At 43.3% G+C, this 144,179-nt stretch overlaps 1 protein-coding gene across 1 annotated transcript; it reads left to right on the top strand.

Annotated features, from left to right (window-relative positions):
• Positions 1-35,043: 35,043 nt before the first annotated feature.
• LOC309552375 (uncharacterized protein) lies at positions 35,044-92,174 on the top strand (the record flags this gene model as incomplete). Its single annotated transcript, XM_082253309.1, has 4 exons — positions 35,044-35,118; positions 59,803-60,198; positions 73,075-73,401; positions 91,798-92,174. The coding sequence occupies exons 1-4, from the start codon at positions 35,076-35,078 to the stop codon at positions 92,172-92,174; spliced, it is 1,143 nt and encodes a 380-aa protein (XP_082109435.1). The 5' UTR covers positions 35,044-35,075.
• Between the last annotated feature and the right edge of the window lie 52,005 nt (positions 92,175-144,179).

Raw genomic sequence — 144,179 nt, 5'->3', positions numbered from 1 at the left:
GGTGCAGTGAACACAATCATTGTGGGGTGCAGTGAACACAATCTCATACTGAAGGTTTGAGGGTGCTGCCTGTTCCATACTCCCCCTACTCCTCATCTAGCCTTTTAGGGGTACAAACAATAGTAATTGGGGCCTAGTGTGGTTGTGTACGTGTGATATACATACACTTTTTTGGGATCATATTTTCTATTCCGCTATTTAATCAAAAACCTTTGGGGATCAGTTAAATTGGGGGATAGTCTGTGTTGGTACGTGTGAGAGAGATCCACCTTTCCAAGTTGTTGGGGTTCATCTCATACTTCTGAAGGTTTGAGGGTGCTGCCTGTTCCATACTCCCCCTACTCCTAGCCTTTTAGGGGTACAAACAATAGTAATTGGGGCCTAGTGTGGTTGTGTACGTGTGATATACATACACTTTTTTGGGATCATATTTTCTATTCCGCTATTTAATCAAAAACCTCTGGGGATCAGTTAAATTGGGGGATAGTCTGTGTTGGTACGTGTGAGAGAGATCCACCTTTCCAAGTTGTTGGGGTTCATCTCATACTTCTGAAGGTTTGAGGGTGCTGCCTGTTCCATACTCCCCCTACTCCTAGCCTTTTAGGGGTACAAACAATAGTAATTGGGGCCTAGTGTGGTTGTGTACGTGTGATATACATACACTTTTTTGGGATCATATTTTCTATTCCGCTATTTAATCAAAAACCTTTGGGGATCAGTTAAATTGGGGGATAGTCTGTGTTGGTACGTGTGAGAGAGATCCACCTTTCCAAGTTGTTGGGGTTCATCTCATACTTCTGAAGGTTTGAGGGTGCTGCCTGTTCCATACTCCCCCTACTCCTAGCCTTTTAGGGGTACAAACAATAGTAATTGGGGCCTAGTGTGGTTGTGTACGTGTGATATACATACACTTTTTTGGGATCATATTTTCTATTCCGCTATTTAATCAAAAACCTCTGGGGATCAGTTAAATTGGGGGATAGTCTGTGTTGGTACGTGTGAGAGAGATCCACCTTTCCAAGTTGTTGGGGTTCATCTCATACTTCTGAAGGTTTGAGGGTGCTGCCTGTTCCATACTCCCCCCTACTCCTAGCCTTTTAGGGGTACAAACAATAGTAATTGGGGCCTAGTGTGGTTGTGTACGTGTGATATACATACACTTTTTTGGGATCATATTTTCTATTCCGCTATTTAATCAAAAACCTTTGGGGATCAGTTAAATTGGGGGATAGTCTGTGTTGGTACGTGTGAGAGAGATCCACCTTTCCAAGTTGTTGGGGTTCATCTCATACTTCTGAAGGTTTGAGGGTGCTGCCTGTTCCATACTCCCCCTACTCCTAGCCTTTTAGGGGTACAAACAATAGTAATTGGGGCCTAGTGTGGTTGTGTACGTGTGATATACATACACTTTTTTGGGATCATATTTTCTATTCCGCTATTTAATCAAAAACCTTTGGGGATCAGTTAAATTGGGGGATAGTCTGTGTTGGTACGTGTGAGAGAGATCCACCTTTCCAAGTTGTTGGGGTTCATCTCATACTTCTGAAGGTTTGAGGGTGCTGCCTGTTCCATACTCCCCCTACTCCTAGCCTTTTAGGGGTACAAACAATAGTAATTGGGGCCTAGTGTGGTTGTGTACGTGTGATATACATACACTTTTTTGGGATCATATTTTCTATTCCGCTATTTAATCAAAAACCTTTGGGGATCAGTTAAATTGGGGGATAGTCTGTGTTGGTACGTGTGAGAGAGATCCACCTTTCCAAGTTGTTGGGGTTCATCTCATACTTCTGAAGCTTTGAGGGTGCTGCCTGTTCCATACTCCTCCTCCTCCTCATCCATCCTTTTAGGTGTACAAACAATAGTAATTGGGGCCTAGTGTGTTTCTGTACGTGCGAGATACATACACTTTTTTTGATCATATTTCCTATTCTGCTATTCAATAAAAACCTTTGGGGATCAATTAAATTGCGGGATAGTCTGTGTCGGTACGTGTGAGATCCACCTTTCCAAGTTTTTGGGGTTCATCTCATACTTCTGAAGCTTTGAGGGTGCTGCCTGTTCCATACTCCTCCTCCTCCTCATCCATCCTTTTAGGTGTACAAACAATAGTAATTGGGGCCTAGTGTGCTTCTGTACGTGTGAGATACATACACATTTTTTGATCATATTTCCTATTCCGCTATTCAATAAAAACCTTTGGGGATCAATTAAATTGCGGAATAGTCTGTGTCGGTACGTGTGAGATCCACCTTTCCAAGTTTTTGGGGTTCATCTCATACTTCTGAAGCTTTGAGGGTGCTGCCTGTTCCATACTCCTCCTCCTCCTCATCCATCCTTTTAGGTGTACAAACAATAGTAATTGGGGCCTAGTGTGTTTCTGTACGTGCGAGATACATACACTTTTTTTGATCATATTTCCTATTCCGCTATTCAATAAAAACCTTTGGGGATCAATTAAATTGCGGGATAGTCTGTGTCGGTACGTGTGAGATCCACCTTTCCAAGTTTTTGGGGTTCATCTCATACTTCTGAAGCTTTGAGGGTGCTGCCTGTTCCATACTCCTCCTCCTCCTCATCCATCCTTTTAGGTGTACAAACAATAGTAATTGGGGCCTAGTGTGCTTCTGTACGTGTGAGATACATACACATTTTTTGATCATATTTCCTATTCCGCTATTCAATAAAAACCTTTGGGGATCAATTAAATTGCGGGATAGTCTGTGTCGGTACGTGTGAGATCCACCTTTCCAAGTTTTTGGGGTTCATCTCATACTTCTGAAGCTTTGAGGGTGCTGCCTGTTCCATACTCCTCCTCCTCCTCATCCATCCTTTTAGGTGTACAAACAATAGTAATTGGGGCCTAGTGTGTTTCTGTACGTGTGAGATACATACACTTTTTTTGATCATATTTCCTATTCCGCTATTCAATAAAAACCTTTGGGGATCAATTGAATTGCGGGATAGTCTGTGTCGGTACGTGTGAGAGAGATCCACCTTTCCAAGTTGTTGGGGTTCATCTCATACTTCTGAAGGTTTGAGGGTGCTGCCTGTTCCATACCCCCCCTACTCCTCATCTAGCCTTTTAGGGGTACAAACAATAGTAATTGGGGCCTAGTGTGGTTGTGTACGTGCGAGATACATACACTTTTTTTGATCATATTTCCTATTCCGCTATTCAATAAAAACCTTTGAGGATCAATTGAATTGCGGGATAGTCTGTGTCGGTACGTGTGAGAGAGATCCACCTTTCCAAGTTGTTGGGGTTCATCTCATACTTCTGAAGGTTTGAGGGTGCTGCCTGTTCCATACTCCCCCTACTCCTCATCTAGCCTTTTAGGGGTACAAACAATAGTAATTGGGGCCTAGTGTGGTTGTGTACGTGTGATATACATACACTTTTTTTGGATCATATTTTCTATTCCGCTATTCAATAAAAACCTTTCTAGGGCAAGATCTTAAATTACAGAAATATGAGGAGACCGTCAAATAAGGGCCGTGGCCTGGGTCGTGGTGCTGCTGGTAGAGCTCCTGTTGCAAGGAGAGGACATGGTCGATCTGTGCCAGCTACACGCACAAGTGAAACACCTTCCTCAAGTGTGAGTAGGCGACAGAACCTGCATCAGTATTTGGTAGGGCATCAAACGCCCCTAGAAGTGATGAGGCCAGAACAAGTTGAGGCGATAGTAGATTGGTTTGCTGCTGACAGTGCCTCCAGTTCCTTCACATTGTCTCCCACCCAGTCTACTGCAGAAAGGTCAGAGTTGGCACCTGCAGCCAATGTCCAACCGTCTTTCACCTCACCCCCTTGCAAATCAGGCCAGCAGTCTGAGCCCCAAGCCATACAGCAGTCTCTTATTCTTTTTGAGGACTTTGTCAGCAGGGTTTCCCAGGGCCATCCACCTAGCCCTGCCCCAGAAGTGGAAGAGATTGAGTGCAGCGATGCCCAACCACTTATTCCTCAAGATGAGTACATGCAAGGATCATCGCAGCACGTCTCCGATGATGACGAAACGCAGGTGCCAACTGCTGCGGCGTTCAGCATTGTGGAGACCGACAAGGAGGGCAGGGGTGAAGACTGGGTGGAAGATGATGTGGAGGACGATGAGGTCCTCGACCCCACATGGAATGAACGTCATGCAGGTGAACTGAGTAGTTTGGAGGAAGAGGCGGTGGTCGCACAGAGCCACCAGCACAGCAGAAGAGGGAGCAGGGTGCAGAAGCGGAGCGGCCGTGCCCTAGACACTACGCCCGCTACTGCCCAACGCAGCAAGGGAACGAGCGCACCAAAGTCAGCTCAAAGGAGTTCTCTAGCGTGGAAGTTCTTTAGAAAATGTGCTGATGACAGGACACGAGTGGTTTGCACCCTGTGCAATCAGAGCTTGAAGCGAGGCATGAACCTTCTCAACCTGAGCACAACCTGCATGATCAGGCATCTAAGTGCAAAGCACGAGCTGCAGTGGAGTACACACCTTCAAAACCAAGAAACGTCTCTGGCTCATCCTGCTTCCTCTTCTGCTGCAGTCTCGGCCGCTCCAGCCACATCTGTAGTGATACCGGCACCTGCCACCCCGCAAACAGACGATCTGTCAGCAACACCACCACCTGGGTCACCAACAACCATCTCCACAATGTCCCGTGGAAGCGTTCAGCTTTCCATCTCCCAAACACTTGAGAGGAAGAGGAAGTACCCCCCTACCCACCCGCGATCCCTGGCCCTGAATGCCAGCATTTCAAAATTATTGGCCTTTGAAATGCTGTCATTCCGTCTGGTGGAGACGCACAGTTTTAAAAACCTTATGTCGGTGGCTGTCCCACAGTACGTCGTGCCCAGCCGCCACTACTTTTCCAGGCAAGCCATCCCTTCCCTGCACAACCAAGTGGGGGAAAAAATCAGGTGTGCACTGCGCAACGCCATCTGTGCCAAGGTCCACCTAACTACGGATACGTGGACCAGTAAGCACGGTCAGGGGCGTTATATCTCCCTAACGGCACACTGGGTAAATGCAGTGGCGGATGGGCCTGAGGCGGATAGCAATTTGGCGCATGTCCTTCCACCACCGAGGATTGCAGGGCGCTTCAGTTTGCCTCCTGTTCCTAACTCCTCCTACTCCGCTTCCTCATCCTCTACCGCCTCCTCATCCGGACAGCGTAACACCTTCACCACCAACTTCAGCACGGCCAGGGGTAAACGACAGCAGGCAGTTTTACAACTTGCCTGTTTGGGGGACAAACCACACACCGCGCAGGAGTTGTGGAGGAGCATGGAACAGCAGACAAATGAGTGGTTGCTGCCAGCGAGCCTCAAGCCCGGCCTGGTGGTGTGCGATAACGGGCGAAATCTCATAGCAGCTCTGGGCCTAGCCGGTTTGACGCACATCCCTTGCCTGGCGCATGTGCTGAATTTGGTGGTGCAGAGGTTCCTTAAAAACTACCCCGATATGTCAGAGCTGCTGCAGAAAGTGCGGGCCGTTTGTGCGCACTTTCGGCGTTCTCACCCTGCTGCTGCTCGCCTGGCAGCGCTGCAGCGTAACTTCGGCCTTCCCGCTCACCGCCTCATATGTGACGTGCCCACAAGGTGGAACTCCACCTTGCACATGCTGGAAAGACTGTGCGAGCAGCAGCAGGCCATAGTGGAGTTTCAGCTGCAGCACGCACGCGTGAGTCGCTCTGCGGAACAGCACCACTTCACCACCAATAACTGGGCCTCCATGCGAGACCTGTGTGCCTTGTTGCGCTGTTTTGAGTACTCCACCAACATGGCCAGTGGCAATGACGCCGTTCTCAGCTTAACTATCCCACTTCTATGCCTCCTTGAAAAAACAATTCGGGCGATGATGGAAGAGGATGTGGCACAGGATGAGGAGGAGGAGGAGGATGAAGAGGTAACATTTCCAAGGCTTTCAGGGCAGTCATTCGCAAGGGGCTCCGAGGGTGGGTTCCTGCACACGCAAACGCCAGGGACGCAATTGTCCAGCAGGGGCACAGTTCTGGAGGATGAGGAGGATGAGGAGGAGGAGGAGCTGGAGGAGGAGATGGAACCATGTTCACAGCAGGGTGGCACCCAGGCCAGCTCATGGCCATCACTGGTGCGTGGCTGGGGGGATACAGAGGACACGGACCATACACCTCCCACAGAGGACAGCCTTTCGTTGCCTCTGGGCAGCCTGGCACACATGAGCGATTACATGCTGCAGTGTCTCCACAACGACCGCCGAGTTGCCCACATTCTAACTTGTGCTGATTACTGGGTGGCCACGCTGCTGGATCCCCGTTACAAGGACAACGTACCGTCCTTAATTCACTCACTGGAGCGCGATCGCAAGATGCGCGAGTACAAGCGCACGCTGGTAGACGCCATGCTGCTGGCATTCCCATCTGACAGCGGGGCCACAGTGGAAGCACAAGGCAGAGGAGGAGGAGGAGGAGGTCGCCAACGCAACCAGGGCACCGCCAGCACCTCAGAAGGCAGGGTTAGCATGGCCGAAATGTGGAAAAGCTTTGTCAGCACGCCACAACAAACAGCAGCACCAGCAGCTCAGATGGAACGTCTTAGCAGGAGGCAGCATTTTACCAACATGGTGGAGCAGTATGTGTGCACACGCCTACATGTAGTGAATGACGGGTCTGCCCCCTTCAACTTCTGGGTCTCCAAATTGGGCACATGGCCTGAGCTTGCCCTTTACGCCTTGGAGGTGCTGGCGTGCCCTGCAGCCAGTGTATTATCTGAACGGGTATTTAGCACGGCTGGGGGCGTTATAACAGACAAGCGCAGCCGCCTGTCCAGAGACAATGTGGACAAGCTCACGTTCATTAAAATGAACCAGGCATGGATCCCACGGGACTTTTCCGTACCTTATGCAGAATAGCAATGGATACCGACCTTACCCACCCATTGTTCCATTTTTGCTCTTTCTCACTCTTTTGGGGTGTACCCTCATTTAAAATTTGTGAAAAGAAGCAGTGTTGGCTACCTCGTCCTCCTCCTCAGGGCCAGATTAATGTAGGGTCTATTGGAGCTGCAGCTCCAGGCCCCTACCTTTTATATAGGCCCCGGGTTGGCCATATTCACTGTTACCGCTCTTCTGTCACTTGTAAACACAGAAGTCTGGCTTCTATGCTCGCTTCCCCAGGCAGCACCCTCAGAACCTCCCCACACAGCGTGAAGGCCGGACAAGGAGGGACAGTTGGCGATGCATGGATGTGTTTATGGGCTTCAGAGACAGCATCCCATGTTGAATTAGGCATGCATGGCTGCACCCTTCCTCCTCTGGGTGCATGGCAAGGCACGGCCCTAAGGCCCTTCAAAATCCTCAGCACCAAGCCCATGATGCTGTTAATCCGGCCCTGGTCCTCCTCCACCGCCGCTTCCACCTACACCGCCCATAGGTGTGCGCAGCCTATTGCATTAAGGTGTGCACCCCAAAGCTGAAATACACATGCATGTGTTTGCCAGCAGGGAGAGTAATGTATCGGGGCCATGTACCTGTAGGCAAGGAGAAATAGAGCAGAGCAGGTCCCAGGGAGATCTTTCCCATCTCCTCACTGGCAATGCTATGTGCCCTAGGTGATTAGGGTGTGCCCAGGCACACCCAGCACACCCTGTGCGCACGCCTATGTCACCGCCACATCCACCACCACCTCAACCTCCCTCCTACTCCATATGGGCCTCGTCCTTCAGAGATGAAGAAGAACATTGTTTTATTTTTCTGTTTTTTTTTGTTGTTTTAAGTTATTTCCCTATCCACATTTGTTTGCAGAGCACTTGCCATGCTCTTAATTACGTTTTGCTGCCATTTGCAGCACTCTAGCCCTTTCCTTTGGTGTTTTAGAGCCATTTTAGTGCCTTAAAGTTCGGGTCCCTATTGACTTCAATGGGGTTCGGTGTCCGGGAAAAGTTCGGTAAAAGTCCGGGACACGGACCCGGACTTTTTTTTAAAGTTCGGCCGAACCCGTCGAACACGGACATCTAGGTGTCCGCTCAACCCTATTTGTAAATGTAACTTTAAATAACAATGTATAAGAAAATCGTCTTTTAGTTTTGCTATTTTAAACACGTAGAAGCGCTGTGTTTTTTTTTTCAGGTAATAGGTGCAGGTACTCCTTCCTTCCAAATGACCCCTTGTCTCCGCCTCCTACCCACCTCCGAGCACCGTCTTTTGGTTCCACCTCCTACCCACCTTACAGTACCACCCCTTTTAGAGAATACAGAACCAAATAGTTTGTATGGAATTTGATACTGATAACAAGAAAAGCAATAAAATAGATCTCCCCATCAAGAACAATGGATCTCCCAGCAGACAGCAAAAATAGACTCCTCCCTCAACAGTAGATCTCCCCAGAAACAATTACCATGTTTATCAGTGTATAACACACATCCCCCCCCCCCCCGAAGTACAAGTAATGTGTGCGAGTTATACTCCAATATTTTCCCTTGGGCTGCCTCGGAGAAGAGGTGTGGTGGTGGTGGTGGGGGCTTAGTGCCGCCAAATTACACAGAGCGGGGATCTCCCACTTACTTGGCAGCCACTGTTATATGAAGTCCCGCCTCCTGGACCGGCCACTATGATAGACAGCACACTGGTCCAAAGTCAGAAGGAAATGTGCTGTCTATCATAGGAGCCATCCAGGAGGTGGGACTTCGCATAACAGCAGCAGCCGAGTAGGCAGAGGATCCCCACTCTGTGTAATCTAGCTTGTGAGGCTGCTGATGGGCACTGATCAGGCTGTAATAATGGGCAATGGTGAGGCTGCAGATGGGCACTGATCAGGCTGTAATGATGGGCAATGGTGAGGCTGCTGATGGACACTGATCAGGCTGTAATGATGGGCAATGATGAGGCTGCAGATGGGTACTGATCAAGCTGCAATAATAGGCAATGGTGAGGCTGCAGATGGGCACTGATCAGACTGCATTGATGGGCACTGGTGAGGCTGTAGATGGGCACTGATCAGGCTGCATTGATTGACAATGGGGAGGCTGCAGATGGGCACTGATCAGGCTGCATTAATGGGCACTGATCAGACTGCATTGATAGGCACTGATCAGGCTGCATTGATGGGCACTGATCAGGCTGCGTTCATGGGCACTGGCCCTTATTTTGCTTCAAAGTTCATTATTAAAAATTTCCGGGTTTTTTTCCTGAAACTTCCCTCTTAAAATTAAGGTGCGTGTTATACGCCGATAAATATGGTAACTCCCCCTCTAGCAACAATAGATCCGCTGCCATCAACAATAGATCCTTCGCCAGCAACAACAGATCCTCACCCAGCAATATTAGACCCCCCCGCCCCCAGTGACCACAGATCCCCCAGCAACCAGCATCAAAAGGCCTACAAACACACTTTAGTACCCCTGGTCATTACATACATTCAGTGCTGGAGGTGCCAGAACTGCGTTCCCCCTCAAAAAAAAAAAAAACTCTGCTAAGATATACCTATTGGGACTGTAAAGTATTCAAAGTTGAAAATTACTTCTGTACTTGCAAAAAATATGTTTATTAGCAAATAAAATCATTCAAAATAATGATGTAAAAAAATAGTAATGATGGTATGAAAATGTTCTCTGTGTGGCATGCATTCTCCTGTGTCTGTGTTTATGAAAATAGTGATCTTCCCAATCTCAGAATAGAAAAGATATGCTACACATGGTATAGAATGGTTCTCTGCATTCAATGTCCAGGAGTAAAGGGTATGGGATAGTTTTCTCTTCTACACAGTAAAATGTAATAAATTCCTGTATTATTAAAATGAAAGAATAAAGAGTAACTCCACTTTTGTTGAGAAAAAAAAACATTTCTCTCTGAATGTGAGATCTATGTACTGTACATTGCAAACTTTGTTGCACAATTCCTACCTTTTCTTTTCCTGAAGAAAATGTTTGTTTGTGAATCAGTATGGGAGGGGTTTTATAATTAATAATCAGCTGCTGCACTTTTAGGGCTCCAGTGAGGAAAGCTTTTGACATTATTTCCTATTGGAAGGATCTCCCCACAAATGACATTTTTGTTGCAGGGGATGCATAAAATTTGACTTTTACCTTAGTGCAGACTTCTGGAAAAATCAGTGAGCCAATCACACAAGCAGGAAATGACATATCTGGGGTGTTCTGTACAGCATCTGTGTACAGAACACCTCCAAGTAGCCATATTGCATTGCATTTTACAGAAAATTACAGATTGAAAGGAAAGGTAATATATATTAACATTCAAATACAATATGAATTGACTTGACAGCACTGACAGACACTGATTGGCATCACTGATATACACTGACTGGCATCACTAATGGACACTGATTGGCATCAATAATAGGCACTGATAGGCAGCACTGATGGGCACTGTTGGGGCTTCACTGATAATCAGGACACATGCTGATCAGTGCTTTAATTATCAATGCAGATGTTCCCTTTCACACTAGCTGGTTACCAGCTCTCCTCTCCTTATGCTGTGACAGCATGAGGAAAGGAATGCCGATAACCGGCAACTGCATTTACATTGTGATCAGCTGTGATTGGACACAGCTGATCACATGGTAAAGAGCCACTGTGATTGGCTCTTTACCCTGATAAGTGATCAGCTGTGTCTGAAGAAGGTTTTCTGCCTTTTTAAACCTAAAGAGGAAAACTGTTCAAAAAGTCAAGCAGAAGGCAAAGGACTAGTCCCCTGTATTGCCGTTGGCCCGCTGTAGCTGACCTTTTCTCTATCACTGACTTGCCATATCTTGTTGTGCACTGTGTCTCTATGTGAAAGCAGCCATCTTGATACAGGCAGGGCTTTGCATCTTTATGTCAGAGCCACCAGTACAGAGATCATTGAGCAGCACAGTAGTGTCATCACTTAATCTCACTTCAAATTCCCTCATACCAGCAGTCAGGGCACCAACATCTGAGGTGATCTCACACTGCAGATATTAGGGTGATTATGCTCAGTGGTAGATGCATTTTAGTGAAGTGCATGCCAGTCCAAACCGTGTTTCAAAGGCGTGGTAGCCCATGTTTATATAGCAAAAGAAAAGTAAAGTCCACAGACACAGTTGCCCACACAAGGGTTCTCCTCCAGCAAAAAAACAGATACCAGAAAATAGCAAGCTATCTGGTTCTCTCAGTTTGTAGTCCTAGCTCCCCACTAGCTGGATCTCCTGACTCATTCAGCCTTTAGTTGCAGCACCTTGCTGCATGGGCCCACTACTGGCCTCTGGAAAGGTGGTTCTCTGGACACCCGACTCTCTCACTCTCACGAGACACAGAATTACAGACCCCTGGACTTGCAAGTCACCTTAACTTTCTAGTCTCCCCAGATTCGCACAGCTGTCCTGATTTTCCCAGTCCTGTTGGCAAAGAATATCCACAACATGGGGTACTTTCCTAGGCAGGAATGCATGCCCCTCCTGGCTGGAGCACACAGCTCTCTCCTGACAGGGCCATGTCTCCAAATGGGAACCTTTAGCCTATGTAGCCAGGTGCTGGACTATAGGCACTTGGAGAATGAGACATTGTCCTCTTTTCAGTCAGTTTTACTTTCAGTTTCTACTGTTAGGTTGGGTGTTGTGTTGTACTATCCCCTCCAGTCAGCAGGGGGAGAGCTATAGCCAGGAAAGCCCATGGCCTTCTATGTATGATGATTATATGGGAACTGAAGTTCGGAACATCAACCATAGAACGGGACTCATGGACCCTTACCCTACAGTTCCCAGAGGTCAATGAAGCAGAAGGGGAGTGGTGGAATAGCTTTTACTGGACCTCTTTAACAGACTTCTTTTTGGTAGTGTGGGAGTCCATGTGATAATATCAGCCTTTATGCCCACATCTCTGAAGGAGACCAGACTGGCAGGGACCTACACAATAAAAAAGAACTCTGGCGCACAGAGGGTGAATGCCTAAATCAGAGAAAATCTCTAGGCAATTGCTACAAAATAAGAGACAAGTTCAGTCCATAAGTCATTGATATAGATAAAAAATAGCAACAGCCACCCTGACATACAAGAAGGGGGGGGGGGGATGCCACCTGAGTGAAATATTAAGGAATAGATTGTATTGCCACGGGATTAAAAACACTTACAAGATATAAATGATAAAGGTGCTTATCATTAAGTACTCACTCCAAAAATTCCCGCCATCCTGCAGATTCCGCTGGTTAGGTCCAAGTCATTCAAAGGGGATAGATGGAGGCATGGATGCCCTGTGTTCCCAGGTCACATATGTGCTCGTAGCACACAGCTCTTTCTACTGACCAGTAGAAGGAACTGTGTGCTCATAGCGCATAGCCTGCGACCTACAGTTCCAGCCCCAACTGAAATTCCTTCTGATGATGTCATTCCACCCGTGCGGTCCACACAGAAAAGCTTGAGACTTCCTGAAAACACAGAGCATCCATGCCTCCATCGATCCCTTTCCGGCGACTTGGACCTAACAGGCGCAATCTGCAAGACAACAGGATATTTTGGGCTGAGTACCTTATGAGGAGCACTTTTATCATTTTATATCTTGTAAGTGTTTTTATTCCTGTTGTGGCAATAAAATCTGTACTCCAATACTGCACTTAGGTGGCACCTCCCTCCCTCCTTCCATTATGGCAGGGACCAGAGCTTGAGGCCTGAGAGTGTTAACATGAGGCAACACTTCACGGACTGCGGCAATCTCATCTATCTCACTCTTGCGGAAGGGAGACTTGAACATATTTCCACTCTACCCTCTTTCAGTTCTAATCACTGGAGCCATGTGTGCAGAGGCAAGGATCCCTTTTCCTACAGCAGGAATCCACAGCCGCACCACGGGGACTGGTGAGAGGGACCACTGCCCCCCATTCACACATTGATAGCATGGAATGAGTTACTGGAAGCAGGTTACCTAGGACATATATCTACACTGCATACTAATTTTGTCAAGGCTGCTGATAAGTAAACCAACACTGCTTATGGACCCCAACTATAGCCAGTAGAAGGACACAACAAAGGACTGCCCATACAAAGTCATTATTCTAGCCCCGATCTTTTATTAATTTAAAGATTGCCTCCACCCGGTTCACCTAGGCCTAGCATAGTCACCATTAATGCCCTTTGGCAGTATAGTCTGCTGAATGCAGTTAATTCTACCATGATAGTGTCCATTATTGCACTCACAGTGATCTTGCTGTTGCTTAAACTGATCCTGGTGCATAGTGTTTTCCTATTCCTACTGCTGCTTAGTGATGGACAAACATCGGCTGGGGCGGTTTGCGAACGTCAGCCGCAAATTTTCTCAAAAAGTCAGCGAACCCGCAAGCTCACGGCGGGCCCCATTGACTTTAATGGGAGGCAAACTTTAAAAACCTTTAGGTCATATTTGCAGCCACAAAAGACTTACTAGCTGTGTACAAATAGTCCCAGGACATGGACAATGCCATAACAGAAGTATTGCAATTGGAAGAGATGCCCTAAAAATTATTATTTTTTTTTTACAGCAAAAATTATTATTATTTTTTTTTCATAAATCAGCCAGAACTGACAGCAGCCGGTAAATACATGTCAAATACACATAGGGTCCATTCACACATCTGTAAAATGGGACCGCATCCATTCTAATTTGGCGGGAACCTTTACAGACCCATTGATTTTCAATTCCAGTCTGAAAAATTAGGCATTCACAGGATAAAGAAGTAAGTGTTGGCCATTTCAGGCCCCAAAAATTAGCCCATATGTGTTAACCTGACAGCTAAGAAGGTTGTATTCTGTGGCTGAAGGTACATTAGGCATTCACAGGATACAGAAGTAAGTGTCGGCCATGAAAGGCCCCAAAAATTAGCCCACATGCGTTTACCTGACAGCTAAGAACGTAGTATTTGGTGGTTGGAGGTACATTAGGCATTCACAGGATACAGAAGTAAGTGTCGGCTAGTATAGGCCCCATATGGGTTTACATGACAGCAAAGAACGTAGTATTAGGTGGCTGGAGGTACATTAGGCATTCACAGGATATAGAAGTAAGTGTCAGGCCAGTATAGGCCCCAAAAATTAGACCACATGGGTTTACATGACAGCTAAGAACATAGTATTTGATGGCTGGAGGTACATTAGGCATTCACAGGATATAGAAGTAAGTGTTGGCAAGTATAGGCCACAAAAATTAGTCCACATGGGTTAACCTGACAGCAAAGAACGTAGTATTTGGTGGTTGGAGGTACATTAGGCATTCACAGGATACAGAAGTAAGTGTCGGCTAGTATAGGCCCCACATGGGTTTACATGACAGCAAAGAACGTAGTATTAGGTGGCTGGAGGTACATTAGGCATTCACAGGATATAGAAGTAAGTGTCGGCCAGTACAGGCCCCAAAAATTAGACCACATGGGTTTACCTGACAGCTAAGAACATAGTATTTGATGGCTGGAGGTACATTAGGCATTCACAGGATACAGAAGTAAGTGTTGGCAAGTATAGGCCCCAAAAATTAGCCCACATGGGTTAACCTGACAGCAAAGAACGTAGTATTTGGTGGCTGCAGGTACATTAGGCATTCACAGGATACAGAAGTAAGTGTCAGCCAGTATAGGTCCCAAAATTAGCCCACATGGGTTTACCTGACAGCTAAGAACGTAGTATTTGGTGGCTGGAGGTACAATAAGCATTCACAGGATACAGAAGCAAGTGTCATCCAGTATAGGCAATAAAAATTAGACCACATGGGTTTACCTGACAGCTAAGAAGGTAGTATTTGATGACTGGAGGTACATTAGGCATTCACAGGATACAGAAGTAAGTGTCGGCCAGTATAGGCCCCAAAAATGAGACCACATGGGTTTACCTGACAGCTAAGAACGTAGTATTTGATGGCTGGAGGTACATTAGGCATTCACAGAAAAAATAATTGTCGGCCATTAAAGGCCCCAAAATTTGGCATTCAATGGACATGAAATGCCTTTTATGCCACTGTATTTAGCGAAGACAAGGACCAGGAATATCTGTGGCCTGTCATGAGGAATTTCAATGAAACATGGTCTACTGGTCACATGTGTTGAATTCCTCAGAGATCCATGCCTCATTCATTATTATAAATGTGAGGTAGTCTACACTGTCATGAGCTAGGCGAGTGCGCTTATCAGTCATGATCCCCCCTGCTGTGCTGAACGTCCTTTCGGACAGGACACTTGACAGGGGGCAAGCCAACAGTTCCATTGCAAATTGTGCAAGCTCTGGCCAGAGGTCAAGCCTGCCCACTCAGTAGTCCAGGGGGTTCATCACTCCTCAGAGCGTCCATATCGGCCGTTAACCCGATGTAGTCGGAAATCTGTCGGTCTAGGCGTTCCCTGATACTGGAACCCGGAGTACAGCTGTCGATGGTTCGGCTGAAAGAAGGATTTCATATCTGAAGTGACCAAGACATCTTCAAACTGCCCTCTTCTCGCAGGCGCTGTTGGATTGCTACCCGCAACTGTCTCTCTGTGGCTGGAAATTCCTCTGCCAGCGCATGCAAAAGCAGAATGCAGCATTTCCCTCAACAAGGCCTGGAAGTGCTGCTTTCTGACCGCCTTCTGTGATTGTGGTATCCGCCATTTTTTGTTTGTACCGGGGGTCTAAGTACGTTGCCACCCAGTACTGGTCCTTGGCCTTTATGCTTTTTATACGGGGGTCCCCCTTAAAACACTGGAGCATGAAGGCCCCCATTCGCACTAAACTGGAAGCGGTGTAGTGACCTGCTTCCAGCTCATCATCCAGGATAATGTTGTCCTCGTTCTCCTCCCCCATCCAAGGATAACACCAGGGAATCAGGGATCCCAGAAAGGTTTAAAGCATGCTCTTCTTGCTCCACCTCATCCCCCCCGGCACCATCCTCCTCTAACTCCTCAGACGCCTGTTGTTGACTTGTCTCTGATTGAGTAGCACCCACTGGGAATTCATCCAACATTGCGACTTCCTCATCTTCCTGCTCCTGCTCCTCGACGGCTTGATCAATGAAACAACGCAATGCACGCTCCAGAAAGAAGGAGTAAGGTACAATGTCACTGATGGCGCCCTCGCCGTGACTGACCAGTTTGGTGATCTCATCAAATGGCCACAGAAGCCTGCATGTGTCGTGCATGAGCAGCCACTGGCGAGGTGAAAAAAAACCCAAGCTCCCCAGAACCTGTCCTGCCGTAGAGTTCGTACAGCTAGTCGTTAACTGCACGTTTCTGCTGGAGCAGCCTATCAAACACATGCAACGTTGAGTTCCATCGCGTCGGGCAGTCACAAATAAGACGCCTGACGAGAAGGTTGTGTCGCTGCTGAACGTCAGCAAGGCGAGCCATGGCTGTGTAAGATCTTCTGAAATGGCCCGAGATTTTCCCGGCCTGCCGCAAGACGTCCTGGACCCCAGGGTATTTGGCAACGAATCACTGCACCACCAAGTTTAGGATGTGTGCCTTGCATGGCACGTGTGTTATTTTAAAACACAAAATAGTGCAGCGCTATCAAAGATATAGTGTAAACCGTACAAAATGTAAAATCAACAATAAGGTGGTAAATGAATAACACTATGTGATAAAGTGAACAAAAAAGTCCATAAAAATAATAATTGTGACTCCAAATCAAAAAAGTCCCAGAAAGGTGATGTTAGAGCAGAAGGCTTGAATCCCAAATTGCACTTACATTTTAATAAATCCTTGAGTTTTACCATAACGGGATTACGCTATGTGTACTTCATTTCTCTTTACACACCCTTGACATTACGTTTGGAGTTGATACATGATATAGTGTAATATATCTGGTTTCCCTGGAGTATGAAGGATACGATTTGCCTGGTTTGACATCTAAAGTGTGTATGGCCATTCCATTAGGTTAGAGGCCTTAATCTCTGGTAAGCGGCCACTTTGATACATATACCACGGGTGTATTCCTGTCTCTCCTTGGGATTCAAGCCTTCTGCTCTAACATCACCTTTCTGGGACTTTTTTGATTTGGAGTCACGATTATTATTTTTATGGACTTTTTTGTTCACTTTATCACATAGTGTTATTCATTTAACACCTTATTGTTGATTTTACATTTTGTACGGTTTACACTATATCTTTGATAGCACTGCACTATTTTGTGTTTTATATTGCTTGATTTACTATAATCAAGTGTTTTCAGCTGCTTTCACCAATTTCACATTCACTTCATTCAATTACTCAATTTTTAGCGCAGGATCTTTTTGATTTTATACGTGTGTTATTTTGCCCTGTTTCAGTGCGCTCAGCAAATTGGCACCGTTGTTGCACACCACTTTACCAACTGTCAAATTCAGCGGTGTCAGCCACTTATCTGCCTGTGAATGCAAAGCTGAAAGGAATGCAGGACCAGTGTGGCTCTTGGCTTCCAGGCACAACAGATGCAGAACAGCATGGCAACGTCTCACCTGGCATGTGGAATAGGTTCTGGGGATCTTGGGCAGCACAGCGGAAGAGACGGTAGCAGCGGAAAAGAAGGAGTCAACCAAGGAGGAGAGAGAGGATGGAGGAGGAGGAGGAGGAGAAGAGGCAGGCCTGCATGCAATCAGTGTCGGTACAACCAAATCTACACGGGTGCCACGGGTTACATGCTTTACGCCCGTCAGAAGGTTCACCCAGTGGGCAGTAAAAGTGATATACCTTCCCTGTCCGTGTTTGCTAGACCATGTGTCTGAGGTCAGATGTATCTTGGCACCAACACTGTGTGCCAGAGATATATTCACTTGCCGCTGAAAATGGCCATACTGCTCTGAAATGCCCTTCTGCAAGAAATATTTCCTGCCTGGGACCTTCCATTGTGGTGTTCCAATGGCCACAAATTTACGAAAGGCTTCTGAGTCCACCAGTTGATATGGCAGTAGTTGGCGGGCTATCAGTTCTGACAAGTCAGCAGTCAAACATTGGGCAAGAGGGTTAACCGGCGTCATAATTTTTTTACGCTCCAACATTTGGGCCACAGAAGCCTGCCTTTTTCCAGAACAACGTGACGACAGCATCATGGAAGGTGGAGTGGAGGACAAATGTGAGGAGAAAGAAGGAGAAGAGGCTGGACAGTGAGAGCCTGGAGTGTGGCTTTGTGGGTTCTGATGGTGTTGCTCCCACTGGCCTCGGTGATGGGAATTCAGGTGCCTTCTTATTGCGGTCATCCCTAGGTGAGTGTTGGTGCTTACTGCGACTTATGCGTTGACTGCAAAGGCTGCAGATGGCAACACTGTTGTCTGCAACGGACACATTAAAAAAAGCCCACACTGTGGAGCCATGTGCCGGCGTCCTGGGAGCGCCAGATGTGACCATACATGGTTGATGGCTCGCTCCTGATACATTTGCAGTCTGCTTTGTAGCTCTTGTGCAATGCAAGTTCTGCCTGCCTCTCATCCCTATCTGCCGGTCCGTCTCTCCCTCTTAACTCCCCTACTCTTCCTCTCTTGTGGCCATACACGTGACGTCCATAGACACGTCATCATCCACGTCACCTTCCCCACCACTAACATTCGAGATCTCGGAGTAGGCAGCAACAGCGGGACCAACCTCCTTGGGCTGATCTGGGTACTGTCGTCAGACTGCTGAGTGGCAGCTGTTGCTACCTCCTCTTCCTGAGAGGACATCGCAAATGTCTTGTGATGGATCGGAAAATAATTCCAGTGACTCAAGCGGAGGGTATGTGGTGGTGGTGGTGTTTGTGGTGGTATCTTTGGGGGTGCACACAGCAGAGAGTGAAGAGGCTGCAGATAGAGAGGATGAGGAGGGTGCAGAAGAGGAAGGCTGAATGAGCCACTCAACCAAGTCTGGTGGGTCCTTTGACGTAATCGAACGCACCTTCTGAAACTTCACACTTTGGCTCCGGCCTACTGCTCCTGCCCTACCCCTACCACCCCTGCGTAAGTGTCTGCCTCTTCCTCTGCCTGTCATGTTTTTAAATTACCCTGTGACAAAAGTCTCTAGAGAATCGCAGTATATCTGGAAAAAGGTATATAACACCCCGCTTCAATCTGTGGTATTGGGGGGCCACAGATCTATCACACCAGTTCTACAAATAATTGGCCAGTAACTGTCGTCACTGTGTGTAGCATAGTTAACACAGCAAAAGAGGCCAAATTTTTGCAGGACTAAAATACACTCTTAGAAAAGTATAATGTTAAATACCACCCACTTCAATATGTGGTATTGGGGGCTACTGGTTTATGACACCAGTTGTTCAAAAAATTGGCCAGTGAGTTTGGCACTGTGTGTATCAGAGTTAACGCAGAAAAAGAGGCAATATTGTGGCAGGACACAAATACACTTGTAAAAGTATACTTAGATAACACCCCACTTCAATATGTGGTATTGGGGGGGGCCACTAGTCTATCACACCAGTTGTTCAAAAAATTGCCCAGGGAGTTTGGCATTGTGTGTATCAGAGTTAACGCAGCAAAAGAGGCAATATTGTTACAGGACACAAATATACTTGTAAATGTATACTCAGATAACACCCCACTTCAATATGTGGTATTGGGGGGCCATTGGTCTATCACGCCAGTTGTTCAAAAAATTGGCCAGGGAGCTTGGCACTGTGTGTATCAGAGTTAACACACCAAAAGAGGCAATATTATTGCAGGACACAAATACACTTGTAAAAGAATACTCAGATAACATCCCACTTCAATATGTGGTATTGGGGGGTCACTGGTCTATCACACCAGTTGTTTAAAAAATTGGCAAGGGAGTTTGGCACTGTGTGTATTACAGTTAACGCAGCAAAAGAGGCAATATTGTTGCAGGACACAAATACACTTGTAAAAGTATACTCAGATAACACCCCACTTCAATATGTGGTATTGGGGTGCCACTGGTCTATCACACCAGATGTTCAAATAATTGGCCAGGGAGTTTGGCACTGTGAGTTAACGCAGCAAAAGCGGAAAAATATTGTTGCAGGACACAAATACACTTAGGAAAGTATACTCAGATAACACCCCTCTTTAATCTGTGGTATTGGGGGGCCACTGGTCTATCACACTAGTTATAATACATTAACCGGTTGCCGACCGCCGCAAGTACATATACTGTGGCGGTCAGCCCCGGCCAGGCAAAGTGACGTATGGGTACGTCGCTAGGCTGGGAGCCAATAGCGGGCAAGCGTGTGCCGCCGGAGGCGCGCTCCCGCCTCGGCTCGTTCACGGACACCTCCGTGCGTGTGACCGGCGGACCCAATGTCCGCCGGTCATTTGCGATCGTCCGCTGTGAAGGGAGAAAGGCAGGCGGCTAATGTAAACAAAGCCGCTTGTCATTCTTCCCTGTGTAAAAGCACTGATCTAACGGTCCTGCTATGTAGGACCGTAGATCTCTGCTGTTACATGAATAGCCACATCCCTGCACAGTTAGAAGCACTCCCCTAGGGACATACTTAACCCCTCCCTCTCCAATAAAGTTAACCCCTTCCCTGCCAGTGTCATTTTTACAGTAACAGTGCATATGTATAGCACTGATTACTGTAGTAATGTCACTGGTACCCCCAAAAGTGTCAAAAATGTCAGTCAAGGGTCCAATCTGTCCGCCGCAAGGTTGCAGTCCCGCAAAAAAAATCGCAGATCGCCGCCATTACTCGTAAAAAAAAAAAACAACAAAAATTACAAATATCTTTCCCTTAGATAGTAAACGCAATAACTTTTGCGCAAACTAATCAAAATACGCTTATTGTGATTTTTTTTTACCAAACATAGGTAGCAGAAAACAAATTGGGCAAAAATTTAAAAAAAAATTGGATTTTTACATTTTTTTTTGGGGGGGGGGGGGACTTCATATAAAAAATGTGAAAAATATTGTTATTTTTGCAAAATTGTCGCTCTTTTTTTGATTATAGCGCATGATCAAAAAATTGCACAGGTGATCAAATACCACCAAAAGAAAGCTCTATTTGTGCGAAAAAAAGGGCGTCAAATTTTTTTAGGTACATCGTCGCACGACCGCGCAATTGTCTGTTAAAGTCATGCAGTGCCGAATCGCAAAATACCCCCGGGTCAGGAAGGGGGTAAAATCTTCCCGGGGCTTAAGTGGTTAAAAGTGCTTTTGTCACTGTTTGTAGTATTGCTGCAGCAACTTCAGTCACCACACCAGTCACAATGCTGCACAGTGCACAATACAAATCCACTATAATATGCTTTCTATATTACAAAGTATATTTTACGTGGATTAAACCCCTATATAGTGCACTTCACACCTATACAAAATAAATAGCAGCCCTTGAAATGACTTTTGTGGACATTAACAGAGCGATTTGTGTCACTGCTGTTCTCTGTCCCTGGAGCACACTGAATACCTGTCCCTAAACTGAAAAACTGCACAACTATACCAAATATATAGCAGCCCTTAACATGACTTTTGTGGATATTAACAGAGCGATTTGTGTCACTGCCGATCTCGATCTGTCCCTGATGAACACAGCATACCTGTCCCTAAACTAAAAAGAAAGTGTAGTAGACATATACCAAAAACCAGCCCTCAAAAGGACTTTTGTGGATCTTAACAGAGCTATCTTTGTCTGGCAATCTGTCCCTGATACGCACAGCCAACCTCTCCCTTTGCTGACAAAAAGCAGAATGTGGCATGGCAGCCAGCTCTGGTCTATTTATAAGGTAGGGGGCATGTCCATGTGCTGAAATGTTTCAATTGGCTGTCCCGTTCCACCTGATGGCTGTGTCATGGGTCAAAGTTCTCCCCAATGTAAACTAATATGGCCGCCGCAAACAACGCCATGTGTTCGCAAAATTGGTGGGTAGCGAACAAGCAAAATTTGCCGCGAACCGCAAGGCCATCCCTAGAAATGACTGATTGTCAGAATCCTCTATTAGAAGATGTAAACTTCGGGGTTCCTTATTCCACCCTCCTTGCACAGACCGTGACTCTAATGAATATGCAGAGTTCTTGATTATCGATCGTTGCTGCTGTAAAGGTTTGTGTAAGTGAAGATGTCAGTCTTTACCAGCATGCTTTTTTTCATTGACAGTCCCGCTGCTCCTTGAGCCCGACTCTCTTCTGGGTCCTGGCATTTATTCTCCAAACAAAGCCGCTATTGGGGGCACAGATCGCTCCTGGAGCCTGCTGACCGCCCAGGAACATGAACAAACCTCCTCTCAGTAAAGGGCCAACTTCCTCTAACAGTCCCTTACAGTTTAATAGAGTTGTTCCTTTGTGCAGGCAACGCTCCATTCCCAATTTAGGGCTGCTGCTCACCATTATTTCCCGGCGTAGAAGGTAGCGTCTCCTTTCGTACCCAAACAGCTGATCACAGCTGATCGCAAACGTGGCTGTGACGTCTCTATGTACGTTTCGCTACGTCAAACGTAGCTTCCTCAGGATGACGTTTCCCCCTGCTTGCTTTCTTTAAATAGGAATTTGCCAAGAGGGGCCGTCCATCAATCAAATCACTTAAAGTGGCAATGTGTCATTATAGAGAAATTATATATATATATATATATATATATATATATATATATATATATATATATATATATATATATCCGCAAGACAAATTAAAATCAAAGGTCAGCCATAGCAAATGGTTAGTATGTAAGATTCAAATGACTACATGTAGATAGCTCATTATATAGTAAAAAACATCTGTAATAAGTATGGGGGTTCTCCCACGCTATGGACCACCTTGAATTGTGTGTGAATAAAAGGGAAAAATAAAGTAAATAAAAATGCTGCTGCCCTCACTAAAACCACCACCAGGTGGTGGGGTCCTGTTGAGAAAGTGTTTGAATATAGGTGAGAAATGGCGCTGCGGCTGCTGAAGTGATTCTCCACCTTCTGATTGAGTCTATCTGAATGGGTTTGGGGAATAACCCACCAAACCTTAAGTGGTAATAAAAAGGTGTATGTGGGTGTAAAGTGAAATACTTAGCAGAGCATACTAATACAAATAAAATAAAAAAACGTATCAACAGAGTTAGGCTTGTGTAAACAAAATTATAGTGCTTCCAGTAATATAGTGCATACAAAGACCTTGTTAAAAAGTGTTGCAGTGCTAAATACTGTGCAATAATATAAAAGTGCTTAAGTGCAGCAAAGTGCCTGCAGTCTTTTCTTTATGCCCAATCTTAATATGTGTCCACAGGAGGGCTTCTGCCCAGGGGTCCCTCTGACCCTGATAAGCGGGCCGTGCTGCCTTTAATAGTCCGTGAGTGGTGGGTGGATGCAGTGGCGTAACTAGAATCTTCAGGGCCCCGATGCAAGAAACCATAAAGGGCCCCCCGGACGGGCCCTTCCCTCCCAGCCTGGTGGCGGAACACCAGAGCCGCTCGCAAGTGCAATGTTTGTGTGGTAGTTCTGCCATTGGTGTCAGTAGTTTTTTATTTTAATTACATTTTTCTAGCATTTGCTTTATTCGTTTTTTGTTTTTTTTTACAATATGGATGGTAGGAAGATGACAGGGGTGGGATGGTAGGAAGATGACAATGGGGATGAAGATGACAGGGGGTGGGATGGTAGGAAGATGTTGGGGGATGAAGATGACAGTGGTGGGATGGTAGGAAGATGACAGTGGGGATGAAGATGACAGGGGTGGGATGGTAGGAAGATGACATTGAGGATGAAGATGACAGGGGGTGGGATGGTAGGAAGATGACAGGGGGATGAAGATGACAGGGGTGGGATGGTGGGAAGATGACAGGGGGGATGAAGATGACAGGGGGTGGGATGGTGGGAAGATGACAGGGGGGATGAAGATGACAGGGGGTGGGATGGTAGTAAGATGACAGGGGTGGGATGGTGGGAAGATGAGAGGGGGGATGAGGATGACAGGGGTGGGATGGTAGGAAGATGACATTGGGGATGAAGATGACAGGGGTGGGATGGTAGGAAGATGACAGTGGGGATGAAGATGACAGGGGTGGGGTGGTAGGAAGATGACAGGGGGGATGAAGATGACAGGGGTGGGGTGGTAGGAAGATGACAGGGGGGATGAGGATGACAGGGGTGGGATGGTAGGAAGATGACAGGGGGGATGAGGATGACAGGGGTGGGATGGTAGGAAGATGACAATGGGGATGAAGATGACAGGGGTGGGATGGTAGGAAGATGACAATGGGGATGAAGATGACAGGGGGTGGGATGGTAGAAAGATGACAGTGGGGATGAAGATGACAGGGGTGGGATGGTAGGAAGATGACAGTGGGGATGAAGATGACATGGGTGGGATGGTAGGAAGATGACATTGAGGATGAAGTGGACAGGGGGTGGGATGGTAGGACGATGAGAGGGGGGATGAGGATGACAGGAGTGGGATGGTAGGAAGATGACAGGGGGGATGAGGATGACAGGGGTGGGATGGTAGGAAGATGACAGGGGTGGGATGGTAGGAAGATGACAGTGGGGATGAAGATGACAGGGGTGGGGTGGTAGGAAGATGACAGTGGGGATGAAGATGACAGGGGTGGGGTGGTAGGAAGATGACAGTGGGGATGAAGATGACAGGGGTGGGGTGGTAGGAAGATGACAGTGGGGATGAAGATGACAGGGGTGGGATGGTAGGAAGATGACAGTGGGGATGAAGATGACAGGGGTGGGATGGTAGGAAGATGACAGTGGGGATGAAGATGACAGGGTGGGGTGGTAGGAAGATGACAGTGGGGATGAAGATGACAGGGGTGGGGTGGTAGGAAGATGACAGGGTGGGGTGGTAGGAAGATGACAGGGGGGATGAAGATGACAGGGGTGGGGTGGTAGGAAGATGACAGGGGGGATGAGGATGACAGGGGGTGGGATGGTAGAAAGATGACAGTGGGGATGAAGATGACAGGGGGTGGGTGGGGTGGTAGGAATTTTACATACACCCCCCCCCAGCTTCACACACCCCTCCATCTCCATACCCCCCCAGCTTCACACACCCCTCCATCTCAATACACAGCCCCCCAGCTTTACACACCCCTCCATCTCCATACACCCCCCCCCAGCTTTATACACCCCTCCATCTCAATACACACCCCCCCCAGCTTTACACACCCCTCCATCTCCATAAACACCCCCCCAGCTTTACACACCCCTCCATCTCAATACACACCCACCCCCAGCTATACACACCCCTCCATCTCCTTACACACACCCCCCCCCCCAGCTTTACACACCCCTCCATCTCCATACACCCCCCCCCCAGCTTTACACACCCCTCCCTCTCAATACACAATACCCCAGCTTTACACACCCCTCCATCTCAATACACACCCCCCCAGCTTTACACACCCCTCCATCTCCATGCACACCCCCCCTCCAGCTTTACACACCCCTCCATCTCAATACACCCCCCCCCCAGCTTTACACACCCCTCCATCTCCATACACACCCCCCCCCAGCTTTACACACCCCTCCATCTCAATACACACCCCCCCCCCAGCTTTACACATCCCTCCATCTCAATACACACACCCCCCCCCCAGCTTAACACACCCCTCCATCTCCTTACACCCTGGACAGATGGAAAATCGCCTTCCCATCTGTCTGGGTTTCACGGACAGGATCGGATAGCAGTGGGTATCAGTGGAGATGGCTCCGCTGACATCCGCTGCCCCATAGGGATGCATGGAGCATCCGATCAGATCCGCCTGAAAAACTGACAGGCGGATCTGATCAGATCGTTCATGTGAAAGGACCCTTAAGGCTGTTGGTGTGTGTGCTGAATGTAAATAGTGCTGATGCACTGATCCTGGAGTATCACATTGTTCTTTTTTTTTGCTAGAACTTTATTTATTTCCTTATAAATTTCCTTAAAGCGGAGTTCCACCCACACTTTTAACTTAACGGATTTGAGTAGTCCATATGCTTTTTAACCACTTTAGCCCCGGAGGATTTGGCTGCTAAAAGACCAGGGGGTATTTTGCGATTCGGCACTGCGTGACTTTAACGGACAATTGCGCGGTCGTGCGATGCTGTACCTAAACGAATTTGACGTCCTTTTTTTTCCCACAAACAGAGCTTTCTTTTGGTGGTATTTGATCACCCTTGCGATTTTTTGATCATGCGCTATAAACAAAAAAAAGAGCGTCAATTTTGCAAAAATAACAATATTTTTCAAATTTTTTTATATGAAATTCCCCCCAAAAAAAATGTAAAAATCAAAATTTTTTAACATTTTCGGCCAATTTGTTTTATGCTACATATGTTTGGTAAAAAAAAATCGCAAAAAGCGTATTTTTATTGGTTTGCCCAAAAGTTATCGCGTTTACTAACAAAGGAAAAGATTTTTGTCATTTTTGTTGTTTTTTTTAACGCGTAATGGCGGCGATCTGCGATTTTTTTGCGGTACTGCGACATTGCGGCGGACAGATCGGACCCTTGACTGACATTTTTTACACTTTTGGGGTTACCAGTGACATTTCTACAGTAATCAGTGCTATACATATGCACTGTTACTGTAAAAATACACTGGTAGTGAAGGGGTTAACTTTATTTGAGAGGGAGGGGCTGTGTGTGTCCCTAGGGGCGTGATTCTTACTGTGATTGGCTATGGCTTGAGCTGTAGGAACACTGATCAACGGTCCTACATAGTAGAACCGTGTGATCAGTGTTTCTACCCTGGGGAGAATGACAGGTGGCTTGTTTACATAAGCCGCCTGATTTTCTCCCTCTCCCCCGACGATCGCCTAGTGACCTGCGGACATCGGGTCCGCCGGTCACACGTGCGGGGGGTCTGTGACCGCGCGGGAGCGGGAGCGCGCCTCCGGCGGCGCGCACTCGCTCCCCAGAGCCTCACAGGCTAGCGACGTAGACCTTCGTCGCTCTGCCTGTGAGGGGCTGACTGCCGCAGTAAATATACTGTGAGCAGTCGGCAAGCGGTTAAAAATTACTTCTGGGACAGGGACGGGATTGGGGACGGGATTGGGGACGGGGATGGGGGGGGGGGGCGCAGTTTGCCATCTTCGCCCTGGGCACCAAATGACCTTGTCCCAGCCCTGCCTCTACATGTAACTTCCCGGTTATACTCACTCTCATTTCCGGAACGATCAGTGTGTTTGTTGAAGAACCTTCTTTCCTGAAACTTTAACCATGGATCAACTGGATGAGAGTACCCAGAGATGTATAGTAACGAAGTAGAACTACTTAAGTACTGTACTTAAGTACCGAAATGCGGTATCTGTACTTTCCTAGAGTATAATTTTTTTCTCCTACTTCTACTTTTACTTCACTACCTTTTTTCGATGATTTCGATACTTCTACTCCGATATTTTTTGTTTTGTGCTGCATAGTTACTCGTTACTTTTAAAAAAATGACCACTGCCAGAACAGTAGATGGCAGGTTGCATAAAGCTCAAAAAAATGTGTATAATGTCATTTGTAAATCAGCGCATACGAAAATAAAGGCTGTGTATAATAAAAGCTGCTATACCAAATCTTTCCAATAAAAAGAAAATATGAAACAAACAAATAAATGGTGCTACAGCGCTTAAAGTGCATCAAGAAACTACTAACAAACACAGGTTAATCATTTGAATAAATCATTTGAAATAATAAAAAACAATATGATGTTCAAACTTTTGACTTCTTTCTTTAATAACTACATAACACAGTACTTGTACTTCTACTTTCAGTACTTGAGTAGAAATTTTTTTTCAAAACTACTGGTACTTTTTACTTTTAGTACTTAAGTAGCAATTTTTTTGAAAAAACTACTTGCAATACTTAAGTAAAAAAAATGTTGAATACTTTAGTGCTTCTACTTAAGTAACTTTTTCTGCGAGCACTTCCACTTCTACTCAAGTCACTTTTTGATCGAGCACTTGTACTTTTACTCAAGTAGAAATTTCGAGTACTTTATACAACTCTGAGAGTACCATTGCCATAGCAATGCTTGGAGTAATTGCTATACAACAGGCAAATGCTAAGAATAGGAAGAGAAGTCAATGGACCAAGCAATGGTTGAGGAAACGTGATCAATATTCACATATGCCCTTGCTGAGAGACCTGAAGGAGAATAATCCTGATAACTTCCGCAACTATCTGCCAATGCCAGATGAATCCTTCCAGCTGCTATTGAGCCAAGTATCACCTCTGATAACAAAGCAGGATACGGTGCTCAGACAAAGCATCACTGCAGAGCAACGGCTAATAGCAACTCTGCGTTTCCTAGCAAGTGGAAGGACATATGAGGATTTGAGGTTCAGCACAGGAATATCGGCTCAGTCTCTCGGACGTTTCATTCCTGAAACGTGTGGAGCTATAGTGAAGGTCCTTCAATGTGATTATTTAAAGGTAAGCACATTCTTTCTATTCTGGTGTAGTTTATCCCCTATCCATTATTTTGCCCACCACTACCTGTAAAGAGCACACTCAAGCACAGCACATCAGCTTTTAGTGCAAATATAACATTTTATTGCAAATAGAACATAAACATATAACCAATATACGGTAATAAATATAGTCAATAGTATAGAACGATCCAACGGAATCATTTTAACCACTTGCCGACTGCCTAACGCCGATCTACGTCGGCAGTCAGTCCCTCACAGGCAAAGTGACGTAGGGCTACGTCACTAGCTTGTGAGGGTCTAGGGAGCGAGCGCGCGCCCCCGGAGGCGCGCTCCCGCTCCCGCGTGGTCATGGACCCCCCCGCACGTGTGACCAGCGGGCCCGATGTCCGCCGGTCACTCGGCGATCGGCGGGGGAGAGGGAGAAAGGCAGGCAGCTTGTGTAAACAAGCCACCTGTCATTCTCCTCGGTGTAAAGACACTGATCACACGGATCTACTATGTAGATCCGTTGATCAGTGTCCTTACAGCTGAAGCCACAGCCAATCACAGTAGAAAGCACGCCCCTAGGGACACACACAGCCCCTCCCTCCCAAATAAAGTTAACTCCTTCACTACCAGTGTATTTTTACAGTAACAGTGCATATGTATAGCACTGATTACTGTAGAAATGTCACTGGTAACCCCAAAAGTGTCAAAAATGTAAGTCAAGGGTCCGATCTGTCCGCCACAATGTCGCAGTCCCACAAACAAAAACGCAGATTGCCGCCATTACGCGTTAAAAAAAAAAACAACAAAAATGACAAAAATCTTTCCCTTTGTTAGTAAACGTGATAACTTTTGCGCAAACCAATCAAAATACGCTTTTTGCGATTTTTTTTACCAAACATAGGTAGCATAAAACAAATTGGCCAAAAATGTTAAAAAATGTAGATTTTTACATTTTTTTTGGGGGGGAATTTCATATAAAAAAAATGTGAAAAATATTGCTATTTTTGCAAAATTGACGCTCTTTTTTTGTTTATAGCGCGTGATCAAAAAATCGCACAGGTGATTAAATACCACCAAAAGAAAGCTCTGTTTGTGGGAAAAAAAGGACGCCAAATTTGTTTAGGTACAGCATCGCACGACTGCGCAATTGTCCGTTAAAATCACGCAGTGCCGAATCGCAAAATACCCCCTGGTCGGAATGGAGGTAAAATCTTCCGGGGCTTAAGTGGTTAATAACCCAAAAAACATAGAACATATTTATATATATAAATATATCATGAAAAATAAATACTGCAATAAATACGTTTTACAGCGATGTGTAGCTGTAATCATGTGCCCAGGTTTGTGGCTCTTGAGGGGGGCTGATAATGCACTGATAATGCATGTCCGGTGCTGGTGTTGCAGTACGTTCACCTATGAAGGTGTTGGGTGTTAGCTCACCCTCGATGCCTTTATTAACCACTTGCCGACCGCCGCACGACTATTTACTGTGGCGGTCAGCCGCTCCTGGGCAAACCGACGTAGGACTACGTTCAGACTTGTATAAAGTACTCGAAATTTCTACTTGAGTAAAAGTACAAGTGCTCGATCAAAAAATTACTTGAGTAGAAGTGGAAGTGCTCGCAGAAAAAGTTACTTAAGTAGAAGTACTAAAGTATTCAACATTTTTTTTACTTAAGTATTGCAAGTAGTTTTTTCAAAAAATTTGCTACTTAAGTACTAAAAGTAAAAAGTACCAGTAGTTTTGAAAAAAAATTTCTACTCAAGTACTGAAAGTAGAAGTACAAGTACTGTGTTATGTAGTTATTAAAGAAAGAAGTCAAAAGTATGAACATCTTATTGTTTTTATTATTTCAAATGATTTATTCAAATGATTAACCGGTGTTTGTTAGTAGTTTCTTGATGCACTTTAAGCGCTGTAGCACCATTTATTTGTTTGTTTCATATTTTCTTTTTATTGGAAAGATTTGGTATAGCAGCTTTTATTATACACAGCCTTTATTTTCGTATGCGCTGATTTACAAATGACATTATACACATTTTTTTGAGCTTTATGCAACCTGCCATCTACTATTCTGGCAGTGGTAATTTTTTTAAAAGTAACGAGTAACTATGCAGCACAAAAAAAAATACTTGAGTAGAAGTATCGAAATCATCGAAAAAATGTAGTGAAGTAAAAGTAGAAGTAGGAGAAAAAAATTCTACTCTAGGAAAGTACAGATACCGCATTTCGGTACTTAAGTACAGTACTTAAGTAGTTCTACTTCGTTACTATACATCTCTGACTACGTTGCTCGCCCAGGAGCCTGCATGGGGCGAGCCCGCGCCGCCGGAGGTGCGCTCCCGCCCCCGCTCGTTCCCTGACATCCCCGCTCGAGTGACCGGCGGCTCCGATGTCCGCCGGCCATTCGCGATCTCCCGCTGGAGAGGGAGAAAGGTAGATGGCTGATGTAAACAAAGCCGCCTGTCATTCTCCCTGATGTAACTGCAGGGACTTTGTGATCCTGCTATGTAGGATCGTATGTCTCTTTGGTTACATCACAAGCCACGCCCCCCCCACAGTTAGAATCACACCCCTAGGGATACATTTAACCCACTGATCACCAATAAAGTTAACCCCTTTCCTGCCAGTGTCATTTTTACAGTAACAGTGCATATGTATAGCACTGATTACTGTAGTAATCTCACTGGTACTCCCAAAAGTGTCAAAAATGTCAGTCAGGGGTCCGATCTGTCTGCCGCAATGTCGCAGTCCCGCAAAAAAAATCACAGATCGCAGCCATTACGAGTTAAAAAAAAAACAATACAAAGGACATAAATCTTTCCCGTAGTTAGTAAACGCAATAACTTTTGCGCAAACCAATCAAAATACGCTTATTGCGATTTTTTTTTACCAAAAATATGTAGCAGAAAACAAATTGGCCTAAAATGTTAAAAAATTTTGATTTTTACTTTTTTTTTTTGAGAATTTCATATAAAAAAATGTGAAAAATATTGTTATTTTTGTCGCTCTTTTTTTGTTTATAGCGCAAAAAATAAAAATTGCACAGGTGATCAAATACCACCAAAAGAAAGCTCTGTTTGTGGGAAAAAAAAGGACGTCAATTTCATTTGGGTACAGCGTTGCAAATCCTCCATTAAGTGGTTAATGTGTTTCTACAGCAACGCGTCCGTCGGCTGGGAGGGAGAATAAAAGCTGCTAAGGATTTTGGATAGAGTGGGATGCCTGACCATTAAGGGATATTGGAGCCATATTCAATTTGGAATACTGGCGCATTACCCCTGTAGGGGTTCCCCCTTCTGTTAAGTGCGGTCCTGGGAGAGTGGGGAGCACTTTGACCAACTACACCGACCACACTCGAAGAGGCACTGGAGATACACAAGCCACCTTTGTTGTGAAGCTGCACCATTAAAAATCTGCACTGAAGCACAATTTTTTCTCCATGCGATTTGGGACTATTGCATTATAATTGCACAGATCTAAAATCCTGCACTGGAACACTTTTTTGTTGTGTGATTAGGAATATATTTTTTATGTTTTTTTATAGTTTTTGGAGTCCCTTATACTGCACTTTATTTTATTTGTTTTTTTTTTTTTTACTCCCTGCAAGTATGCGATTTGGAATCACATTGCATTTTCATTTTTGATTATCACTTTAATCTTTAAATATATTTGTCAATAAGTTTGGATACCTATTTGTATCCACTCACACCCACCCCTCTTGTGGGATTTGCTTTATATATATATATATATATATATATATATATATATATATATATATATATATATATATATATATATATATATATATATATATACGAGCCACGGTAGCACTTTATATTTGCACCTTGATTGCTGTGTTGTACCTCCTTTAGTCTATCACTATTTATTCTACTGAGACACCCCGTCACTTTAATTAATGCACTTTATCCTTATGAGGGTCTTTCCCTTCACCACTATTAGTCACCTTATTTGCATATTTATTTATTGTTCGCTTATTTTTGCACAGTCTGACACTTACTAGCACATTGTGTTTAAGGATCTCACTTATGTATTTATAGATTTAAGCAACATGTGAACTTATTACAGGTTTTCCCATTGCTGACCTATATACAGTATATATATATATAGATATATTTATATGGTTTTCCTTTCCTCATATACACATATCTGGCAGCACCGTTTACCTCCTTGCTATTTTCTCACTTTTACTGAACACATCCTTTGTGAACAGTTTTAGAGGTAGGCAGCAGCCATTTCCTCATATTATAGACTGAAATTTCTATCCTAAGTGCGGATTTCTCTCTCTCCTAAGAATGTCGGTAGATAAGCAAAAATAATTCCAATTTCTCAAACGATTTTTTAAGGCTGGAAAGTTGAAAGTCGTTACCGTTCGACACTTATTAACTATAAGAATACGAACGATTGCTATTATAGATTTTCTACAGATTTTTCTGCTAGTGTATGGCCAGCATTAGTGGTCTATTGGCACTGTTCCACTGCAAGTACCGGCTCGGCTCCACTCGGCACTGCTTGGCCCAGCTCGGCTCGGTTTGCTTTTCCCCTGCGTGGTACGAGTCGGTACCTTTCAGCACTGTATAGGCTCTACTCCGCTCGGTTTGCTTTTCCACTAAGTAGTAAGTGGGTGGGATTACAACAATTCTCTGACCAATCAGTGGCTAGTAGTGACAAACAATCAATGCTGCATGCAAAGGATTGTGGGATATGGTATCGGTACCGAGCCGTACCATGTAGTGGAAAAGCGCCGCTGTACCAAACCGTACTGAACCGTTCCAACCCGAACCATGCGGTACCATGCAGTGGAAAAGCGTCAAACCGAGCCAAACCGATCCAAACCATGCAGTGGAAAAGCGCCAAACCGAGCCAAACCGATCCGTACCATGCAGTGGAAAAGCGCCAAACCGAGCCAAACAGATCCTTACCATGCAGTGGAAAAGCACCATATGTGTTCTGGTAAGGAGATCCCGTATCACATAAGGTGTGAAGTGTTTTCCATCTACTTTCCAGTCACCCTTATCTTCCTATCTGGTTTCCGGCTCCTTTTGGGAATACTTCTTCTTCTTGATTGTCTGTCATGGACTTTGCATTCATTTTTTTTTTCTTTTTTTTTTTAATTTTTTAATTTTTAATTCATTTTTTTATTTATTTATGTACACCATTCTTGGGAACCTGCATGAAATGTACTAATTGTACTTACATTATCTATTTCAATTCATGTTGATTTACTTTTCTTTTTCAGGCTAGTTTACACTAGTGTGACCTGTCATGCAACTTGCAACACATAAAGTGCTGTGCATAGCAAACCTCTGAACCTTGCACTTTATGCCTAACATCCTCCTGTGTATTATACAGTCCTGTGCCCAGCGCTCTGTGTATTATGCATTCCTGTGCCCAACACTCTCTGTATTATGCAGTCCTGTGCTCAGCGCTCTGTGTATTATGCAGTCCTGTGCCCAGCCCTCTGTGTATTATGTAGTCCTGTGCCCAGCGCTCTGTGCATTATGCAGTCCTGAGCCCAGCCCTCTGTGCATTATGCAGTCCTGGGCCCAGCCCTCTGTGCATTATACAGTCCTGTGCCCAACCCTCTGTGTATTATGCAGTCCTGTGCCCAGTGCTCTGTGTATTATGCAGTCCTGTGCCCAGCACTCTGTGTATTATGCAGTCCTGTGCCCAGCGTTCTGTGTATTATGCAGTCCTGTGCCCAGCCCTCTGTGCATTATGCAGTCATGTGCCCAACCCTCTGTGTATTATACAGTCCTGTGCCCAGTGCTCTGTGTATTAGGCAGTCCTGTGCCCAGCGCTCTGTGTATTATGCAGTCCTGTGCCCACCGCTCTGTGTATTTTTCAGTCCTGTGCCCAGCGCTCTGTGTATTATGTAGTTCTGTGCACAGCGCTCTGTGTATTATGCAGTCCTGTGCCCAGCGCTCTGTGTAGTATACAGTCCTGTGCCCAGTGCTCTGTGTATTATGTAGTCCTGTGCCCACCGCTCTGTGTATTTTGCAGTCCTGTGCCCAGTGCTCTGTGTACTATGCAGTCCCGTGCCCAGCGCTCTGTGCATTATGCAGTCCTGTGCCCAGCGCTCTATGTATTATGCAGTCCTGTGCCCAGTGCTCTGTGTATTATGCAGTCCTGTGTCCAATGCTCTGTGTATTATGCAGTCCTGTGCTCTGCACTCTGCGTATTTTGCAGTCCTGTACCCAGTGCTCTGTGTATTATGCAGTCCTGTGCCCTGCACTCTGCGTATTTTGCAGTCCTGTACCCAGTGCTCTGTGTATTATGCAGTCCTGTATTATATGTCCCCAGATTTAATTTTAAACATCAGGTCACCTTACTTTAGGAACAAAGGGCTAGGTGAGAAACTGCTTGTCACGGTCCCCTAGGCATAAACAAGCAGCTCCATTGCAAGGGAGGATTTTTCAGTTTTTCCAGGGTTCAGCTATAAGAAGTGCCTGTGATACTCACTGCCACACCAGGCAGGAAGGTGACAGAATCAGTACAGTAGATGGTGTGAAGGATGTGTGCTGCTGTCAAAACACCATGGTGGCAGCTATTGTTTGTGTGCATAAAGGGATAACTGTAGAGATAACAAACCCAATTATGTAAAAGGATTTGAGACTGCATCTGTCACATACTGGTTTCTGAGACTGCCGCTGTCACAACACATACACTTTAGTAAAGCATCCTGAGCCCATATTGCATTTGCAATGTCACTACTGCCTGTTACATTTGCAATTATTGCTTCATTTAACATAACTTTTCAGAGACGTTATCTCTAAAAAAGGAAGTCTTCCATAATGAAAGTCTAGCTGTGCATGCCTAAGGTATTTAAATAATATACAGTAAGTTCCTCTTTTTATGGCTTGAAATCAGCGAAGCTTGTCCTCAGTTTAGTTACAAATCATGATTTCCCTCACACTGGTCCTGCTCATGCTGTGTCTATGGGGTATGTAGTATATATATATATATATACAGTCTGTGGTATTATTATATACAGTGTGCTTGTCCTGCTCATGCTGTGTCCATGGGGTATGTAGTATATATACAGTATGTAGTATTATTATATACAGTGTACCGGTCCTGCTCATGCTGTGTCTACGGGGTATGTAGTGTATATGCAGTCTGTAGTATTGTTATATACAGTGTACTGGTCCTGCTCATGTTGTGTCTACGGGGTATGTAGTGTATATGCAGTCTGTAGTATTGTTATATACAGTGTACTGGTCCTGCTCATGCTGTGTCTATGGGGTATGTAGTATATATACAGTCTGTAGTATTATTATATATAGTACTGGTCCTGCTCATGCTGTGTCTATGGGGTATGTAGTATATATACAGTCTGTAGTATTATTATATACAGTGTGCCGGTCCCGCTCATGCTGTGTCTATGGGGTATGTAGTATATATACAGTTTGTAGTATTATTATATACAGTGTGTTGGTCCTGCTCATGCTGTGTCTAGGTATGTAGTATATATACAGTATGTAGTATTATTACATACAGTGTGTTGGTCCTGCTCATGCTGTGTCTATGGGGTATGTAGTATATATACAGTCTGTAGTATTATTATATACAGTGTATTGGTCCTGCTCACGCTGTGTCTATGGGGTATGTAGTATATATACAGTCTGTAGTATTATTATATACAGTGTGCTTGTCCTGCTCATGCTGTGTCTATGGGGTATGTAGTATATATACAGTCTGTAGTATTATTATATACAGTGTGCTTGTCCTGCTCATGCTGTGTCCATGGGGTATGTAGTATATATACATATAGACTCTAGATGTAACTTGGAGACCCCATAAGACTGAATCGCAGATAATACGCACAGTCCACCACAGCCAGCACGGCTGAACAAAAATGTTCAATGTACCAAACACATTCGCACAAACTAATTAACTGTTGCAAGGTAATATCTAACAGTTCTTATGTCCAAAATGATCTGAATACCATTCCACCCCTTCCTCCCCCACCATACCCCAGCCCAGCAATGCTTCTACAGTATTATTAGATGCAAGGTTTACCATAAGAGTGTACTGTTAATCAAACTGTTCAAGTATATTGTTATACTCGTTAATATATGATATAAGGGAACACCATGAGATACTGCAGCAGGAGGTTGCAGGTGTTGACACCATGCTCAGACACAGTATGTCCCCAGATGGGGTGTCTCTGGGTGCTGGGCAATGCCCTAGACCTTCGTTGCTCCCATCCTATCGGGTTCACCTTTATACAGTTACATGTTACGTGTTTGCTGTAATCCCTTAAGAACTGTTAAGAATTGTACAAATTTGACTATGTTTGCATTGTTTATTCCTGTACTTATACGAAAACTCAATAAAAAAAACGATTGAAAACTATTGAAAAAAAAAAAGTGCACTAAACATGTTTAGGGATAGATTTATACAGAATCACTATGTGCAGTAATCAGAGATGACCTACACCTTTACTGTATACCTAAGTCAGTTTAAATAATACCATGGTTACTAAAGGTGCTGCAAGGGCAGTGGAAAAGATTAAACCCCCAGAGCTATACTGCACACTATTGCACTGGGGTTACTATGCTAGGTCCAAGACTGCCTGCAGAACTTTACCAAGCCTAACAGCCACAAATAGTTTAATGATGGTGAAATTTGGCAAAGATGGGAGGGGCAGTCTATGGATGGTTTGTTCTGCCGGCTAATGTTGGGGCACTTCCGGTGGTGTACTTGTGAAGATGATTAAAGGGGACAGCCTGCATTCAGTTTAAAGTATTACAAGGTGCAAGTGTGCTTTATAGTGATGGATTGAACACGGAGGTATTTAAGAAAGGGCAGTAAAGAATCCAGTACGTAGTCAGTTCAGAAGAGTAGAATAATCCTGAGTGCAGGCTAAGATGTCAGTCTTTGATAGGTTATGTGTGGTGGCCATTAACCAAGAGAAAGAGAGTTTGTATGTCAATTATTGCCTGTTGAGAAACTCAGTTCTTGCCATACAGTGTAGACAATTGGTTAAGAACCCTCTCACCAGTCCCGTCCTTTAGAAAACCCACACAAGGAATGCTGGTGATGCTGATAATATCCGACAAGCTCACTTGCTTTCTCTTGAGTGTTCTGGGAGTGGCATGTGCAGAAATGTTTCAGTACTGCTGGTGATAACTGCTACACAGGCTGCGCTCCTGAGATGCCGGCTGGCTGGACATGCTACCCCATAGGACTCTACTCTTCCACACCCTGGTGCCACTGCCAACTACCCCAAACTTTCCCGGGCAGTGCACTAAATCCCTTCACTCCTACCTCTTGCACCTTGGCCACCTGAGAACTATAATCTTTTCAGCATTAGGGCAACACCATTGCTCTAAAGCAGAACTATATCTCCCATGGCCCATTTTCAGCAGCACCTCCTCCTTTAATAACCATGTTGCCCAACAAAGGGAGGGGGGTAGTAACTCATAGAAAGACAGGAGACAGGCATGTCTTAGCCTTTGATTCTACATGAGCAGTCTTAGGAGTTTTAAAGGGGACATATCCACCAGTACCTGGCTACATATACAGCCTGTTTTAATTATTATATGCATTACATGCATAATTATTTTTGGCAAAGGTGAAATATGCCTTTAAATGAATGTCTCTACTTCTTTTGAAAACCAAGCGCAGCTTGTTGAGTCAGCCACTAGCTAATTGAGGAAGAGTAGATGATGACAACACCACAGGCAGATTCAATCGAATAAACTGAAATCATTGTTCTTTAAAGTTATTGCTGAGATAGAATGCTTTTCAAAACAAGAGCTGTAACTAATTATTTCCATTCAGATTATGATAAAATTTGCATTGCTAAAGAAAAAAAAATATGTCAGGGCAACTTTCCCTAAAGTACTTCGCTTGTTAAAGTCCATGGGTTGACGATCTATTACCAAACTCAATGTACTAAAAGTTTCAATGTTTGTTAGGGTTAGGGTTTAGGGTTAGACAGAGGAGACACAGGGTAGGGTTTTGACTCCGGAAATGGGTCATGGACACACCCTAAAGGTCAAAGGTCAGGGGTGTGGCCTCAGAGGTCAAATGTCACAGCTCCACCTACTGCTGGACACAGAGGGTTGCATAGGCGGGCGCTTCGCTCCCGCGTGCTCCACCTAGTGTTGGACACAGGAAGTAGGTGTGACCTAACAATGTATGTTTTGCAGAAATACCTCGCTCAATTTAAATAAAGAGTTAATAGTTTACTTGCATTTTTAAATTTTTAATAAGTGGGCCCCCTAGATGTGAGCACGCTCCACCCCTCCACAGAAATGAGTAAGGGGTACAAAATAGAAGTTCAATAGTAAATAAACACTGTGGCCCACCAAGCTGTCAAAATGAAAGATAACCCACTTGTAGGCAGGTGCAGTCTACTTTCTCCATGGCAAGTGGCCCTCTCCCACAGCAGTCTTGTTGCTGAAGAAGAAGTCATGAGGAATTGGGTTTCTCTATGTTTTTTTGGGTCGCTGGGGAGGCTATCCCATTGGATGCTGCCACCCCACATGACTCAAGCAGCCATCCTAGGTCAGGCAGAGCCTGGGATTTGGCACGCTTTGGCAAGTGGACAAAGTAGGGATAGGTACCCCACCTGTGAGGGACAGTAATAGTACTAGGGAAAGGTTCCAAGGTTTTTTGATGAGTAGGGTAAGAATAAGGCCTCATCTCTTCTGGACATTCTCCCGATTGGGGACCAGATGGCCAGATGGTCATGCCAGCTGGAATCTACTCCTGTCACACTGCTGAACTGTGAGTGTGCCTGGCTGGGTGGCTTTCCCACCGGGTTTGTTGTGAACATTTGCTGCATTTTTTCAATACACATTTATTGCACCTACCTGTGTGAGTTTTTGACTGCACACCACGCTGCACCTCACTTCCACACAGACACATCTGCTCCCAATGACTGCTTACCAAGAATGAAAGCTTCTGGGCCATACACAATTGGCGAGTATTTTGATTGGCATCAGTGGCAATCAGTCAAAGTCACAAGGAACCCAGACGACATCATTGATCATACGTGGTCATGTCTTTTTTTGGCCAATAACATTAACTGATTACTTATTGACAAAAAAGTCAAATTGTAAATAAACAATCTGGCCTGCTAAACCATCAAAAAAAAAAAGCTGACCCACTGACACATTCACTCCTGATGACCCACTAATCACTGCCTCTGAGCTGTAAACAAAAAGGCAGGGTATCTCAATTGACATCAATGACCAAATATGGCTATTACCATATTTGGTCATCAAAGGAACCCAGATTACATCATTGACCAAAAATTGTCATGTCTATATTTGGCCAATGACATCAACTGGAATACTCCAAGATTAGGGTACCTGGTCTTGGTCTGGTATAGATCTTTAGGGTGGAAACCCACTCCAGTTTTTTCTTGAGGTCTCTCTTACAACTCATACCAAACTCTCTTCTAGAAGATGCTTTGCTTTCAAATGTATCTTTTTTTTTTCTTACTTTTTGAAATGTGAAAGAGGAACACCTATTAACAAAACTTTGTAGGCATAGGACACACCCCCTGCCACACCCCCTTAAATGAGAATTATTAAAAAAAAAGATTAATTAAACTCACAACTGCATTTTTTTTACCACTACTATTCCATTATACTGGCTTTTGACATATAAAAATGCAGCAATTTAGAAATTGGACAAAAGGTTTAGCAATGGGAAACACTTTTTGAAAGATAAAAAGTGCATTTTATATACAACTATATAGATTAGACCAAAATGAGGGACATTGTATACAGTGCATTGCAAAAGTATTCGGCCCCCTTGAACTTTTCGAACTTTTGCCACATTTCAGGCTTCAAACATAAAGATATAAAACTGTAATTTTTTGTGAAGAATCAGCAACAAGCGGGACACAATCATGAAGTGGAACGAAATTTTTTGTATATTTCAAACTTTGTTAAATAAAAAACTGAAAAAATGGGCGTGCAAAATTATTCAGCCCCTTTACTTTCAGTGCAGCAAACTCTCTTCAGAAGTTCAGTGAGGATCTCTGAATGATCCAATGTTGACCTAAATGACTAATGATGATAAATAGAATCCACCTGTGTGTAATCAAGTCTCCGTATAAATGCACCTGCACTGTGATATTCTCAGAGGTCCGTTTAAAGCGCAGAGAGCATCATGAAGAACAAGGAACACACCAGGCAGGTCCGAGATAATGTTGTGGAGAAGTTTAAAGCCGGATTTGGATACAAAAAGATTTCCCAAGCTTTAAACATCCCAAAGAGCACTGTGCAAGCGATAATATTGAAATGGGAGGAGTATCAGACCACTGCAAATGTACGAAGACCTGGCCGTCCCTCTAAACTTTCAGCTCATACAAGGAGAAGACTGATCAGAGATGCAGCCAAGAGGCCCATGATCACTCTGGATGAACTGCAGAGATCTACAGCTGAGGTGGGAGACTCTGTCCATAGGACAACAATCAGTCGTATACTGCACAAATCTGGCCTTTATGGAAGAGTGGCAAGAAGAAAGCTATTTCTTAAAGATATCCATAAAAAGTGTTGTTTAAAGTTTGCCACAAGCCACCTGGGAGACACACCAAACATGTGGAAGAAGGTGCTCTGGTCAGATGAAACCAAAATCGAACTTTTTGGCAACAATGCAAAACGTTATGTTTGGCGTAAAAGCAACAAAGCTCATCACCCTGAACACACCATCCCCACTGTCAAACATGGTGGTGGCAGCATCATGGCTTGGGCCTGCTTTTCTTCAGCAGGGACAGGGAAGATGGTTAAAATTGATGGGAAGATGGGTGGAGCCAAATACAGGACCATTCTGGAAGAAAACCTGATGGAGTCTGCAAAAGACCTGAGACTGGGACGGAGATTTGTCTTCCAACAAGACAATGATCCAAAACATAAAGCAAAATCTACAATGGTCCACAAATAAACATATCCAGGTGTTAGAATGGCCAAGTCAAAGTCCAGACCTGAATCCAATCGAGAATCTGTGGAAAGAACTGAAAACTGCTGTTCACAAACGCTCTCCATCCAACCTCACTGAGCTCGAGCTGTTTTGCAAGGAGGAATGGGCAAAAATTTCAGTTTCTCGATGTGCAAAACTGATAGAGACATACCCCAAGTGACTTACAGCTGTAATCGCAGCAAAAGGTGGCGTTACAAAGTATTAACTTAAGGGGGCTGAATCATTTTGCACGCCCAATTTTTCAGTTTTTTATTTGTTAAACAAGTTTGAAATATCCAATAAATTTCGTTCCACTTCATGATTGTGTCCCACTTGTTGTTGATTCTTCAAAAAAATTACAGTTTTATATCCTTATGTTTGAAGCCTGAAATGTGACAAAAGGTCAAAAAGTTCAAGGGGGGCGAATACTTTTGCAATGCACTGTATGTGTGGGTGTGAATCTCGCGCTGTCCTGAGAGATATAGGTGTGAATACCCTTAATTCCGCTTGTACTTATTACTGTTAACCGCACACTTATAGGACAGAAAAAATGGGGGGAAGTACCACGCTTCAAGGGATATCTATAAAGTGTACATTTACCTCAGTGATGATAAATAATATAAAAAATATAGGAAATTATATTAATAACATTATTGTGCAATGGATAATAAATAGTGTTGATATTAAATGTATTGTGTCAGAGTATACACTGAATAAATAAACCAGCTATTAACCGCTTTACCTCTAGCCACTGTGCTGCTACTGCGGCACAGTGGCTCGTTATCGTCTAGCGACGTAGACCTACGTCGCTAGACTCCTCCCCTGTAGGCGGCGCTCGCGCGCCGCCGGAGGCATGCTCCCACTGTTTTCATTCACAGCGGGAGTCGGACCAGGGGAGGAGCGGCGGCGATCGCCGCTGCTCTGCCCCGATCGTCGGGGAATCCAGTTTGGAGATCCGCCCGCCTGTGTAAACACAGCGGGCGGATCTCCTAAGTGACAGGGAGTGACAGATCGGAGTGTTCAGCAAAGCTGAACATCCGATCTGTCCCTGGCTCACTCAGTCACCTCCCCCCCCCCCCACATGTCAGTAAGCACCAGGCATACATTAACCCCTCCCTCTCCAATAAAATTAACCCCTTCCCTGCCAGTGTCATTTTTACAGTAACAGTGCATATATATAGCACTGATTACTGCAGTAATGTCACTGGTACCCCCAAAAGTGTCAAAAATGTCAGTCAAGGGTCCGATCTGTCCGCCGCAATGTCGCAGTCCCGCAAAAAAAATCGCAGATCGCCGCCATTACGCCAAAAAAAAACACCAAAAATGACAGAAATCTTTCCCTTAGTTAGTAAACGCAATAACTTTTGTGCAAACCAATCAAAATTCGCTTATTGCGATTTTTTTTACCAAACATAGGTAGCAGAAAACAAATTGGCCAAAAATTTTGAAAAAAATTAGTTTTTACCTATTTTTTGGGGGGAATTTCATATAAAAAAATGTTAAAAATATTGTTATTTTTTCAAAATAAACGCTCTTTTTTTGTTTATAGCGCAAAAAGTAAAAATCGCACAGGTGATCAAATACCACCAAAAGAAAGCTCTGTTTGTGGGAAAAAAGGACGTAAATTTCGTTTGGGTACGGCATCGCATGACCGCGCAATTGTCAGTTTAAGTCGCACAGCGCCGAATCGCAAAAAGTGGCCCAGACGTAAGACAGCAAAATGCTCTAGTGGTAAAGTGGTAAATATATGATTATAAAAATATTGGTGCTAAAATAAATAGTTATAAATCACCATGTATAAATGCAATGTAATACACAATATATAAATAATAATTAATAAATAGTAAAGGTGCTTATGGTGGTGCTGTATAAAAATTATATAAAACGAATTAGATGTGCCAATAAAGTACTCTGTGACAATAAATATAATTAAAATGATTATCTCAATGTATTCTCAAATTAATCAAGGTGATAGAAGTGTACCAATAAAGTGCTCTGTATAAATCTATATATATTTATAGATGTTCTCTCAATACATTCTCCAATAACGTAAAGTGCAAAAATATATACGACCAGCACAGTGGTGTAGTGGTTAGCACTTTCACCTAGCAGCAAGAGGGTCGCTGGTTCGAATACCAACCACCTGCCTGGAGTTTGCATGTTCTCCCTGTGCCTGCGTGGGTTTCCTCCAGGTACTCTGGTTTCCTCCCACACTCCAAAGACATGCTGGTAGGTTAATTTGATTCTGTATAAAACTGGCCCTACTATGTGTGTACGAAAAAAAAAAAAGAGGGGGTGCCCTTTGGGTGGGACTTTATATGAGGTATTTACACTAAGTAACCACAGCTAAAAAATGGCAACAATTTTTTTTATTTATTGATGCAGTCGTACATGAATGTAACAACAATAATAAAATATACAGCATACTGGGCATATGACATAGTAAAGGCAATGGTACAAATAAATAACATATGTTGACCTCATATACTGTAGAAACTCGACGCGTTTCGTGAGTCTTAGTAAGCTCACTCATCAGGAGTATATATGAGATAAAATGTATCTAAAAGTAAAACAGTAAACAGCATGTTAATATACATGATTGTATCAGTAAGTGTGATATTGCAGCATCTGTATGTGCAAACCATAATAGGAAAATCACACTCACATGTGGCCCAAAGAAAGATGGTGGATATGTGTGTATGTATGTGAGTTAGGGATCTTGGACTGTAAGCTCCTTGAGGGCAGGGACTGATGTGAATGTGTAATTTATATGTAAAGCACTGCATAAATTGACAGCGCTATATAAGTACCTGAAATAATAATAATATCAAAAAGGTGCTCTAGTGTCCCAAATATCACAAGATAATAAACACCAATCTTCCTCTTCTATATGTCACATTAATATTTCTTCCATCTTTACACAATGTGATTCAGACGTGTTCATCACCTATAGGTGTGCTACATGCTCACCTTAATGCCTCAGATATTACAGCTGGGGTTCACTTGGTAAGGCTTTGGATCTAAAAAATAAGGGGTCAATATAGTGCAGTATGTTTCGATTCACATTTATTAGAAAAAAATATCCACTCACATTTAAAATAGCCGCTATGCCGTGGGACTTGTATTTCCGTGTCCCGTAACGTTACATCTGGTGCTTTGCCCAAAGCCTTACCAAGTGAACCCCAGCTGGATCCAGATAAGAAGGAGCATACCACCATCCCCTTTACAGAGAAGAAGAGGAGGAGAGATCATACCCTGTACCCCACCCAATATACCTAGAGAAGGAGAGGAGGAGAGATCATACCCTGTACCCCACCCAATATACCTAGAGAAGGAGAGGAGGAGAGATCATACCCTATACCCCACCCTATATACCTAGAGAAGGAAAGGAGGAGAGACCATACCCTATACCCCACCCTATATACCTAGAGAAGGAGAGGAAGAGAGATCATACCCTATACCCCACCCTAGAGAAGGAGAGGAGGAGAGATCATACCCTATACCGCACCCTATATACCTAGAGAAGGAAAGGAGGAGAGATCATACCCTATACCCCACCCTATATACCTAGAGAAGGAGAGGAGGAGAGATCATACCCTATACCCCACCCTATATACCTAGAGAAGGAGATGAGGAGAGATCATACCCTATACCCCACCCTAGAGAAGGAGAGGAGGAGAGATCATACCCTATACCCCACCCTATATACCTAGAGAAGGAGAGGAGGAGAGATCATACCCTATACCCCACCCTATATACCTAGAGAAGGAGAGGAGGAGAGATCATACCCTATACCCCACCCTATATACCTAGAGAAGGAGAGGGGGAGAGATCATACCCAATACCCCACCCCATATACCTAGAGAAGGAGAGGAGGAGAGATCATACCTTATACCCCACCCTAGAGGAGGAGAGATCATACCCTATACCCCACCCTATTTACCTAGAGAAGGAGAGGAGGAGAGATCATACCCTATACCCCACCCTATATACCTAGAGAAGGAGAGGAGGAGAGATCATACCCTATACCCCACCCTATATACCTAGAGAAGGAGAGGAGGAGAGATCATACCCTATACCCCACCCTATATACCTAGAGAAGGAGAGGAGGAGAGATCATACCCTATACCCCACCCTAGAGGAGGAGAGATCATACCCTATACCCCACCCTATTTACCTAGAGAAGGAAAGGAGGAGAGATCATACCCTATACCCCACCCTATATACCTAGAGAAGGAGAGGAGGAGAGATCATACCCTACACCCCACCCTATATACCTAGAGAAGGAGAGGAGGAGAGATCATACCCTATACCCCACCCTATATACTTAGAGAAGGAGAGGAGGAGAGATCATACCCTATACCCCACCCTATATACCTAGAGAAGGAGAGGAGGAGAGATCATACCCTATACCCCACCTTATATACCTAGAGAAGGAGAGGAGGAGAGATCATACCCAATACCCCACCCTATATACCTAGAGAAGGAGAGGAGGAGAGATCATACCCTATACCCCACTCTATATACCTAGAGAAGGAGAGGAGGAGAGATCATACCCTATACCCCACCCTATATACCTAGAGAAGGAGAGGAGGAGAGATCACACCCTATACCCCACCCTATATACTTAGAGAAGGAGAGGAGGAGAGATCAGATCTTTTACAAATCTAGAGGCGCAATATCTGAGGCATTAAGGTGAGCATGTAGCACACCTATAGGTGATGAGCACCGAAGAGCACGTCTGAATCACACGGTGTAAAGGTGGAAGAAATATTAATGTGACATATAGAAGAGTAAGATCGGCGTTTATTATCTTGTGATATTTGGGACACTAGAGCACCTTTTTGATATATTTTTGCACTTTACGTTATTGGAGAATGTATTGAGAGAACATCTATAAATATATATATAGATTTATACAGAGCACTTTTTTGGTACACTTATATCACCTTGATTAATTTGGGAATACATTGAGATAATTATTTTAATTATATTTATTGTCACAGAGCACTTTATTGGCACATCTAATTAGTTTTATATAATTTTTATACAGCACCACCATAAGCACCTTTACTATTTATTAATTATTATTTATATATTGTGTATTACATTGTATTTATACACGGTGATTTATAACTATTTATTTTAGCACCAATATTTTTATCATCATATATTAATAACTGGTTTATTTATTCAGTGTATACTCTGACACAATACATTTAATATCAACACTATTTATTATCCATTGCACAATAATGTTATTAATATAATTTCCTATATTTTTTATATTATTTATCATCACTGAGGTAAATGTACACTTTATAGATATCCCTTGAAGCGTGGTACTTCCCCCAATTTTTTCAAAATGAGGGACAATTGAGGAGGAAAGAGGGACTTTGTTCCAAATCAGGGACAGTTTGGAGCTATGCTTTTACATCATTTTGTTGTACATCTTAGAGATGTGTTTAGACCATCTCCCGTGCTTATTATTTAACCACTTTCTGACCGATGTCAAATATAAATGTCTTGTCAACAGACCGTTATTACAAGATCAGGGCTGCAGCCAAGTATTTTTGTACCATTTTCTTCAGCCAGCAATTGGGTGTTTAGTAAAAGTGATCTGGATGGCTGTTTCCTTTTACATTGCTGTGAAAGGCCACCCTGCCACGGCCGCTTGCAGGAACCTATGGACCACAGTAAGTGGCTCAGAGTATTTTCTACAGAGGAGATGAAGGAACAACCTTTCTTCCATTTCCTCAGTGAAGAATGAACCGGGATGAGGATTTAGTCACTTCCAGTTTCAGAGCTGTCATTCCCTTGCGCCTTTCCTTCCCTTGACCAATCATGGAGATCACATGATATGTAAACAAAACTGTCACAAATGGCAGCCATTCATGACAGCTTGCTTACTATTGTGATCGGTCAAAGTTATCACATAGTACAAGGCCATTCACAGCAGCCTTGTACCAATGTAATATCTGTAGCCAATCACATTATCACAATAGTAAGCAAGCTGTCATGAATGAAAGCCATTCATGACAGTATGAAAAAAAAAATATATTGTGAAAAAAAGAAAAACAAATTGGAAGGAAAAGTAAAAAAAAAAAATAATACAAAATAATGATGATTTATTTATTTATTTATTTATTTTTACATACTGTCACCACCAGTTAGTATCCCGCCACACCAGCAATATGACACTGTACTGCACTAGTGACAGTATGTAAAAAAAAAAAAAAAAATTGAAAAAAAAATGTTATTTAATTTCTTCAATTTCCAAAAAATGTGACAAAAAATTACAACTTCAAAAAACTCGGCATGCCTCTTACTGACTATGTTGGACTATCTACTTTCAAAAAAGGGGTCATTTAGGGGATATTTGTACTGTCCTGGCATTTTAGAAATTAGTTCTGTACATCAGGACTGTTTAATTTTCAAAAATACTGTATACCAATGGTTTCCAAACTGCGGCTTCTTGGCCACATACGGCTCTTTGCTTGCCTTTATCTGGCCCTTAGGACATTGTTCCTCTCACTGGTACAAGACACTACAGTATTCCTCCAACTAACACCAACAATAAGGCATTACTGTTCCTACTGACACCAATGATGGGGTTCTATTCCTCCCATTGACACCAACAATGGCACACTATTCCTCCCACTGACACCAACAATAAGGCATTACTGTTCCTACTGACACCAATGATGGGGCACTATTCCTCCCACTGACACCAACAATGACACTGTATTCCTCCCACTGGCACTAACAATGGCACACTATAAAACCAATGATTGGGCACTGTTCCTCCCACTGATACCAACAATAAGGCAATACTGTTCCTACTGACACCAATGGCGGGATTCTGTTCCTCCCACTAACACCAACAATGGGGCATTGTTCTTCCTACTGACACCAATGATGGGACACTATTCCTCCCACTGACATCAAATTACATTTCTCCCACTGACACCAACCATGGTATACTATTCCACACACTGAAACCAGCGATCAGGCATTATTCCTCCCACTGACACCAACGATTACCTTCGGACCCCCTAAAGTCTGAGGGACAGTAAACTGACCCTTTGTTCAGAAAGTTTGGAGATTCCTGATCTATACCATAGATTATAGACTCTATACCTTTCCCACAGACTAAATAATAAACACTAATTTGGGTTATTTTTACCAAAGAAATGTAGCAGTATAATGCCCCATACACACGTGCAGATTATCTGCAGACTTTTGTCTGCAGACTTACCTTTTCTATGTAGTGCAAGGGCCTGCCGGATTGCATACAAATTGAAAGTGTTTAGGTTTGACCTCATATTATATGGTTTTGGTAAGTCTGCAGACAAAAGTCTGCAGATAATCTGCACGTGTGTATGGGGCATAACTTTTGGCCTAAATGAATGAAGAAAGATTTGCAAACTTTTATGAGAGAAACTGAAAATGTGAGGGGTTCAAAATTTTCAATAATTTTTTGTTTATATACAGTAGCAAAAAAAAAATTAAATTAAATTAAATATCACCAAAAGAAAGCTCGATTTGTCTCCAAAAAAAAAAAATTGTATTTGGGTATTGCATGCTTGAGTAATTGCCATTCAAAATGTTACATAGTTACATAGTTACATAGTAGGTGAGGTTGAATAAAGACAATAGTCCATCCAGTTCAACCTGTGTAGGTGTGTGTGGCCGTAATCTTCTCACATATCCCTGAATGTTCTGATCCTTGAGATGTACATCTAAGAGTCTTTTGAAAGCCACCATACTTCCCGCAGAAACCACCTCTTGTGGTAGAGAATTCCACAATCTTGTAGCTCTAACAGTAAAGAACCCCCCCCCCCCCGTTGCCTGAGGTTAAAATGCTTCTCCTCTAATCGCATTGTATGCCCTCGAGTCCTCATGCACTCCCTACGACTGGATAGCTTTTTTTCTATGCCGAGATCACCATTGAGATATTTATAAATTGCTATCATGTCCCCTCTCAGGCGTCTCTTCTCCAGTGAGAATAAATCAAGCGATTGCAGATGCTCTTCATAATTAAGGTCCTCCAATCCCCTAATTAGCTTAGTTGCCCTTCTCTGGATCCTCTCCAGCTCCAACACATCCCTCCTGAGGACTGGCGACCAGAACTGGACAGAATACTCCAGAGGTGGTCGGACCAGAGTTTTATAAAGTGGAAGGATTATAGTCTTATATCTGGAATACATCCCTTTCTTTATGCATGCTAATATTCTGCTGGCTTTGGCAGCTGCCGCTTGACATTGCATGCTATTGCCTAGTCTATCCTCTACTAAGACTCCCAGATCTTTCTACATTTTTGATTCCCCCAAGGGTTCCCCCCCTAACGTGTATTGTGCTTTTATGTTTTTAGTCCCCAAGTGCAAAACCTTACACTTCTCCACATTAAACCTCATTTGCCATGTTGTAGCCCACTCCGTTATTTTGTCCAGGTCATTCTGTAGGATATCTGCTTCATGCTGTGCAGTTATTGCCCTGCCCAATTTTGTGTCATCCGCAAAAACTGGTAACGAACTACTGATCCCGTCCTCGATGCTGTTTATGAATAAATTGAACAAGGTTGGTCCCAGGACTGAGCCTTGGGGGACCCCGCATACCACCTCAGACCAGTCTGAGTATGCGCTGTTTATTACCACCCTTTGGACACGCCCTTTTAGCCAATTCCGTATCCAAGAAAAAACCCTGCGGTCGATACCTGCAGACCTTATTTTATAAATTAAGCGCTTGTGGGGAACTGTATCAAATGCCTTGGTGAAATCAAGGTACACCACATCCACTGGTCTGCCCCTATCTAGCTCACAGCTCACCTCCTCGTAGAATGTTAAGAGATTGGTTTGACAAGAACGCCCATTTGTAAACCCGTGCTGATTACTGCTGATGATGTTGTTGTCTTTAGCAAACTCTACGATATAGTCCCTTATCATCCCCTCCAGAAGTTTACATACTATCGATGTCATGCTGACCGGCCTATAATTACCTGGGACATGCCTCTGCCCTTTTTTGAATATCAGTATCAGGTTAGCTTTCCTCCAATCCCCTGCTACATTTCCTGTCATAATACTGTCAGCAAAGATCAGGAACAGTGGTCTAGATATAATCTTACTGAGTTCTTTGAGTACTCTCGGATGTACGCCATCCGGGCCTGGTGATTTATTTGTGTTAATTTTATCCAGCCTTTCCCTGATTTCACCCTCTGTTAGCCATAGCGGCAAGTCCTGTGTAATACTACTGACCATACAGTCATGGTTAGTGTATCCCTCCTTTTCCTGAGTGAAGACTGATGAGAAAAAGGCGTTCAGCGCGGTTGCCTTTTCAGTGTCCTCTGTAACCATCCCCCCATCTTCGTTAATTATGTGTGCAATATGCTCTGCCCTAGTTTTTTTGCTGTTGATATATTTATATATTTAAAGAATTTCTTTGTGTTCTTTTTACTATCCTCCGCTATTTATCTCTCAAAGTTGATTTTGGCCGTTTTGATTTCGTATTTACTTTTCTTATTTGCCTCCTTGTATTGCTCGAAAGCCGATACTGTGCCCTCTGATTTATATTTCTTGAAGGCCATTTTTTTTTTCCCCTAATACGTTTTTTAACATTACGGTTTAGCCAGCCAGGTTTGGCCTTGTCTCTTCTAAATTTATTTCCCATAGGAATGCACTGCAAGATGCATTTGTTTAATATGTTCCTAAAGCATTCCCATTTTTCCTCCGTGGTCAGTGATCCCAGGGTTTGGTCCCAGTTTACCCTGTCCATCAATGAGCACAATCTGACAGTGCAGAAAGCTTAAAATTGTCCTGGGAAGCAAGGGGTAAAAATATCTGGTATTGAGGGGGTCAATAGGCCCCAGACATCTCCATAGAGAGGATTTGTCACTTCAAAAGCTAATTAGCCCGCTTGTGATAGCAATAAAGTTAAATGAAAAAAAAAAAATATATTTTTTCCATTAATTAAATAAATAAAAAAACTGTAAAAGAACGTAAAAACAATATAAAAGAAAAATAAAATACACACAAACACAAGGTAGGTCCAGCATGCATAATTAAGCAGTGATTGTACCACCCATGTAAGGTATCACTGCCAATATTGCAGTGAGACCAATAATTCTAGCATCATAACCCATGAATAACTCTACACTGATAACCTGTAAAGGCAAATTTAGGTACTGTAGTTTGTCACTATAAGTAATGTAAGTGCATAAATAAATCTTAACATGTTTGGTATCTATTTGCTCAAAGCAATATCATCTATATATAGGAGGGCGCTGCTCAAAATCTGATTGTAAAGCACCTTTCAGTTAGCTAGAAAATTTGATTACTCCAGGAAGTGTAAATTTCATAATACAGCCCCCTCTCTACTTGCATATCACCACCCTATCTTTTTTTCTGGGAGATTCTAATTCTTTTCTGGACTTGCCCAGCTCCTCCATAACCTCACCTTCCTAAAAAACCTTTTATGCAGCTGCTGGGAAAGAGTAAAGGGGTATACTATAGAGTGTTACTTCAGTCTGCTTGGGCTGCTGAATCCATCCATCCAATATGGCGGTACACAGCAACCCTCTTAGGACTTTTTGATGTCTACGTAGAAAAACAAGCTGCTTACCAGAACATATGATCACCAACTGGATTAAACACACTTAAAGAGTATCCCCTTATAGGAAAAGCCGCAGCTCACTCCCAGCCAGTTTAATGGATGTTTCGATAAAATCAAACATGTGTTCCAACTCTAATGAGTATATATTAAATGCAAGGAGGCGAACTCATAGTGCATTACTGATAATCCGTTTTTAAAAAATATAGTATTGCATTTACAGATAAATGGAGTATTCAAAGCAAAATCGTAACCAACAGACATGACCACTGGCTCCGCCCGACGCGTTTATCCTTAGAAGGCGTTAACTGGGATTGGAGGCTAGCGCGTGACGTCATTAGAAAGCCTTATATTGTAAGATTCTTAGATTGTAAGCTCTAACGAGCAGGGCCCTCTGATTCTTACTGTATTAAAGTGTATTGTATTTGTACTGTCTGCCCTTAAGTTGTAAACTGTCGGCTCTATATAAATCTTATATAATAATAATTATATAGTGGAGATATACCATTAGTATGGTGCATCAGAGCCCCCTTAGGACAAAAAACAACGCTTCTGCCCTTATCCACAAGCTGGTGACATTTACTTTTGACAAAATACATAGAAATGGCCAAACCTAATGCCACAGTAAGTGGAGCGAAACAGGGCAAGCATAGCCAATTGTGCTGGAGTTGATGTTGATAATGGTGTGCCGCCATTACACATTCCTTGTGTAGATACCAGGAGATCTTTGTATTGGGACTTTACATTTCCCATTACTTGAATACTACATACTCTCATAAGGTTATACAGATGGAGATCCTTTCGATTACGTCCTTTATTGTTGGCTAATCTTCCTGGATCCTCGTGGGAGCTCCCTGGGATAGATGCGGCATCTTTCTCTCGCTGCTATAACCACCTCTACCTTACCTTTCAACCATTACTCAATTCTTTGACATAAAGGTACAACTTCCCGACAGCAAGATACATGGTCAGGAGTGTGGGTGACCAGCAGTCTTTTGGCATTACAAGTTACGGGGGATTTCCTATCCCCGTTTTTATATTTTTTGTGGCCCTTTTTCCTTTCCCCTTTCTCCTGTCACACCTAGGATGTCTCCTCAAGTCTGAGATTTTCCTTCTGGACCACTGAGAAAAGTTACCCACCGAAACGCGTCTGGTCTTTCTTAGGACATCCCAGCCATCTCTAGTTTCTGTGACGTATATGTTTTTAATATGTTTTGTATTTTTTGTCTGCACAATTCTGTATGATATTGGAATTTATATATTTATGTAATAAACTTCGACATTGTATTACTCAAGTCCTGGTTTTTGCCATTCAAAGTCCCACCCTCCAGGGGACCTTTTGTCTTTTTGATATTGATAAGTAATGTATCCAACTAAAAAAAATATATATTATTTTTTTAAATGAATAAAAAATCATATTTAACGCAGACGTTTTGAATAATAGTTATCCTATAACCACCAATCACTGATATTGATAATAAATATATATAAAAAAAAGGAAAAATAAAAATAAACTTGGAACATTATGAAAAAATCAAATAAAAAATAAAAATATAATAAAAATGAATCTAAAAAAATAAAAATATAATAAAAATGAATCTAATAAACATGTACGCAAAAATATATTTAAAGAATATCTGTATGTATCTGTAGACTAAGGGGATCCCCATATATATATTTAAAGAGCAAGTAAACCCTCATAAAAAAGAAAAAAACCTGTAAAGACAAAGGCATAATGAGCTAGTATGCATCGCATACTAGCTTATTATGAAATACTTCCTTTAAAACGAAGCCCCCGCAGTGCCGCCCACTCAGTGACAGGACGGCCAACATGGTCGGCCATCCTGCTTCCTTGTTCGTGCCCATCTGATTGGCCGGAGGCGCGATTACATCACTCCGTGCATGCGTGCGGGAGCGGCCGTTCACTGCATAGGGCTCTGAAGGAACGGCACGGGTGGCCGTTCCTTCAGAGCGCATGTGCCGATGACGTCATCGGCTGCATGCACTGTAAATATCTCCTAAACGGTGCATGTTTAGGAGATATTTTTAGCACCTATAGGTAAGCCTTAATATAGGCTTACCTATAGGTAAAAGACTTTAAAAGGACTTTTTATTTTTATTGTTTCACTTTTAAGCATCATTAAAATCACTGCTCCTGTAAAAAAAAAATATTTAAAAAAAAAAGGTTTTTTTTGCATTGATACATGTCCCTCGGGGCAGTACCTGGGCCCCCATACCCTTTTTATGGCCAATAACCTGCAAATAAACCTTCAAAATGGGCACTTTTGATTTTGAAAGTTCGGGTCCCATAGACTCTAATAGGGTTCACGGTTTGGGTCCAAACTTTTGCGATGTTCGAGAGTTCCAAACCAGTGGTGGTTCAGCCCAACTCTAATTCCCACATCTGGATGCTCAACCTCCACTCCCAAATGACTGGTTGCACTCACTATGTGAATATTCTAGTAAGATTAGAGCTTTGGCACCCCCAACCTCATAGCTTAAAGGAAGCAACTTCGAGAAAATGTTATTGAGTCTCTAGATTGATTAGTTGAGTTATGGATGACTCGTGACAACATGCTCATTCCTCTCTCTTCACCTGCCCCTTGAGCATCACCATTCTGTTTTATTGTTTTTTTCTCACCAATACAGCCTGACAATGTACATGGAGTTAATAAGATATTAAAAAGGTAAGGTACTTCACTTTCTCAATAACACCAGACAAAACGAAAGTCCTTATATTCAAATGTGGTCCAACTGTCCAAAACCGTGCTGATCTAATAGGGTTCTTTAGGTATCCTCTCACTTCATTAAAGTGGTTCTAAAGGCAAAAGGTTTGTTTTTTTATACCTTAATGCATTCTTTGCAATAAGGTAAATAACCTTCTGGGTGCAACTCCACCCCAGCCCCCCTTATACTTTCATGAGCCCCATCTTGATCCAGTGATGTGAATGAGAGCAGCAGCTCGCCTGGGTCTCTCTCTCTTCATTGGCTTACACAACAGCTAAAACCATAGACCCTTGCTTCTGTCAATCACAGCCAGTGAGCCAATGAGGAGAGAGTGGGTAATGGCATGCTCTGTGTGTGAATAAACAATGTCCATTCACAAGGAGTGTGGCTCGGGACCTTGGCACCCCAGATGTTTTGGAACTACATTTCCCATGATGCTCAACTACACTGTAGAGTACAGAAGCATCATGGGAAATATACTTCCAAAACATCTGGGGTGCCAAGGTTCGCCATCACTGCCCTATAGCAAGAGGCTTGCTAATGGGGGCACTCAGCAGGGGTGGGGCAGGACCACCAGCAGAGGACCCAAAAAGAAGAGGATCTGGGCTGCTCTGTGCAAAACCATTACACAAAGCAGGTAAGTATACTGTAAATTTTTTTATTTTTTTTAGTTTGTTAAATGTTCCTTTGAAATCACTTTAACTCAAAAATGTGCTCCACCACGTGCTCCATACATATGCACTCACCACAAATATATGGTCTTTTATTACAGGAGGTCATACTATTTTAGCACCCTACGGGTAGATGCTAGGCAAATGTATAGTGGGCCTTGTCCGCCTAACAGCAAGGCTATGATTTCTTTTTGTCAGGGTGTCATGGCTTCCAGGTGTGCCTGCTGTGAGGGGAGTCTCCCCACTGGTTTACTGTGAGAGGCTTCTCATAGGGCAGTGGAGGAAACCCAATCAGAAGATACATTCAGGCTTATAACTACCCCAGAAGGCAGATTCTGCCGCAGAGGATTCTGGGGGAGGGTATAAGTCTCAAGGGGGCGCATGACTCGGTGTCTTTAGCGGAAGCAGAGTCCCAGGAGGGAGAGAACGGCTGTCTCTCCTCCTGTCTGAGGAAGTGGATGTCTCGGGGTGCTGCCTGAGAATACAGAGAGTGCTTTGTTGAGCTGAGGGGATCCGGTGTGCCAAGAACCAGCGGAGAGAGAGAGGGGTCCAGTCCCAGGAAAGCCTACACAGGTCGTGAGTACTGAGGATTGCCCCTGGGGGTCTGCCAGAAGTGTTAGATGAGACCACTCTGGAGGAGGTTCTGGGATCCAGTGCCAGCTAGCTGTAAAGGGGGTACCTAGGTTGAGGACCCTGAAGTAACACAGGGGTTACATAGTCAGTGGACCCTGAAGAGCTAAAGGTTAAAGGGGGCGCCTGCAGTTTGGGCCCTGAATTGTGCAGAGTATCAGTTGAGAGTTGCAGCCATACAGGAATTCACAACAAGCTACCTCAAGCCAGTGCCAGGCTGGAGAGAGTATTCAGTGACTTTGCAGTGTCAGCAGTTTCACACTCTACAGTCCTGGATCTTCTGGACTTTAAGTCGAGGATTCAGCACTTCTTTCAAGTTACAGAGAGTTCTAAGCGTCAGTGAGCATTGGCCAGCGTCGGCTGGTGTCAAGGCAGCGTTAACAGACATTTTTCTGGATAAAGTCCCAAGTTGTACCTTGTTGAGCCTAAAGGAGTATCCCCCTCATTCCCTTCTCACATCCCCTTAAATACAATAAAACCACAAAACAAAGATGCCGGAGTTGTCAGTGTTTCAGTTCACACACCCAGGGTCGCAGCTCACATGGGCTGGAGAGGTAACCGGTAACAATGGCAGACCCACATCAGGCCCAATGCCTGGAAAACCTGCTACACAATGATTTCTGAATAGATAGCTGTTCCCTCTAATGGCTTGCTTTCCGGTTGCATTCCACTTTAATGGTCCTTCACCAACTTGCCACCATTTCTCTCTCTCAGGAACCAATCATTCAAAGCCTCAAAAAAGATAAATGTTCTCATAGTGCAGTATTTATTAACTCAAACTGAATATATGCTATAAAATCCAAATCATACACTCACAATATACAGTGCCCAGTACCTCGACACCAATACGTATAGCCTGAGGCTCAAATACACTGCCGCTCTGTCCCTGGCATCGGCGTGCATTCTAAAGCCCAGAAAGCAGAAGTGACGTCACTACATTACCCAAAATAACCGATGTAGTCCCGCCTCTACGAGTTTCACCATTACGGCATCCTTTAATCACTTCAGCTCCGGAAGATTTTACCCCCTTCCTGACCAGGCCCTATTTTGCGATTCGGCACTGCATGACTTTAAAGGACAATTGCGCGGTCGTGCGATGCTGTACCCGAACAAAATTTACGTCCTTTTTTCCCACAAATAGAGCTTTCTTTTGGTGGTATTTGATCACCTGTGCGATTTTTAGCGCTATAAACAAAAATAAAGAGCGACAATTTTGAAAAAAAAAAAAAAAAACAATATTTTTCACATTCTGCTATATAACATCCCCCCCCCAAAAAAAAAAAAAAAATCTAAATTTTTTTAATATTTTAGGCCAAGTTTTCTGCTACATATTTTTGGTAAAATGAATTGCAATAAGCGAATTTTGATTGGTTTGTGCAAAAGTTATCGCGTCTACTAACTACGGGAAAGATTTATGTAATTTTTATTGTTTTTTTTTTTTTTTTACTAGTAATGGCGGCGATCTGCGATTTTTTTGCCGGACTGCGACATTGCGGCGGACAGATCAGACCCCTGACTGACATTTTTGACACTTTTGGGAGGACCAGTGACATTACTACAGTAATTAGTGCTAAAAATATGCAGTTACTGCAATAATGCCATTGGCAGGGAAGGGGTTAACAGTGTTGGTGATCAAGGGGTTAAATGTGACCCTAGGGGAGTGATTCTAACTGTGGGGGGTGTGGCTTGTGAAATGACCATAGAGACCTGTGATCCTATATAGAAGGATCAAATGGGCTCTATGATCATCCCAGAGAGAAGAACGGTCGGCTGTGTTTACAATAGCCCACCCAGGGCTGGCCCTTCCATGGGTCCCACTGGGTCCATTGGACCCAGGCAGCACTTTAAGAGGGGCAGCAAATTGATGCCCAAGATTTTTTTTTCTAGCAGTTTTGTGTGTCATCAGTTTGAGGCGCATTACGGGTGGCCTTTCCCCATCTCATACAGCCACCCATAGTGCAAACTGAGGAGTATGAGGAGGCGGAGGGTGTGCGCAATGACGTCAGACATTCAGACAAACTAAATAATACTGGAGTTTGTGGTTTGGAATTGAATATAATGGTATGTCATATAATTGGGCATGTAGACAAGTTGCTGTTGCATATAAATCTGACTTCCTGATAAATTAAATTTTATTTTTAATTATCATGATATAAAATAAAATTGTGTGGGCCTTTTTGTGGGTGTGATTTTTTTTTGGGTGGGGGCAGCATTTCATTGTTGGACCCAGGCAGCACAAGGTATTGGGCCGGCCCTGAGCCGACCATCCTTCTCTCTCGGCGGGGAATGATCGAGAGTGTCAGACGGCAATTGGAGCTGCCTGACACATGCATAGCCCTGGAGCGGCTGCCTGTCGCAGTACATCTGTAGCGGGCGTTCTTAAAGGAGTTAAAACTACAGTAAAACCTTGGATTGAGAGTAACTTGGTTTAAGAACCTTTTGCAAGACAAGCAACATTTTTATTTTTTATCAAATTTGACCTGATAAACAAGCGATGTCTTGATATAGAAGTAGCGTCATGTCACAAGTGAGTATAAAAGAGAAGAGAGGCGCCTCTAAGTGTAGCAATATGGTTACATTTAATGAAGGTTCAACATTTAGCAACCCACATGGTTGATGATTAAACAGACACATCTAAGTATGCAGGCATCCGAGGTAAAGCTGTCCACATAGACCATCTTCCGCTCTAATGTTCATCGCAATAACTCAACTGTGTGAAGCGAACACAGTATATTTATTTTTACAATGTCCCTTTAATCATTATTGTTTTTAATAATTTGTATTCCAATTACAAGGAATGTAAACATCCCATTTAATAGAAAGAAGGGATGACAGGTCCTCTTTATGGAGAGATCTGGGGTCAAAAAGACCCCAAATCTCTCCTCTACCTTTAAAAGCATAAGATCAACAAAAAAAAAAAAAATAATCTTTTGCTTTAAAATAAATAAATAAAATTGTTTACTTTTGCCCATGACCAGAAGTGATGTCATGCTTCGCTCCAGTCCTCCAAGACCATAGAGGTGATCAACCATGATCTAGTCTCTAATACCCTCTATGGCCAGCCCCGAGAACTGTCAGGTCATTTCTCGGGCGTGTTGGTAAAAGCGGTAAGGCCAAGAACCCCCAGTGAACTGTGGGGGGGGGGGAGAGATGACCCCTCTTGCTGCTTCTGAAAGCAATCCAGCAGCTAATTAGTCGCTTGGACTACTTTCATGAGGAAAGCCAATCGCTGGTTGAAAAAAAATAAAATACTGCGGTTATGGCTGGATAGCTTCAGCCATAACTTCAGTAAACCACTTGCAAGCCGCAATGTATATATACGTATTGCAATCGACAAGTGGATATAATCATTCCACCTCATTCTCTGTACTTATTATGTGCAGGGCTGGATTAAGAACATCATGGGCCTGGTGCTGAGGATTTTGGTGGTTTAAGGCTTCAGGTATGAATAAACCCAGTCAGTGATCAGTAAGGATCAGTACCGAGAGCAGAAAGAATCTGATGGACAGTCCAGGGTGAATGGTGCTGGGGGGGGAATTATGCAATTATAAGCACTGATCTCCCGCTATGGTTCTCCATGAAGCTGCTGAATGCCGCGGCAGGGAGAGGAGGAGAAGCGTCTTTCAGCTGCTTCATGGAGAGTCATAGAGGGAGATTGGAGCATGCAATTGCCCCCACCACTGCACCGATAACCCCTGACTGTCATATTTCTCCTGCTGACGGAGGTGCCGGGAGCCTCTCATGTGGCCCCCTACTGACCCTGAGCCGAAAAGTCAGTCTGCCCCTACCGGGCCTATATTACGTGGGGGCCTGGAGCTACAGCTCCAATAGCCCCTGCATTAATCTAGTCCTGACTATGTGTACCAATGCAATGACAACATGCTAATAGGTGGTCTGTTGCTGGGAGTGGAGAAAGGACACCACCAATTCCTTAACTGAAACAGAAGAGTGGTGTGATCCTTTTGGCTGTGTTTGAGGCAGAGCTTTGTAAATCTCAGGACTGGATGGAGATAAATGTATTGTTCACCTAGAATCCAGCTTTTAATAAGTTCCATGTGTTTTGTTCTCAGACGGACTTCATGAAACCTCTGGACAGTACTGTGTTGATCAGCCTGCAAGAGCTGAATCGATAGAAGGGAAGTCGGTCACCATCCCGTGCCAATTTGCATTTCCAGAATCGGAGAACAGCATTGAGTCGGCAACTATCATTGTGAGAGCATCTGATGAGAGCTTCTGTCGTGGGAATAATAAGATAATTTATGACTCCAATAAAGGAGTGGTCTCCTCCAAGTATCAGGAAAGGCTAAATGTGACATTCAATCTAAGACACAGAAATGCCTCAATAACCATAAACAATGTAACAAAGGACGAAGTTACACGCTATTGCTGCCGCATAGAATTGACTTTTCTCAATGGGGGCCCACAGAAATGGCAAATCCCAGATGGCACACCGCTTACAGTGAAAGGTAAGCCAAGGTCAGATTTTACAAAATCCAAATACATTCATATAGTTTTATATTATCATTATACAGGCTGATAAAATGTTTATTATGTCAAATGAGAAATGTTCACATTATATTGGCAGTCAAATTTCCTGGTGGCAGTTACCTGGAATATGTTTAGCTATAACATTTCTGACCCTATTCCTTTAACCACTTCAGCCTTGGAAGGTTTTACCCCCTTAATGACCAGGCCATTTTTTGTGATACGGCACTGCGTTACTTTAACTGACAATTGCGCGGTCGTGTGACACTGTACCCAAATAAAAAAATCAATGTCTTTTTTTCGCTCTTAAATAGAGCTTTCTTCTTGGTGGTATTTCATCACCTCTGCGATTTTTATGGTTTGCACTAAAAAAATGAAAAATAAATGACAATTTTGAAAAAAAAAAAAAAAAAAGAAATATTTTTTACTTTCTGCTATAAAACATCCAATAAAAAAAAAAAAATTAAATTTCTTCATAAGTTTAGGTCCTTATTTGAAATAAAAAATAAATAAATTTAGGGCAATATGTATTCTATGTAACAGTAGAAAACCTCACGCTTATGGTTATGAGAAAGCAATAAATAATAAGTAAATATAAAGTGTCTGTGCAATTGTTGGCTGCTAGCTGCAAATTAAAGTGCATGTGCCTTTAAATTAATGTGAAACCAGTGTTGCAGCGCTGCTCATTAATACTAATAAAATCCTTAAAAATGTGCAAAATATGTGAATTCATGCAAATAAATAATCAAATGCTTAAACGCATAAAATTCATAGTGATATAAATAAAGTCCATCAAAAATGTCCATCAAAGTGCATATATATTGTTGAACTCCACTGTGTGCATCAATCAAGGTGCTCTCCCCCCTTGTGGCAATCTACTTACCACAAGACGCTCGGTCAACAGCAGTTGCTAGTTGCAACCTGCTCCAGAGGACGCCGTGATTGGACGGCGAAACGCGTCTAGCGATTGGCTGATCAGACCTGACGTCACTTCCGGCCGGTGAAGTGCAAACATATGTTTGTGAGTAAATTTCCTTGATCTTAATAAACTTTGTGTGGAATGTACTTCACCATGGATGGCCTTTTTTCTTTTATCTGAGGAAATGCGGAGCAGGTATTAAGGACCATAGAAAGCATCTATTTGGACAAGATCACTGTGTCCAGGCTGGCAGGGCAGGTTGCAACTAGTAACTGCTGTTGACCGAGCGTCTTGTGGTAAGTAGATTGCCACAAGGGGGGAGAGCACCTTGATTGATGCACACAGTGGAGTTCAACAATATATATGCACTTTGATGGACATTTTTGATGGACTTTATTTATATCACTATGGATTTTATGCGTTTATGCATTTGATTATTTATTGTGTGTTTTGATGAGATTTGCACATTTTGTATTTGCACATTTTGTATTTGCACATTTGCACGAATTCACATATTTTGCACATTTTTAAGGATTTTATTTGTATTAATGAGCAGCGCTGCAACACTGGTTTCACAATATGTATTCTGCTACATATTTTTGGTAAAAAAAGAAAAATCTCAATAAGCGTATATTGATTGGTTTGCGCAAAAGTTATCGCATCTACAAACTATGGAATACATTTAGGGACTTTCTTTTTTTTTTTTATATATATATTTTTTACTAGTAATGAAAGTGATCAGCGATTTTCTGCGGGACTACGACATTGCGGCAGACAAATCAACACTGAGGCTCCATTCACATATAGGCATCTTGGATCACAGGCAGAACTGCAGCAATTCTGCCTTCGATTCCGAAGCATTTCAAGTCGCGGGCACCCGTGCGATCCCAATAACTTGCAATGGCACCCCAAATCCGGCGAGATTTTTTTTGATTTTTGCGGGACTACAACATTGTGGCGGACAAATCGGACACTGAGGCTCCATTCGCATATAGGCGTCTCGGATCGCAGGCAGAATTGCCACAATTCTGCCCATGATCTTGAACCATTTCAAGATGCGGGATGCCCGTGCGATTCCAATAACTTGCAATAGCATTTCAAACGCGGCACGGTTTTGTTTGATTATGCGGGACTACGACATTGCGGTGGACAAATCGGACACTGAGACTCGATTCACATAGTCGTCTCGGATCGCAGGCAGAATTGCCACAATTCTGCCCACGATCTTGAACCATTTCAAGTCGCGGGGTGCCCGTGCGATTCCAATAACTTGCAATAGCACTTCAAACGCGGCACGATTTTGTTTGATTATGCGGGACTACGACATTGCGGTGGACAAATCGGACACTGAGACTCCATTCACATATAGGCGTCTCGGATCGCAGGCAGAATTGCCACAATTCTGCCCATGATCTTGAACCATTTCAAGTCGCGGGGTGCCCGTGCGATTCCAATGACTTGCAATGGCACCTCAAACGCAGCGCGATTTTGCCGTGATTGTCGCTTGACAAATCACAGTAAAGTCGTGCAAACAGAATCGCGGGACACCTGTCACCCAAAAATAGTACAAGAATTTATTTTTGGTGACAGGCGATTCATGTGCCACCTTTTCTGCTTTGCTTCATAGTTTAGATGAAATAGGGCCTGATGGTAGACTGAAGAGTTTTTTGGAGTAAAATAATTCTCATAAGTCTCATTTTTGGTGTCAAGGTCAGCAATAACTGTGTCCCCAGCGTGTGACAATGCAAGCAATAATAAACCCCAACAATACCCCATGTACAGTATCTCACAAAAGTGAGCACACCCCTCACATTTTTGTAAATATTTTATTCTATCTTTTTATGTGACAACACTGAAGAAATGACACTTTGCTACAATGTAAAGTAGTGAGTGTACAGCTTGTATAACAGTGTAAATTTGCTGTCCACTCAAAATAACTCAACACACAGCCATTAATGTCTAAATCGCTGGCAACAAAAGTGAGTACACCCCTAAGTTAAAATGTCCAAATTGGGCCCAAAGTGTCAATATTTTGTGTGGCCACTAGGGATGATCGAACTTTTGAAAAGTTTGGTTCGGCCATCACACCCAAACTTCCCGAAAGTTCGGTTTCGGATTCCAGAACCCCATTGAAATCAATGGGACCCGAACTTCGGTAATCATAAAACACCATTTTGAAGCCCTAAAACCCAATAAATGCCCCTAAAAAGTGCCTAGGGTTCTGGGTCATGCCCCAGGGACTATGAATCAGGCAAAAAAAAGTTCTTAAAAATTGTCGTTTTTGATAGAGAGCCAATTATTGAAAAAAATTATTGAAAAAAAAAAATTGATTTCTTTGGATTTAGTGTCTGGGGGGTCTAAAAAGTGTACCTGTGAAGTTTCAGCTCTGTAGCATGTCCAGAACCAGAAAAAAAAAGATAAATTTTCTTAGAATTTTTAGTAGCGCAGGGATGGGGGTCCGCTCCTTTCACACCTGGGCGTTTTTGTTGCAGGCGTTTAATGGGCATTTTTTGGGTGTCTTTGGAGGCAGGCATAACATCTGAACTCCTGTATAGGGGTATACACACACACATATATATATATATATATATATATATATATATATATATATATATATATATATATATATATATATATACACACATATAGGTGTGAAAGGAGCGGAACCCCATCCCTGCGCTACTGAAATTATGTCAGTAGCGCAGGGATAAGGTTTTGCTCCTTTGACACCTATATGTGTGTATGTGTATATATACATATATGTGTGTGTGTGTATATATACCCCTACACAGAAGTTCAGATGTCATGCCTGCCTCCAAAGACGTCCACAAAAAAGCCCAATAAACGCCTGAAACAAAAACGCCCAGGTGTGAAAGGAACGGAACCCCATCCCTGCTCTACTAAAAATTCTAAGAAAAATTATCTTTTTCTTCTGGCGGTCACCCTGACATGGATGAGTTCGGTCACCCTGGCATAGCAGTCAGAGTCAGTTCACCCTAAACTACATTACGGTCACACTGACACTTAACACTTTCCCTGCAGAAACTAGATTATTGAATCTAACTGTAGTGGTATATAGTACCCTAACTACACTGCATATCCCTTTCCTCACACCAATAATTGCTAAATGACACTTTTGCAGCAGGAGTAACAGAACTGCTTCCACTCTCTTCCACAGCCTCTGTATTAGAGTGCTAGAGATTTGGCGGGGCTATGCTATATACTGGGGGGCGTATTCACTACTGATTGGCCTCTAGACCCCCTAGTCACTCCAATCACATTCCTAGCAGACTCCTGCCCCCTCAATTGGCTTTTACTGACGTTTCTGGTCCAATCACAGGCTTTTAAAGCCCAGTTCATGTCCCATTGCATTTTGGGCGGTTCTGGTTGCCGAATTCCAAACTTTTACCACAAAAAGTTCGGAATTCGGCCGAATTTCAAACAGCCAATGTTCGGGTCAAACCGATGGTCGACCCGAACCGTTCGATCATCCCTAGTGGCCACCATTATTTTCTAGCAATGCCTTAACCCTCTTGGGCATGGAGTTCACCAGAGCTTCACAGGTTGCCACTGGAGTCCTCTTCCACTCCTCCATGATGACATCATGGAGCTGGTGGATTTTGGAGACCTTGCGCTCCTCCACCTTCCATTTGAGGATGTCCCACAGTGTAATGTTCTGGTACCTTTGGGTACCCTAATTACTCTTTCATAAGTGTATGCGCCCCACCATTCTCTTTTGGTAAGGTGCGCATACACCTTTAAGACTGATGCTGTCATCACTGAGCGCCGGACTGGATGGCTATTTAGATCGCCGGCTCTCACTCACATGTGTTTGTTCAAACTGCTTTGTGCCTTGATGCTAACCTGTCTTGAAGCTCTCATGCTTGCAAGCATACCTCGCTGTCGGAACCACGCTGCGCTGATCCCTGTATCCCGCTACCGGATCATCTGCTCTTGCCGAACCTCTCCTCTGCTACATTGCTATTAGTGATAAGTACCCCACAGGGGAAACCTCTATAACCTTTATACTAAAGCTTACACTATCTAGCTCTGCATACTAAGGACTATTACTACATCTGCATTATCTAAGATTGCTAGCTCTTGAGCCTACTACCACCTGTTCTTGCACTGGGTTGATCTCTCTTGTATGTCCACCTGCTACTCTGTCATCTACTACCATACATGATTGCTAAACCTATCTGCATCCCATCTGCTACTATCTTACTTTCAAGAACATTTCCTTTCAAGTGTCTGTCATCTACCATCTCTACCCAACCTGTCTCTTCAGCTTATCATCACTGTGTTACTATATACATAAGTCACTCTAGGAAACATCTTATTGAGTGTGTGTATTTACTTGCTGAATTGAGATCATCCACACATGATGAGTCATTGAGAGTTGGGATTGGTGTCTCAGCGTTTCTCTACATGACTACTGAAGTGGAATATTTCTGCAGCTGAAAATCCACATCATACGTAAAACGCAGGAGCGTTACAGATTGAACGAACCACAAATGGATTCAGCAGAAATAACCACTCAGATGACACAATTAAAACAGCAAGTACCTGCGTTAATACACGCACTTGCTGAATTAAAAGAAGACAATCAGGCTCTGTCGCAGCAGGTAATTAGACTGACACAATTTACCACTGCTCAGTCCCCTGAACCCAAAATAAATCCTCCTTTGGTATTTACAGGCGATCGCAAAAAATTTCGCGAATTTAAAAACGCATTTGAGTTACTTTTCTTGCTAAAACCCCGCACCTACCTTACTGATCACATTAAGGTTTGTACTATTATTTCTTACCTAACAGGAGATCCTCGGGCCTGGGCAGACTCTCTTTTTGAGAAAAGCGACCAGCTTCTCAACTCCTATGCCTTGTTCCTAGCAGAACTCACTAGCCTATATGATGATCCCAATAGGCAGAGTACTGCCGATCTTCAATTAAGATCCTTGAAACAAGGTGGGAGACCTGTAGAAGACTTTGTCGCAGAATTCAAGAGATGGATCCTTGATTCAGAATGGAATGATGCATCTCTGAAATCCCAATTTAGGCTTGGCCTATCAGAGGCCGTTAAAGACGAGCTCGCCCGAGCGGATCTGCCAAAAACCCTGGATGCATTGATACAACTCAGTATCACCATAGATAGAAGACTACGAGAAAGAAAGGCTGAGAAAATGGGAATGCCATTATCCAGTTCTTCTCGGATTTCGGCCGTTGACCCCGTTCCTATGGAGGTAGGAACCATTCGCCCACCTCTATCAACTATGGAAAGAGCCAGAAGACGATCTGGTAATCTCTGCTTGTACTGTGCATCCCCGGATCACAAGATAAATGTCTGTCCCCTAGTCTACAAAAAGAAGGGTGAGTGTTCACATGTCCTCCTAGGGGGATTGACAACTTCAATCACTAACCCTTACCTTTCTGTTTGCTTAACATTACAGTGGGACCAGAACAGGATTACTACTAAGGCCATGATTGACACAGGATCTTGTGGAAATTATATTGACATACGTTTTGCTGCTTTAAATAAAGTTCCTATTATTTCTAAACTTAAACCTGTCTCAGTGAGTCTTATTAACGGTGTTCCTTTATCCTCTGGTCCGATCATTGATCAGACACAGGCACTCCTAGTCACTACTAACGGGTCTCATATGGAGACCACTACCTTCGATCTAATACCTTCACCCCACTTTCCCATTGTTTTGGGACTTCCCTGGTTGCACACACATCAACCAACCATATATTGGAAGGAACGGACCCTGACCTTCCTCTCTTGCTATTGCGAGGGTACGTGTAACCTCCCGTCTTTCGGGAAGATCCTGTCTGTGGTGACAGATGAGATTGCACCACTATGTTATCAGGATCTCTCTGAGGCTTTTCTTTAGAAAAATGCTCAAGCACTACCTCCCCATCGAGACTATGATTGTAGCATTGATCTACTCCCAAATAGCAAATTGCCGTTCGGTCATGTTTATCCTCTTTCACAGGATGAACTTTCCCATCTCAAACACTATTTGGATGAGAATTTGGAAAAAGGTTTTATTAGACCTTCCACTTCTTCCACAGCAGCAGGACTCTTTTTTTGTCCGCAATAAGGACTCAAGTCTCAGGCCTATCACCGACTATAGGCAATTGAATGCTATTACAATAAAAGATCGCTATCCTCTACCGCTTATCCCTGAGCTCATTGAGCAGGTGCGTGGAGCTACCTATTTTTCAAAATTGGACCTGTAAGGAGCATACAATCTCATTCGAATCCGTGATGGACACGAGTGGAAGACTGCATTCAGAACCAGATACGGATTGTTCGAATATCTTGTAATGCCATTCGGGCTATGCAACGCCCCTGCAGTTTTTCAACGATTTATAAACGATATTTTCAGAGACTTACTAGATGTCTGTGTTGTGGTATATCTGGACGATATACTTATATATTCACGATCCCTGTCTGAACACATAAGACATGTAAGACTAGTATTATCGAGATTGCTTGCACACAAACTTTATGTGAAACTGAAAAAATGCTTGTTTCATAAAGAAGAGGTACTGTTTCTAGGCTACATCATATCCAAAACAGGAATCGAGATGGACATGAGTAAGATATCCTGCATTCAGGATTGGCCTACACCAACCACACGCAAGGCGCTACAGCGATTCCTTGGATTTTCGAATTTCTACAGGAAGTTCATTAGAAACTTCTCTGCCATTGTAAGACCTCTCACACAGCTCACTAGCATTAAAAAAACATTCAAATGGTCAGATGAAGCAAATAAAGCTTTTCACCTGTTAAAGACAAGGTTTACTTCTGCTCCCATACTACGCCATCCAGACCCATCCCTCCAATACATTCTGGAAGTAGATGCGTCAAACATGGCAGTAGGAGCAATACTCTCCCAACGACCAACTCACACTTCACCACTTCATCCAGTCGCCTTTTTTTGTAAATCCCTAAGCAGTCCAGAGATAAATTACCCCGTGGGTGAAAAGGAACTGCTTGCTATAAAATTGGCTCTGGAGAATTGGCGACATCTACTCGAAGGCACCCAATTACCAATACTTATATACACAGACCATAAAAATCTCCAATATCTTCAGACTAACAAAACTCTCGCACCGACAGGTACGATGGTCACTATTCTTTCTAAGGTTTAACTTCCTAGTGACCTACACACCTGCAGATAAGAACAAAAAGGCGGATGCACTATCATGACTAACTGAAGAAAACTATTTCGAAATCCCTTCCGTTCCTATAATACCTCACACACGCATTATTGGAGTTGTCCGTTCCTTGAAGGAAGAGGTTTTGCATGGTATAAGTTTGGATTCACCCCCATCACAACTAAATACTGATGCAGAAGGCTTCCTCTACTACAACGACAAACTTTACATACCACCTACCATACGCACCAAGATCTTGGAATTATCGCATGATGTGCCTATGGCAGGACATATGGGTATGACAAAGACTCTTAATCTGATTACCAGGCAATTCTGGTGGCCTGACATGAAAACATCTATACAAAAATTCGTCTCTTCATGCAATGTCTGTGCCAGGTCCAAAATTGACACTACGAGACCATCCGGTCTACTATGCAGTCTACCAATACCCCAAACTCCATGGGAAGTTGTGTCCTTGGACTTTATAGTGGAATTGCCTCCTTCCAAAGGATTTAATACCATCTTAGTGTCAGTGGACCATCTGACAAAAATGGCACATTTCATTGCTATTCGCAGACTACCTTCGTCCAAACAAACGGCAGAACTCCTGATGAAACATGTCTTTAAGTTACATGGTATCCCAAAAACTCTTCTGTCTGACCGTGGATCACAATTTATTTCCAAGTTCTGGCAAGAACTATGTCACATACTACGGATCGAGCGGAAGCTCACTTCTCCTTACCATCCGCAGACCAACGGACAGACTGAAAGAGTCAACCAATGCATTGAGCAATATTTACGTTGTTACACTTCTTACCAACAGGATGATTGGGTGGATCTTCTCCCTCTGGCAGAATTTGCCTACAACAACGCAACCCACAGTACGACCAAGCAGAGTCCGTTCTACTTGAACTATGGGTTTCATCCCTCTATTCTTCCACCACGCATCCTTCCTTCAAATAACCCAGTAGCTTCAGACTATCTTACCCAAATAAAGGACTCTCTGGGTTTGCTTAATACTAAAATTGCACACGCTCATAGTCAACAAAAGAAGTACTATGATCTTCGCAGAAGACCTTCTCCTCAGTACGCTATCGGGGACCTCGTTTGGCTCTCAACAAAAAATTTAACACTGAAAATCCCTAGCAAAAAGCTTGGACCTCTGTTCTTGGGACCTTTCCCAATCAAGAAACTTATTGGAAAAGCTGCAGTACAGCTTACATTGCCAATAGACCTCAAAATACATCCCATTTTCCATGTGTCGCTACTGAAGCCCCATGTTCCTGACCAAGGAATAAGGCCTACTATCCCACCTCCTCCTCCTGTACAAGTTGAAGGTGGAGAAGAATATGAGATAAAAGAGATTCTGGATTCTCGTATCCACAGAGGAAGACTTCAGTACTTGGTTCGATGGAAGAACTATGGGCCCCAAGACGACACCTGGCTAAACACCTCTGACATACATGCCTCTAGATTAATCCGCAATTTTCATGCGAAGTACCCAGACAAACCAGCTCCAGAGGCCTTCAGGAGCCGGCCTTAAGGGGGGGGTACTGTAATGTTCTGGTACCTTTGGGTACCCTAATTACTCTTTCATAAGTGTATGCGCCCCACCATTCTCTTTTGGTAAGGTGCGCATACACCTTTAAGACTGATGCTGTCATCACTGAGCGCCGGACTGGATGGCTATTTAGATCGCCGGCTCTCACTCACATGTGTTCGTTCAAACTGCTTTGTGCCTTGATGCTAACCTGTCTTGAAGCTCTCATGCTTGCAAGCATACCTCGCTGTCGGAACCACGCTGCGCTGATCCCTGTATCCCGCTACCGGATCATCCGCTCTTGCCGAACCTCTCCTCTGCTACATTGCTATTAGTGATAAGTACCCCACAGGGGAAACCTCTATAACTTTCATACTAAAGCTTACACTATCTAGCTCTGCATACTAAGGACTATTACTACATCTGCATTATCTAAGATTGCTAGCTCTTGAGCCTACTACCACCTGTTCTTGCACTGGGTTGATCTCTCTTGTATGTCCACCTGCTACTCTGTCATCTACTACCATACATGATTGCTAAACCTATCTGCATCCCATCTGCTACTATCTTACTTTCAAGAACATTTCCTTTCAAGTGTCTGTCATCTACCATCTCTACCCAACCTGTCTCTTCAGCCTATCATCACTGTGTTACTATATACATAAGTCACTCTAGGAAACATCTTATTGAGTGTGTGTATTTACTTGCTGAATTGAGATCATCCACACATGAAGAGTCATTGAGAGTTGGGATTGGTGTCTCAGCGTTTCTCTACATGACTACTGAAGTGGAATATTTCTGCAGCTGAAAATCCACATCATACGTAAAACGCAGGAGCGTTACACACAGATGCTCAATAGGGTTTAGGTCTGGAGACATGCTTGGCCAGTCCATCACCTTTACCCTCAGCTTCTTTAGCAAGGCAGTGGTTGTCTTGGAGGTGTGTTTGGGGTCGTTATGTTGGAACACTTCCCTGCGAGCCAGTCTCCGAAAGGGAGTGGATCATACTCTGCTTCAGTATGTTACAGTAAATGTTGGCATCCATGGTTCCCTCAATGAAATGTAGCTCCCCAGTGTGAGCAGCACTCATGCAGCCCCAGACCATGACACTCCCACCACCATGCTTGACTATAGGCAAGAGACACTTGTCTTTGTACTCCTCACCTGGTTGCCCCCACACACACTTGACACCATTTGAACCAAGAAAGTTTATCTTGGTCTCATCAGACCACAGGCATGGTTCCAGTAATCCATGTCCTTAGTCTGCTTGTCTTCAGCAAACTTTTTGTGGGCTTTCTTGTGCATCATCTTTAGAAGAGGCTTCCTTCTGGGATGACAGCCATGCAGACCAATTTGATGCAGTGTGCGGCGTATGGTCTAAGCACTGACAGGCTGACCCACCACCCCTTCAACCTCTGCAGCAATGCTGGCAGCACTCATACATCTATTTCCCAAAGACAACCTCTGGATATGACGCTGAGCACGTGCACTCAACCTCCTTGGTTGACCATGGCGAGGCCTGTTCTGAGTGGAACCTGTCCTGTTAAACCGCTGTATGGTCTTGGCTGCCGTGCTGCAGCTCAGTTTCAGGGTTTTGGCAATCTTCTTATAGCCTAGGCCATCTTTATGTAGAGCAACAATTCTGTTTTTCAGATCCTCAAAGGGAAAAACGGTAATTGGGCCCAATTTGGATTTTTTCACTTAGGAGTGTACTCACTTTTGTGAGATACTGTATGTGTCAGGGCAAGCAATAACAAATCCTAGTAGTATCCCTGAGCAAGTTTCAGGGCACGTAACCACCGATAACCACCAGCACAATATTAACCCGAAATACAATAATAATTCCAACACAATAATAAACCCCAGAATAATAATAAAACATTTCACAATATAAACCCTCAGCAGCAATAATAGACCCCCACTGTCTACAGCAGCAATAATAACTGCCAGCAGCAAAAACAGACCGCCAACATGAATAATAGACCCCAACAATAATAACCCCCAGGATAAATAGTAGACCCCCAAGCAGCAATTATAGAATCCAGCAGCAATAATAGACCCCAACTGTCCCCAGCATAGGCCCCCTGCAGCAAATATAGTTTCCCACGAGTCCCAGCAAAAATAGGCCCAAACTGTCCCAGCAATGATAGACTTTCCAACAATAATATCCCTCAGACAAAAATAATAGACCCCCAGTAACAATTATAGACTCTCACTGTCCCCAACAAAAATAGACCCTCTGCAGTAATTATAGACTCGGACTGCCCCCAGCAATAATATGCCCCCCCCCCCACTGCCCCCAGCAATGACTGGTTTCTACTGAACCCAGCAATAATAGACCCCCAGCAGCAATAATAGATTCCCAGAAGTAATACCAGACTCCTCACCCCAGCAATAATAAAACCACAGCAGTAATAATAGACCCCCCTCACTGTCCCCAGCAATAATAGACTGCCATTATCAATAATATACCCTCAGCAGCAATAATTAACCCCCCCCCTCCCCACTGCCTCCAGTAAAAATAGAACCCCAACAGCTATCACAGACCCCCACTGCACCCCAGCAAAAGTAGATCCCCGGCAGCAGTAATAATGGGCTCCGAACTGTCCCCAACAATAATAGACTGCCTAGCATTGTCAGTGTTGGTCTTTCCCAGGTGCTGCTTGAGCCACTTTCCGTCTGTATAGTGCAAACGGGGAGTCTTTTGCTTGGCACCTCTGCCATTCAGAGAAAGGAGGTATCAGCCTATTTGCAGTTCCCTGTACAGCAGAACTAACACTGGGAGAGGGAGAAGCAGCACAAGGAGTCAAGCAATTACATTACTAACAATGAGAATGCTGATAGGAGGAAATGCAGAGTGACAAAGAGAGAGCTGCTTCTCCAGCATGCCACAGGCTGGGTGAGGGACAAGACTGGAAAGTGTAAATGAATTGCAGCGGAGACAAAATCAGGTCCCGTGCCTTGCCAGACAGGGCCGTGCTGTGTGACAGAGCTGTTTAAATCTATTACCGGATAGACAGAAATACAAATTCTTTGGAAGAACAAATCAGCTCCCACATATACATTATAACTGTGTCTTTGGCTGCTCACCTGGAGCTCAGCTTTTAAAAAAAATGTCAACAAGCACTGAGTTTTTTTTTTTTGGGAACATTTGATTAAAATAGTATTAAATAATATAATAATATATAAGATAATATATATAAAAATAATAAATAATATTTTATTTTATATCAGATAGGAATGTACCCGCTCTGGAGACAATACCGGTGATCTTTGCTGCTCCTGGAGAAAATGTGACACTTCTGGGTCACTTCACAAATAACAACATAGCATCTGCAAGTAACGTCACCTGTCATGTATGGAGGACCGTGGACGCTGGTGCTACATGTGACAGTGGCGCAAATATCGGAGAGTGCGCCTATAAGAATAACGCTTTATCTTTCCAACTCAACCAAGTTACCAGTAGGGATGAAGCCTTTTATTGCTGGCAAGTGAAAATTTCTACTAATAATGAAGAGGAAAACACATATAACTATCTCGGACCGCAGCTTCTTATTATAGGTGGGTGATTTCTTTTCTCCATCAGATAGCTCTGAGTGTGTTATTACCCTTCCTTAACCGCTTCAATACTGGGCACTTTCACCCCCTTCCTGCCCAGGCCAATTTTAAACTTTCAGCGCTGTCACGCTTTGAATGATAATTGCATGGTCATGCAACGCTGTACCCAAATTTTTTATCATTTTTTTTCTTACAAATAGAAATTTTGGTGGTGTTTAATCGCTGCTGGGTTTTTATTTTTGCTATAAAATGAAAAAAGATTTAAAAAATTGAAAATAAAAATGTTTTTCTCTTCATTTCTGTCAGAAAATGTTGTAAATAAGTAATTTTTCTCCTTCACTAATGTGCGCTGATGAAGCTGCACTGATGGGTACTGATAAGGCAGCACTGAGGGGAACTGATGAGATGGCACTGATGAGAAGGCTGTAATATGCAGCATTAATGGGCACTGATAGGTGGCACTTATGGGCAATGATAGGCAGCATGGATAGGCGGCACTGATGGGCACTGATAGGTAGCACTTATGGACAATGATAGTCAGCATGGATAGGTGTCACTGATGGAAACTGAGAGGTGGCACTGATGGGCGACACTGATGAGTAGGCACTTGTGGGCACTGAAAGGCAGCACTGTCTGGCATTCCTGATGGGCACTGATTGGCCTCACTGATAGGTACAAAGTGGCATCACTGATGGGCACAGATTGGCATCACCGATGGACACAGATTGGCATCACTGCTGGGCACTGTTGGGGCTGCACAGATAATTGGAGGAATGATGATCAGTGCTCTGATTATCTGTACATGATCCCCCTGTGTGGAGATGCCGCTGATCTGCTCTCTTCTCCTCACACTCTGTCAGTGTGAGACGAGGAGAGCTGATAAATGGCATTTTTATGTTTACATGTGATCAGCTGTTATTGGACACCTCCGATCACATGGGTAAAGGGCCGCGTCAGCTGCTCTTTACTGAGATCGGAGTTGCACCGTGTCCCAGTGACACAGTGCACCCGTAATCGCCATGCGGCACGCCCCTGCGGGATCCCACCTGCCGTCATTTGTCCATGAAGGTTAATCTAATATCTGCTTATTACCAATACTAATAATAATTACATTTGTGGTCGATAAATTAATGATGGTTGGAACCACGTGTATGAAAAGGTCGGTGTGGTGTGCCAGAACCGACGTAGGGGGTAGGCCTGTAAATAAAGAGGGCCCCCCAAAGGTAAGTATACCAAGGAAGAGGGTGAAGGTGGGTGGGGTGACAGCAGGATGGAGGGGAGGAGCAGCGCCATAAAAGCACGCTAGCTCCTCCTACAAATACAGGCCTACGGCCTAATACTTGTGGTCGGTAAATTAATGATGGTTGGAACCATGTGTATGAAAAGGTCGGTGTGGTGTGCCAGAACCGACGTAGGGGGTAGGCCTGTAAATAAAGAGGGCAAAAAAGGATGCAGTAACACACACTTTATTCTAAATACAACTTAAGACACAAGACGCTTGAAAGCTAATCTTAACTCTCTTTCCGGGTGTGGGATGTACGTGTGGAAAACATCTGATTCCCACCGACCAAGTCTCTTAATAATGTGACCCGGCGTGTTGATACTGGAGGCAGCTGACGCTGCTCCTATTCTGAACGAATGTCCAGAATAAGATGAGGGGTCCCAGCCCAGTTTAATACACAATGTGCGAATGTAGAACATGAACTTAGGAGTGGTTAGGGGACTACCTAACAGGGAGAACAATGGTGAGCGGCTGGGAGAGTCTATGGTCTGAACTAGGTACCTGTCCAGGACTTTAATCGGGCACCAGTCAACGGGTGCTCTATCTGTCTGGTCTTTGACCGTCGGAGTGACAGGATGTAATGGTCCCCTATCTTCACTAAATCCTCTTTGAGGAGACATGAACGCCTATCTGTCTGGGTTGCAACAGTGAACTCCCCGGGTCTAAGGAATCCATAAAAGGCCAGATACATGGAGGTTTTTATGACTAAGTTGGTGTGAGGTTCAAAAGGTAACGTGTCCAGCACGTCAGATAATGCCCGGAATTTCCCCCATCTATGGGCAAACGTCTGACTGAGGAGGGACGATCTACCTTACTGATACCCTTCAATATGTTCTTCACTGGGTAAGCCTTGAGGAAAGGAGAAAGGTTTGGATGGTTCGTCAAGACGTGGTGTTGTACGCTAGACAAGTAAAATTTGATCGTACTGTATGATAGATTGAGCTGGAGGTGGCAAAAAGCAGCGAATGCGACCATGGTTTGGACTGAATGGTCGTGTACGTCGAAGTCTACTGTGAACCTTCGGAAAATGGTCACGGCTCTGTCGTGCCCTCCTGGTGTTTGTGGACAAGGCCATCCTGGCCAATTCGTGACTATGCGCCAAAATCCGGGCTAGTCTAGGACTAACTTGTCGAACTCCGGGGTCCACGTGGGGCATCTGTCGGCAGATGGGTGGAGGTTGAAGAAAACCTGTAATTTACAACGGGACAAAGCGTCAGCGGCGGAGTTGGAGTAGCCTGCAATGTGTTTGCAAAAGAGAAAAAACCTGAAAGGTGGCCGCCAACAACGTCAGCCTGCGAACTAGCCTCATTATAACCAGAGATGATGACCGGCCCTTGTTGATAATGTCGCTGCCTTTTTGTCACTAACATTTCACGGCCATGCCTGACCAGGATCTGCCCCAAGTGAAAGCCGCCGCCACTATCGGGTAGATCTCGAATAAGGCTGAACTTTCGCGGAATGCTGGTAACGCAAGTGACTCTTTCGGCCAACAATCCCTAAACTAAGAGTTTCCATAAATAGCTGTGAACCCGGTGTTAGCGGCTGCGTCTGTCCAGAAAACTGGGGATTGGGCAGATATCGGTGGGATGAACATGGATATCCCATTCCACTGTTCTAGGAATTCCACCCACATGGCCAGGTCTGCCCTAGCTGGGGGACTCTAAGTGACCAATATCACCCTCTGGAAGAGCTGGCAGTAAGCACAATAGCCTGGAAATAAATGATCTACCCTGGGGAATGATGCGCATCGCGAAGTTCAAAGAACCTATCGAAGATTGTAGATCCTTTCGAGTAAAAGTTTCCAACTGTAAGAACTTGACTACAACCTCGCGAATGTGCCCGAGCTTGTCCTCAGGAAGACTAGACTGCATGGTGTCGGAATCTAGAGTGATGCCCAGAAAGTCTAATCTGGTGGCGGGACCAATTGTTTTGTCCGGCGACAGGAGGATGCCTAGGGTAGAAAACAAGGCTACAGTGCTCTTTAACTGACAAGGCTACAGTCGATATGCTCGACCAACAAAAAGTCATCCAAATAGTGTAGCACCGTGGGGCACCTAGCGATATTGAGAAGGAGCCAGCAGAGAGTCTCCGCAAAGGTGTCAAATATTCTTGGGCTACTCTTAGACCCAAACGTGAGCCTGAAGGCAAAGTAATATTCCCCTCTCCACTTGACACCGTGAATATGCCATAAAGAGCGGTGAATGGGCAACAATTTGAAGGCGTTAGAGATATCCGTCTTACTGAGCCAAGCAGCCCTACCTGCCCTCAAAATTGCTTGAATGGCATTATCCATGGTGGTATTATGGAGAGAGAATTAGGCAAATGGTATAAGGGAATTCAGGCTTGGGTTTGCGGACGAATGAGGAGCAGACATATCAATAATCAGACGTTTTTTATTAGAATATTTGCTGGTGGCAATACCATTCGGGTTCGTACGCCAGGAGGTGAAGGGAGGGGCGGGAAAGGGGCCTATCATGAACCCTTCCTGGGTCTCTTTCCTAAGCAGATCATCCACCGACTGAGGATCGTTCCTGGCTGACAGGAGGTTGGGACATTTTAGAGTCCCTACAGGCAGTGACACTAACCCAGTGTGGAAACCTACCGAGAAACCATGTAATAAATATTCCACCAAATGCGGAGACGGGTGTGACTTCAAGTAAAATGCCAGGACATCTATCTTTACCTCGGTCAGTCATTGTTTCGGATTCAGCCTTGAAGGACACATGGATTTGGCATGGGCCCTACAGCAAACAGAACAGACATGAAGTAACCTACAGGCACTGAAGCTACAGGCTCCCACATTGAAATTATTGCATATCTGAGCCTTGCCTAAATAAACAATTGGACGACCGAGCTTATCCCTTAGGCCACATTGTTCTGGCTTACTAGCACCCCCCGAGACCCCGGAACCGGAGGGCTAGGCCTCCACGGGACATAGGTTAGCAGTGTGAGAGGTGGAAGAGCAGACTGTACACGAAGGTGGTACTAGGCCTGCAAAGTGTCTGCAAAAAAGTTCTGTGTCCAGGAGGCTCCAATCCGAACGGATGTTGAACTGGGCAAAGGTTGCAGCTGCTTTTGCTGATAAAGATTTATGAAGATTCATAAAACATGAAGCCCCCCTACTTGTGGCCCAAGTCTACCACCTTGTGAAGGTATAGATCTAACTCCTCCCGGCGCTGCGGATATACCGAGCACACCACATCCCTATAGATACCAAAGGCCAGGACAAACTCCGGGATGGTAAGCTTTTTGTTAAGCCTTGGGTCTCTGGCCTTCATCACAACGATCAAATCACCGTAGTTGTATACCCTGTTCTCCACGACGTCTTGGGAGGCAATTAACAAGGAAACCAGGTTTACATCTTTCCCATCTAAGATGTCTTTGAGGAGAGCTGGGGGAACCATGTGTGCTGGGGTGATGACTGGTGAAGCAGCAGGGGAGAAAAAGGGGGGGACTGGGGGCCTACCCTGTAAACTAACTGGAGCGGGAGCTTGCATCAGCAAAGAGGGAGGCGGGACCCTGTGGGCCGGACTGGCGTCCTCCAACTTGAACAATCTATCACTGATAGACTGTAAAGATCACAAAATTGTGTCCAGAGTCCCTTGAATGTCCGTGCTAACGCTCTGAGAGCTGGTACCCAGCCCAGGATCCTCCGGATGTGCTGAGAGAATCTTGTAAAGTTCTGCCTTTCTAGCCGTAGCCGGGAAAGGGATTCCCCTGCGGCGTAAAACAGCCGAAATTCTAGGGATGGTCCAGGAACTAAAAGAGCCTGGTGCAGATGGATCCCGGCGACCCCTGGGGGTACTAGCTCTAACCGGGGTGTCAGGCCTAGCCGGTGTGCTTGGGGGAGAAGACCCATCGTCCATGTTGGCTCCTTGAGACATGCTGCAGAGAAAAGAAATAATAGAACAAACAAACATCTGATTAACAGTCTAACTATGGTTTGGCCCAAGGGCGAAGAATCTCTGTGTTGAGATTGGGGAGTTGGCCTAGCGGGACCGGCTAAATTGGAGAGGTAAAAGGCCAGCGCCTAGCCCTAACAGCCAGTTCTCTCACCCTGTAAGGGGGGGCTTGATTGAGGGTAAAAGCAATATATTTAAAAACCACAGCAGTAGCAGACATGGTAGTACAATAGTGCAGCGGTAACCAGTTAGTAGACCCCCATGCAGCAACAATATTAGGAATGATACGTAGTGTAATAGTGAATGCAGTAGCATGGCAGTAGCGAGGAACAGTGATGTAGCGCAGCATGCGTATGGTATTGAACAGTAACCGACAGTGATGCACTGAATCATGTGCAGCATAAGCGATGACCCAGCGTGATAGTATATGAAGTAGTGTACAAGGTAACCAGTACTAGCAGTGTAACAGTATGGTACTATAGCGCAAATGCGGTACCAGTAGCAAGAAGTAGTACCGTAATAGTGCGAGGGGCAGTACTAGCATAAATAACAGTATGCCGGAGTAGCGCACGTGATAGTATATCAAGGAAAAGTAGTAGTGCCACAGAATAGTAGTACACAGCAAGGTACTTACCAAGTGGTAGTATCCGAAATACCGATAGTATTGGTGGGGTGTTAGTGACATAAGGGACCCCCCATGGTGACCATAACAACAGTAGAGAAGTACCCATGGAGGAAGCTAGTAGTATCCATAGTAGGTAGTACGCAGTGTAAGGGTATACAGCAGTAATACAGCAGTAATAGTGCAAAAGAAAAAAAACAACAGTAGGGCCCCCCATTGAACCCCCCCCCCCCTCCCCCACATGGCTAAAACCACCCAACCCCACCCCACCCCTAGAGCACCAGGCTCCACACCCAGGGGAACAAGCAAACCCCCTGTAGTACCCCCGCGTCTGTATGAAGCAGGGCCGTGGCCTTGTAAAAGGCAGGCAGAATCAAGCCCCCCCCAGCAGTACCTGACCGAGTGCCTGACCGGGCCACTCGAGCAGGCGATGAGGCGGAAGAGGCAGACCTGAGCAGGCTTGGAGGGACGCGGCGGCGTACTCTCGCAGGACTGGAAGTTCGGAGAGCGAAGGGGCGGTACTCCAGACATCGACACAGCGTGATGCAGCAGGACACAGCGGGATGCGGCAGGCCGATGGAGGGGAGGAGCATCGCCATAAAAGCACGCTAGCTCCTCCCACAAATACAGGCCTACGGCCTAACACATATGAATGGTTAGACCTTAGGATAAATTGAATTTGGTATATTTTATTTGGGTCAGTTTGAAAACTTATTCAAATTTACATTTTGGTGACTAAAAGCTACAGACAAGGCTGTACAGATGGTATTTCTTGATTAGGGCATTATTATAGGAAAGAATATTACATTATGTATACATACAGATATGTTGGCATTTGGAACTGTATTTGATTCACATGATAGATAAACTCCTAGGGCAATGTACTATATAACATTATAGTGTATATTAAAGCACATTCTCTTTCTCTCAAGTTCTCAACCTCTAAAAATGGTTTCATGAGAACTGGGTTATTTGTGAGCTGGAGGGGCCCCTACCAGGAGAAATCTAATGCCATTTGTGTAGGCCCCTTCAAAAGATATATGATGCAAGCTAGAGGCCAGCACCCTTAATGAGTTTTGAACAATGCCGAAATTGAACTCTGTGGAGGCCCCTAGGTCAGTAATGGCGAACCTTGGCACCCCAGACATTTTGGAACTACATTTCCCATGATGCTCATGCACTCTGCTGTGTAGTTGGGCAATCATGGGAAATGTAGTTCCAAAATGTCTGGGGTGCCAAGGTTCAGCATCACTGCCCTAGGTAGTCAAAACCTTGCCCCCCCACCCCCAGAGGTTTCTGGAAGTTTCTGGTGCACTTACTCTAGTGGGATAACATTGAACTAAGAAGTGTGCATACCAGAAACTAGATGTACATTACACATACATAGGTTGCACAAAAAAGGTTTTACAAACTAACAGCTGAAAGAAGATGAGCCTTTAAGAGACAAACTGTTATTTGAACCCGATGTCTCTGGTTTATGGACTTTAACCACTTGCCGACCGCCCCACGTACATATACTGTGGGGTGGAAGCTCTTCTGTGCGAAATCACGTACAGGTACATCAATTTGTGCTTACGGGTCTGTGGTGCGCACACGCCCTGCCGGCAACCTGCTTTCACTGTGATTGGACACAGCGGGAAGCAATCAGCGGGTCTGGCAGACCTGATGTCCGCCGGGACCCGCCGATTATTCCCGAAAGAGGCAGAATGGTGGTCTGCCTATGTAAACAAGGCAGGTCTCCGTTCTGTGACAGTTGAAGACAGAGATCCTGTGTTTCTGCTAAATAGGGACACTGATCTCTGTCTTCTCACAGTTAACCACTTACCGCATATCGACGTAGGGCTACGTCGGTAAACTTTGCGGGCTTATACCGGGATGATGCCTCTAGCTAGAGACATCATCCCGGTACCGTGGTTTGAAGCCGACGGTCGGATTTCCCTCGGTAACGACCGATGCAGCTCAGGAGCCGCTCGATCGTTACCCGGGGGGGTGGGAGGGGACGTCCCCCCCCCCTCCCGCCGCCTTCCGTGGCTTTGCCCTGAGCACCCAGCCGGCACGTTCGCTGGCTGGATGGAGTCCCGATGAATGCCGGAAATGGCATTGATCGGGTCTCCAATGACGTAACCCGGAGGCGACGTCCGGGTTACTGTGCTGCAAAAGGCGGCAAATTTGAAAAACGGCTGTATGCAAAAACACCATTTTCGGCGTTTTACATACAGGGAAGTGTAATGGAGGGGTCTAGGGTCTTCTAGACCCTCGATCCCTCCATAAAGTGTACCTGTCACTACATATTGGTGTCACAAGGGATGTTTACATTGCTTGTGACAGCAATAAAAGTGATCATATTTTTTTTTTTTAAAAAAACCTGTAATAAAGTTAAAAAAAAAGAAAAAATAAATAGGAAAAAAAAAAAAAAATTTAGCCGCCCCCGTCACCGTTAGCTCGCGCACAAAAAAAACGTATACGCAAGTCGAGCCGCAAATTAAATCACTGTTCAACCCACACATGTGAGGTATCGCCGCGATCGCCAGAGCGTGTGCAATAATTAAAAAAGAGCTACACTCTAACTCAAAACTGCTAACCATTAAATAAATTTAAAGCATCGCAGATTGAGATCTCTATTGACCTTAGTTTGTCGCCATCCCACGGGGGGGCACAATTTTAAACCGTAACATGTTGGGTATCTATTTACTCGGCGTGACATCATATTTCACAATATACAAAAAAAAATGGGCTAACTTTACTGTTTAGTATTTTTTAAATGCAGTGAAATGTGATTTTTCAAATTTTTTCCAAAAAAATGGCGTTTTAAAGACCGCTGCGCAAATACCACGTGACAAAAAATTTTGCAATGGCCGACATTTTTTTCTCCAGAGTCTTTGCTAAAAAAATATATATAATGTTTGGGGGTTCTAAGTAGTTTTCTAGGAAAAAATACTGGTTTTAACTTGTAAACAAAAAGTGTCCGAAATAGGGCTGGGGCTTAAGTGGTTAAATCACTCCCCACACAGTTAGCAAGCACTCCCTAGGGACACATTTAACCCTTTGATTGCCCCTGATGTTAACCCCTTCCCTGCCAGTGACAGTGCATATTTTTTAGCACTGATCACTGTATTGGTGTCACTGTTCCCCAAAAAAGTGTCAAAAGTATCAGTTAGTGTCCCATTTGTCTGCCGCAATATTGCAGTCTTGCTATAAGTCGCTGATCGCCGTCAATACTAGTAAAAAGAAAATAAATACAAATTCCATAAACATTTCCAATAGTTTGTATATGCTATAACTTTTGTGCAAACCAATCAGTATATGCTTATTGGAATTTTTGTTCTACCAAAAACATGTAGCAGAATACATATTGGCCAACATTTTTATTAGATTTGTTTTATAGCAGAAAGTAAAAAATATTTTTTTGTTTTTTTTGTTTTTTTTTTTTTACAAAATTGTCGGTCTTTTTTGTTTATAGTGCAAAAAAGAAAAAAGAGGTGATCAAATACCACCAAAAAAATATTTGTGGGAAAAAAAGGGCATCAATTTTATTTGGGTACAGCATTGCACTACCGTGCAAGTGTCAGTTAAAGCAACTCAATGCCGAATCACAAAAAATGGCCTGGTCATGAATGTCATGAAGGAGGGTACATTTTTCAAAATTGTGGGTCTTTTTTTGTTTATAGTGCTAAAAATAAAAACCGCAGAGGTAATCAAATACCACCAAAGAAAGCTCTATTTGTTTAAAAAAAAGGACATAAAGTTTAAATGTGTACAGCATCGCACGACTGCGCAATTGTCGGGTAAAATATTGCAGTGCCGTATCACAAAAATTGGCCTGTCATAAGGGAGCTAGGTTTTTGTTTTTTTATGTGCTATAAATGAAAAAAAAAAAAGAATATTTTTTTTTTGTTAGTTATACATTTTGCAAATTAGTAATTTTTTTCATAAATTTTGGCCAAAATTTATACTGCTACATATCTTTGGTAAAAATTACCAAAATCTGTGTATGTTATTTAGTCTTTGTGAAGGTTATAGGGTCCTTTCACACAGGCGTTCCTCCCGGGGGACTCCACTTTGCTCAGTGGGGGATAGATCTGCTGATCCCCAATAAGCAGGTGGATAACAGGTCTGTCTTTGCTCACTGTGCTGAGATGGACCTGTCAGAGTCCTGCCCTCCTCTATGGGTGATCAGATAAAAAAATGACCGCCTGTCCGTTTTAATCTGATCCCATCTGATCTGATCCGCCAAACGGATCAAAAATAGAGTCACCATCCATCTGGATTTCACGTACAGAATTGGATCGAATAGCAACGGGTTTCAGCGAACATGTCGCCTCTGACATCCACTGCCCCATAGGGGTGAATGGAGCATCCGAAAAACTGGCAGGCGGTCCTGATCTCAAAGCCTGTGTGAAAGGGGCCATAGAGTCTACAAGCAATAGTGCCAATCAATAAAAATTGATCACACCTGATGTACTGGTGGCCTTTCTCATTTCTTGAGGCAGGAACAAGCCAAATACCTCCCCCCTAGGGATGGGCTTTGTGTTTGAGTCGAACCTAAGTTTGACTTAAACAAAGCCCGTTCACCCATTCGCTGAATGGCGAGCAAATGGGCTTCTTCATGGGAACTTCAAGTTCCCATCATGGCACAGAGGCGGCTGTTACCTCTCAATGGCAAGCCTGATATTCTACCACCTACGCCACCGTCAAGCCTGCTTAGGCTGAACACACTCTCCCTGCCTAACTAACTAACCTCTATCTCTAGATAGTTAGGCAGGGAGAGTGTGTTCAGCCGAAGCAGGCTTGACGGTGGCATAGGTGGTAGAATACCAGGCTTGCAATTGAAAGGTGGTGGGTTCTATCCCTTGGCCAGCAGGTGATTTATTATCAGAATTCCTTCAGGGCGAGTGTAGTGAGTTTTAGATAGTGTAGTATAGTTAATAATACATTGCTAGCAGGGAGAGAGATTTTTGCTTTTTACAGTTTGTTGAGATCAGATAGTGCAGTGTATACCACAAAGTTATATACAGTATATATATATAGGCACTTCAGTTTATATTAGTTTATGTCAGTATTGCTGAAAAAAACAAACTTGTTAAAGGGGGCTTCCAGATTCCGATAAGCCTCCCCCCGTAGACCCCCACAACCACAGCCCACGGTTGTCAGGAAGAGACCCCTGTCCCCATCAACATGGGGGCAAGGTGCTTTGGGGTGGGGGGGGCATAGCTCAATGGTTCAGGAGGGGGGGGGAGCGCTCGCTCGCCCCTAACCCCATCCTGGCCAGCCAGGCTGTGTGTTCGGATAAGGGTCTGGTATGGATTTTAGGGGGAACCTCACGCCGCTTTTTTAAAAAATGTTGCCGGTTTATTTTTTCGGGAGCCGACAATACATTACAGCCGCGAGCAAGTTTAAATGACATTTTTTCCTTTAGAATTGTCAGTATTGATGCAACGGGCTACATACATTGCAGAAATGCACCACTTTACAGGCACATTAAGGGGGCCCCCCAGGCACGATATTTAAAGGAATTTTTCATTTTTATTGTTTCACTTTAAGCATCATTGAAATCACTGCTCCTGTAAAAACAATAATTAAAAAAAAAGTTTTTTTGCATTGATTTATGTCCTCCAGGGCAGTACCCGGGTCTCCAAACACTTTTTTGGGCCAATAACATGCATTTAAGCCTTTAAAATTAGGACTTTTGATTTTTCATGTTCGTGTCCCATAGACTTTAGTAAAGTTTGCATGTTTGCTAGAACATCTCCCCTGTTCGAGATGCTCTGTTGCAAACCGAACAGGGGGTGTCCGGCTCATCACTACTGCCCCCCCCCCCAAAGGCCCCTTTTTTTGGAAAGTAGACATTCCAGGGAATTTAGTAAGAGTCATGGTGAGTTTTTTGAAGTTGTAATTTTTTCCCACACTTCTTTGCTAAATAAAATGTATTTTTCTTTTTTTTTTCACAAAATTGTCATATTACCAGGTTATTTCTCTCACATGGCATATTCATACTTGCAATTACATCCCAAAACACATTCTGCTACTCCTCCTGAGTATGGTAATACCACATGTGTGAGACTTTTACACAGCCTGGCCACATACAGAGGCCCAACATGAAGGGAGCACCGTCAGGTGTTCTAGGGACATAAAATTACACATCTAATTTCCTGACTACCTACAGTATTACACTTTTTTGAGGCACTGTAAGGCACTGATTAGCACTGTAGTAGCATGGATAGGCACTGTAGTGACATATATGTGGCACAGATAAGCACTGATGTGGCACAGATTGGCAATGATGTGGCATGGATGAGGTACAGATGAGCACTGATGTGGCATAGATGAGGTACATATGAGCACTGATGTGGCATAGATGAGGCATGGATGAGGACTGATGTAGCATGGATGTGGAATAGATGTGGCATGGATGAGCACTGATGTGGCATGGATGTGGCACAGATGAGCACTGATGAGGCATGCATAAGGCATAGATGAGCACTGATGTGGCATGAATGAGCACTGATGTAGCATGACTGTGCACTGATGTGGCATGGATGAAGCATGGATGAGAACTAATGTGGCATGAATATGGCATGGATGAGCACTGATGTGGCATGGATAAGCAGTGATGTGGCATGGATGTGGCACAGGTGAGCACTGATGTGGCATGGATGTGGCACAGTTGAGCACTGATGTAGCATGGATGAGCACTAGTGTGGCATGGATATGGCACTGATATGCACTGATGTGCATTTGATGAGGCATAGATAATAACTGATGTGGCACGGATGTGCATTGATGTAGCATGGGCGAGGCACTCATGTGGCATGGATGAGCACTGATGTGGCACGGATAAGCACTGATGTGGCATGGATGTGGCACAGATGAGCACTGATGTGGCACAGGTGAGCAATGATGTGGCATGGATGTGGCACTGATATGCACTGATGTGCATTGGATGAGGCATAGATAATAACTGATGTGGCACCAATGAGCACTGATGTAGCATGGATGAGGCACTGATGTGGCATGGATAAGCACTAATGTGGTATGGATGTAGCACAGATGAGCACTGATGTGGCACAGAAAAGCACTGATGTGGCATTGATGTGGCATGGATGTGACATGGATGAGGCACTGATGTGGCATGGATATGGCACAGATGAGCACTAATGTGGCACTGATGAGCACTGATGTGGCACAGATGAGGCATAGATAATAACTGATGTGACACAGATGAGCACTGATGTAGCATGGATGAGGCACTGATGTGGCATGGATGTGGCTCGGATGAGCCCTGATGTGGCATGGATGTGACATGGATGAGGCACTGATGTGGCATGGATATGGCACAGATGAGCACTAATGTGGCACAAATGAGCACTGATGTGGCACTGATGAGCACTGATGTGGCACAGATGAGGCATAGATAATAACTGATGTGGCACAGATGAGCACTGATGTAGCATGGATGAGGCACTGATGGGGCATGGATGTGGCTTGGATGAGCCCTGATGTGGCATGGATGTAGCACAGATGAGCACTGATGAGGCACAAATAAGCACTGCTGTGGAATGGATGTGGCACGGATGAGGCACTGATTGGCATAGATGTGGCATGGATGAGGCATGTATGGGCATGGAGGAGGCATGGATAAGACATAGATGGGCATGGATGAGGCATGAATGGGCACAGATCAGCGCTGTGGCTGTTCAGATCCAACCCACAAGCGCTGCTGCACAGGCTCCCTCCTCTCCTCATACATTGTACTGATTGGTGTGAGAAAAGGGGAGGAGCCTGAACCAGACATACCCCAGTTTGTTAACAAGTGATTGCTCCGTCATTGGACTTCCGCTGTCATTGGCCCTTTACCCTGATCTGTGATGCCCCCCCCCCCCCCCCCAGAACTAGCCCTAAACTACCTGAGCTGTGATGGCTGCATTTTTTTTTGGGGGGGGGGTTTAGGCTTTTTCCCCTTTTATTTCAACTGGTAATCCTGTAAATAACATTTTTTCCCATCCATGTATCTGTTTTTTGTCATAGCTGGGACAATGTGTGTTGATTTACTAAAACGGGAGTATGCAAAATCTGGTGCAGCTCTGCATAGAAACCGATCAGCTTCCAGCTTTAGCTTAGGCTCGGTTAACACAGATATGACAAAGGATACGACTTGTGCAGTGGCGGAGCCAGAGGGTTAGCTGGGGTGTCATTTGACACCCCAGAAAAAGTCCCTGCCACCCCTGTTGCCACCCCGATCCAGGCTGGCAGCGGAGGAATCACAGGCAGTGGTGGGATGGGATCAGCCGGTTCGCAGAACCGGCTGATCCCTCTAAGCTGGCGGCCAGGGTCAGGGAGCAGCAGAACAGTGCGTCCCGAAGCCGAGCCCGCCCATTCTGTGACAATAGCGAATGAAAATTCGCTATTGTCACATGGATCCTCCTCCGGCCAATCAGGGAGCGGGTCCTCCCGCTTCCTGATTGGCCGAATGGCAAATGCCGTGCCATTGGTCGAGGAGGCGCCGGCGGGAGGACTGAGAAGATGCAGGGAGCCGCGGACCGATGATAAGCTGCTGTGATGACCGTCCGTCCGTGAGGTAAGTAAGCCGGTCTCATGGGGGGGGGGGGGCGACGCTGGCACTCTGCAATGATTGCGGGCAAATGCTGTGGCACTCTGCAATAATCATTGGGGGCAAGGCTGTCTCACTGCAATAATCATTGGGGGCATTTCTGTGGCACTCTGCAATAATCATTGGGGGCATTGCTGTCTCACTCTGCAATAATCATTGGGGGCATTGCTGTCTCACTGCAATAATCATTGGGGGCATTGCTGTCTCACTGCAATAATCATTGGGGGCATTTCTGTGGCACTCTGCAATAATCATTGGGGGCATTGCTGTGGCACTCTGCAATAATCATTGGGGGCAAGGCTGTCTCACTGCAATAATCATTGGGGGCATTGCTGTCTCACTGCAATAATCATTGGGGGCATTGCTGTCTCACTCTGCAATAATCATTGGGGGCAAGGCTGTCTCACTCTGCAATAATCATTGGGGGCATTGCTGTCTCACTCTGCAATAATCATTGGGGGCAAGGCTGTCTCACTCTGCAATAATCATTGGGGGCATTGCTGTCTCACTCTGCAATAATCATTGGGGGCAAGGCTGTCTCACTGCAATAATCATTGGGGGCATTGCTGTCTCACTGCAATAATCATTGGGGGCATTGCTGTCTCACTCTGCAATAATCATTGGGGGCATTGCTGTCTCACTCTGCAATAATCATTAGGGGCAAGGCTGTCTCACTCTGCAATAATCATTGGGGGCATTGCTGTCTCACTCTGCAATAATCATTGGGGGCAAGGCTGTCTCACTCTGCAATAATCATTGGGGGCATTGCTGTCTCACTCTGCAATAATCATTGGGGGCAAGGCTGTCTCACTGCAATAATCATTGGGGGCATTGCTGTCTCACTGCAATAATCATTGGGGGCATTGCTGTCTCACTCTGCAATAATCATTGGGGGCATTGCTGTCTCACTCTGCAATAATCATTGGGGGCATTGCTGTCTCACTCTGCAATAATCATTGGGGGCAAGGCTGTCTCACTCTGCAATAATCATTGGGGGCATTGCTGTCTCACTCTGCAATAATCATTGGGGGCAAGGCTGTCTCACTCTGCAATAATCATTGGGGGCATTGCTGTCTCACTCTGCAATAATCATTGGGGGCAAGGCTGTGGCACTCTGCAATAATCATTGGGGGCATTTCTGTGGCACTCTGCAATAATCATTGGGGGCATTGCTGTGGCACTCTGCAATAATCATTGGGGGCATTGCTGTGGCACTCTGCAATAATCATTGGGGGCATTGCTGTGGCACTCTGCAATAATCATTGGGGGCATTGCTGTCTCACTCTGCAATAATCATTGGGGGCAAGGCTGTGGCACTCTGCAATAATCATTGGGGGCAAGGCTGTGGCACTCTGCAATAATCATTGGGGGCATTGCTGTGGCACTCTGCAATAATCATTGGGGGCATTGCTGTGGCACTCTGCAATAATCATTGGGGGCATTGCTGTGGCACTCTGCAATAATCATTGGGGGCAAACCTGTATCCTGTCTGTATCCTCTGATCGCCACCACCTGTATCCTGTCTTTACTAGTAATGGCAGCGATCATTAGAGGGACTGCGACATTGCGGTGGACGAATCTGACACTAAATTACACTTTGTATATTGACCCCCCAAAATAATACCTAGCCACCCCTTTGCCACCCCTGTTTTAAAAGTCTAGCTCCGCCACTGGACTTGTGAGACCTCAAAAAGCAAAATAGAGGAGAAAGGAAATTCGTTCCCTGATGCCAATCTCCAATTTAGGAAAAGAAGCGGGACTTTCTAAGGTACCTTATATAATAAATCTGTATACAGAATAATAAAAAATTAGATACATTTTATTTTAACATCAAAGAAAGATTAAAAGTACGCAGTGTACAGTATGTCATGCATTATATAGTTCAATAGTTAATCGACTCCTAGTTGGGCGCTAATGTATGCTGTAAGTTTTTCCTTGTCTTTAATAGTTAATCAACATAAACATTACAATGTATATCCTAAAAAATCAATATAGTAATATACCACAAACAATAAGGGATGTCAGAAACATTCCAAATTCAGGCGAAAATTCCTCTACATGTTTCGCAGGTGAAACCTGCTTCTTCAGGAGGAGAATAGTATACATTTCTTCTAAAGGATATAATAACAAAAGGTAATAAATACTGTATATATATATAGCACAACAAAGGAAACGTGCAATATCATATTCAAGGGACAAAAATATATATATATAAAACAGAAAATTATATAAAAAGGGGGACACAGTATGAGGGAACACATACATAGAGAACACCTGTGCTTACCATTGCACATCTAAACTTCAGGACAAACTGGACATAAGTACAACTCCTCCCCGGCAAACACGGGGGGACTAAAATGTATATAAATAGTAGCAAATAGGAAAATGCTTACAAAGTTTACAAAGCATATAATCCATAGTTTACCAAAGGTAGAAACCAAATAAAAACAAACCTGTCAGAAGGTGTATATGTACACCAATGTGTAGTACAAGCCAGGGAGAAAATGGTGGACAGCTAACCACTAGGGAGAAAATCAATGAGGTACATCCAGGGGAAAAAAGGGGAAGGGAAACAGGATCATAAGCGATCTTCCTGAAAGTAGATAATCTTTCGGGAGGTTTTCCAGGGGTACAAGGGTAGTTGCGAAACCCCCTGGAGGAAGAAAGGGCTGAACCAGCCTGAAAAAATAAAGAGGAAAGAAAAGGAAAAAAAAGGGGGGGAATGGGGGGAGAAAGGGGGAAAAGGGGAAGGGGAGGGGGAGAGAAAAGGGGAAAAGGGGAGGGGGAGGGAAATGGGGGGGGGGGTAGGGACAAGGGGGTGGGAAGGGAAGGCATGGTGGTGGGAAAGGGGAGAAAGAGAAAAAATGTATAATATAAGATAATATGATAAGACAGGAGAAAACCCAACCATAATGTCCCAATATCAGATCTCCATTAACATTTCAGGGGACTTACCCTGTTAGGAGCCAACCACGGTATCTTCCTGGCCTGCTTGGTATCAGGGAACAAATTTCCTTTCTCCTCTATTTTGCTATTCCAATTTTGGGATGTGGTACCCTAATTTGTTAGTATCCTTTGACTGGCTCGTACATATACCATTGTGAGACCTCAAGTCGGATAACATGTGAAATTCAATGTTTCCTTATGAGAGCTTTCTTAACTGATGCTACACAAGTCTGTCGGACTTTAGAAAAGGTTCCTGCACTACTTTGGCCTGACTTTGATACAACTTCAATGCTACAGAGTGTAAAAAGTCACATCAAACTCGTATCAAAGTCGGATTCCAAAGTAGCCCTGAAAGTCTTGCGACTTTGGAATCGGGCTATTGTGAACCGAGCCTCAATTGAACAAGCTAAAGTTAGAAGCTGATTGGCAACCATGCACAGCTGCACCAGATTCTGAGCTCTCCAGTTTTAGTAAATGGTTCCTGCCCCATCTATAACCGGCCTATACAGCAAGGAGCACATGGAAGGGCAACGCAGTCAGCTTACCAACTAAATTATCCAATCTAACAATTTGCATTAAAAAAAGGTAAATTTCCCCCAATGAGCCATGCCCTGTAGCTTGCATGTATACAACGGGGGCAGGAATGCTCTATTGACCTAATACAGCCACATGGCCATTTAAAGCTTTAAATGTTTTCTTTAACAGCATTTTCTATTCTATAAATTCTATTTCCTTCCCTTGAATTGTACTTCTGAAAATGCAAAAAAAAAAAAAACCTGACAACTCCAGTAGGGTTACAGCTCTGAGCTATCATTACATCCAAGATGGTGGCAGCCAGTAGCGGTCTTGGGGTTTTTGGATGTCTGCATAAGGGAGGCTTTACAGGTAAATAATATGAATAAAATATTTTCACACATATTCTTGTTGGAGAAATTTAGTGGAAATGAATGGTCTGGCTACAGATTCTCTTCAAAGAATTATTGATCGGTCCACCTAACTGAATAGATCTAATTTAACTGTTTCTGTGTCCTACTTTAAGGTAAAACAAAGACCTTAAACATCATCCAGCCAGAGGAAGCTGATTTCCATCCTGCCATAACACTCAATTGCAGCTTCACTGTACAAGATAACAGCAGTATTTTAAGCACAGAAGTCTACTGGATGATCGGAGACCCAAGAGAGAACTACGTCTACCATCCAAACCCGGACTACATACACCCGGATTACAAGGGAAAGACCAGATTGGTGGATGGCTCCAATCTTCTTCTACAAGACTTCCATGGGACAGATAACACCACCTTCTACTGCCGAGTCATAATAAGACGATGCTTGGCTGCTGAAGGATATCTGAACTACATAGTGACAATCTTAGAAGAAGGTCCTGGGACACGTTTACCAGTTAAAGGTACATACTGACCATCAAAAATGTCAAAATATGTTATTTAAACAAGACCGAAGCTGTTAATGCTGCCAAAGGCACATCTGAATTATGATATCTCCAACACCGATTATTTGTATGCTGTCTGGAACTCAAGCTAAAAAAATAAAATAATTAGCCAATTTAAAATGTATTAAATAAATAAACAGCATTGGCAGCACAGTGCCACATTAACCACTTCACCTCCAGAAGGTTTTACCCTCTTAACCCCTTGCTGACCAGCCGCCATACATATACTGCAGTAGGTTCCCGCGAAACGACGTACCTGTACATCGCTTTGCGGTATCGCTTGTGGGGGCGCATCTGCACCTCAGGAGGCATGTGCATGCCCATTCACCAGAGGGGAAGCTTATCTGTGGGGCTGTAGCCGTGATTGCCGCCGGGCACCCACTATCGCTCCCCGTGCTGTTCTGTCAGCAATGAACACAGGGCTCCTGTGTTCCTCCTATTAAGGAACACAGGTCCATGTGTTCATTCCATAAGTCCACCCCACACAGTTAAAAAAAAACCCCAAAAGATACATTGAACCCTTTGATCGCCCCTGGTTTTAAGCCCTTCCCTGCCAGTGTCATTAGTACAGTGACAGTGCATATTTGTAGCACTGGTTACTGTAGTAATGTCACTGGTCCCCCCAAAAGTGTCAAAAATGTCAGTTAGGGGTCTGATCTGTCCGCCACAATGTCGCAGTCCTGCTAAAAATTGCTGATCGCCGCCATTACTAGTAAAAAATAAATAAATAAATAAAATGACATAAATGTTTCCCCTAGTTTGTAGACGCGATAACTTTTGCGCAAACTAATCAATATACACTTATTGGGATTTTTTTTTATCAAAAATATGTAGCAGAATACAAATTGGCCTAAAATTATGACATTTTTTTTTTTATTGGGAATGTTCTATAGCAGGGGTAATGAATTAAAATTCAAGGAGGTCCGGTTGCTAAAATTTTCTTTGGGCCGAGGTCCGAATCTGAAGTCTGTGCTATGACTCAGAAAGATGGGCAAAACAAAAACGTGTCCATCAGCGTTGCTCTTAACATAAAATATGCCCATCAGAGTGCCCCCTAACATAAAATGTGCCCATCAGAGTGCCCCCTAACATAAAATGTGCCCTTAGCATAAAATTTGCTCATCAGCGAGACCCTTAACATAAAATAAGGGACACGCTGATGGGCACATTTTATGTTAGGGGGCACTCTGATGTGCACATTTTATGTTGGGGGGCACTCAGATGGACACATTTTATGTTAGGGGGCACTCTGATGTGCACATTTTATGTTAGGGGGCAATCTGATGGGCATATTTTATGTTAGGGGGCACTCTGATGGGCAAAACAAAACGTGTAAATCAGCATTGCTCTTAACATAAAATATGGCCATCAGAGTGCCCCTTAGCATAAAATATGCCCATCAGATTGCCCCCTAACATAAAATATGCCCATCAGAGTGCCCCTTAGCATAAAATATGCCCATCAGAGTAGCATAAAATATGCCCATCAGAGTGCCCCCTAACATAAAATGTGCCCTTCAGAGTGCCCCTAACATAAAATGTGCCCATCAGAGTGCCCCCTAACATAAAATTTGCCCATCAGAGTGCCCCCTAACATAAAATTTGCCCATCAGAGTGCCCCCTAACATAAAATGTGCCCATCAGAGTGCCCCCTAACATAAAATGTGCCCATCAGAGTGCCCCCTAACATAAAGTGCCCATCAGAGTGCCCCCTAACATAAAATGTGCCCATCAGAGTGCCCCCTAACATAAAATGTGCCCATCAGAGTGCCCCCTAACATAAAATGTGCCCATCAGAGTGCCCCCTAACATAAAATGTGCCCATCAGAGTGCCCCCTAGCATAAAATGTGCCCATCAGAGTAGCATAAAATGTGCCCATCAGAGTAGCATAAAATGTGCCCATCAGAGTAGCATAAAATGTGCCCATCAGAGTAGCATAAAATGTGCCCATCAGAGTGCCCCCTAGCATAAAATGTGCCCATCAGAGTGCCCCCTAGCATAAAATGTGCCCATCAGAGTGCCCCCTAGCATAAAATAGGCCCATCAGCGTGACCCGTAACATAAAATAAGGGGCACTCTGGGCACATTTTATGTTAGGGGGCACTCTGATGGGCACATTTTATGTTAGGGGGCACTCTGATGGGCAAAACCGTGTAAATCAGTGTTGCGCTTAACATAAAATCTGCCCATTAGAGTGCCCCTTAACATAAAATCTGCCCATTAGAGTGCCCCTTAACATAAAATCTGCCCATTAGAGTGCCCCTTAACATTAAATCTGCCCATTAGAGTGCCCCTTAACATTAAATCTGCCCATTAGAGTGCCCCTTAACATAAAATAAGGGGCATGCTGATGGGCACATTTTTTTTATGGGGCACTCTAATGAGCACTACAAAATATGCCCATCAATCTGCACACTTTAAAAACCTCCCATCAGCTTTAAGTGCAGCTATGACCACATTCCTTTCTCCCCTTGTACTCCACATACCTGGAGCCAGGAGCCGAGCCAGAAGCCACGAGCAGGGGGGCGGGGCGCGCACATAATGTCACGCCCCAACTCGCTGCCTGGCTGAATGGGAGCCGCAGTCAGGAGCGGGGGGCGGGTCGTGCGCGTGACATCACGCCCCTACTCGCGGCCCGACAGGACACCGGCCGGGAACCGCAGCGCACACACAGTACGTCACTGGTTGCTGGGACACCCGCGGTCCCAGCAAACCATTGAATGAATAAAGGAGGCGGCCTCGCGGTCCGGGTGAAAGCATCGTGCGGGCCGCCAATGGACCGCGGGCCGCCATTTAGTGACGGCCGGATTCTATAGCATAAAGTAAAAAAAATTTTTTTTTTTTTTTTTTTTTCAGAATTGTCGCTCTTTTTTTGTTTAGAGCGGAAAAAATTAAAATCTCACAGCTGATAAAATGCCACCAAAAGAAAGCTCTATTTGTGGGAAAAAAGGACATCGATTTTATTTGGGTACAGCATTGCCCGACCGCGCAATTTATAGTTAAAGTAATGCAGTGCCGAATTGCAAAAAATGGCCTGGTTGTTAAGGGGGAAAATCCTCCGGTCCAAAAGTGGTTAATGACCAGGCAGTATTCGGCACTGCGTTTTTTAACGCACAATTGCGCGGTCGTGCGACGCTGTAGCCCAAAAAAATGTATGTCCTTTTTTTCCCCACAAATAGAGCTTTCTTTTGGTGGTAATTGATCACCTCTGCGGTTCTTTATGTTTGCGCTATAAACAAAAAAGAGCGACAATTGTTAAAAAAAAACAATATTGTTTTACTTTCTGCTTTAGGTCTGAATGTATTCTGCTACATATTTTTGGTAAAACAAATCCGAAAAAGTGTATATTGATTAGTTTTCACAAAAAATATAGCGTCTACAAACCATGGGATAGATTTATGGACTTTTTATTTCTTCATTGTTTTTATTAGTAATGGTGGCGATCAGCGATTTTTAGTGGGACTGCAACATTGTGGCAGACAAATCTGACCCTAAAGCCCCATACACACGTACCGATCGTCGGCCGAACGATCGGCCGTCTTTTGTCCAGGGCTGTCCTGTCCGCTGAAAAGTGCAAAAGACTGCACACAAATTTTGTCGGCCAACAACAGCCGACTGCAGAAGTGATGTCATGTGATGGTTAACTTTCCGTGTCTTTTTTCTTCTCTGAGCAGTCTTGCAAATCTGCTGATTGTCCCCCGAAATCTGTACTGACTGACGCACAATCGGCCGTTCTGTTGTCGGCGTACAAACATTTTAATGCCTGCAGGACAGATTCTGTTCGGCCGAAAATGCGCTGTCGGCTGTCAGAAGCATCATACTAACAAGCCAACAATCGGCTGATCATTCGGCGGCCGAATATTTGCGGCCGACAATCGGTAAGTGTGTACGGGGCTTTAGTGACACTTTTTGGGGACCGGTGACACCAATACACAGATCAGTGCTAAAAAAAAAAAAATGCACTGTCACTATATAAATGACACTGGCAGTGAAGGGGTTAACAACAGGGGCGATCAAAGGGTTAAGTGTGCTCCTAGGGAGTGATTTCTGACTGTAGGGGGATGGACTGACTGTAGGAAGAGAGAAAGCTGTGTTCCTGGTTAGTAGGAACACAAGATCTTTCTCTTACTGTCTGACAGAATGACAGTCTGCCTTGTTTACATAGGCAGACTGCCATTCTGTCATTCCTCCGAGCGATCGCGGGTGGCCGGTGGCCATTGCGGCCGCTGAAACTGCTGATTAGCTCCCACTGTGTCCAATCACAGCGCGATCGCAGCTCTGGCAGCGCGCGCGCCCCAGAGTCTTTGTAAAAAATCACGCACAGGTATGGGATTTTGTGGTTATGGGCCCGCCCTGCCACAGTAAATGTATGTGGGGCCGTCCTTAAGTGGTTAACCGATTGCCGACCGCCGCGAGTACATATACTGATGTACGGCCAGCCCCGGCTGATGTGCGGTCAGCCCCGGCCAGGCAAAGTGACATATGGGTACATCACTAGCCTGGGAGCCAATAGTGGGCGGGTGCGCACCCCCAGAGGCGCGCTCCCGCCCCGGCTCGTTCCCTAGCAAGTCCGCGCGTGTGACCGGCGGATCCGATGTCTGCTGGAAAGGGAGAAAGGCAGGCGGCTAATGTAAACAAAGCCGCCTGTCATTCTCCCCTGTGTAAAAGCACAGATCATACGGTCCTGCTATGTAGGATCGTATATCTCTGTAGTTACACACACAGCCACATCCCTGCACAGTTAGAAACACGCCCCTAGGGACACACTTAACCCCTCCTTCTCCAATAAAGTTAACCCCTTCCCTGCCAGTGTCATTTTTACAGTAACAGTGTATATGTATAGCACTGATTACTGCAGTAATGTCACTGGTAAGCCCAAAAGTGTCAAAAATGTCAGTCAAGGGTCCGATCTGTCCACCGCAGATTGCCGCCATTTCTCGTTAAAAAAAAAACACCAAAAATGACAGAAATCTTTCCCTTAGTTAGTAAACGGCAATAACTTTTGCGCAAACCAATCAAAATACGCTTTTTGCGATTTTTTTTTTTTTTTACCAATCATATGTAGCATAAAACAAATTGGCCAAAAATGTTAAAAAAATTGGATTTTTACATTTTTTGGGGGGGAATTTCATACAAATAAATTTGAAAAATATTGTTATTTTTGCAAAATTGTCGCTCTTTTTTTGTTTATAGCGCATGATCAAAAAATCGCACAGGTGATCAAATACCACCAGAAGAAAGCTCTGTTTGTGGGAAAAAAAGGACGTCAATTTCATTTGGGTACGGCGCCGCACGACCACGCAATTGTCCGTTAAAGTCACGCAGTGCCGAATCGCAAAATAGGCCCTGGTCAGGAAGGGGGTAAAATCTTCCCGGGGCTTAAGTGGTTAAAATGGTTGTAAACCTCAGACATAAAATGTGAACAAAACTTATCCCTCTATAATGTGTACTTGTCTCAAACTTCCATGCCGGGCCAATTTTGGCATTCCTCTCCTACATGTAAAAATTATCATTTTTTTTGCTAGAAAATTACTAGGAATTACTAATAACTAAAACATTTTATATATATATATATATATATATATATATATATATATATATATATATATTTATAATTTTTTTTTTTTTTTTTAGCAGAGACCCTAGCAAATAAAAAGGTGATCGTTGCAGATTGTTATGTCACCCAGTATTTGAGCAGCAATTATTCAAACACAATTTATAAATATAAATAGATACCTAACAGATCACACTTTGTGCACACTTGTGGAAAAGTGTCACACTTCGTTATTTAAAAATCTCCATAGGCTACGCTTTAACATTTTTAACAGGTTACCAGTTTAGAGTTACAGGGGAAGTCTTGTGGTTGAGTTCTTCCTCTCGCGCTAACCTTCATGGTGATACCTCATATGTGTGGATTGAACGCCCCTTACATTTGCAGTCACACCCTACGTATCTGTTCGCTTCTGCATGTGAGCACAAGGGGATGGGGGGCACTTAAAAAAAAAGTTTTAACGTTTTTAAAGATTTATTTTATTATTATTTTTTATTTTTTTACACTGTTCCTTTAATTTTTTGTTTATTACTTTTATTCATATTACAAGAAATGTAAACAACCTATGTAATATGAATAAGGCATGACAGGTCTTCTTTATGGAGACATCTGGGGTCAATAGGACCCCAGATATTTCCTTTATCCTGAAAAGCATTAGATACAAAAAAAAAAAAACATTAATTTCTTCTTTCCAAAAGAAAAACTGGCAGTGCTTACATCTGTCAGAGACAGAAGTGACATTATGACTTTGCTTTCAGCCTCCCAGGGTCATAGAGATTCCTAGGGACCATTCAGTCCACGGCCAGCTCTATGGAAATCCAGCACTGCAGCTGTATCATTAATCCAGCTTCCCGATTGCACGGGAGAGCCCGGAAAGGCACCGGACGTTGGTGGGAGGGGGGATATCCCTTATTGCTGCCTGTAAAACCAAACCAGTCACTGAAAAGCCACTAGGGTGGCTTTTACATTGCAGGGAATTGCTGGCTGAAAACAAAGATATGATGCCTGTAGCTGCAGGCATCATTCAGATATCTCCACTGCATCCTAAGAACTTCATATTATGTCCTACGGGAGGTAAGTGGTTAAAATCACTGAGTGTCATTTCTGTTCGCTGCTTTGTTCCTCTGCTATCAGCATGAATCACTTCTGACAAATTTTCCTGACACCAAGAGAAAAATGGTGACAGGGGAGGGATCTACAGCTGACTGACAGCCTCAGCTCTAATCTTGTGTGCTGTGTGAAGGGGGGTGTGTCCCTTCTCTCCAATCAGCTCTCAGAGCTCTCCCCAGTGAGCTCTGCAGAGTGTGACTTCATCTCCCTGCCCCCTTTTTTCTTAACTCTCAGCTTTAAAAATCTGCACTTTGAAGGTCTGTAGGGAAGAAAAACTGCAGACAAACAGATACAACCTTTGCAGGAGGATTTCTCTTATCTCCACGTATCACCTGAGGTCAGTCACTTTACTGGGTATATGTAAGGGTTTACAACCACTTTAAGGACTATCCACTAATGCCAAGATAGGAGAAGACTGTCACCAGTACAAACAGAAACCCTTGAGTGAAACCATAATCATAATAATAAAAATTAATAATAATAATAATAATAATAATAAATATATATTATTTTTAAGTGGCATTTTACTCTAACTCTAAGGGTCCTTTCACACGGCCGCTCCGTGTGAAAGGTCCGCTGCAGGACTTTTTTTTTTCCACGGAGCGGATGACATTTCTGTCATCCGCTCCATGTGCCCGCATATCATCCCATCCGTTTGCGGATGATATGCGGACATAATGTAAGTATATGGCACTGCGGATGTCAGCGGATGACACCGCTGACATCCGATTTTCCTTCCTTTCCGTTTTTTACACGGAAGAAAAAATGGGGTTCTGTTCCATTCGAAAAAAACGGAACAGAACTTAAAGGAGGAAAATCGGATGTCAGCGGATGGTATTCCGTTGACATCCGCAGTGCCATTCACTTACATTATGTCCGCAAATCATCCGCAAACGGATGGGATGATTTGCGGACACACGGAGCGGCCGTGTGAAAGGACCCTAAGTGGGCAGAGGTTTTTTTTATAGCCCACCTATTTATACTCTTCCTGCTCCTGCTTCTGCTCTGTTGGTTTGTTGGAACTTTCAAGTAGGGATGATCGAACGGTTCGGGTCGACCCGAACATTGGGTGTTCGAAATTCGGCCGAATTCCGAACCCTTTGCGTTAAAAGTTCAGAATTCGGCCACCAGAACCGCCCAAAATGCAATGGGACAGGAACTGGGCTTTAAAAGCCAGTGATTGGCCCAGAAACGTCAGTAAAAGCAAATTGATGGGGCAGGAGTCTGCTAGGAATGTGATTGGAGTGACTACGGGGTCCAGAGGCCAATCAGGAGTGAATACGCCCCCCTATACGCCCCCCAGTATATAACATAGCCCCGCCAAACCTCTAGCACTGTAATACAGAGGCTGTGGAAGAGAGTGGAAGCATTTGTGTTTCTCCTGCTGCTTGTAAAGCTCCAGTGTAATTTTGTAATTATCTTCTGCTGTATGGAGCTGTTCTTTTAGTGTGAGGAAAGGGATATGCAGTGTAGTTAGGGTACTATATACCACTATAGTTAGATTCAATAATCTAGTTTTTGTAGGGATACCTTTATGTGTCAGAGTGACCCTAGTGTAGTTTATGGTGACCTGACTCTGCCATGTCAGGTTGACCGTAGTGTAGTTTAGGGTGACCGAACCCTGCCATGTCAGGTGAAAGTTTGGAATTCGACCACCAGAACCGCCCAAAATGCAATGGGACAGGAACTGGGCTTTAAAAGCCAGTGATTGGCCCAGAAACGTCAGTAAAAGCCAATTGATGGGGCAGGAGTCTGCTAGGAATGTGATTGGAGTGACTACGAGGTCCAGAGGCCAATCAGGAGTGAATACGCCCCCCAGTATATAACATAGCCCCGCCAAACCTCTAGCACTGTAATACAGAGGCTGTGGAAGAGAGTGGAAGCATTTGTGTTTCTCCTGCTGCTTGTAAAGCTCCAGTGTCATTTTGCAATTATCTTCTGCTGTATGAAGCTGTTCTTTTAGTGTGAGGAAAGGGATATGCAGTGTAGTTGGGGTACTATATACCACTATAGTTAGATTCAATAATCTAGTTTTTGTAGGGATACCTTTATGTATCAGAGTGACCCTAGTGTAGTTTATGGTGACCTGACTCTGCCATGTCAGGTTGACCGTAGTGTAGTTTAGGGTGACCGAACCCTGCCATGTCAGGGTGACCCCACTATGCAGATTCTGGGTTAGGGGCATACATACACATATATATATATATATATATATATATATATATATATATATATATATATGTATATATACACACATGCATACATATACACATATATATATATATATATATATATATATATATATATATATATATATATATATACCCCTATACATAAGTTAAAAAAAAGCCTGAAAAACGCCTGAAACAAAAACGCCCAGGTGTGAAAGAAGGGTAACACCATCCCTGCGCTACTGAAATTCTAAGAAAAATAATCTGTTTTTTTTCTGGTTCTGGACATGCTACAGAGCTGAAACTTCACAGGTACACTTTTTAGACCCCAGAGACACTAAATCCAAAGAAATCTATTTTTTTTTCCCAATAATTTTTTCAATAATTGTCTCTCTATCAAAAACGACAATTTTTAAGAACTTTTTTTTGCCTGATTCATAGTCCCTGGGGCATGACCCAGAACCCTAGGCACTTTTTAGGGGCATTTATTGGGTTTCAGGGCTTCAAAATGGTGTTTCTTTATTCCAGAAGTTCGGGTCCCATTGATTTCAATGGGGTTCCGGAATCCGAACCGAACGTTCGGGAAATTCGGGTGTTCTGGTCGAACCGAACTTTTCAAAAGTTTGATCATCCCTACTTCCAAGTATGAGGTAGCAAGTGACCTCCTCCTATGATGCAACGCTCAAGCCCAGCAGCCAAATGACACTCATGAACACTATCATGTGAGGAGGAGGACTATGTCGTTGACCCCATGTAAGCTCCAACACTATGAAATATTAAAATTGCATAGGGTTTGGCTCCCAGAGCAGTGAAAGAGTGGGGGGGGGGGAGTGTAAAGAGAGAACTTGGGTTGGGGAGTTGGCTGTCAAGAGACTCTTTGCTCATATACATGTCCAGTGGAGCTGGACAATGAATCCAAATTTGAGAGGTTCAGGTGGCCATGGTCTGTGGGACTTGTAGATGGCTCAAGGAGAAACCAATTTGATTGCTGGTTCTTCTGCAAAGTTACATCAGTGTGTCCTGGGTGAAGAGCATTTTTAATACAAAGTGTCGGATCCAATCTTTTATTGGTGGCCAGGTAAAAATACATATTTTGGGGGGATGTGGCACTCCCTCCTTCTCAGGGCTCTTTCAAATGATTTTGATTGGAGTCCATTTAGTGCAGGGGCTTAACTTGGAATGCTGTGGTTTCTAATGTTTGTGGTTTCAGCTCCAGGGCAATAAAAACTAAGATAGAAGACTGAAAATTTAGGTAAAACACCCTTTGAATTTTTTGCTCTGTACTCCTAATTTTTCTATGATAAAATAAGGACATCTTTAGGCACATACTGTAGTATGACCTGCACACTTTAAAGTCAACCCAATTAGGTACCTAAACGCTAAGCAGTGTTTCAGGAACAGAGAAGTCCCAATTGAGGACCCTTTGATCACCCCTGGTGTTAACCCCTTCCCTGTCAGTGTCATTATTACAGTAACAGTGCATATTTTTAGCACTGATCACAGTAGTAATGTCACTGGTCCCCCAGAAAGTGTCAAAATTGTCAGTTAGGGGTCCGATCTGTCCATCGTAATGTCACAGTCCTGCTAAAAATTGCTGATCGCCGCCATTACTAGTAAAAAATATTGAGCATGGGAACACGTAGTGTTCAAAAAATGTGGGATTTTATATGAGGTGTGGCCAGTATACACACAATGATAATGGTACATATACATCTGCTGGTAAGCATATAGAAGCATATGGTTAACATCGCGTGTTTATTGATATGTCCATAGAAGTTGGCATAAATACAATATTAACAAAACAAGTAAAGGGGGACATAAATGTACATGTGGATAACATGATAAGACCATGAAAAATAATAAAGAACAATAACAAAATAAACCAAAAGGCATAGAGTATAAATGAATATTGATAATAGGATGCATGATGAATATGGCAGAAGAATATAAACAGGGCCTCCATGGCTCAACGCGTTTCGTGAAAAGTGCTTCACTATATATATAGAACAATATTGCATCCCATGGAAGGGTATTTTGAAAAAATAAAAAATTATATAACTTACAATAGAGTATTGGTTGTCAATGAGACTGTTGATCTCCCAGAAATACGTCCCAATTGGGAACTGACACACTTGTATAAAGTACTCGAAACCCATACTTGAGTAAAAGTACAAGTGCTCGATCAAAAAGTGACTTGAGTTGAAGTGCTAAAGTATTCAACATTTTTTGTACTTAAGTATTGCAAGTAGTTTTTTTTTTTTATTTTGCTACTCAAGTACTGAAAGTAAAAGTACCAATAGTTTTTTTAAAAAAAATGCTACTCAAGTAATGAAAGTAAAAGTACAAGTACTGTGTTATGTAGTTATTAAAGAAAGAAGTCAAAAGTTTGATTAACTAATTAAATAATTAACCTAAAGGACAATCACAATTCCTATGGCTGTCTGTTTTTGTAAACAAAAACAGATAAAGTATGTCCCTCCCTTTCCCCTTTAAAGCATCCCTCCTTCTCTTCCCTGCATGTTTTTTTTTTTCTCCACAGCTTATTGGTGCGCAAAATGTGATATACAACAATATATTCCAATAATGAAATAAAGGAAGAGTGTATGAAATCAAAAGTCAATAAAAAGTCCATATATATAATGCCATAATACCATATATATGTGACAAAACAAGATAAATATATTTTCAAAGGTGCAGGAATCAAACAGGTGCTATTCCAAATAATAGGTGCAGACTCCCACCACCTTGTGGATTTCCCCCTTACCCGGCGGATGAAGGTAAGTGCAAAATAATATCCAAATAGACTCTTCCAGTGAAATAAAACTGCAAAACCTGTGCTCTCAACTTCCAGTGAAAAAAGCAAAATCAGCCTCTTACCAGAAAAAAGGTCAATGTATGCTTGTGACTCTCCTTGGTTGGGGGAGGTTCTCATTCCCCTTAACAGCAGATATGTAGACCATTTTATTTATACATACAGTAGCATTTATTTTCGTATGCGCTGATTTACACATGACATTATACACATTTTTTTGAACTTCATGAAACCTGCCATCTACTGTTCTGGCAGTGGTAATTTTTATAATTGTAACGAGTAACTATGCAACACAAAAAAAAATATCGGAGTAGAAGTATTGAAATCATTGAAAAAATGTAGTGAAGTGGAAGTAGGAGAAAAAAATTCTACTCCAGGAAAGTACAGATACCGCCTTTCGGTACTTAAGTACAGTAGTGAAGTAGTTCTACTTAGTTACTATACATCTCTGGGAACTGAGGGGGCAAGGTCCCAGCACAAAGCCAAAGCGCAAGGTCCAATAGCATGGTGTGAAGTGCCATAGTAGGTCTTGGGCTAAATAATCAAGTAGAGTTCTAATAGGGGGGTACCAAAAAAATAATAAATACTGTATTTTCTGGTGTATAAGACTTCTTTTAAACCTAAAAAAATCCCCCAAAAATGGGGGGTCGTCTTATACGCCGAGTATAATATCTCCAAGGTAACGTAAGTAGAAGTATTACCGGTAGATCATGTAATAGGGGGGTCGTCTTATATGCCCAGTCATCTTATACGCCGGAAAATACGGTATATTGTAAGTAAAATATTATAAATATATAGATGAATCAATAAGCCCAAGACCAAAAGAGTGAAAGAGAGAGATATAGAATTTGTGCAAATGTGCACCAATATGGTCCAAATGGCTTTGGCTTTGTGCGGGGACCTTGCCCCCTCAGTTCCCAATTGGGACATATTTCTGGGAGATCAACAGTCTCATTGACAACCAATACTCTATTGTAAGTTGTATAATTTTTTATTTTTTCAAAATACCCTTCCATTGGATGCAATATTGTTATCATATATATATATATATATATATATATTTACATATATACACATATATATATATATATATATATATGTATATATATATATATATATATATATATATATATATATGTTTTTTAGAAACTAGAAATGTGCCTACTCCTGATGAAGTGAAACACTTTTCAGGAAACGCGTTGAGCCATGGAGGCCATTTTCAATTCTTCTGCCATATTCATCATGCATCCTATTATCAATATTCATTTATACTCTGCGCCTTTTGGTTTATTTTGTTATTGTTCTTTATTATTTTTCATGGTCTTATCATGTTATCCACATGTACATTATTTATGTCCCCCCTTTACTTGCTTTGTATTTATGCCAAAATAGAAAAACTGTGCAGCGCTAGTGAACTATTGCATATAAAAAACGATATGCAATCATATGTGTCCAAATACAGTCCATGGTGATGGATAATTAAATAAAATCCCCAGTGTCTATATCTGGTAGATGTGTTCACTGAAGTATAAGGGGACATAATACTTAAGGGAGATCGCTAGCATATTGTTACCACTATTGAGGGCATAGATTTCCATGCCTTATATGGGAGTGAAATGCTAATTAACAGTGTGGGATTATGGAGTTCCTTAATCAATAAATAGAAGCCCATAAATGTATATTTATATATATATATAAATAAACACCACAAATGAGTCCTCAGGTTGGCTACACCTTTTGAGAAAGGCAGGTTTGCTGAAACGTGTCAAGGTTACGCCATGGACAGCCTATCTATGTACTATTGATGCACTAATCGTTGGATGTCTGTAAGTGTAATTGCTTTATTTTTATAATAAATTTGTAGCAGGATTACACTATTTTTGCTCCTTTCTGGTTTATGTTCATCAATTCCAAATGAGAGCTATTGCTGTATATGCCGGCTACTTTATTACACTGAAGCAACCGATGTCATCGTACAACAACCATCTTCTACCATTTAAGCATTGCAGATCCAAGTACTATATGGTACTCTGGATCCTCTACTTCTGGTGAGCGTTTATAACTAGGGATGATCAAACTTTTCAAAAGTTCGGTTTGACCAGAACACCCGAACTTCCCGAAAGTTCGGCCCGGATTTCAGAACCCCATTGAAATCAATGGGACCCGAACTTCGGTAATCAAAAAACACCATTTTGAAGCCCTAAAACCCTAAAAAGTGCATAGGGTTCTGTGTCATGCCCCAGGGACTATTAATCACACAAAAAAAAGTTCTTAAAAATTGCCATTTTTGATAGAGAGCCAATTATTGAAAAAATTATTGAAAAAAAAAAAGAGATTTCTTTGGATTTAGTGTCTGGGGGGTCTAAAAAGTGTACCTGTGAAGTTTCAGCTCTGTAGCATGTCCAGAACCAGAAAAAAAAAGTTTGTTTGTATTAGAATTAATATAGAACAGGGATATGGCTCCTCTATTTTCACACCTTGCCGGTTTTGTAGCAAGTGTTTTTTTTTTTGGCCTTTTTTTGGGGGTCTTTGGAGGCAGGCATAACATCAGAACTTCTGTGTATTGGTATATATACACACACACATGTATGTATATATACACATACACATATATAGGTGTGAAAGTAGCAGAACACTATGCTTGCGCTAATGAAATAATTAACACCCATATGGCTTCTCTCCTATAACACCTATATATGTGTATGTGTATAAATACATATCAGTGTGTGTATATATACCCCTATACAGAAGTTCAGATGTTTTGCCTGCCTCCAAAGACCCCAAAAAAATGCCCAAAAAAAACGCCTGCTGCAAAAACACACCTGGGCGTTTTTGTAGCTGGCGTTTTTTTGGGCATTTTTTGGGCGTCTTTCGAGGCAGGCATAACATCAAGTCCCATCTCCCTCTTTTTTCCTTCCTTCCAACATCCCCTTCCCTCCCATATAAGACATAAATCTTTCCCCTAGTTTGTAGACGTGATAACGTTTGTGCAAACTAACGAATATATGAGTATTGGGATTTTTGTTTACCAAAAATATGTAGCAGAATACAAATTGGCCTAAAATGATGACAAAAATTAGATTTTAAATATTTTTTATTGGGAATGTTCTATAGCAAAAAGTAAAAAATATTGTTTTTTTTTTTTTTCCAGAATTGTCGTTCTTTTTTGTTTTTAGCGGGAAAAAATAAAAATCTCACAGCTGATAAAATGTCACCAAAAGAAAGCTCTATTTGTGGAAAAAAAGGACATTAATTTTATTTGGGTACATCGTTTAGCCCGATTTTTAGTTAAAGTAACGCAGTGCCAAATCGCAAAAAATGGCCCGTCATTAGGGGGGGAAATCTTCTGGTCCAAAAGTGGTTAATGACCAGGCAGTATACCGCACTGCATTGCTTTAACTGACAATTGTACGGTCGTGCGACGCTGTACCCAAATAAAATGTATGTCCTTTTTTCCCCATAAATAGAGCTTTCTTTTGGTGGTATTTGATCACCTCTGCATTTTTTTATGTTTGCGCTATAAACAAAAAAGACCGACAATTGTGAAAAAAATAAATAAAAAAACAATATTTTTTTTATTTTCTGCTTTAGGCCCGAATGTATTCTGCTACATAATTTTGGTAAAAAAAAATCCCAAAAAGTATATATTGATTCGTTTTCACAAAAAAATATAGCGTCTACAAACCATGGGATAGATTTATGGACTTTTCATTTCTTCATTGTTTTTAGTAGTAATGGCGGCGATCAGCGATTTTTAGTGGGACTGCAACATTGCGGCGGACAAATCTGACACTAAGTGACACTTTTCGGGGACCGGTGACACTAATAGTGATCAGTGCTAAAAAAAAAATGCACTGTCACTATATAAATGACAATGGCAGGGAAGGGTTTAACAACAGGGGCGATTACAGGGTTAAGTGTGCTCCTAGGGAGTGATTTCTGACTTTAGGGGGATGGACTGACTGCAGGCAAAGAGAGATCTGTGTTCCTGATTAGAAGGAACACAAGATCTCTTTGTTCCTGTCTGGCTGAATGATGGTCTGCCTTGTTTACATAGGCAGACTGGAGTTCTGACATTCCTCCGAGAGATCGCGGGTGGCCAGTGGCCATCGCGGCCGCTGAAACCGCTGATTGGCTCCCGCTGTGACCAATCACAGCGGGAGCGCAGCTCTGGCAGCGTGCGCGCCCCAGAGTCTTTGTAAAATATCACGTACAGGTATGTGACTTTGTGGTTATGGGCCGCCCTGCCGCAGTAAATGTACGTGGGGCGGTCCTTAAGTGGTTAAAATGGTTGTAAACCTCAGACATGAAATACGAACAAAACTTATCCCTCTATAATGTGTACTTGTCTCAAACTTCCATGCCAGGCCAATTTTGGCATTCCTCTCCTACATGTAAAACTCATCATTTTTGGCTAGAAAATTACTAAGAACCCCCAAACATTATATATATATATATATATATATATATATATATAATTTTTTTTTTTTTTTTTTTTTAGCAGAGACCCTAGCGAATAAAAGGGTGATCGTTGCAGATTGTTATGTCACACAGTATTTGAGCAGACATTTTTCAAACACAATTTATAAATATAAATAGATACCTAACAGATCAAACTTTGTTCACACTCGTGGAAAAGTGTCACACTTCGTTATTTAAAAATCTCCATAGGCTACGCTTTAACATTTTTAACAGGTTACCAGTTTAGAGTTACAGGGGAAGTCTTGTGGTTGAGTTCTTCCTCTCGTGCTAACCTCCATGGTGATACCTCATATGTGTGGTTTGAACGCCCCTTATATATGCAGTAACAACCTACGTATGTGTTCGCTTCTGCATTTTTGAGCACAAGGGGATGGAGGCACTTAAAAATTAATGTTTTTTTTTTTTTTATCAAATGCTTTTCAGGATAAAGGAAATATCTGGGGTCTTATTGGGGGTCTCCAATACAGAAGACCTGTCCTGCCTTATTCATAATAATAATAATAATAATAATAATAATAATAATAATAAAATATATATATATATATATATATATATATATATATATATATATATATATATATATATATATATATATATATATTTATAGTAATAAAAAAATTAAAGGAAAGTGTAAAAAAAAATAATAATAATAAAATAAATAAAATAAAATAAAATAAATCTTTAAAACAAAACTTTTCTCTTCTTTCCAGAGACAAAAATGGCAGTTATTACATCTGCCAGAGACAGAAGTGACTTTGTTTTCAGCCTCCCAGGATCAGAGAGATGGCTGGGGACCATTCAGTCCATGGCCAGTTCTATGGTAATCCAACGCTGCAGCTGTATCATTAATCCAGCTTTCCGATCGCACGGGAGAGCCCAGAAAGGCAACGGAGAGCAGCAGGAGGGGGGGGGGGGGGGGTTATCCCCTCCTGCTGCCTGTAAAACCAATCCAGCGGCTGAAAAGCCATTAGGGTGGCTTTTACATTACAGGGAATTGCTGGCTGAAAACAAAGATATCTAAATGATGCCTGTAGCTGCAGGCATCATTCAGATATCTCCACTGCATCCTAAGGACTTCATATTGTCCTACATGAGGTAAGTGGTTAAAATCACTGAGTGTCATTTCTGTCCGCTGCTTTGTTCCTCTGCTATCAGCATGAATCACTTCTGACAAGTTTTCCTGACACCAAGAGAAAAATGGTGACAGAGGAGGGACCTCCAGCTGACTAACATCCTGTGCGTTGTGTGAAGGGGGGGGGTGTCCCTTCTCTCCAATAAGCTCTCAGAGCTCTTCTCACTGAGCTCTGTAGAATGTGACATCAGCTCTCTGCCCCCTTTTTTCTTAACTCTCTGGCAAGCTTTATAATTCTGCACTTTGAAGGTCTGTAGGGAAGAGAAAACTGCGGATAAACAGGTAGAACCTATGTAGGAGGATTTGTTGTAGCACCTGAGACCAGTCACTTTACTGGGTATACAGTATCTCACAAAAGTGAGTACACCCCTCACATTTTTGTAAATATTTTATTATATCTTTTCATGTGACAACACTGAAGAAATTACACTTTGCTACAATGTAAAGTAGTGAGTGTACAACTTGTATGACAGTGTAAATTTGCTGTCCCTTCAAAATTATTCAACACACAGCCATTGATGTCTAAGCAGCTGGCAACAAAATTGAGTACACCCCTAAGCAAAAATGTCCAAATTGGGCCCAATATTTGGATTGGGTGTCAATATTTTGTGTGGCCTCCATTATTTTCAAGCACTGCCTTAACCCTCTTGGGCATGGAGTTCACCAGAGCTTCACAGGTTGCCACTGGAATCCTCTTCCACTCCTCCATGATGATATCACGGAGCTGGTGGATGTTAGAGACCTTGCGCTCCTCCACATTCCGTTTGAGCATCCCCCACAGATGCTCAATAGGGTTTAGGTCTGGAGACCTACTTTGCCAGTCCATCACCTTTACCCTTAGCTTCTTTAGCAAGGCAGTGGTCATCTTGGAGGTGTGTTTGGGGTCGTTATCATGTTGGAATACTGCCCTGCGGCCCAGTCTCTAAAGGGAGGGGATCATACTCTGCTTCAGTATGTCACAGTACATGTTGGCATTCATGGTTCCATCAATGAACTGTATCTCCCCAGTGGAGGCAGCACTCATGCAGCCCCGGACCATGACACTCCCACCATCGTGCTTGACTGTAGGCAAGATACACTTGTCTTTGTACTCCTCACCTGGTTGCCACCACACATGCTTGACACCATCTGAACCAAATAAGTTTATCTTGGTCTCATCAGACCACAGTACATCATTCCAGTAATCCATGTCCTTAGTCTGCTTATCTTCGGCAAACTGTTTGCTGGCTTTCTTGTGCATCATCCTTCTGGGACAACAGCCATGCAGACCAATTTGATGCAGTGTGTGGCGTATGATCTGATCATTGACAGGCTGACCCCCCCACCCCTTCAACCTCTGCAGCAATGCTGGCAGCACTCAACTTCTTTGGTCGACCATGGCGAGGCCTGTACTGAGTGGAACCTGCCCTGGTAACTGCAATGGTCTTTGCCACCATGCTGCAGCTCAGTTTCTGGGTCTTGGCAATCTTCTTATAGCCTTGCCCATCTTTCTGTAGAGCAACAATTCTTTTTTCAGATCCTCAGAGAGTTCTTTTCCACGAGGTACCATGTTGAACTTCCAGTGACCAGTATGAGAGAGAGTGAGAGCGACAACACCAAATTTTACACACCTGTTCCCCCATTCCACACCTGAGACCCTGTAACACTAATGAATCACATGAAACCCAGGAGGGGAAATGGCTAATTGGGGCCAATTTGGACATTTTTTTTTTAGGGGTGTACTCACTTTTGTTGCCAGAGGTTTAGACAATAAAGGCTGTGTGTTGATTTATTTTTAAGGGACAGCAAATTTACACTGTTATACAAGCTGTACACTCACTACTTTACATTGTAGCAAAGTGTCATTTCTTCAGTGTTGTCACATGAAAAGATAGAATAACATATTTACAAAAATGTGAGGGGTGTACTCACTTTTGTGAGATACTGTATGTAAGGGTTTACAACCACTTTAAGGACTGTTCACTAATGTCAAGATAGGAGAAGACCGTCACCAGTACAAACAGAAACCCTTGAATGAAATAATAATAATATAATAATAATAATACATATATATATATATATATATATATATATATATATATATATATATTATTTTTAGGTGGCATTTTGTTCTTAATGGGCAGAGTCTTTTTATAGCCCACCTATTTATACTCCTCCTGCTCTTGCTTTTGCTCTGTTGGTCGGTTGGAACTTCCAAGTATGAGGTAGCAAGTGACCTCCTCCTATGATGCAACACTCAACCCCAGCAGCCAATTGACACTCATGAACACTATCATGTGAGGAGGAGGACTATGCCATTAACCCCATGTAAGCTCCAACACTATCAAATATTAAAATTGCACAGGGTTTGGCTCCCAGGGCAATGAAAGAGCGGGGGAGTGCAAAGAGGGAACTTGAGTTGGGGAGTGGGCTGTCAAGAGACTCTTTGCTCATATACATGTCCAATGGAGCTGGACAATAAACCCAAAGTTTGGAGGTTCAGGTGGACATGGTCTGTGGGACATGTAGCTTGCTCAAGGAGAAACCAATTTGATTGCTGGCTCCTCAGCAAAGTTACATAAGTGTATGCTGGGAGAGGAGCATTTTTAATACAAAGTGTTGGATCCAATCTTTTATTGGTGACCAGGAAAAAATACATATTTTGGGGGGCTGTAGCACTTCCTCCTTCAGGGATCTTTTAAATGATTTTGATTGGAGTCCATTTAGTGCTGGAGCTTAACTTAGGAAGCTGTGGTTTCTATGGTGTATGGCGGTTTCAGGGGAATAAAAACTAAAAGAAGTAAGACTGCAAATTTAAGTAAAACACCCTTGACTTTTTTGCTCTGTATTCCTAATTTTTCTATGATAACATAAGGACATCTTTAGACACATACTGTAGTATGACCTGCACACTTTAAGGTCAACCAAATTAGGTTCCGAAATGCTAATTAGTGTTTCAGGAATGGAGAAGTCCCAGTTGAGGACGTGTCCATTAAAGGAGAGGGCTCAGTCTAATTAGAGAACTTGTCCCTTCAAGGAGAAGAGGGCAACCACATTGGACAGGATTCTAATCATTGTTCCAGCAAGGAGAAGTCCATTTGAGGAGTTGTGTGTAGGAGGAGCGGTCTCAGGGTCATTAGAGGACCTGTTTCTTCAAGAAGAGGGCAACCACACTCGACCGTGATATAAATTATTATTTCTAGCAAGGAGAAGTCCCAGTTGAGAACATGCCTGTAGAAGGAACGGTCTAAAAGGTAATTTGGGGATCTGTCACTTAAAGTAGAGGGCAAGTGCATTGGACACTGAAAATAACCATTGTTCAAGGCAAAGAGAAATCCCAGTTGAAGATGTGTCTGTAGAAGAAGAGGGCTAATGGTCACTAGAGAATCAGTCCCTTCAAGGAGAACACAGCAACCACATGGGACTTGATTCTAATCCTTGTTCCAGGCAAGGAGAGGTCCCAGTTAAGGATATGTAAAGCAAGGGCATTGGATAGTGATAATAACCATTGCTCAAGGAAAGGAGAAGTAACAATTGAAGATATGTCTATAGAAGAAGAGGGCTAGTGGTCATTGGAGGACCTGTCCCTTCAAAGAGAAGAGGGCAACTGCATTGGACAGTGATACTAATGAATGGTCCAGGCAAGAAGACCCAGTTGAGGATGGGTCTGTAGGAGAAGTGGGCTCAGGATCATTAGAGGACTTGTTCAAAGAGAAGAGGGCAAACGCATCGGGCAGTGATATTAATTATTACCCCAGGCAAGGAGAAGTCTCAGTTGAGGACATGTAACTAGAAGGCAAGAGCTCTTTTTAATCTGGGTATCTGTCTCTTTAAGAAGAGAACTGCTTTTGACAGTAATACTAATCATTGTTCTAGTCAAGGAGAGTTTACAGTTGAGCACAAGTCCATAGAAGAAGAGGGTTCAGGGTCAAAAGAAGACCTGTCCCTTCAAGGAGAAGAGAACCTCTACAATGGATAGTGATACGAATCATTGTTCTAGGCAAGGAGATTCCCAGTTGAGGATGTGTCCATAGAGGGGCAGGGCCAGGGTCATTAGAATGACCTGTCCCTTTAGGGAGAAGAGGACAACTGCATTTGGTGGTGATATAAACCTACACAGAAATGACAAACAAAGTCACTGCCATTTGGCCTCAATACCATTTATTAACTGCTTCTATTTTTCAAGTTCTAGATCCCAAACTATCGCCTGTAGCAACAATCGTACTGTGTGTGGTCCTTGTTTTCCTGGTCATCTTCATTACCTTGGCCATCTACTTCTTGAGAAAAAGAGGTAAATATGCTGTATTTGTAAACTCATAAAAAACATAAATCATAAATTATAGAAAGGGGGCTACTTTGTGAAACAAAATACTGTACAAAGGTCTCAGCATTCTCTCAGCCGCTCCTAATAATTCCTATAATGTATTTATTATGTGTGTTTCCTATGCTTGTCAGTTCCATCCAAATACCACAATGCAGAATTTTCCTGAAATCCAACAATCAGGAAAATACTACAATATGGCCACTAGATGTACACTAATTGGCGTTCACTGTGAAAATGTTAAGGCAAAACAGTTATTTTTACAAACAGATCACTACTGCTTTTCTAGTAAAATTTCAGTTCACTTAAAGTAATTGACTGGGGAAGACTAATGTAAATTTTGGAATGAGCATAAATATCTACAAATAAATATGAAAAGGTAAACACACTCTATCACTTTATGGAAGAGGAGTGTAACTATTTTGTGCCTCCCTTGGATGCCCTACCTAGTGTTAGACTATGATACCCAGGACCCATTAGAAGAAGACAGGCTGAGGGACACATTGTAAGGGGGCAGATAACAGGGGTGGCTTCTTCTAAGTGGGAATAGAAAAGGAAGGCTGGTTTGAGGTGTGTTTTTTATTTTTACAATGCTAGAGCTTGGGAGAAACAACTTACATTAAATAGATCTACTGCCTAATGGGGTGATGTCATAGTGGACGTGTCGTATCCATATAGAGGGTTATAGATAATGATAGTTTGAAGGAGAGTAACATGAGACAGTCCATGTATCAGCACACAGTAATTATTTCCTCATTTCTTCCCATAGGTAGCAAACGGAACAGTATTAGGTATGTCTATCTATCTATCTATCTATCTATCTATCTATCTATCTATCTATCTATCTATCTATCTATCTATCTATCTATCTATCTATCTATCTATCTATCTATCTATCTATCTATCTATCTATCTATGGATTTTTTTCAGCGGGAACGCAGGGGAACGCATTTCCGGCACCTCCAGATCTGAATGTATTTTATGGCAAGGAGTGCTGGGGTGTGCTGGAAGGTCTAATGATGCTGCCTGCTGGGGGATCTATTGTCGCTGGTAGAGATCTATTTTTTGTGTGGGGGGTATCTATTGTTGCTGGCAGGGGGTCTTAGAATACTGGTGGGTCAATTGTTGCTGGGAGGGATCTACCGTTGAGGGAGAGGTCTATTACTGCTGGAGGGTTTATTGATGCTGGCTGCTGGGAGATCTGATGTTGCTGCTGGGGGTCTATTGTTGCTGGGGTGGTACTTTGTTGCTGGGGATCCATTTTTGCTGAGGGAATCTATTGTTGCTGGGGGGTGTCTACTGTTTCTGGGGTGGGGGTCTAATAAATTCCATAAAAATTACCTAGTAGCACAAAATTATACTTATTATCTAAAAGGGGTGGTACAGGGCGGTGGATAGTGCTCAGAGGTGGGTAGGGGGCAGAAATTACTCAGAAGGGAGGGGTTCCTGCACCTATTCTCTGAGAAAAAAAAAACCCTGTATCTGTCTGTCTGTCTGTCTGTCTATTCTATCTATCTATCTAGTCTATAGCGATCATTTTTATCCAAAATTGTATCTATCTATCTAGGCTTTTTTTTCACCAGGAATGCAGAGGAATGCAGTTCCGGCACCCCCAGCCCCAAAAGTATGTAATGACAAGGGATGCTGGCTGCCCGAGGATCTATTGTGCTAGGGCGATCTACTGTTGCAAGAGGGCTATTGTGGACCGGGAGGTCTATTGTTGCCGATGGGGAATTTATTGTCACTGAGGGGTCAGTTGTTGCTAGGAGGGGTCCACTGTTGAGGGCAGGGTCAATTGATGCTGTCTGCTGGAGGATCTATTGATGCTGGCTGCTGGGAGGTCTATTTCTGGGAGAGGGTCTGTTGGCTGCAGGGAATATATTTTATTGTTTTTTTTTTTGTTATCAATAACAGGTTCCATACACATTACTTAGCACCAAAAAATTAAACTTGGTTCTGTATTTTCTAAAAGGGGCAGTACTGGGAGGTGAGCAGGGGGTGGAACCAAGTGACAGCGCTCAGAGGTGGGTAGGGGGTGGAACCAAGTGACAGCGCTCAGAGGTGGGTAGGGGGTGGAACCAAGTGACAGTGCTCAGAGGTGGGTAGGGGGTGGAACCAAGTGACAGTCATCAGAGGTGGGTAAGGGATGGAACCAAGTGACATTGCTCAGAGGTGGGTAGGGGGTGGAACCAAGTGACAGTCATCAGAGGTGTGTAGGGGATGGAACCAAGTGACATTGCTCAGAAGTGGGTAGGGGTGGAACCAAGTGACATTGCTCAGAGGTGGGTAGGGGGTGGAACCAAGTAACAGTGGTCAGAGGTGGGTAGGGGGTGGAACCAAGTGACAGTGCTCAGAGGTCGATAGGGGATGGAACCAAGTGACAGTGCCCAGAGGTCGGTAGGGGATGGAACCAAGTGACAGTGCTCAGAGGTGGGTAGGGGGTGGAACCAAGTGACAGTGCTCAGAGGTGGGTAGGGGGTGGAACCAAGTGACAGTGCTCAGAGGTGGGTAGGGGGTGGAACCAAGTAACAGTGGTCAGAGGTGGGTAGGGGGTGTAACCAAGTGACAGTGCTCAGAGGTCGATAGGGGATTGAACCAAGTGACAGTGCTCAGAGGTCGGTAGTGGATGGAGACAAGGGGGTGACTCATAAGTGGGGAGTACCTGCACCTATTCTTTGGGGAAAAAAGCCATCTTTTTATCTATCGGTCTATATGTCTGTCTGTATGTCTGTCTGTATTTATCTCATTATCTCAATTTACATTAATTCACCAGAGAGACAATTATTGAGACCGTAGAGATGACAGACAACCAAAAAGCAGGTAAATGTTTTGAATGTCGATCTTCAGAATCCCCTCACATACACACATTCTCCATACTGTATAGAACTTTTATGTCTCTCCTCTCTTATTATAGGGGATGTTGATAGCTCCCTGATCGTGACAAGGAAACTGTGGATCTCTGCTTTAACTATTGTGAAATGAGGACTTTATGGGGTTGATTTACTAAAACTTGAGAGTGCAAAATCTGGTATAGCTGTACATGGTAGCCAATCAACTTCTAACTTCAGCTTGTTCAATTAAGCTTTGACAAAAAAAAAACCTGGAAGCTGATTGGTTTCTGTGTACAGCTGCACCAGATTGTGCCCTCTCCAGTTTTAGTAAATCAACCCCTATATCAGTATTTTACAAACATTGACTACAGGACCATTCTATAATATACAGTATGCAAAGCCCATTGGACTTTCCAATATGTGGATGTAGAGGAAATCACAACCATGCCTTAGATGTCTCTAATTTTCCCTCCTCTCTAAATGCTAGCTGTTTGGGGAGAAGAACAAATCACAAACTATTCACAGCATAGTAGTACAGTGGAAAACAGACTCAAGTTGCAGCACTTACTGGCTACAAGGAGATGTTTATATGCAATATTTTATAAGTAGATGACTATGAAGAACTAAAAAATGAAAAGTTGGTGTGATCTGTTTTTAGGAGCCAACAAAACAATTCCATTGAAATGCACAAACCAAGAAAACTCCCAATTAGTCTAAATAAAATAAAAAAGAATGCATCTGAAAGATCTAACCTGACCCTTCAGTTTGTTGCCAAACACAACTGCCTCTTTAGTATTACCTCATAGCCACTAATCTCTTGGAATATCTTCAAGATGATTGGCTACTGCTACTTAGAAATGGTTTATTTATTCTGTTGCAATAATTAAAGTAAAGCTTGCTAAGGGGACTAGGGGAGCTACCATTGGTAAGCTCCTTTTAACCACTTAGCCGACTGCCTAACTTTCCAACCATCTGGCTCAACCAATAAAAAACAAAAAAACTTAAAGAAAACCCAACCATACAATCCCATATACACAATTCTATACCTGCAGTTGATCCAGAGGAAGGCGAAAAACCCTAGCAAAGCATGATATAATTTGCTACAGCAGGTGAAAATATTCCTTCCTGATCCCCCAAGAGGCAATCGGATATTCCCTGCATCAACTTTACCTAAAAATATTAGTACCCATTTATATTATTTACACCCAGGAAATAATCCAGGTCTTTTTTAAAGCAATCTACTGAGCTGGCCAGAACCACCTCTGGAGGGAGTCTATTCCACATTTTCACAGCTCTTGCGGCGAATAAACCTTTCCACCCTTAATCTCCTCTTCTCAAGAGAGAATAAATTCAGTTCCTCTAATCTTTTCTCATAGCTGAGGTCCTCCATGCCTCTTATCAGTTTGGTTGCCCTTCACTGCTCTTTCGCCAGTTCCCCAATATCCTTTTTAAGAACTGGTGCCCAAAACTGAACTGCATATTCCAGATGAGGTCTTACTAACGATTTGTACAGGGGAAAAATGATATCTCTCTCTTTGGAGTCCATGCCCCTCTTAATACAAGGAAGGACTTTGCTTGCTTTGGAAACCGCAGCTTGGCATTGCATGCTATTATTAAGCTTAGGATCTACCAGAACACCCAGATCCTTCTCCGCTATGGATTTCCCCAGTTCTACTCCTCCTAGTATGTACAATGCATGCATATTCTTAGCCCCCAAGTGCATAACTTTACATTTATCAACATTAAACCTCATACTGTAGTTGCCCAGTGAAACAGTGCATTGAGGTCAGCTTGTAAATTGGAGACATCCTGTAAAGAAGTTATTCCACTGCAAAGCTTGGTGTCATCTGCAAAGACTGAAATGCTACTTTTAATCCCAGACCCTATATCATTTATAAAGATATTTAAAAGTAAGGGTCCCAACCAGTGGCGGCTGGTGATCCATGGGTCGGGGAGGGAGGGGGAGAGGTTGCGGCAGACGGACCTGACCACGGACCACACCAGCTCCAGCCCGCACCACACACCATACCCCCCCCCCCCTCATTCGCTGGCTCACTCACCCTGTGCTGCCCCTGGACTGACATGTGGAGGTGGCGGCTTCCCCCTCAGTCTCCTCCATGTCCTCCTTCATTGGTCGGCCTTCCCATGTGTCTCCTCCCTCCTCCTCCTTCGCCAATAGGATGGCTTCTCCTTTCGGCCAATCGGGAAATGGGTCTCAGGACCCGCTTCCTCATTGGCCAGGAGGAGAATCCATGTGACAATAGCAAATATTCATTCGCTATTATCACACAACTGGGTAGGCTCAGGGCGCAGTGCTCTTCGCCCCAAGCCCACCATTTTTTTTTTAAGCCTATTAGAGCCTCTGGCACCCTGCATGTAGATTAGGGGGCCGGTGCCCCTGCGCCCCTAATGGACGGGCCACCACTGGTCCCAACACTGAACCTTGGGGTACACCACTGATAACCTTAGACCATTCACAGTAAGAATCATTATCCACAACTCTCTGAATTTTATCATTAAGCCAATTTTCTATCCATTTACAAACTGATCTTTCCAAGCCAGTAGACATTACCTTACACATTAGCCGTGTGTGGGGAACTGTGTCAAAAGAAAAGCAGGAACATGGATCTCTGTCTTCCTCCAGTCAGACCGCCCCCCCCCCCCCCAAAAAAAAAAAAAAAACAGCCCCTAGAGACACATTTAACCCTTTGATCACCCCTGATGTCATCCCCTTCCCAGCCAGTGTCATTAGTACAGTGACAGTACATATTTTTAGCACTGATTACTGTAGTAATGTCACTGGTCTCCCCAAAAAGTGTCAAAAATGTCAGTTAGGTGTCCGATCTGTCCGCTGCAATGTCGCAGTCCCGCTAAAAATTGCTGACCGCTGCCGCTACTAGTAAAAAATATAAAAAAAATTAAAATGCCATATATCTATCCCATAGTTTGTAGACGCGATACTTTTTGCGCAAACCAATCAATATACGCTTTTTGAGATTTTTTTAACCAAAAATATGTAGCAGAATACATATTGGCCTAAATTGATGATGAAAATCGATTTTTTACATTTGTTCTATTGGATGTGTTTCATAGCAGAAAAAAAAAAAAATATATATATTTTTTTTTTTTTTCAAAATTGTTGGTCTTTTTTTGCTTATAATGCAAAAAAAATAAAAAAAGTGCAGCGGTGATCAAATACCACCAAAAGAAAGCTCTATTTGTGGGAAAAAAAAGGGCATCAATTTTATTTGCGTACAGTGTCGCACGACTACGCAATTGTCAGTAAAATGTAACGCAGTGCCGTATAGCAAAAAATGGCCTGGTTATGAAGGGGGTAAAACGTCCGGGGTGAAGGGGTTAAAGTACTAGTTCCCTACGTGTCGTATCAATCCTTCGGCATCAATATTAGAGAATCTGGAAGTCTGTATTCTAGTGATTTCACACATTAAAAACAGGGGATCAGCATGACAGACAGGCAACTAGCATTTGGAAATGAGAAGTCGGCAATGAAAGCCTTCATGTTTTTCTCTTTCAGGGTATGAAAACCCGACAATGATTCGAAGACAACAGAAGGTAATGGCTTTTTTCTTTCTTTCTTTCTTTCTTTCTTTCTTTCTTTCTTTCTTTCTTTCTTTCTTTCTTTCTTTCTTTCTTTCTTTCTTTCTTTCTTTCTTTCTTTCTTTCTTTCTTTCTTTTTTTCTTTCTTTCTTTCTTTCTTTCTTTTTTTTTCTTTCTTTCTTTCTTTCTTTCTTTTTTTCTTTCTTTCTTTCTTTTTTTCTTTCTTTCTTTCTTTCTTTTTTTCTTTCTTTCTTTCTTTTTTTCTTTCTGTCTTTCTTTCTTTCTTTCTGTCTTTCTTTCTTTCTTTCTGTCTTTCTTTCTTTCTTTCTTTCTTTCTTTCTTTTTTTCTGTCTTTTTTTTCTTTCTGTCTTTTTTTCTTTCTTTCTTTTCTATCATTTTTTACCTAGTTTTCAACCAACAGATAATTATTTTGGATACTATGGAGCAACACAGAGAGAACATTTTTTGACTTGTAACTATATGCCCAATTTTACTGTATTCCTTTCAGTGTAGATCAGATCTTTAATTTATTACTTAAAAAAAAAAAATATATATGACACTATGGAATGCATAAAATAAAAAAAGTTGCTGTTCAAATGACAAATGCATTCACAAATAATCAATAGTTATGGCTCTATCTAGTGGCCATAATGCAGTATTTTCCTGAAATACCACAAATACTGCACTGTGACCTCTAGATGAAGATGAAAATCATAGGAAATACACATATTAGACACATTATGTTCGTGAGGGCTGTGTGAATGCAGAGGCATCCATAGAGCTATTTTTTATTTATTTTTTTATAAATAAAGCCCCAAGTTTTCTAAAACTTTTTTTTTTGGTGCAGACGACCTACCTAACTTTTTGTTCACGCTAACAAGGCCTCCTCTGCATTACTAAAATTCCAAGGAATGTTGTCTGCCATGCCCAGTTGTCTTCTGTTGGACTACCGAACATATATATATATATATATATATATATATATATATATATATATATTTTATATATATATATATATATATATATATAAATGTATATATACTGTAGATAGATAATGTATTATATATAATATTTATTTCTTTGCCTAGAAATCCACCTTTCATTCAGATCCACGTATCAAGCTTATCATTTTTTTTTTATTTAAACATTATGACAGGGTGAAGATTTGGTATACTCTAATGTAAAGGATTCGGCTTCTTCCATGCGCAAAGATACAGAGGGACCTTCGGTGAGTCCACCAGATCCTGCTAAAGAGACTGTCTATGCTAAAATGGGAAAGAGCTAAAGAAAAAAAAAATCCAGTTTTATTTGCAGAGTGAAGTTTTTTGATGTTTTCCCAAATGTAAAAAAAAAAAAAAAAAACTGAGCCACTAAAGGAACAAACAAAAAAAAAAAACTGCAAAAAAAGATATTTTTTTTTTTTATGGCAGCTTTTTTTAGATACCATTAAACTAGTATTTAGACATATATATTACATGGACTAAACAATGTTTAAGTGACTGGTCCAACTCTTTTTTGATGAGTTTGTTGTCCAGGTGGTGGAGGAACATATGGAGTGTTGCACTGATGAAGAGTGACCAGGGCAATTTTTGCTATTCAGCACTATGCTATTTTAACTGACAATTGCGCAGTTATGCAACACTGTACACAAATTACATTTTTATTTTATTTTATTTTTTAATAGAGCTTTCTTTTGGTGGTAATGGATCACTAATGTTTTTTTTGTTTTTGCATTTGTTTTCAAATTAAGCGAAAAAAGTTTTGAAAAAAAAAAAAAACCCTATATTTTCTACTTTCTGTTATAAAACATATCCAATAAAATCAAATTTCTTCATAAATTTAGGATAAAATGTATTCAGCTACATGTCACTGGTAAAAAAAAAAAAAAAAAATCCTAATTAGTGTAGTATATTTATTGGTTTGCGTTAAAGTTATAGCATTCACAAACTATATATATTTAAATATTGATCAGTCCTGATGTACTGACTGTGTATTTCATTTCTTGAGGCCCTTAAAATGCCAGGACAGTACAAATATCCCCAAAATGACCCCTTTTTGTAAAGTAGAGAGTTCAAAACGGAAAATTGTTATCAAATACTTACCGTAATTTTCCTTTCCTGATGGACTCCATGGCAGCTTACGTGTGGGTTAGTCCCGCCCCCTCCTACCTCATAGGACCCTACTCCCATAAATTTTTACTCCAGGCCAGAGGCCATGTTCCATAAATAGCCTACTCCAGCAGATGGGAGGGGACTCCAGCTGCCATTGAGTCCATCAGGAAAAGAAAATTACGGTAAGTATTTGATAACAATTTTCCGTTTTCCTGACAGACTCCATGGCAGCATATGTGTGGGAAATAACTAGCCAAACACAAGGGTGGGAAACTGCTGGCCAAAAGAAATTTAATTTGCACCATAAACAGACAGTATTTGCAAACCAAAGTTAACCGAAGACAACGAGGCTGGCTCAATACAATAATGAGTCATGAAAGGGTTAATGGAAGACCACGAGGCCGCCTTGCATATTACTTCAGGGGCCACATGACATAAAGCCGCCCAGGACGTGGATACCCCTCTCGTCGAATGCGCGGTCACCGCTTCTGGAGGAGCCAAGCCCTTAGCATTATACGCCCATTGGATGGTCTGAACAATCCATGCCGCTATGGATCTAGAAGAGGCCCACAAGCCCTTATTCTTCCCATGGAAGAGAACAAACAGATATTCTGTACGCCTGAAAGAAGCTGTTGTATCCAGGTATAATCTCAGAATTGTGCCCACATCTAATGGATGTGGGTCCGGGTCATCTGAAGACTTGAATGTCGGAAGGACAATCTCCTGGTTCTCGTGGAAAACAGATACCACCTTGGAGTGTGACCCCAGCAAGAACCACACGATCTGGAAAAAAGGTCATGAATGGTTCTTTGCAACCCAGAGAACTAATCTCAGAAACTCTTTTAGCAGAGGTGATGGCTACCAAGAAGGCAGTGTCAGAGACAGATCTTTGATGGAGAGTTATTCCATGTGATCTCTTCTAACATCAGAAAGGAAGTTCAGGACGAGTGGAAGATCCCATTTAGGGAACCTTGGCTTCCTCTGGGGCCTAAGTCTGGATGCTCCCCTGAAAAATTGACGAACAAGGGGATGAGTCGCCCAAGAAGTACCTGTGAAGGCTGAAATGACGGACATTTGCACACGTAGGGAACTGACGGATAATGACAGGTCCAGTCCCGACTGCAGAAAGCCAAGGATATGCTGAATATTCAGGTCATTGCATGACCCCCCTTCCTTAGAAACATGAGCCATGAACTTGGACCAGATCCTTCCATAGACCTTGTTAGTGCCCGCTCTTCTGGCACTTAAGAGAGTAGAAATTGCCCTACTCGGGCAACCTAACACCTCCAGCCTTTCCCTCTCAAAAACCATGCCTTCAGGTGCAGATGAGCCGGGCATGGGTGTAGAGTTGCTCTCTGGGACAGAAGGTCCGGCCTGATGGGTAGAGGAATTGGATCCCGAAAACTGAGGAGCATCAGTAGGGGAAACCATGGCCTGTTCGGCCAGTGGGGAGCTATTGTTAGAACTTCTACATCTCCCATCCTGAGCCTGGCCAGGAACCGGAGAATGACAGGAACTGGGGGAAAAGCATATGCCCTGTGAAATCTCCACTGGTCTGTCAGAGCATCCGTCCCAAAGGCTTGGGGACAACGGAACCTCACATAATATTTCAGTAGCTTGTGATTGCATTGGGATGCAAATAGATCCACTTCCGGGCGAAATTCCAGAGAAGTGAGCCACTGGAAGACATTGTTGTGAAGGATCCACTCATTATTGTCCAAGCGGAATCTTGAGAGGAAGTCGGCTTGAACATTCTGCACCCCCGGAAGAAACACTGCAGTGAGGTTGACCAGGTGTTTCTGGGCCCAGTATAAGATCGGTTCTACCTCCCTCAACAGGGAACGGCTGCAAGTACCTCCTTTTCGCTTCACATAGGAGACTGCGGTCGTATTGTCCATCCTAAGAATCACAGAAGCCCCTTCTATCAGGTGGTGGAATGCTTTTAGGGCGCAGAATGCGGCTCGCAGTTACAGAACGTTTGACACTTCCCTGTGTCAAAAAGACTTTGTGGCCTCCCAACCACCAGACGAACCTCCTCGGGGTGCTTTCTGTCCTGAAGGCTGCTGTCTTCTCCAGTTTTTCCGGAATTGATGGCCAGGCTTATATAGGCGAGCATCCCTTGCCCGATCAGCCCCTTGCCTGGGCTGAGACCTCTATTGGTCCAGCGAGCGCCTATCCTGGGGAAGGAACCCCGACTTACCACAAGTGGCACGGGAAATGGCACTCTCTAGCTTGTTGCCAAATAGGGGAAGACCCTTCAAACGGAATTAGGCACCAGGCCTGCTTTGACGCAGGATCAGCCAACCAAGGGCTTAACCAGAGAGCCCGTTTTGCAGTGACGGATGAGAGCATTACCCATGCCACAAGGCAGACCATTGCTAGGGAGGCCTCCCTCAAAAAATCCGCCGCCACCCTCAGTTCATGTACTGGCAAATACCTTGCGACTTCTTCCGAAACACTTCTGCTCGTTGTGTCCACACTATCTGTCCATGCCTCCTTCGCTTTAGACAGAGCTGCCAGAGCCAATGCTGGTTTGCAGGCCATTCTGGCTGACACATAGATGCGCTTGAGGTCCGAGTTAATACGCCTCTCAAGGCCGTCCTTAAAGGTGACTGTGTCTTCAAGTGGAAGGGTGACGCACTAGACGCATCAGTGCTGCATCCACCAGAGTCGCTGATTCCAGGTGTTTAACCTCTTCCGCCTTAAACGGGTACATCTTGTTTATTTTGGAGAGTAGAGAGTTTTTCCTCTCTGTGCAGCCCCATTCCTCTGTAATAATTTCCACAACCTCCCCTAGCAGGGGAAAGAAAGGGTGCTCCTTCTTGAGGTGCTTAAAGTACCTCTTTTGTTTAGAAGGCGACTCTACCGGCTCATCCCACTTCAGGGCTTCCTTCACAGCTTTGACCAAGGAGGGAACCATGGCAAAGTCAAAACCCGCACCAGGATCGTCCGCTTCAAGCTCACCCTCAGAGCAATAAGATGAGGAGTGACTGTGCTGGGAAGGCCCAGGGATATAGGAATTGTCACCGGCCAAAGTACTCACCATCCTGGAGGAGGAAGTTCCAGGACGAGCAGGATCCAAGCTTTTTAAGGATTCCTTAACCACTCACCTGACCAGCGACTCCATCTGCTGGTTGCTGTCTTCTCTTTCATTTGCAGCATTTGCAAAACAGGGCTCACAGAGTGACTTTCCATCAGGCACATATGCCCCACATCCTCAGCAGGATCTCTCGTCAGAGTGGTGGTGTCCTGATGTAGTTCCAGACTCTTCACCATGACGCCTAGACAACGACCGATGGCGCCTGGAACTCGAGAATGATCACCGAGCTTGCAACCTGGGAGGGTCTTTATCTTCACGGGCTGAGTGCCGTCTTTCAGACCTAAAAGGGCTTTAGGGAACAAAATAAAGACTGAACAGAAGAAAAACCTAAACATTACAGGGAGAGGAAGAAACCAATCTTACCTGTAATGTAAGGGCTGGCCACCAGGGGGTGGTGAGACATCCATATCCACTTAGGAAACTGCAAGAGACCCATGAATGAGCGACAGGCAGAGGGCAGGCATGAAGCCTAACACAGGTACAGCCACCACTCACCTTTAAAAGATTCCTGCAGAGCACGGGGAAGCCGCTGGAAACACTGTTGAACAAACACACAGATAGCTGAATCTGCCAGCTATTTGAATTTGCCGCTGGAATGACATCACCGCCCCCCCCCCCCGGCGCCTGCACCGTAAGCCGCACTTCCCAGCGGTGCTACTGCGCATGCGCAAACACCGCCGCCCGTCCGCACTGCGCCTGTGCGAACCAAGCCTCGATTCGGATCAAGCCTGGAAGGCACCAGGAAGCAGTGGAGCGGAGGGGAAGGACGCGGAATGGAACGCCGTGCATCCTGCAGCCAAACTAGACCCCAGGGAAAGATAAGGAACAATAAACAGAGAAACATATAATACAAACTGCTGCCATAGAAATTAAAGCAGGGTACATCACCACTTCCACGACCAGACCTTGGACCGACATGGACATCGCAGCTGCACGCATGATGGGGCGTATTAATGGGCCTCCCGCTAATAGCTGGGACGATTGGCAATATGTGGCTTTGCCTGCCATTGGCCAGGTTTGTAAGCTCTTCTGACAACTGATTCCAGTCCAGTGTCCTACCCTGCTAATAGCTAGGGCGTACTGGACCTGAAGGGGACACCACTGGATCCAACCTGCAGGCCGCCAGGCCTGAATCGGGAATCTTCAAGGTAGATTTGACCATAATCCTTTCAGGAGGAGGAGGACAAAAAAGGAACACAGCCTCTGGCCCGGAGTAAAAATTTATGGGAGTGGGGTCCTATGAGGTAGGAGGAGGCGGGACTAACCCACACATAAGCTGCCATGGCGTCTGTCAGGAAAGTATTTTGTTAGAGGCATGGTGAGTTTTTTAAGTTGTAATTTTTTGTCAGAATTTTTTGGAAAATGAAGAAATTAAATTTTTTTTTTTAATGTACTGTCACCAGTGCAGCACAGCATCATCATGTGACTGGTGTGGCGGAGATCAGGGACACTAACTGGTAACAGTGTGTAAAAAAAACAAAAAAAGGTTATTCAAATTTGTAAACATTTTTGTTTAACATTTTTTTTCTGTTTTACTATTTTTTTTTTTTAATTACTTTCATCAGAGTAGTTCAGTATCACCATAGTGACATTGCACCACTCTAGGAGGGTGATCAGGGATTTTATTTTTTTTACACTGGGGTTGTGTTACAGTGGTGAACACTGTAGCAGCAACTGTTTGAACTGTCATAAATGGGTTTCCATTCATGACAGCTTTCTTTCTGTTGACACGCTGTGATTGGCTACAGCTAATCACATGGTACAGGGTGCTGTGATTGGCCCAGGTACAATTGTGATAGCCATGGGCCAATCCCAGCACCTCTACAGAAAGCACAGCTGTTATGAATAAAATTAATTTATACTAGTTGTGTATACATTGCGGTCATGTGATTGCATAATGATCACCGGATCCTCCAGCCGCTCAAAGCAGCCGGGTGCCAGAAATCGTAATCTGCTGTGTACGGTGGACTGGAACAGCGTGCTGCACACCCCAGGAGGTGCGCATGTGCAAAGCAATGTATTATTTACATTGCTTAGCCTGTCCATGGTGCCCACCTTAAGGTGGTTAAAGTGGAACTGAAGTTCTACTTCAATGAACAGCGAGCAGGTAGGCTTTTACTGCATAAGAGACATGCACTGTCATGGTATCCATATTCTCAGGGTCTCTGCTTTAAAAAAAAAATATATATATATTTATAGTGGAGGGGTCTACAGTAATTTCTAGCAAAAAATGCAGATTTTAACATCTGAAAAAAAAAATTGCTCTGGTAGAAAAGTGGTTAAATTTAATTAGTATATAAATACAGTATATATAAGTATAGATTTAGTTTAATATAATTTATTTCATCCATTATTTCATTATTCATTACTTGTTTTGTTTTTATCTCTGGTGGATACTATTTTTAGAGAATAAAATAAAGTAAGTGCAGATATATATATATATATATATATATATATATATATATATATATATATATACACACATTATTCCACAAAAGTGAGTACACCCCTCACATTTTTGTAAATATTTTATTCTATCTTTTCATGTGACAACACTGAAGAAATGACACTTTGCTACAATGTAAAGTAGTGAGTGTATAGCTTGTATAACAGTGTAAATTTGCTGTCCCCTCAAAATAACTCAACACACAGCCATTAATGTCTATACCGCTGGCAACAAAAGTGAGTACACCCCTAAGTGAAAATGTCCAAATTTGACCCAAAGTGTCAATATTTTGTGTGGCCACCATTATTTTCCAGCACTGCCTCAACCCTCTTGGGCATGGAGTTCACCAGAGCTTCACAGGCTGCCACTGGTGTCCTCTTCCACTCCTCCATGATGACATCACAGAGCTGCTGGATGTTAGAGACCTTACACTCCTCCACCTTCTGTTTGAGGATGCCCCACAGATGCTCAATAGGGTTTAGGTCTGGAGACATGCTTGGCCAGTCCATCACCTTTACCCTCAGTTTCTTTAGCAAGGCAGTGGTCGTCTTGGAGGTGTGTTTGGGGTCATTATCATGTTGGAATACTGCCCTGCGGCCCAGTCTCTGAAGGGAGGGGATCATGCTCTGCTTCAGTATGTCACAGTACATGCTGGCATTCATGGTTCCCTCAATGAACTGTAGCTCCCCAGTGCCAGCAGTACTCATGCAGCCCCAGACCATGACACTCCCACCACCATGCTTGACTGTAGGCAACACACACTTGTCTTTATATTCCTCACCTGGTTGCCACCACACACGCTTTAAACCATCTGAACCAAATAAGTTTATCTTGGTCTCATCAGACCGCAGGACATGGTTCCAGTAATCCATGTCCTTAGTCTGCTTGTCTTCAGCAAACTGTTTGCGGGCTTTCTTGTGCATCATCTTTGGAAGAGGCTTCCTTCTGGGATTACCAATTTGATGCAGTGTGCGGTGTATGGGCTCTTTCATACGGGCGATCCGATCAGATCCGCCTGTCAGTTTTTTAGGGGGATCTGATCGGATGCCCCATTCAGCCCTATGGAGCAGCGGATGTCAGCGGTGACATGTCCGCTGACACCCGCTGCCATCCACATCCGATCCTGTCCGTGAAATCCAGACAGATGGAAACCCTATTTTCCATCCGTCCTGGGGATCGGATCGGATGAGAGCGGACAGGCGGTCCGCTCTCATCCGATTCCCCATAGAGAGCAGCGGAGGCTGTGACACCTCCCTCTCCGCACTGCAAGAGAGCCGGCGGAGCTGTCATCCGCCGGCTCAGCGGATCGTGGATCGATCCCCGCTGAGCAGCACGGATCCGCCTACGGAGGCGGACCGTGTGAAAGAGCCCTATGATCTGAGTACTGACAGGCTGATCCCCCACCCCTTCAGCCTCTGGCAGCATTCATACGTCTATTTCCCAAAGACAACCTCTGGATATGATGCTGAGCACGTGCACTCAACTTCTTTGGTCGACCATGGCAAGGCCTGTTCTGAGTGGAACCTGTCCTGTTAAACCACTGTATGGTCTTGGCCCCTGTGCTGCAGCTCAGTTTCATTTTTTTTTATGTAGAGGAACAATTCTTTTTTTCTGATCCTCAGAGAGTTCTTTGCCATGAGGTGCCATGTTGAACTTCCAGTGACCAGTATGAGTGAGTGAGAGCGATAACAACAAATTTAACACACCTGCTCCCCATTCACACCTGAAACTTTGTAACAGCAATGAGTCACATGACACCGGGGAGGGAAAATGGCTAATTGGGCCCAATTTGGGCATTTTGTCTTAGGGGTGTACTCACTTTTGTTGCCAGCGGTTTAGACATTATTGGCTGTGTTTGGAGTTATTTTGAGGGGACAACAAATTGACAATGTTATACAAGCTGTACACTCACTACTTTACATTGTAGCAAAGTGTTATTTCTTCAGTGTTGTCACATGAAAAGATAGAATAAAATATTTACAAAAATGTGAGGGGGTGTACTCACTTTTGTGAGATACAGTATATATGTATGTGTATATATATATATATATATATATATATAGATAGATAGATAGATAGATAGATATTATATTTATTTATATTTTTAGACAAAATCTTTAATTCAGATCCACATATCAAGCTAATCAAGTTTTTATTTTATTTTTAATTTAAACATTATGACAGGGTGAAGATTTGGTATACTCTACTATAAATCATTCCGCATCTTCCATTCGCAAGAATACAGCGAGAACTTCGGAGAGCCCGCCAGATGCCGCTACAGAGACCGTCTATGCTGAAGTGAGAAAGAACTGAAGAAAAAAATTCAAGTTTTATTTGCAGAGTGAAGTTTTTTGATGTTTTCCCAAATGTTAAAAAAAAAAAAAAAAACTGAGCCACTGAAGGAACAAACAAAAAATGCAAAAAAAAAAAAAAATATCTATTTTTTTATGGCAGCTTTTTTTCAGATACCTCTAAACTAGTATTTAGACACATTCATCACAGTAACTAAACAATATTTAAATGACTGGTCCAACTCTTTTGATGAGTTTGTTGTTCAGGTGGTGGAGAAACATATGGAGCGTTGCACTGATGAAGAGTGACCAGGGCATTTTTTGCTATTCGGCACTGCGCTACTTTAACTGACAATTGTGTGTTAATGCAACATTGTATGCAAATTACATTTTTTTTTTTTAAATAGAGCTTTCTTGGTGGTCTTTGATCACTACTTTTTTTTTTGCAAATTAAGCAAAAAAATATTTGAAAAAAAAAACCTTATATTTTCTACCTTCTGTTATAAAACATATCCAATAAAATGAAATTTCTTCATGAATTTAGAACAAAATGTATTCAGCTACATGTCACTGGTAAAAAAAAAAAAAAAAAAAAAAAAAATCCCAATTAGTGTATATTTATTGGTTTGTGTTAAAGTTATAGTGTTCACAAACTATGGTGTGTATATATATATTTTTTTTTTTTTTTTTTTTTCTACCTTCTGTTATAAAACATATCCAATAAAATGAAATTTCTTCATGGATTTAGAACAAAATGTATTCAGCTACATATCACTGGTAAAAAAAAAAAAAAAAGAAAATCCCAATTAGTGTATATTTATTGGTTTGTGTTAAAGTTATAGTGTTCACAAACTATGGTGTGTATATATATATATTTTTTTTTTTTAAACAATGATCAGTCTCATTTCTTGAGGCTATTAAAATGCCAGGTCAGTACAATTATCGGCAGAATGACCCCTGTTTGCAAGTTCAAAGTATTTAGTTAGCGGCATGGTGAGTTGTAATTTTTTTAATGTATTAAATTTTATGTATTTAATGGATGAAATGTATTTTTTCATCCCATTTTTTTTTTTTTTTTATTAAATGTACTGTTACCAGTGCAGCACAGTGTCATCATATGACTGGCGTGGCGGTGATCAGGGACACTGACTGGTGACAGTATGTAAAAAAAAAAGTAAATAAATAAAAATGTTTTTTTTCAAATTTGTCAACTTTTTTTTTTTTTTAACAAAATTGTCCTCTTTACAACTTTTTTTTCTATACCTTCATCAGAGTAGTTTGGTATCACCATAGTGACATTGTACTACTCTGGGAGGGCGATCATGGATTTTTTTTTCACACTGTGGTTGAGTTACAGTGGTGAACACTGTAGCAGCAATTGTTTGAACTGTCATAAATGGGTTTCCATTCATGACAGCTTTCTTTCTGTTGACATGCTGTGATTGGCTACAACTAATCACATGGTACAGGGTGCTGTGGTTGGCCCATGTACAATGTGATAGCCGTGGGTCAATCCCAACACCTCTACAGAAAGCACAGCTGTTATGAATAAAACTAAATAAATAATACCAGTTGTGTATACATTGCGGTCATGTGATTGCATAACGATCACCCGTTCCTCTAGCCACTCAAAGCAGCCGGGTGCCAGAAATCGTAATCTGCTGTGTCGGGTGGACACAGCGGCTACTGGAGCAGCCCGCTGCACACCCCAGGAGGTGCGCATGTGCAAAGCAATGTATTATTATCATTGCTGAGCCTGTCCTTGGCGACCACCTTAAAGTGGTTAAAGCGGAACTGAAGTTCTACTGTAATGAACAGCGAGTAGGTAGGCTTTTATAGAGACATGCACTGTCATGGTATCTGTATTCTTAAAGCGGAGTTCCACCCTGGTTATACATTTTTTTACAAAAATACCCCCGGGACAGTCAGGGCTAGCACATTCCACAATGGCTAGCCTCTGATCTGTCCCGGGTTGCACTTACCTTTCAGGAGAAATACTTACCTTGAAATTGTCTTCTCCAGCGCTGCCATCTCAGGTGTGGGCAGCTTGAAGCCAGCACGATCCTCTTCCGCATCCTCTTCGGTCCTCTTCCTCCTTCTTCGGTCCCACGATGCACTGCACCGGCCCCGACGTCACTTCCGGGTCGCGCGCGTCATCCCTCCACAGCTTCTGGGCATGCCCAGAAGCTGTTTAGAAGGGAATGACGCGCGCGCCCCGGAACTGACGTAGGGGCCGGTGCAGGCGCAATGATTCCTGGGAGCGATGACGTTCAGCTCCCAGGAATCATTGCAAAAGCCAGGAAGTGACGAATCGCCGTGGCCGCCGAGGGGAGGAAGAAGGAAGTAAGGTGAGTATATTTTCTCTAAAAGGTAAGTGAAAAAAAAAAAAAATTGCGATTATCCATTTGTTTTTCAGGTGACCGGGAGCGAGAAGATGGAGGTAAGTATCAATTTCGGGTGGAACTCCGCTTTAAGTTCTCTGCTTTAAAAAATATATACAGTATCTCACAAAAGTGAGTACACCCCTCACATTTTTGTAAATATTTTATTATATCTTTTCATGTGACAACACTGAAGAAATGACACTTTGCTACAATGTAAAGTAGTGAGTGTACAGCTTGTATAACAGTGTAAATTTGCTGTCCCCCAAAATAACTCAACACAGCCATTAATGTCTAAACCACTGGCAACAAAAGTGAGTACACCCCTAAGTTAAAATGTCCAAATTGGGCCCAATTAGCCATTTTCCCTCCCCGGTGTCATGTGACTTGTTAGTGTTACAAGGTCTCAGGTGTGAATGGGGAGCAGGTGTGTTAAATGTGGTGTTATCGCTCTCACTCTCTCATACTGGTCACTTGAAGTTCGACATGGCACCTCATGGCAAAGAACTCTCTGAGGATCTGAAAAAAAGAATTGTTCTACATAAAAATGGCCTAGTCCAGTGATGGCGAACCTTGGCACCCTAGATGTTTTGGAACTACATTTCCCATGATGCTCAACTATACTGCTGAGCGCATTAACATCATGGGAAATGTAGTTCCAAAACATCTGGGGTGCCAAGGTTCACCATCACTGGCCTTGGCTATAAGAAGATTGTCAAGACCCTGAAACTGAGCTGCAGCACGGTGGCCAAGGCCATACAGCGGTTTAACAGGACAGGTTCCACTCAGAACAGGTCTCGCCATGGTCGACCAAAGAAGCTGAGTGCACATGCTCAGCGTCATCTCCAAAGGTTGTCTTTGGGAAATAGATATGAGTGCTGCCAGCATTGCTGCAGAGGTTGGAGGGGTGGGGGGTCAGCCTGTCAGTGATCAGACCATACGCCACACACTGCATCAAAAGTACTCACTTTTGTGAGATACTGTATATTTATGGGGGATGCTCTACAGTAATTACTAGCAGTTTTTAACATCTGAAAAAAAATTGCTCTGGTAGACAAGTATAAATATATATATATATATATATATATATATATATATATATATATATATATATATCAGTATGCATTTAGTTTAATATCATTTATTTTATCCATTATTTCATTATTCATTGCTTAATTTGTTTTTATCTCTGGTAGAGACTATTTAGAGAATAAAATAAAGTAAGTGCCAATTATGGGAAAGGGATCTGTATTTATCGTGGGAGACTGAGGTCTGGTACACTCTCTTTAGGAAAGCGTTTAAAGGTATATTAAACACATCTCTGATAGAAGCTAATGTCAAGATCATCACCCGCTGGTATCTTGTACCCACCCACCTAGCCAGCATGTACCCAGGCACCTCCTCATTACGTTTCCGCGATTGTGGACACCAGGGCACCCTCCTCCACATCTGGTGGGAATGCCCCCCGAATCAGGGGATTTTGGAACAAAGTATTTAGCATGATGCGTAAGGTTACTGGTCTAGCAATACCTAAGATGCACGAAATTGCCTTACTACACAGCGATCTGGTGAAAGGCCCGAAACCTCTCCTGAAATTGATACACTTTATGTTGCTGGGATCGAAAATGACTTTAGCACGCGCATGGAAATCACCCTCGGTTTCCCTAACGGCAACTAAACGCAAAATTTCCTGGATCATGGCGCAGGAAAAGGTAGTCAGCATATTTTTGGCGAAACAGGAAGAATTTGACTTGCTCTGGGAGCCCTGGTGTTCATACATTGCACCTACCACTTTAAAGAGTAGCTCCAACCCGCTCCTTCCCATCTCCGGCACTTGTACCCTTCCTTCTTTGACTTTCTCTTCTTTCTCCTACCCTCTTCCTCCTTCCTTCCTTGACTTTCCTCTACATTCTTGATGGTATCTCCACAATCCCGATATCCTACCTTTCTGCTGGTCCCTGTACAGGGGATTTACTACCCAATTCTGAGTACCCCTTTCTATGTGCAACGCTCTTTGAGCTCCATAATATGACAAGAAGTGATTAATCCATTCGCCTCTGAAACTGACTATGTATATTATCTAAAATGTTTTTAATTTTCTCATGTCGTCTGGGGTCTCATGCTCCAGTCGTTCATGGAAACTCCTAAACTTGTCTAATGTTTTCTAATATTTGTGGAAATTTTCATGTGTTTTCTTTTTCCCCCATTTACCAATGGATATTGTATAACGTCAATGGTATATTTTTGTATTGATACCTGTTCCTGTTCATACTTTTATAATGAAAAATTATTGCAAGTAAAATAAAGTAAGTGCAGCCAAATATATATATATATATATATATATATATATATATATACACACACACATACACTGTATATACGTGTGTGTATGTGCGTGTAAAACAAATAAAACTGCCACCAGTTCTATCCAACTATATCCAGTTCACGTTATATTCACATACTTCACATTCGATTTAGAATCATCAGAGTGATATATATTTCTATTTATCTGTCATGCAATGACAGAATTAAATATATACATTCTTTTATTTATTCCAGGTGATTTATTTATATTCATTTTACCATACACCCATGGTTGTGTTAATAAAGTATATAGAGGCATAAATAGGTTTATCATTATGTTTTATTACATATAAAGTTTTTATACATACAGTACACTCTTTGATGCTATTTTAAAGTTTCCTCCAATCTGTCCAAATTCTCAACTTGTGTGCTCCTCCATCCCCACGCTCCCCCTATATATACCATATGACTTTTGTCCTTATGGTTACCATTATTTGGATGATCTGGCATCTCATCTGTTATTTACTGTAATAGGCTTTAATTATCTTCAGTTTTACAAGACCAGAACTCAACTTCCCATCTTTGAGTGTTGCTAACTGGCTATATTTTATTTGCATATGTGAGTACTGTACACAATATTGGTTTTATGGGGGCGGAGCCGGCAGCCAGAGCGGATGGCCGTGTGATTCCATCGCTCTGTCTCAGCGGGCTAAATTAAGCAGCACACAGCGTACTTTCAGCTCCTTCACCCTGCCACATCCCTTCCCGAGACTCCGGAGGACAAGATGTCGCAAACAGGCAAGAGAAAGCAAAAGGATCGGCCGAAGAAACTGACCGAATTCTTTTCTCCAGCCGCAGGCCGTTCCTCCCAAGATGGCGCCGGCGCCTGGTCCCGCGCCAGCACCTCGGCGAACACAGCTGCCGATCGGACCTCACAGGCATCGGAGGAGGTAGGAGATAATCACATCCTGACACAGCAGGAACGTCCATCCCCTTTCACAAGCCCTCTAAAACAACGTAGAAAGCTGACAGAGGATGGGGAAGAGCAGGGTCAGGAGGACTCCTTCCTTGAGGAGGGGGAGGCTATGGAGCAGACCATCTCGTATGGGCAGCAGCTAGATTCATACCCCACAACTGGCCAAGCTATCACTGATACAGCCATGAAGGAGATGATGAGAACTCTCAGGGGGGCACTTCAGCAGGACATGAATGCCTTCATGAAAAGCACTAACAGACAGATTGATAAGCTGGGGGACAGAGTGGATTACACAGAACGCAAAATGGGAGACTTTACAGCAGCACATAACGATCTGGTGGACGCTCACTTTGAGTTAGAGGAGGAGCTTAAACAACTGAAATTGAAAGTGGCGGACATAGAGGACAGATCCCGCAGGAACAACGTTAAATTCAGGGGGGTCCCGGAATCTGTTAAGCCTGCGGAGCTATCTTCTTACTTGCAACACCTTATGCAAACTGCACTTCCCTCCCTGACTCCATCGGACCTCATCATTGACAGAGCGCATAGACTGCCCAAACCGTCCTACATTCCAGAAGCGGTCCCAAGAGATGTGATAGCTCGCATACATTTCTACCACGTAAAAGACCAGCTTATGCGTTTCTCAAGACAACACCCAGCTCTCCCAGACCCGTTCGCTGGCATCTCCCTATTCACGGATCTGTCTCAAGCTACCCTGGCGGCCAGACACACCTTGGTGCCTATCACAAAAATTCTCAGAAATCATAAAGTCCTTTATAAATGGGGCTTCCCAGCCAAGATCACAGTGACTGTCGATAATGTATCGCACACCATCTCCTCCCTCCCTAAGGGGTTGGAACTCCTCCGACAATGGGGCTACCTTCCCCGCGAAGACGACCCACCACCTTTACCTCAGCGTAGCCCTTCAAGCAGACCAACCACTTCCCGTAATGCGGCTAAATGAGAACGCCTTATATGGGGTACATAACCACCCATACTCACCCTCCGGTGACTTCTACTGGCTTTTACGTCTAGCTTCCGGAGTCGCCCACTGGACCACACCTAAGTTCTGGCAGGGCCACTGCACGCCCGCTGTGCGGTTCACTGGTTTTGTTCCCTCCCTTGGAACCGGTGCGGGATGACCCGCATACTTGTTGGAACTTTTCCTTTTTTGTTTCCTTTTATTTTTCTTTTGGTTTGGCCCCTTTTTGGGCTCTTGCAGTCTTCCTTCACTGAACCCCCCAGGTCTAGAATAACTTCCTTGAATACGGTTTTTCACACTGGACCTGGTCTGGGTCTCCTTACCCCCTTGATGGCTTCCCCTTCCCTCACCCTCCCCGGCACTTCCAATGTTATTTATGCCAGCATTTTCTTCCACCGCCATGTCCATTAGACTAATGTCACTAAATGTTAGAGGACTCAACAGCCCCTTCAAGCGTAAATCTCTATGGAAAACGGCTTTGGAACACAAATGCGACATCATTTGCGTCCAGGAAACCCACTTTGCGAAGGGCAAAGCCCCGAACTGCTCCCATCGGAAATTCCCGCATGTTTTTTCTGTGAATCATACTGCTAAAAGAAACGGGGTTTTGATAGCAATTAGAGATACTGTTTCTTTTAAGCTGATTGCCTCGGAAGAAGACTCTATAGGTAGAACCCTGCTGTTGATTGCTGAGGTGAATGGTAAACTCTACACTATAGTAAATATCTACGCTCCAAACAAACATCCCTTGAAATTTGTGCGGAAAACCATCACGTGGGCGAGGAAACTGGCTAAGGGAAATTTGATATTTTGTGGGGACTTCAACGCTGTCATGAATGTAGACATGGACTGCTCTTCAGCGGGACGGAGGCGTAGACCTAACATGGGCCCCCTCTGTGTTGAGGAGAGGCTATATGATCCCTGGCGTTCTCTCCGCACCTCTGAAAGGGACTACTCCTTTTATTCTACAGTACATAATAGTTATTCCAGGATTGATATGTTTTTGACTGACAAATTTCTTTTACAAAAGATTCCTAGAGCGGACATCCACTCCATCACGTGGTCGGATCATGCCCCGGTCACGATAGATGTGGTGGATGGTCCGGTCAGAAACTGTGCTCCGGTATGGCGCAACGACACCTTTGTCCTGGCCCATCCGGAGTATAGTGAGGAACTTAAATTGAAAGTTGCGGAGTATTTCAATCTTAATGATAATGGGTCTACATCTCCTGAAATCACATGGTGCGCGCATAAAGCGGTGGCTAGGGGTTTATTAATCCAACAGACGGCTAGAGATCGGAAGAGGAAAACTGCTCACATAACACACCTACAATCCCAAATAGCTCAGCTGGAACAGCAACACAAAAAAGATGCATCTCCACAAACAAATATCCTGAAACAACTCACAGACCTTAGAAATGACTTAAAAAATACCCTTCTATCTGATTACGACACCTACTTTAAGAGATTAAAAATGTCTTGGTACTCACAAAGCAATAGAGCAGGCAAACTCTTAGCTTCTCAACTTAAAAAGCAACGTGTAAAATCTCACATCTCACTCATTAAACATCACAAGACGGGCGCAACCTTTTGTAATCCGAAAGAAGTGGCTAACGTCTTTAAAGACTACTACAGCTCCTTATACAATCTAAGAGACGACCCTGACACATACAAACCAACACCTAATGACATTGACTCTTTTCTACATGCCCTGAAACTTCCCTCCATCGACGAAGACTCTTTACAAACACTGAACGCCCCTATTTCCCCAGAAGAAGTTCTAGAGGTCATAAGATCTCTTCCTCTACATAAATCCCCGGGCACTGATGGATTCTCCTCGGAATACTACCAATTACTGGCCCCCATCCTCACCCCGCACTTAGTTCGACTATTCAATGACGCTCCCAAAATTGGCAAATTTCCAAAAGAAATGTTACAGGCGACAGTAGTCACTATACCCAAACCAGGGAAATCGACAGACTCCCCCCTAAACTTTAGGCCTATTTCTTTACTCAATGTTGATCTTAAAATTTATGCAAAAATATTGGCAAATAGACTCCTATACTGCACATCATATCTTCTGGGTCTAGATCAAGTCGGGTTCGTGAAGGGCCGGCAGGCCCCTGACGGTACTCGACGTATGATAAATCTACTGACTGCTGCTGAAGGGTCAGGAACTCCAACGGTTTTCTTAGCCCTGGACGCTGAGAAAGCCTTTGACAGGGTCCATTGGGGATTTCTTGACAAAACCTTGACTACTTTCGGATTCAGAGGCTTCATCCACTCTGCAATCATGGCATTGTATTCTAACCCTTCGGCGAAAGTATTAACGGATGGAATCCTATCTGACTCTTTTGATCTTTCAAACGGCACTCGCCAAGGCTGCCCATTATCCCCGATAATTTTTTCCCTAGTAATTGAACCACTGGCGGAAGCAATTAGGAGCAACCCCAACCTCCAAGGCATTAAAATAGGTCAGACGGAACATAAACTAGGACTATTTGCAGATGACATAATTATCACTATGACATCTCCCCTTGCATCTCTACATGAGCTTCAATCCCTTATTCGATGGTTTGGAAATGTATCTTACTATAAAGTCAACACAAGCAAATGTTTTGCTCTTCCGATCTCAATCCCGGCTTCCAAAGTATGTAAGCTTAAATCAGTTTTTCCATGTAATTGGGAAGCACCTTCCATCACGTATTTGGGTATCCAACTTACATCTCCGGTATCTAGACTATATGAATGCAATTTCCTACCCCTTTTGTCTAAAATAGGAGAAGAGTTCTCCCACATTGGAAAAGTACACCTCTCCTGGTTAGGAAGGATCGCTGCATATAGAATGCAGGTTCTCCCAAAGCTTTTGTACTATTTCAGGACCCTCCCGATCCCTGTGCCACAAATCTTTTTTAATAAACTAGCCTCGTCATTAAGAAAGTTCATTTGGAACGGCAAACCTCCTAGAATAGCCATGTCTACATTATACAAACCCCGTAGGTTTGGTGGAGTAGGTCTTCCAAATGCCCAAGCCTATTACAATGCAACTTTACTATCGCAGACGCGATACTGGTTAACGGCACAAGAGGATAATTTATGGAACCAAATAGAACGTAAATTCACCCCAGGTCATGATCTTTATGCCTTACTGTGTGCGGCCACCAAACGCCACAATGTGAACATTCCTGCCTTCCCTACGGTTCAAGCCACCATTCTGGCATGGACAAGAATTATAAAAACTGATTTTACTGAAGAAGTATGTGTGCATATTCCCACCCCTCTAGCAGCCTATGATCTCCTGATTCCAGGTGTGTCGACCCTCAATTGGAGGAAGCGTGGCTTCCGATTTCCTGGCAACCCTACCCACCCCGACTCTGCTAGTGACCTACTGACCGAATATCAGATAGCTGCTTTTGATCGCTCCCACAAATCCCTGAATACCCTGTTCCCGAAAATTCTATGGCACTATCTCTTGAATAAAGGCAATTCCCAGGCGAAGGGGATCTCGATCTGCTATCGCTTTTACAATTACCACCACCCTTTCCGTAAATCCCCTACCATTCTGAGATGGGAGGATGCCTTACAACAATCCTTCTCGGTTGCACAATGGCTGAGGGCTTTTAAAACCAACTATGCATCCTCGGCATGTGTGGACCACTGGGACAACTCACAGAAACTTCTGCATAGGTACTATATGACTCCTACTAGACTTAATGCCATTGACCCAAAGTGCTCTCCCCTTTGCTGGCGTGAATGTCAGGAAAGAGGAAATCTGCTACATGTCTTCTGGAGCTGCCCAGTGGTTCAACCATTATGGAAAGAGGTCTTCATTTGGGCATCTTCATTGTTAGGAACCAACCTCCCCCCTTCCCCGGCCCTCGCACTTTTCAGCCTGGGTCTAGAGGACCTCCCTCCTAGCTCCAGAAAAGTTCTGGCTCATATTCTATTTGCAACAAGAATTACAATTGCTGCTAAGTGGCGAGAAGCCTCCTCTCCCCACTTGACGGCAATTAAAAACAGGGTGTCCACTCAATGTGAGATGGAAAAATTGTTGGCGTTTAAGAACTGCAGAGCGGCCACCTTTCTGAAACAATGGCAGGTCTGGTTAAATCATTCCTCTAACATATTATAGCTACTCTGATAAATGTGATAATATACATGTAAATGTGAATTTTACCTAAGCATATTGGAAGTGCCCCCCCCTCCCCCCCCCCTTTCCACTACTTCCCCTTATCCTCCCCTCCCCCAAACCCTACTTAACTCCACGTCATAACTCCTCGGCCGAGGTCTCTTGTATAGGTAGTGGCGACACCTATGCAACTGTGTGGTGTAAGTCTGGTCCAATCCCTCACAGTTTGCACCCGTTAGGGGTGAGGGCTTTGGGCATTTAAGTGCACTCAGGTAGACCCGCCCAGGGGAAATAGGTAAGAGCGGTAGTTCCTATATTTGTTTTTTTTTTTTTTTTTTTTGGATTATGTGTTATACTATCATTCAACTGCCCCGAGACAGTTGAGCCATTTACTGCATAGCCAGTTTAGATGTCTATATTCGGTAACAAAGTACCCATCGCTGGCTCTTAAGCTATTGAAAGAATCTTATTGCTTAATGTTGATGTTCTGTATAACCCTGATATGCCGTTAACGACCTACTGTAACTGTTTCTGTTATTTTATGTAAAGTTCTTATCCTGTGTATATGGATCTACGGCTATGTGTTTATACATGCTTGTATTTTTCTTTTCTTACTTAAATAAAAATTTATTGAAACAAAAAAAAAAAAATATTGGTTTTATGACTGTTCATACTGTGAATAAAGCTTTGTATTTTTTGCTACGACTGTTTCATGGCCTGGTGATTTCAATATGCAATATTTATATTCTTTATCAGTAACAAAATAAGTCAAAGAAAATAATAATACAGGCAGTAATGACATTTCGGCTTGAAAGTGAACACTGTCACCTCCAAGCTGTAGTGGTCGTATGCAAGGCCATCTATTTAATATAGTAAATGTCAAATAATGTTTTTTTTTTTTTTAATAATGCAACTGTATTTGACATTTACTATATTAAATAGATGGCCTTGCATACGACCACTACAGTTGCATTATTAAAAAAAACATTAGAAAAGGAATTCCAGGCTATAGCTAACTAATCTAAAAAAAATGCTCTTTTGCCCATTGCTCCCTCCCTCATCATAACAGCTATGCTGACTAAATTTTGTAAGAAAGAACTGTATACTTACCTATTTTCAAGCCACTCCATTCCAGTCATGTGATTTGGCTCCCCTGAGTCAGTCAGCTGCAGGGGAGAGGAGAGGGCGCTCTACAATGGCTAGGAATTCCTTGGAGCATTGATAACTCCCATAGGCTTCAATTTGTGTTGAAGTGGAAGTCCTGTAGCTACACATCGAAGCAGACCCACTAGTGATAGTTTATGGCAACCTCAGCCAGGGCTCCAGCCAGGCCATGCCCCCATTGTTTTTCACTCCACCCCTAGGAGCTTTATTATAGGGATTCTCATAATTTAGCTCTGATGGGCGGAGCAAAATGTGTTGGGGGCATGGCCTCGCTGGAGCCCAGGCTGAGGTTGCCATATATCATCACTAATTGGTTTGTTTCGATGTGCAGCTACAGGGATATCCCCTTTAACACACATTGATGTTTGGAGCTGGGACAAGCTTTTTCCCCAGCCAACGCTCACAGCAGTTGAGTACTAGTACCCTTTCCTAAGCCTGAACGGCTCACACACAAGGTTTCCTTGATCACCCATAGGCCTTCTATGCCCATCTATTGGTGGTGTTCCCTCCTCTTCCCTGCAGCCATCGCTGGCTGACACAAGGGAGCTAGATTACATGACCGGACCGGAGCGGCCTATAAATAGGCACGCATATACATTTTTCTTATGCAGCTTAGTCAGTATAGGTGTTAGGAGAACAATTTTAGGATCAGTTAGGTATAGACAAAAAATTCCAATTTAATCTAAGTGGACCTTGCACTCCATGCAAGGTCGAAATTAATTAGTAAGGCCCCCCCCCCCATGGTAATCAGCTTCAAAAGGAAAAAACACCCATTGGGGAGAAAAATTTGTCAAAATACTCACCTTTCTCTCAGCTCCCTTGCTGCAGGAGGTAAAGTCAGCACCCTTCAAGCAATATCTGGGGGAATACTGAATATCTGAAATCTCATGAGTAAGGATGAGCCCAACTGCCCTGGGTTTTATTTAAACGTTTGTAGCACCCTCTAGTGTGCTACTAGTGCCAGTGAAGGCAAATTCAAGCTTGTGACTCATAGTAAGTTTTGTGAGTCAGAAATTGGGTCGGGTTACTGCAGGTCAGGTTGGATAATTCTACAGAGGCAAGTCTCTGGTAACTCTCCCTGAATCTAGAAGCTTGAAGAAGCTTCTGGAAGTTAGGGGACAGAAGCCAGGAGGTCCTGATCTGCATACTTAGGGGAATCTGACCAATCACCAGGCAGAATGTCCTGATAGGGTGGATGGATCAGCCCCTCAGTATGACAGAGCCTAGCCAGCAAGGGGTCGGGTGGAATATGGAGCACTGAGAAGACTGTTGGTATCCTAGAAAGGGGAACCCTGGGACTGAGGGGCTCTGCCTCTAGGCTGGGCTCAGGCTTAGCATTACGGTTTGAGAAAGAATCTTGTCCATGGAAGAGCAGCAGGGGGCAAAGAGGACAGAGTGCATACAGATGTGGACAAAAGTTTAATTATTAATTTTCATAAAGTCTGCTGCTTCTGTGTTTTTATATCTTTTTGCCAGATATTACTATTGTATACTGAAGTATAATTACAAGCATTTCATAAGTGTCAGGCTTTTATTCACAATCACATGAAGTTTATGCAAAGAGTCATTATTTGCTGTGTTGACCCTTCTTTATCAAGACTTCTGCAATTCGCCCTTTGATTGCTGTCAATCAACTTCTGGGCCACATCCTGACTGATTGCAGTCCCTTCTTGCATAATCAGTGTTTGGGGTGAGTCAGAATTTGTGTTTTTTTTTTGTTCACCCGCCTATTGAGGATTGACCATAAGTTGTCAACTGGATTAAGGTCTGGGGAGTTTACTGGCCATGGACCCAACATTTTAATGTTTTGTTTCACAAGCCACTTAGTTATCACTTTTGCCTTATGGCAAGGTGCTCCGTCATGAGGAAAAGGCATTGTTCCTCACCAATATGTTCTTGGATAGTTGGAAGAAGTTGCTCTTGGAGGATGTTTTGTACCATTCTTTATTCATGGCTCTGTTCTTAGGCAAAATTGTGAGTAAGCCCACTCCCTTGGCTGAGAAGCAACCCCACAAATGATTGGTCTCAGGATGCATTACTGTTGGCATGATACAGGACTGATGGTAAAGCTCACTTTTTCTTCCCCAGACAAAATTTTTTTTCCGGATGCTCCAAACAATCGGAAAGGGGATTCATCAGAGAA

Source organism: Pelophylax lessonae (assembly GCF_965119305.1).
Source record: "Pelophylax lessonae genome assembly, chromosome: 4".
Taxonomy (NCBI): Eukaryota; Metazoa; Chordata; class Amphibia; order Anura; family Ranidae; genus Pelophylax; species Pelophylax lessonae.
Note: the sequence above shows the minus strand (reverse complement) of the source record. Positions and strands in the feature narration are given on the sequence as shown.